Source organism: Phycomyces blakesleeanus, assembly GCF_001638985.1.
Source record: "Phycomyces blakesleeanus NRRL 1555(-) unplaced genomic scaffold PHYBLscaffold_14, whole genome shotgun sequence".
Lineage (NCBI taxonomy): Eukaryota > Fungi > Mucoromycota > Mucoromycetes > Mucorales > Phycomycetaceae > Phycomyces > Phycomyces blakesleeanus.
The window spans coordinates 998-140,694 of NW_017265147.1; the positions used below are offsets into that span (position 1 = coordinate 998).

Sequence of the window (139,697 nt, forward strand, 5' to 3'; positions counted from 1 at the left end):
ATTTATTACTAATATTAGCCAATAACATTTGATTTATTACTAATATTAGCCTATAACATCTTATCTATCTCTGATATTAGTCAATACCATTGGATCTATCACATTATATATATTCACACTTGTCAATATCCAAGTCATATCCGATCATCTCGTCAAATATAAGTTACATACTCTAATCATATTTAATCTTTAATTTTATATATATTCACAACTCTTTTATAATCTTTATATATATATATTTATGTTTGATGGCAACGGGGACATGTTAATTTTAATGAAAATGTTTAAATGTTGCTGCGTAGCTCAAGTGTTATCGCGTTGTGTTTTTGTTCTGAGCACCCCTGTTCGACCCTACGCGGTAGCATTCTTTTATTTCGATTTTTTTGTGTCGTTTTGTTGTTCCCGATCTTGGTTGGTCTTCCTTTTACTATAGTAAAGTCAAAAGGGCAAACCAACTGGGGATCAAGGAGTATATGTAAAATCAAAGATAGGATAAAAATACTTTTTATTGATATGAATTGAATTGTCATATATAGTTTTCTAAACTAATACTGTGCATTATCTGAATTAGCTATTATATTATATTTAAATAAAAGGAAAGTCATTATACTTTGGTTAATGCTCAGGAAGATATTACTGCGCATAAGGAGGTATTGTGGTTAATTATTTTCAGATTGTACGGATTCATCAAAATAATGTCTGACAGTTTTTTTTTGTAATAAAACAACAGTATAATACTACTGTTATAAGTTTTCTTCTTTTAATAATTTGTTTATTAAATTAAAGAGATGTAAAGGAAAAGTCTGTTTACATATTAAGGGAAAGTTTATGATTGCTTGTTATAATAAGACTATTATAAAAGTTAAAATCTCAAGAAATGAAATATAAATAGAGATATTATAGTTCTAGAGTATATTTTTTATTATAGTATAGCAAACGAAAAAATTAATATAAAATAAACTATTTAGCTGAAGTATAAAATGAACATTTAGTTTTTTTTTTTTTAATTTTTTATTATTATTATTTTTGTTTTTTTTTTATATTTTTTTTCTTATATTTTTTTCTTATTTTTTTTTCTTATTTTTTATTATTATTTTTTTTATTTTGTTTTTTATTTTATTTTTTATTATTTTTTTATTATTATTTTGTTTTTTATTTTATTTTTTATTTTATTTTTTATTATTTTTTTTTTATTATTTTTTTATTATTTTATCATTTTGTTTTTTATTTATTTATATTTTATTTTAATGGTTTTATTATATTTATAATAAATTAGCATTTCAAAAATATTGTGAATAAACATATTAATTTTTTTTAGATAAATTCTTTTTTTTTTTATATATATATATATATATGATATTTGGCTAGGTCGGAAATATTTGATTTATTTTAATTTTTACCCACCTGCGCACTATATCAAATCCCGGCGGCCATCTAATCGTAGCATGATTCAATCTCCGAAAAAATTCTAAAGACCGACAATGCGCCTCTAATGCCACTTTTCAGTTACTCTTCGTCATTAGCTATCGATAGAGCCAAGAAGCATACAAATACAATCAGTAGAAGTCGAGAAAAGTAGAATTATATGAATTTTATTTTTTGAATAAATATTGATTTCTCAAAAAAAAATAAGAAAAATAATAATATTATAAATGCCGACTGAAACCGATATTTTTTATTTATTTATTTATTTTTTGGTATCTTGCGTGCCCTTTAACCGAGGCGACAGATTGTTCAAATAATCTCAATTACAAGAGGTATATATATATATTTGATATTCTTTATATTTTTTGTGGAGAGGTTGAAAAGTTGTAAAAAAATATTTTCAATGCAGTCATTGGTGCAATGATTCCAGTTGAGGAATGAGGACGGGGGTTGTTTTTTCAAGCAGAATAAACAAAAATAATACTCTTATTTATTTATTTATTTATTTATTTATTTTATTTTTCTTCTGTGTGCATCTCTTTCAATAACCATACATATTCACATTAACTTGCCATGAAAGTTACAATTGAAATTACTACAATCATACACATGCGCACATGTACGCACACACGTATTTTACCAAGAACATCTCTAAAAATATATTATATTTGTTAAAAGCGCAAGCTTTCACCAAGACCACGAGCAAGTTTTGATGTGTATGAATTAGAAGCCAATTCTTTGCATTCGTTCTGTATGATAAAGCCGTATTATAATAAATATTTTTTATTTTTTATACTTTGTAGGCTCCCTGTGGTATATATCGGCGATAACAGAGATAATTGGTAGATGTGTATGTTTGGAATAGTAAATAATAAGAAGAGTTGGCGTGTACAGCGATGGTCACTAGCGTTTAGTTTGTGGGTCTACACGACGATTGAAAAAAAAAAGACTTACTGTAAAGGTTTAATTCTCGTAAGAAAAAGATGGTAAGAATAGCATCTGTTAATATTGTTTTTGTAGAAAGTATATCTACAAATAAAAGCTTCCCTTTCATGTTAAGTCGAGTAAGGATAAAGGTGCGTTACATATCATAAACGAAAGTAAATTTATCGATGGAACAAGTTTCGACAAATAAATGGTCTTTATATATCATATATATGCTTCCGGGGAATATTTTTTACTAATTACGATGGGTGAAAAAATAGCGCACAATATTTTTAACTAAAATGAATTTGTATTGTGAAGATAATCTACTTGGAATGAGAATAATATCTGTGATGGCACAATAAATGGAACATGTTTTGAAAAGAACCTAAAAATAAGTTGCTTGACCAGAGAAAGTCTATCATTTTTTTTAAAAAAAAATGGAAGAAAATCATATAATTACAAAGAGGTAAAGTATAAGACTTTTCTGCCCCCAGAAAAAGGTGTATGAACAGGCAGTATGTATCGCAAGAGAAGTAGACACTTGGTTTATCTCCCGTGTCACATGGGTCAATAAATTAATAAACAAGTAATATTTAAATTTTGGGCCACAACAATTAAACGCTGCTTTTCCCCATTTTGATTCTTTGTCTAGTTAGAATCCTGAATGATCTTAAGAGTAATAAAAATAAATAAGTTATACAACTGTGGTAATGTATTTTAAGAGATTACAACCATCGACCTCAGGGAGGCCAAAGTGAGGATCCAATGACTTCCAAATATTTTTTTTCTCATTCGCATTCATTGTCGTCCAAATTACCTTGGTCTCATCCCGCACACCACAGGTATTGACGGTTTTTTTCTTACTATTGCTATCATTATATACTTGCTGTATACTTTATCACGCGTTTCTTCACTCTACACAAAAGTCGATGTAACTTGATAGATATTAAAAAAGTATTTATTTATATGTGTTCTCTAATCGTTTTTAGGAAACATAGATGTATTGCACTGAATTTAGAAAGAAATAAAGAAATAATGACAAAGAGATGGTGTTGTCTGAAATTGCATCCAACCCCAATTAATATTTGGTACAGTTGACGTTTGTGCGCGTGAATAAGCAATATAAAAGAGAGGAATAACCACTTGTCTTTAAATATTAACTAAAGAATTGTAAGTAAGCTGGGTGGTGGCGGTGGTGGCGGTAAATAAGTTTGATTAGATACAAGTGTACCAAAACTATTCATTTTCTCGACAGTTATTTTGTGTTGAGAGTTCAGTTACTTTTATAAAAGAAAAAAATGGTAATAAATTCAAAGCATTATAAATTCATTGTTATTTGCCTATGTTCTACATCAGATTGGTTCGCGCAGGTGTGAGCGTGAGTGTGAACACAAAATGATACTCCTCGAATTACAGTAATCATTTACTCACGACGAAAACCGATAATTGTTCATGTGTTGTGTCACTGTGTTTTACTTGATCTTTTGGACCATCAGCTAACCAGTCAAAAGGTTATATTGGCGCTACTCCAAACGATTCGCAATGTTTAATGTATTGTCTAGAAAAAACAAGGAACGAAAGTATTTCTATACATCAAAACTGATTGAACCTACCCTTTTAAGAATTTATGTCTGCAAGCTTGGAGAAGTATTGTGCCTCAATTTGGAACTCAAGATCAGAAAATAAATAAACCTGAACCAAGCTAAGAGGGTTGGCAACATCTATATATACCCATGGATATAATAGATCCAATTTTGCAACAAATTGACCCGTAAACTTTTGGAGCTCTTTGTATACTATTCTCAGCATTAATACACGGGTGTCAATCTTTATAGTTGAGGAGGTAAAGTTTATTTATGTTTTTCTGTTATAGTCATTACTGTGGTTTTAGAAAGTTCACGTTTGTTCGTCCCGGACAAAATATTATGTGATCCTTGGTGGTATTGGTTTAACGAGTCAGAGGAAGAGGTGTTCATTGACTATCACACATCCTAAGACTTGGATGTGTTTGTATGTGTTAAAGGTGAGTGGATACTTCTTTTGGTTCTCCATATTAGAACACTCTGTAGATTTCACTAAGCCTTGTATTTATCTATGTTGTGAGCCAGTGTTTTGAAAACAGCCGAAAACGAATGCAAAATTGAATGTCGTATTTACTCGAGCCTAAATTTTATAAATTGTGTTTATGCGATTGTAAGAGCGTAAAAGATTTGTGATAGACCAATGCTTATTTTCCTGACAATTAAGTCAAGCAGCTAAAACGGTGCCATTTTCTTTCTTTCTTTTTTTAATGGCCACTCGAGTTTCAGATATATTGACCAAATTGGATCCACCAAAAGTTGTAAAAGAAAGGTAATAATAATATATATACATTTTGTTGGCCGTTTATTTCTATATATCTGCATAATCGCCTTTGTTGCTATCTACAAGAACCTCTCTAACAAGAAAGACAATATATCTTGCTTTCACTTAAAGAATACAATTGCTGTTACTGTTATTATTACTTTGTTCCACAGGACATTTATTATTTTAATTGAATATGCAAATGGTCAATTGGTACGGAGAGCCTTTCGTTTACTATAGGAGTATATATATAGTGATAAATAATATGAAAATTAATCATTGCTTCTCAATATTTTTTGAGCTTTGGATTACATAGATAAATGTAAATACTACAGAATAATAAAGAAGCAATAAAAGAATAGAGATTAAATAACATCGAATATTTGCGACTACAAAAATATACAGAATTGCTTTGTATACTGGTATTCTAAATACGAATGTGTGGAGGCTGCTGTTTCTTTATTTCAAGGCATTAGAGCTACAAAGTACTTCTGTCGCCCATATCAATGCCCTATATTGATAGCATCTCTGTAAAGAAAAATACCCTCAAGAAGTATATAAACATGGGAATAAAAATAAATTGCTAGAAATGTATTGTTGACTATTTTTACCTCTTGTAATCAAGATTTATATATAGCAGCGTACTTTTCTTATTCTTTGTACTGGGAGAATTGCTCTAACAGAAAAATGGTTAGATAGTTAACTGCCAAGACTTTACCGAAACTTACAAATAAGTGCTGTTCAAATATACATCTAATAATTATACACATTTAAGATATAAAATAAAATATAATTAATCTGAATAAAATTGGCTTATTTTAGGGCTAAGCTACTAAAAGCCTCTTTTTATTGGGGGGTTTCTTTTTTTTTTAAAAAAAAAAACTTTTATATTGAATATTATTCAAATGGTAAGTAAAGCATTGCTGCATCGAATTGTCAAGCACCGAGAACTGTTGAAACCGCTTAAATGAGGGAAATTACTCTATTTCAATAAAAATAAAAATAAAATAATATTATCTAATAAAGTTATTAAAATCCATTATATATTTACCAAGCTTTTATTATTTAGCGTTAATATCATTATCTTTGGTACCATTATTAAATAAACGTGTAATATGTTTTGCTTAAAAATAACGTTTTTCTTTATTCTCCAATTTTTCAAAAGAATCTATAAATCATTATTTTTACGTAAATGTGTTTGTAGTAAAAAAGACAATCGATATTTATTGAAAGGTAAATCAAGTAAATTAGTCTGGCTCTTTATTTGATAGTCAATTTGGAAACTATCTTCCTAATGTATATATTTATATTTATATTTATATGAATATGAGTGAGTGAGTGAGTGAGTGAGTGAGTGAGTGTACATGTTTTTTTTTGGTTAAAAAAATTAATTAGAAGAATATGAAGAATATGAAGAATAATAAAAATAATAATATGATAAAGATAGCAATATATATATATGTGTGCGTGTGTGTTTAATGCTCATTTACAAACAGTGGGTCCAGGCTCAACGGGTCAACATCAAATGGCTGGATCTCTAATTCGCGCGCCCAGACAAACGAATAATTGTCCCCATTTTGTAGTGTTACGGATGTTTGATCAGAGACCGATATGGACTGGCTAGTCCGTGGTGTGGCCGCTATGCTTTCTTCGGGATCTTCAAACAATGTGATAGAAAACGGTGAAGGCAGAGGTACTCGCGAGGACGCCTGGAGTCGTAAATTGGCCGGTGGTGTTTTCTTTTGCTGGGTTACAGAAGGATCCTGTCTTCTCAAGAGAGAAAAGAATGACCGATTCCGACCTGTCTCAAGTGTCAAACTTTCTCTTGGGGATGAAGTCACGAACCCACTTATGGCCACTGAGAGACTATCGTCCCGAGACAATCTCGGTTTGTCAGAGTAATCATCGCTACTGTCATCAGTGGGGCAAAGGGACAATGGGGGCAAGAAGGATAGATCAGTCGATGTTGAGGATCGGATCATGAGGTCCGGAATGGCCACAATCGCACGTCGATTGACATTGTCTTCTTGTGTCTTGTGCATGTCTCGAGAGAAAATCTTGTCAAAGTGGATAATAAGATCACGGAAAAGTCGCTGAGGATGCTTGTCGTGGATATTCTTTGTAGATTCTGTTACTGGGCGCAACAAAATTGGTCCAAACAAAGAAGCCAGTGCATTGAGACGAAAGCTGTCTTTCTTGAACAGTCTGTTGAGGTGAGGAAGGAAAACGAGTACGAAATTATATATAAAAGAAATTAAAAAAAAGAATAGGTGGAGGAAAGGGAAGGCAATATTTTTTTTTGTTTTGTTTTGGAGAGAAAATTTCCGGGTAAGCCAAGCTATGTCTTTGTCTTTTTTTTTGTTTTCTTTGTCAAGTTTTCTTGATCAATAGATAGTGAATACTTGCGTGTGAAAGTGGTAAATTATGGTCTTTAAGGTATAGAAATTAGCAGAAGCTAATGTGGTCATCATCTTGGCTACAGAAGTAATTCGACATTCTTCTTCGATACTCTGTTCATTATCTAGATAGATAGATAGATAAATAATATATAAAGTCAGAATTAGTACTCTTGTTCTTAGACAATATTCTTTTATATTGTGTTTCTATTTTATGATAATTTTAGCGTTACGTTGGAGGTATATTGTCTTTGCAGGCTCATAGAGCTCAAATGTCAACAGACATTCGGGTAATTCCAAAAGGTAGAGTCGTACAAGAGAAGCAAGTACCAAGACATCAAAGCGCTCTAGTTTGTCTAAAGCTGTCTTTTCTGGTGACACATTGAGTTCTTGACGGGCGGCGTGAACAAGATCTAGAGGCAGCATTGTTGTCCATGTCTTTTCTCGTTCTATGATTTTCAACAGCAGCAGAATAAAAATAATATTCAGCAAGAGTTAATAATGAAGGCTATGAACAGGTTTTGTGTGATATTCACCATCTTCATGAAGATCGGTTGTAGCTAATTAAAATGATAATTAAAATAAAATGGTTATTGTGTGTGAGTGTGAGTTTATCATATCGAATCTAAAAAGATACAAAATATAGATATTGTTTTTAACAGAACGGTAATTACCTGAGGCAATAGAGTTTATTGCATTGGCAATAAACGGTGGTACGAGGGATTGGTTGTACTGAGCTACCTCGTCCAAAGCAACTCCAAAGACTTGATCTTATTTGTGTATAAAGAAATGAACGTGTAACCATGAGCCACAATGGGTTTTTAGTAGTAAGTTTTTGATTTTTTTGTAGATATCATATAATAAGGTAAACATGAAGAAGAAAAAGAGAGTATTTATATATTAACAAGAAATAACTTACCAACAGCAGGTCCTTCATAATGATTTTCATACAATATTGGACGAGGACAAAATCGACCTGTACGATACTGCTCCACAATAAACTGGACTTCTTTGTCTGGACGAATGGCTTCTTGGTATATATTGATACAGTCATAGGTCTCGCTGAACAGTGGCAGTGTATTGGCAAGCAAAGTTGTTATCGTGGCAAATACTATATTGTGTGGTACATTATTATTATTAGAAATGAGATTTGGAGCAATTTTGGTCTATTTTTAAATTTTCAAAAGGAAACCAAAAAAAAAATTTGACCAAATAACAGACAATTTTGAAAGAAAAAGAAATACTTTATTATATATATATATATCTTTTTTGCTCGTGGTTACTTACTTTGCTTCAGGGTTTCGATACGCTCTAATTCGAGGTTCTCCATATCATCGTAATAAGACGACTAAAAGAGCAAAAACCAAATTATGGTGTGAGAATTAGATATAAAGATATAAAGATATATCGAATTAATAATATAACAAATAGCTAGTGTAGTTATTATTATTATGTGGATCTTAAAATTTCTATGCACTGTTTTTCTATATTTTATACTCACCAATGATTCTTCAGTCTGGAGTCTCATTTTCTCGGCTAATTGGACACTTTCACGATAGACTTTTTCGGCCATCATCATTTCTTGGTTTGCGAGCTGGAATTGCTTTTCCTGGTTTCGTTGGCTGCGTTGTCCGAGTCTTCCGAGCAGGCTAGTGAAGCTTCCGCCAGAATAAGTCAGATTACTGCTGATGCTGGCCGTGGGGCTCTTGAGGGGTTCTGTGAGATCGAGTGACTCGGCCATTGGAAAGTGATATCCTCCAATGCCATGCGGATGCACGCTGTAGATTGTGGTGTCGAGTGGTTCGAATCTACAGGAATTGCCTTTGAGAGGCTGAAGCATCTGGAGCTCGACGAGCTGGTGACACACTGCTATTGCTTCTTCGGTTGAGCTTCTGGGCGGCTGAATGTGTGGGTTGGACAGGGCAGCCAGGTGGTCTTTAATCCAGTCCAGGATAAGTTTGCCGTCCAGGTCGCCTGGCCTTTCTTTATGTAACTCGTCCAGAAGGTGCGCAATTTCCCAGTGGGGATGTTTCGCAGATCTCCCGGAAAGCGTGTGATGCAAGAAGCTGACCGAGCGTTTTCTGGAGGTCGGAGTCAAAGATGAAGAGGAAGACATGGTTGCGTTGCTGTTTCTGTTACTGGTGTTAGTACCGGTCGAAAGCGAGGGCATGAGAGGGTCAGATGGCCAGAGACTGTCGAGGGTTCCGCATTTGACATGATAGGCCGACTTGGCCAACTCCACTTTCTGAACTGCCTGTTCAAACGCAGAAATCTGCTTGTCCACACGAGATTTACTCTGATCCACGAGCTGTTTGTAGTGGCTCGAGAACCGTGAGAGAGGCTCGAGTACATCGTCTGTTAGGCTTTCGACACGAATTCGATGTCCACGCGCAGTTTCCTGGCTCTCGTCTTTGATTTTCTGGAAACATCTTTTGAGTCCGCCACCAAGATCTCTTTCGAATGCTTTGGGTATGTTGGTGTTGCTAACGTTGCTGATGTTGCTGGTCTGACTACTGATATTAGTACTGGTGCTGGTGCCGGTGCCGGTGCTAGTGTTAGGTTTGCTGATAACAATGGACTTGAGGTGGTCTACATAAGCTTGTTCAGCCGCCAACCGCCGTGTTACATATTCGGCGATCGCTTGGTTTTCTTCGGTTGATTGGGTCAGTTTTTTGTAAAGAACATCGACACCGTAAGAAAAATTTGGGGATCGGTCAACAGAGGCACTGGGTGACCAGAATGATGCCTGAAACGTAGAAGGCTGCATAGTTGAATAAGCAAAGGAACAAATGAGAGTAGAATGCAGACCAACTGAAAAATGAAAAAAAGCGATAAATTAAGATAAAGGATGGTTTACAAAAAAACAACAATAATTAAATAAATGAAAAGGCTATATATTTTTTATATATTTTTATTTTTGGTTACTATTATCGTTTGCTCTTGATATATTTATTATTTACTGTCACGCAACATAACCATAAATTGCAGAGTATAAAAGTAAAGAGCTTGCCTGTTGTTTTGTTACGAAAATCACAAGTTTTTATTTTCAAAAAATAAAATAAAAAATTAACACATACAAAATAGGAAGAAGCAGAAGCAGAAGCAGAAGTAGTAGTAGAAGAAGAAAATAGAGTATGTTTTCTAACATGAATTGATTAACTATTCTAGGCCAATTGTTTTTTTCTTCTTATATATATACACTCACAATCAAAAACGTTTCGACCCCCGCAAAAAATGCCTAAAAAAAAATCGAAAAAATAAAAATAAAAACATTGTTTTCTCCCAATATTATTAATCAAATCCAACATGCAAGACGCAAATTCAACAGAAAACACCCACGGATCATATGAAAAGGCCGATCCCTATAAATACGGATGCATCATGTACATGCATTAAGCAAATTACGGGGCGACCCAGATTTCATTGGTGGTTGGCATGAGTCTGTCAACTGTCAAGTACATCATTAAGAGAGTGGACGAGACAGGATCGCCCGAGCCAAGAAAAGGGTCCGGAAGACCTAGAAAGATTGACGAGAGGACAGAAAGACACCTTGTTCAAATAGTTCGTAAGGACCCCTTTGCCTCATTTTCTAGGCTAAGGGCTTCCTTAAAGAACATGGAGGTATTTGTCTGCAGAAAGACAATAATCAGTTGTCTGAAGCGTTTGGGCTTCGGATCATATATCGCAGCTCACATGCCAGCTTTAACCGAAAGCCACAAGAAAAGAAGGCTGGAATGGGCCGGTGAGCATGTGAATTGGACAGATGACCAGTGGAGAGGTGTAGTGTGGTCAGATGAATCACGGTTCACAGTTGAGGGTAATGATGGAGGAGCTAGAGCTATCAGGAAAGTCGGTGAAAGGTTCAAGGAAGAAAATATCATCGAAGGAACCAAGTGGGGGAAGGGTAGTGTGATGATTTGGAGCTGTTTCTGGGCCGGTGGTTTTGGCCCTTTGGTGTTCCTAGATGGTAACGTAAACCAAGACCAATACGTGAACACTTTGGCTCAGAACTTCCTCCCTTGGTTCCAAAATCTTTCGTGGGAACAAACCAGAAGCTTCGTGTTCCAAGAGGACAACGCCAGCTGTCATACTGGGTCGTACTCGAGGTGGTGGAAAGATAGCCATGAGATCCGAGGTTTTGACTACTGGCCCGCTCAAAGCCCGGATCTCAACCCCATCGAGCATCTCTGGTGGGCTCTCGAGAGGCGCATGAGTGACGAGAGGGCCAGTATTAACAATGTTGAAGATCTGAAGGTTGTAATGCAACGAGAGTGGCGAAGGATAGATCTCGAACTTTCGTCAACTTTGGCCGGAAGCATGCAGCATCGATGCCAGGCTGTAATTGAGGCCAAAGGAGGTCATACAAAATATTGATCTTTTATTTTTTTCTATATTTCAATAATAAACATATATATAATCTTTTATTTGAAGTTTGAATGCTTTAGCTTTTATTACTGAGGAGCAGTTGCATGTTGAATACATGCCATGATTTCTCTCATGCATTTTTTGGGCTCAGAGGTCGAAACGTTTTTGATTGTGATTGTATATATTATTTTGTTGTTGTTATAACAGATTAGTCTATGACATCAATGATGATAGACTGTTGTAGTGCTAATCAATTAGGCTTGATTTGATTCTTGTAAGACTGTTATTAAGTGATAGTTTCGTAATGGCAATATTTTATATTTAAAAGTATATGTTGTCTTGTAGATTTATTTATAAGAAGAAATATAAGCTTGTAAGATTTGATTGGAAAAGGAGTAGGAGTTGGGAAATTGTAGGCCATTTTGATCGGTCAAAAAGGATAATGTACATAAGGGGAGTAAGACAATAATAATATATAGGGTATAATACAAGCAATGCTGCAAAATATAAGAAAAAATATATGAATAGTAAATAACAATAGTAGTAAAGATAGTAGTAATGGAAGCAAAGTGAGTGTGAGCATAAAACAAAAAAGAGGCGTACATAATAACTGTTTTTCTGTTTTCTGCCTTTTGGTTTGTTTTCAAAGAGAACAGAACCGCAAGAACAAACAAATTAAATGTGTAAGGAAAAAGGAGAGTATTCTTGGTCTTATTCTTCCCTTTTCTTTTCTTTTGCTCGATTATTTTGTTAGTAAGAAGGAAGGAAAGATTAGGTGAGAATTGTAAAAAATAAAAAAAAAAGCAAAAAGAAACTTATTTTGAAGATGTCCATTTCATAGGCCTTGCACCAGTCATGTCATAAGAGGCATCGTCAGAACCAAACGAATCAATGGGTCCTATGGGGGACTCTGGGTCATTCAAGGTGAGTTCCTTTGAATCGTCTTCGCTAGACCGATTGCTTCTGCGTCTGGTATTGTAGACCGTCCTGCCACCCTTGACTTGCTTGTTGGCTCGGCGAGGAGAAAATCTTCTGACACTGGTGGTCAGTTTTCTTGTTTGTTCTCCGTCTTCATCTTGCTGTCGTTGTCGTCGTCGCTGTTGCTGCTGCTGCTGCTGTTGGGAAGGATAGGGTTCTGAGCTTCCTTGAGGAGAAGAACAACCGGTGCGTGATCGGCGACGCTCTGACTGACTGGATTTTTTGTATGTGAATGGGTTGGTTGACATCAACGACTCATACATATGATTAGAGCTTTTTGGTGATTCTACTCGGCGACGCTTTGTACTACGTGGAATGCCTGGAAGAGAAGATGACTATAATGTATGTATGTATATATATATATATATATTTATGTAAGTAAAGATGTATACATACAGACATACATATATATGTATATATATAAAAGTAAAGACGAAAAATCCGAGAAAGTAACAAATAATGTACGAAATGGATTGGAGATAAAGATCACACAATATCTCAAATTTGTGATTCACAATTCACAAGTCATTCATTCCATCGTATCTAAGCTTATTTTATTTTTTTTCTTCTTCTTCTTCTTACTACTATTATTTTGTATGTGTATATAGTGTGTATATAGTGTGTGTGTATAGTGTACATATAGTGTATACATATATTGCGTATATATATAATATATATATAAATAAATGATATGCATCTAGTGTGTGATATTTACCATGAGACTGTTGGTGTGGGCTTCCTGAGGACTGTTGCTACTACTTTTACTGCTTTCTGCGTCTCCGTCGGCCGATCCGCTGGGAGAGTTATTATTTCTGTGAAGATCCCTGCTAGAGCTGGAATCCACCATGCTTCCATTGCACAACTGTTAAGTCGGTTGGACAACACTCTGGCAGTGTAAAAGCATACCTGCTGGTTGATCCCTGTTTGGCTCGTTGTCTTGCTCGTCCAATCTGACGATTGTTGGCTTCTTGCTTCGACGTGAAATCCTTGAGGTAAGCTTGGTATTTCTAAGAATATAAATGTGATAAATAACCCAAGATTACAATTGAAAGAGAAAAAAAAATGTATATGTATATATACACATATAAAAGGGCTTCCTGTTCCTGTTTCTTCTTACTCGAAAGAATATTGATAGTAATAATGATAGTAATGGTAATAATGATCAAGACCATAATTCTCATCATTATCATCATTATCATAATAGTGTGCCGCTTTTTTTATCTTTTTTTTTTCTGTTTTAAGAAGCACTGAATTACTTTGTATTCTGGTGTTTGTCTGTAACGTTCAAGCGCAGAGATATATTCATCCTTTGCCTGCATAGCAGTGCGTTCATACGACTGTTTTTCTTCATGACTCAGGTTCTTCCACTGGTCTCCGACAAACTTGGCAATTGTGGCAAATGACATGTTCTGGTCCCTGAGCTGAGCCCTGGCGTTGTTGGAGAACATGATGTATGCGGACGGTGGCTTGATTGGCGCATGCTTGTCGCTTTTTGGATGGCGTCTGTATTTGCGCTTGGGTTGGTTGCTTGGGGTGTCTGTCGAGGCTTCGTCGTCGTCATTGGACGAGAAGCTGTTGCTTCGTATGCTGGTATTATTGGTGTTGGTGTTGGGATTGGCATTGGTGTTGATCTTTCTCGGCACACGTTGGGAGGAAGAGGATGCGGTATCGACTGAACTTGGGACGGTGGAGGACATTGAGCCATATCCACTTGTGTGTGCGCCGTGTGAAAAGTGTGTGGCACTTCCGGTAGTACTGCTGTTACCACTTATACAAGAACCTCCATTGCCATTATTGATATTGTTGTTATTGTTCATGCCGTTGTTGTTATTTCCACCACAGCTGTTACCACTATTGATGTTGTGGTTGGTATTGCCGTTGTTGTTATTGCTGCCGATACCAACACCGAGACCGATGCCTCCCATTGATCCATTGTGTGATCCAATTAGACCCTTTCCGATATTGTTTTGAGTAGAGTTCATTCGATGGTCTCTGAGCATACCACCGTTGCTGTTATTGTTATTGGGCGCCATTGGCAATGTAGTACACATAACTACCGGGGAATCAGCTTAAAGTGAATACAATAAGAAACATTAATTGATGAAAGCCAAAAGAAGGTTTTGTCTTTTGTCTTCTTCCAAGGGTAGACCGAACAAGTGACCACAAAATGATAATAATAAAAATATTCTTCTATTGATCTTTACTGTATATAAATAATAAAAGTACTTACATGAGCGGAGTGGGTTAATATCCAGAGGCTGGTTTCTTGGAACACCTTTGGCAGAAGCAATCTCCCTTTGAATTACCTAACAAATTAAAATAAGTAAATAAAGACTGAATCCGATTAGAGGGGTTTATTTTATTTTATATAAAAAAAAAAGCTAATATATATACAGAATCCCATTACATACCCTGCGATGTCCACGTTTGATTTGCATGTCTACCATATCATTTTCTGTTATCTCATAAATCTATTGCACAAGTTAGAAAGACATTGATTTAGGTTTGTTGGATCTTACGGATGAAAGGGTATCAAAACCTTCGGCAATAAAGGCTGGTAGATAGTTTGACAGGTTGCAGCGTTCAAGAAAATCCTGAGTTTGACGATGACCGGGGTCTGTAATGTCAAATGGTGTGTCGGGTTCGTCCATGCCAAAAGGTTCCATTGTGTGGTAGATTGTTGGTTGTGGGTGTGGATAATAAATAATAGTGGATGGGGTTTGAAATGTGAAATGTAAAAGGTCAGAAAAATATTAGTACTAATTATTAATAGCAGTCAAGTAGATATTGAATAATAGGATATTTGAAGCAAGGTAAGGCAAGGCAAGGCAAAGAGTAATGTAGATTAAGGGAAAGAAGGGAAAGAACGAGAAATAATGGTGAATAGTTTGGATGGTATTTATACAAATTCTCGAGGTTTCATATTATCCCATTCTAATCGATAATGAGAAAAAAAGAAAAAAAAAAGAAAAAGAAAATAGTCAAACACCGCCTTGTCTTTTTGTTCTTTATGACTTCTGGAAACTTCTGAAGGAGTCTTTTTGTGCTCACAGTGTAAACGGGGTGGAGATCCTCTTCCTTTTTTCTTTTTTGGTGTTTATTTTTTGCCTTTAAGAAGAAGAAAGTAAACGAAGTACTCGAAATTATGAGCACCAAAAAAATTTTCACCATGAAATGACAATAGAGAGAATTGCAAAATTCCTTAATATTCTGCATTCGTAAATACGCTACATTTTATTTCAATTGTGCTTTTTATATATATATCTTAATTGTTCATTTCATTTCATTCCATTTCTTTGGCTTCAATTCTTTTATTTTTATTTTTATTTTTATTTTTATTTTATAATAGTAATAATTCAATGCAAATTTTGAACGAACGAGACAATAAATCTTGAGCGTAATTTAAAATAAACGAGTATTATCCCGATTTGGGATTCGCTGGAAATCTGAATCGGAAGGAAATCAAGCATCTCGCGATGATGGCAAAAACTACATCTTTTTTTGTTAATAAGAAAAAACTAAAAAAAAAAAACAACAACTAAAAAACTAAAATAATAATAAAATAAGATCAGAAATCCGCACGATCTCCTGCATTCCGTCCGCTCATAATTGCCCCCATTTGCTGTCTTCTTTGCTGTTCCAATTTAGGGCAATCATTAATACGATGTCCCAATCCACCACAAAATGTACATCCTAATAATAATAATAATAATAATAACAATTATGTGCAATAGAGAAAATACAAATATAGATGTTAAGTAAGTATATGTATATATGTATATATGTACATATGAATTATTCGATTAATAATATATATATATATTTAAAGAGATGATCGTATTACTATTCTACTCTAGAAATAAAACTAATACTACTACTAATGATAATGATAATGATAATGATAATGCCACAATTATCACAAAATATTACTACTGCTATTACCATTAATAGTAATACGTGTGGTAATAATGGTAGTAGATAGGTATATAATATATATAAAAAAATCACTAGTACAAGTACAAGTAAGAGTATTGTATAACTCACCTCCTGCTAAACCATATTTCTCGCTGGGATCGTCCATAGCCGCCAGGAATGGTGGTACACGCTGCTTTGCTTCTCTCAATAGATGCTTCAAATCTAGGCGAATTTGTTCAGAGCAATGTTGATTGATAAACGTAGTAGCAACACCAGTCTTTCCACTACGACCAGTACGACCAATTCGATGCACTTTAAAGTTTTTTTTTTTTTTTTTTTTTTTAAGAAAAAAAAATCCAAATCCAAATCCAAATATTTATATTTATATATAAAGTATATTAGTATTTTAGCCATCTTTCCAAATATAGAAGAATCCTAAAGTCTTTTATATAATGTATGTATATATTTCTTACCATAATCTTCAATTTCCTTTGGCATGTCATAATTAATAACATGTTGAATCTGTGCAAAATCAAGACCCTTTGATGCTACATCTGTTGCAATCAAAACATCCTTTTTGTATTCCTTGAATGAACGGATTGCAAATTCGCGCTCTTCCTGTGCTACAAGACAGCAAAGCAAATATCAATATCAAATATTTACACATAGTATTCAACCAGCCAAAATTATCATGTATGAACAGTCCTTTTGCCCAGTACTTGATTTATTTTTGTTTTGGTTGCCTGGTTGGTTCCTTTCCAAACCATATATTATGTTCTCATTTCTCACTCTACTTACTTTTTCCTCCGTGAATGGCAACACCCTCAACACCCTTCAATAGCAAGTATTCATGGATATCATCTACATCGTTTTTGTTCTCTGCAAACACGAGTACCTATTAATTTATCATTGTTTGTTGTTTAGTAGTTAATATATGTATATATTTGTTATTTTTTTTTTAAAAATAATAATAATGTATAATACATATAAATATATGTATTACTTACAGGTGGGGGAGTCTTTTGAAGACATTCAAGTAGATAGACCATCTTGGCCTCCTGTTTTACATACTCGACCTCCTGAATAACGTCCAGGTTAGCAGCACCAGCACGACCCACGTTCACAACAACTGGTTGCACTAGAGCAGACAATGCAAAATCTTGAATCTTCTTTGGCATAGTAGCAGAGAACAAGAGTGTCTGACGCTGAGACTAATATGATATGATATGATATAATATAATATAATACAGAACGGAAAAATAAGGTTGTTTGTATTAAACTTTGGGTTTAATGAAAATAAAATAAAATACAATAGAAGAAAATAGAAGAAAATAGAATAGAATCGCATTGCATAAAATCCGTATATAAAATATAAAGCATAAATAATATCTTACCTTGAAATAAGACATGATGTTTCTCACATCGTCTTCAAAGCCCATATCAATCATTCGATCAGCCTCGTCCATACACAAGTACTTGCAAATATCCAAATTGAACTTCTTTTTTGTCAACATGTCCATCAATCTTCCTGGTGTAGCTACAACCATATGAGGTCCTCTAAATAAAATATGTAAATATAATACAGATTGATATTCAGGTATATACGATGATGATAGTAACACTAATGGCACTTTGTTCTTTTTTTTTGCGAGTGTAGTAAGTGTGGTATATTGTATCTATAGTACATATGTATTAAAGGGTATGAATTACCTGTTTAATACATCAGATTGTTCTCCCATATTAATACCACCAATACAAAGCAATGATCGAAGATGAGGGAAACCCCCCTTTGCAAGTTTATCTGCCATTAAACAGAGACCTTCATGGGTCTGACGGGCCAATTCACGCTAATAATAATAATAATAATAATAATAATAATAATAATAAAACACCCAAATTGATTAATTTCCCTTCTTTTTCTTTTTCTTCTTATTTATAAACTTACCGATGGGCACAAGATCATCCCGATTGGGCCTTCTCCTTTAATAAGTGGTAATCTTGTCTCAGCCTCAAGAGCAAACATTACCAATGGCAGAGAGAATGCCAAGGTCTTTCCGGATCCTGTAAAAGCAATACCAATCATATCACGGCCAGAAAGACTATGACAAACATACAGGAAACAAGTGAATATAGTGAATATAGTGTCATTGTTGTTGCTCATATTTGATAAATTTATGTATCATAGCATAGCATAGCATGGCATAGTATGTAACTGTAGTTTGTCTTGATCCACTCTAATACTTACGCTACAGGCAATCCCTGGACCTGAATAGGTGTAGGTTTACTGATCTTCTTCTCTTTCAGGTACTCTAATATTGGCTCAGGAAATCGCATATCCTTTGTTTTTTTTTTGGTGTTTAAATAAATTGTCAAGTAACAATGATCAATAAGCAATAATCAGTATAATATATTATATCTTAAGTATCCAAGATACATTTATGTAAATGTGATTTGTTGCCTAGGAAGAACAAATAGAAGAAAAGACAAAAGGGCTTACTCTAAAATTCATGATTGGCGGTACAAGATTATCACCTTCGATAAGAATGTGAAATTTGTTGCGTGCTTGCATGTGTTGCTCTTCAGACATATCCCGTATATACTTTGGTGGTTCCCATCTAGGATTAACACACACACACAAAAGAGAGAGAGAGAGAGAGATTAATATAGTATATTATCATTATTATTATATCTGTTTACTTACGATGTCTTTATTGGTTCTGTGTAGAGTACACCAGATGCTGCTTCCTGGACAGACACAAGAGCTTTGTGCCGTGCCTGAGCATCCTCAATTTTCTTTTCTTCTTCAAGACGTTTTTCTTCTTCGGTCTTTTCTAAAATAAATAATGGTAATAAAGAATTAGGCCAAAGGAATAAATAATCAATGGATGCTATTATTATTATTATTATTATTATTATTATTATTATTTACCAGGAAGTGTGTTGTTGCGTCTCTGTTCGACTGTTTGATCCAAAAGACTCATTCCAGATCGAGGACCGGCAGTTGATGGCTCTTCGTCTTCGTACTCTGGTCTGGGTGCAGGTTCGGCAAGACGTCTCTGTGTAGCATATTTGTGCAATTTTTCCATGCGTCGTTGCTTGACAGACACATAGGGAACGTAATCATCTTCCTCTCTTTGCTTATTATTCTATATTTTTTATTTGTTTGAAAGTACACAGAAATGAACAATTATAAAAGTAGATGAGTATGTATGTTGATTGAGTGATCTTGCATTATTCTTCTTTATGATCGTGATCGTGATCGTGATCGTGATTGTTATCGTTATCGTTATCTTGATTGTAATTGTAATTGTAATTGTCTAATCTTTAACAAGTATGTATATAATAAATGACAAGTTTTGTGCTTACAGTTGAATCGCTCATCTGATCAATTTTATTATTATTATTATTATTATTATTATTATTTTCACTCTCTATATATGTATATATTGTTGGGCTTCTTTATATTTGTGTATGTATATTATACACACACGTATAATATAGATATGGATGGGTGTATATATTAACTCACTTCACCTTACTTTATTTCACTCTCTCACACACACAAATTAAAATTTATTATGCTATAATTGGCTGAATAAGTTAGACAGCTTGGATTGAAGCGTGAAAGTGTGACCGTCTATCTGAGAGCAGTCATACGTCAAGTCGAACATGCTTTTGCACGCGAATAAATAAGTGAAAAAGAAAGAAAAGAGTTATCTGATCCTGTACACACATATATATATTATATTATATTTCTCGGGTTCTATTAGACTTTTATAGTTTATTTATTCTCTTTAAAGAAAGTTAATGCTTCTACTTGTCTCGACAGTTGATAAATATAATTTACTAAGCATTGATCATATACTCTTGAAACGTAAAGAATCCAAGTAGATTATGAATAAACCCGAAAAGAGAAAGAGAGAACGGCAAGTACATAGAATAGTTCGATTAGGTTTCGTAGAATGTAGAGAGATTTTAACTGCACTGTACTGTACTGCACCATATTATCTTATATTATGCTATGCTATTCCAACAAATCAACCACCCACTTATATATATAATCTATGCCCATAAATAAGAATAATTTCTTAAAGATATTGCTATTAGCACCACCAATAGTAATAATACTTATCAAGAAGAATCTTTAATAGATTTGGAGTTTTGTAATTTGTACAATAAAAAAAGTGTCAAAAAAATATATGTAGTAAATTGTAATAAATGATATTTATTGCTATTATTTTTTTGTCATAAAAAAAAAACATACCACTTTGCTGTGATATAAAATATAAGCAAATTTGAGTCGCCCCCCTCCTACTTTTCCCCTTTTTGTCTTTTGTTTTTATTGATTCTACAAAATGTTCCGACAATTTGAAACAAAGATGTAAGAGTTTGTTTGTTTGATTGTTTGATTGGGAATATTAAATACAACTGATGAATACTATATCTGGGGTTATCTCCTTGCTGAATACATATAGGCATTTTGCAGAAAACCAAGTTTAGATTGAATGGTAAGATCTGATACAAAACAGATCTTGGAAAACAATAGTCAAAATGATCGTCATTTACACAGCCTTGTAATTTATTTCATACACGTGGGTCCAAGATATATATATATTTGGCCGAATCACTATCACTATCATTCTTTTTATTTATTTATTTAAAAAAGAAAGAAAGAAATAATAGCGTGCGTGTGAAAGTATTTTTTTTTTTTTGGATTTTCTGTTGTGGTTGAAATTCGGCCACGAGCCAGGTAAGAAAAAAAAATAGTATTATTTCTCTTCTTCTTTGATTAGAAGCTGTCCTACCATGTGTTTTACATATATATATATTATATTATTATATTATTTTAACTAGCATCAGATGTTCTTTTCCTATGAAATTTACTCACCTTGGCCTCATTCTAGCATAGTGCCAATGCAAACTGCCAATTCAACCAACCCAAACAAGTAACAATATATATATAAAAACAGTTATATTGTGGTATCAGACAAGTTTAAATTTCATCTATTTTAATATAGACAGAAAAAGAGACAAGAAGAAAAGAAACAAAGAAAAGAAAGGGCAAATAGTTAGTATCCTGCTTAAATCCTTGGGAACATTTTAAAATGCCTGTGAAAATATATAAAGTAGAATAAATTTAAGAAAGTGCTGCTGTAACTTATATTACACTATATGGTACTATGCCGTACTTTACTGTCTTGTAACCAGACTACAATGCACTGCACTTTATTGTGATAGTGTGATGTATGATACTGTACCTTGTTGTACACCTTTATGGCCAGTGCAGACCCAGAAAAGGATATAAATTGTGGATAAGAATTTATTTATTTATTTATTTTTAAAAAAGAAACGCTCGGACACTATTGGCCATTTTGTGAATGCAAATCCGGGTGTGAATTAAGTATGATTTTTTCATATTTTTGATTTTCAAACCTAGACTAGAGTTGCACTAGATTGATTGATTACAAGCAATGAAGCAAGTGAGTAAACCAAGTATTAGATGTATGTAAGTACGTATGTGCATACATACATACATATAAAAGGAGTTTATTTGACTCTTAATTATATAGCTACATATTGATTATTGATAGTACTAATGGTCATGGTCATGGTAATGGTTATGATAAAGTTTACATTTAAATAGATAGACAGATGATAAAGAAACTTTTATTTTGACTGATATTGAATATGTTGATTTTTTACGATTAGTTTGATATTTAAAATCAAAATGATTTGAATCATTTGAATGAATCAACGAATAAATGCAAGTCTCGATGGATTTCAAACTCGTGGGCTTTTTTCTTTTTCTTTTCCATGCAATAAAATTATAATAAGCATAATATATATATATATATCTTTTACATACAAACACAGATATAGAAAGTAAAGAGGGAGAAAGTAGAGAAGGCAGAGAAAGGCAAGTAAAGCGGTAAAATCGCACGTTGTTATTTCAACCCATTCTCATTGCGCGCCAAAATAGACTCTTTTAAATATAGACATGTATTGAACAGCAATAATCAATAGTCAATACAATATCTATATCTATAACTATGGCAATGGTTGCTAGGCAGTCACAGAACTCTTATTTCTTAATTTATTTATTTTTGGTCAAATAAGACGATAATTATGATGATTATGATGATAGTAATTGTGAATATTGTGTGGTTAAGCCGCCACCAGAATGATAAGCAACCAACACGTGTTGGACAAGCGTATTAGAGACCGACTTTTTTTTTGTGTGTGAGAGCGTGTAATGGATATAATTTTCTCTTTAATACAGTGCAAATGGACCGTTCCGTCATTAACAGCCAATCAAATCACTCATAGCCTCCAACTGCACAAAGAAAAGAAAAAGCAAGGAAACAAGATTTGCCCAGCATCGCACTATCATTCAGGGGCACAGACAAAAAAAGAAATAAAATAAAAATAAAAAATATAGTTAAGATAGATAGGTGAGATATACAGTAACCAAATATATTATAATAATAATTTTTTTTGCCCCTCCTTTTTCCGAGGTGGGGGGTGAGAGAGAGAGAGGGGAAAGAAAAAAGAAAAAAAAAAAGAAAGGATTGAAATCTATATATAAAGCACCCCACCCAACAACCATCTTTAATAAATATCACCACTTCTTCTACTTTCACTTCTTTTAGTTCTTTTATTTAACATGAGCGATCTTAACTGGTGCACTTATTGTGACAAATCAGTCAGCTCTTTGTCTGTAAGTCTTTAATATAAAATAATAATAATATATGATGTTTTATTGATTGAATCTCTATAGGACTCACTTTACTGCTCTCAAGAGTGTCTCCGTTCCGACGCATTAAACCACCACCCTTTACTCGGTTACGATTACGCTGAATTCAAAGACTTTCCTCGATCATCACCATCACCAGGACTCTCTCCTTCATCAACCTCGAGCTCAGCATCAACACCTCCACTTTCACCAGTCCCATCATATACCTTACCATCTCCCCATATCCACCAGTCCCAGTCCCAGACCAAAATCCAGACCCAGAACTTGATCCACAGTCTGTCGAAGAAGCAGATTATTGAAGATCGTCTTGGTCGTCTATCTCCCCCATTATTTGATCTTGGACCCTGCAAACAAACTCTCATTTACACAAAATCATCATCAACATCATCATCAGCATTATCATCTTCATATTCTTCGTCTTCATCTTCATCATCAGCAGTTTCTTTATTATCATCATCATCAACAACAAAAGCAACAAAATTAGTAGCACCAACAGCGGTACGAGGACAAGGACTATATAATGCTCCAAAACGCAGCATCTTCTTTTAAACATTTATCAACCCAAAAATCCCAAAATCCCAAAAAAATAATAATAATCTTATTGCATTTTTTTTTGTACATATCCAAAAGAGAACAAAATCTCATTCCCATTTGACAGAATACATTACATTACATTACATTACAAAATAATAAAAAATATCGTATGATTCAATTAATGCCAAAAAATTATTATTAACAATTTATTCGCAATCTTCCTTTAGGTCTGACTCACCCACCTACCCCCAATTCCATCATGCAACCCATCATATTTTCATACAATGTCTTTAGTGTTTTAATGAATAAATGAACATTCTATTGGCTTCTGTGAACCAACCAAGATTTGGCCAAAATTGTCCAACTGACTTTTTCTTTTCTTTTAAAATTCTACACATCATATTATAAGATTTGAAATCAACTCCACTCCACTTTTACTAGCTCTTTAAACTTCTTCCCACTCCTTCCTACTTCCCCTTTATATATATATATATATATTATGTATTATAAAGGGCTCTCCCTTGATGTCGTTTATCCAGCCAATCATACTTGGTGTGGGTGCAACTGATATATATATATATGTGTGTGTGTGTGTGTACATACATACATTTTTGGGTGTTGGAATATGGCGCCGGCTTCATCGAATGATTAAATAAATAAACAAACAAACAAAATATATAACATTAGAGCATCTTGTGCGTGTATTTTTTTCTTTAACTAATCTATATACTTTATATACATAAAACGACCCTTCTTTTCTTTCTTTACTTTCAACACCCCCCAAAAAAAAACACACCAAACCTAACCCCTCTTTCGATATATTTTGGAATACTAAATAAATATATATACACATGTGTATTATATGATCGGCGCTTGGCGAACAGACCCCCACTAGCCAGCCCACACACCATTATGACATCAAGCAATAAAATATTAATAAATTTCGGATAAATTTTTTATATATATATATATATTTAAAAACTGTTCCTAGCAAAGGATATAGAATTAATGAATAGATGTCATGTATCCATAGTGATAAAAATAATTGTTGTCGAGATCTTGAATTCTTTAGAGATTGCAATCATTTGAATCATATACTTTTATTTTATTGTTAGTTAATCAATACTTCTTCAAAGCCATTTTCTTTTTATCAAGGCGTTGTATCCACATTTCTGGGATAATCGGAATAACTTCTCGGTCTCTCGGACTTCGGTCTTGCTCAGCCTCTAACAGCTTTTGCTTGTATTCCTCATACATCATCTCTGAAACACTTTGTCGGATAACATCAGCCCCAAGCAGCCTCTTATCTATATCTGGCTGTCGGTTACCGTACGATTTCGAGACCTCCATCAGACCCGGTTCGGGCAAGACGAATCCCAGCACCATATCCGAGCTTCTCTTTCCTGTCCCTCTTGTTTCTTCGCCCACTCTTTCTACTCCTTCTTCATGCCCCAATCCATCACTAGTCCGAGAATACACACTACCCAAACTTGCCAGACTGGATATACTGCCCGGTCGAGAACTCGATCGCGAAAGAACACTGTCTCGTCTGGCCGGGTAAGATCCATCACTCTGAAAGCTTTCAAATGATAATCTTCGTGACCTTGTAGAGCCATGTTGTTGCTGTAACAATAACTGCTGTAGCTGCAAGGGCTGCAAGGGCTGCAAGGGCTGCAAGGGCTGCAAGGGCTGTTGTTCTTCAGCTGCCCCCACCACATACTTTTCAATTTCCTCCGAAAGTCGGGGTTCTGTGACTTCATAGCGATAATTGAGCACACACCGCTTGACATGGCGTGGGTTGAGTAACTCCAGCGATCCCAGCGTTTCGATAAATATACTCGTGTCAGACAACTGAGACATGCACTGAAGGAACTGGAGCAGCTGTAGAACCTCTCCAAAAAAGTTGGCTGTCTGTCTTTGCTTTTGGTGTCGCTGGCCAGCCAAGGTCTTTTTGTTCGTCCGTACCCATTCTTCAATACTAGACAAGTTCATTCTGATCTGCAGAGCCTTTGATCGGCAGAGATACTTTCGGTTGTTTACCATCCGGCTGATCATCTCTCCCGACACATAGTGCAGCGACTGGCCAACAACCTGGCTAATGATATCTGGCTGGACACAATAAGATTGCAGCAGCTCCACAATCGACCTTAACACATTGACAACCGAACATGGCGATTGGATTCTTCCCGGACTCTCACACGTTCCCCGATCTGTTCCTGCAGATCCGGATCCTGTTGTATTTGTATTTGTGGTTGTGGTTGTGGTTGTGGTTGTTGAAGCAATAATCGAGTGACGAGACCGGCGGCGGAAAAATCGATGCCAGTCATTCGCAAAATTCACTTCTTCCATCATGCCCTGTATTGCCTCGTGGTCAAGTAACCCAGGCTCGATCACCTTGTCCAACTGTCTCTCGCAGTCCAGAACTACGAGCTCATAGCACCTTGTCACCAGGTCTCCAAGGCGATCTTGGTAACGCGTTGTCGAAATCGCAAGTCCCTCGTCTCTGTCCAAGTATCCCAACAGCTGGGATATATTGGCCATCCAAAATATCAGTGTTTCTGCATCTCGTGAATTAGACTACAAAAAGAAATCAATTATAATTAATTAATTAATTAATTTTATTTTTTTAAAAAAAAAAAGATTAAACAAATATATTTTATACTTGCCTTTATTGTCTTGGCTAGTCTGGCTATTGCACTGTCCAGAAACACATTGAGCAGTTCACGACTCGAATAATAATATGCAAACCGACAGCAAAGAAACAGGATATTTGCCGGAACCCACAGGTCCTGTCTGGATTCATCCGACAAAATACTGCTTGCTTCACCAATCGCAACATCTAGAATGTGGGCCGTGTCGTCCTGACTAAACACGAGCATCTGGTCCAGCAAACACTCATCCCACACAAAACTGTGCATCGATTCCATCAAGGCCTCGCAGTTTTCCAGCTCTGCTTCCTCCCATTCACTATCATACTCATCCTCATCGTCGTCATCATCACTTGAAAACTCTTCGCTTTCACTATTGATTTCACTTTCACTGTCTCTGCTGCTATTACTTTTGTGATCTTTATTAGAGCCTTTGTTGTCTAGGGATTTCGGTTCACTGGATGATCGAACGACAGGCTGTGATGATGGCGACGGCGATGGCGACGGTGTTTCGGTATATTGACTATATCCATCAAATGTTGCACCATAATAGAATTCAATCGGATCTATCCAGACTGTTGCTGCATTTGTTGTTGGTTGGTTGTTTGTTGATATGGATGATTTCTTTATTTTGGATTCAACCTTTCTTGGCTTTCTTGGCTTTGATTTTGGCAGTAAAGGTGGCAGGGCGGCAAGAACGGCGGTACTTTCATGCTGCATGATTCCGTACACTGACCATCCCCTGGCCGTAAGCAAGTCTGTGGACGCTCCACGACTCAGCAAGAGTTTCATTACCGATGTATGGCCATTAATAGCAGCCCACATTAAAGCACACCAACCCTCTTTAATAATAACAAAACCAAAAAAATATATATTTATATAAAAGTTAAAACAAAAAGATTCTTTCTAATAGATGTATATATGTAAAAGGAAGTAAGGAGTTAAAAAAAAAAGTCAACTTACTTTTGTCTTGGCCATTTACTTGTGCTCCATGATCCAAAAGTATTTTAACACAGTCTAGGTGTCCCAAGCAGGACGCATAGATGAGTGGAGTGGTGCCATCAGTAGGGTCGTCGGCCGCATTGATATCCAGGAGTGGCTTTAAGGACGGACTGGTTAGGATTTCTTCAAGTGTCTTGGCATGGCCACAGGATGCAGCACGGCCGATGGATTTCCTTAGGTTTAATTCCTCTTCACTGATTGGCCTGACAACTATTTCTTCCTTTTGTTGCTGTAGTGATAAATTACTGTTGTTTGATAATGCTGGTGATGCTAGATATGACAACGATGCTGAAGATAATAATATTGGAGAGGATGATGATGGTGACAAGGGCGATAATATTGATGAAGAAAAAGGGGAGGCAGATGATAGAGGTGATGAAGATGATGGTTGTAATAGCTGTGATAACTGTGGTGGACGTACTCTTAATGGTGTTCTTGTTTTTTCTGGTTGTGGTTGTGTATTGTGCAGATTATTGGTGTTATTAATAATAAAAGAAGATTGTGGGTCTTTTACTTTTAATTTTGCCGAGGGTGGATGTGATCCAATGGTTTCGGGGTGCATAGGATAGGAAGCCCAGGTATCCATTGTTTGTGGAACTGAGACTGGTGTGGATGATCTTTTACTAATTTTCTTGGTTGCATTTGTCATGGTCGTATTTGGAGCTGTATTCGTAGATGTGGTTGTGGGGGAGGAAGCTTGTGTGACTGAAAAACTAGAATATGCAGGTAAAGACGATGTGGATTCTCGGCGTGAGCCCCCTACTGTTTGTGAATAGGGTAAAGTAACCTGGAATCTTTCTGGCTGTTTGGCTGCATTCATCTTGTTTAGCATTGACGAGAATTCCTGGAAACTATCTGCAATTCTTGCTGACAATTCTTGGGTACTTGTGCTTGAATTTGAATTTGAGTTTGAGTTTGTGTTGTCATGTGGCGAACGTTGGTGAGGAAATGGTACAGAGGGTGAACGCCATGGTGTGGTTGGTTGTGAAATTGTGGCCATACTATTGGTTCTTCTATTTGGAAGAGGGCCTCCTCCACTTGCTCCTGCTCCTGCACTAGCACTAGCACTAGCACTAGCACTAGCACTAGCACTAGAGCTTCCTCCTGAGGGTGGTGGGGAAGGGATAGAGACAGAGAGAACAGAATATGAGCGCTGGGCAGTTAGCATATGCCTGGGACTCTTAATTGTTGCCGTGGTATTATTATTGGTGGATTTGTGATATTCGGGCATTATTTGTGTATTGATTTTTTTTTGTCTTTCTTGTGAAATAAAAAAATAAATAAATAAAAAGGTTATTGTTATGATTATTTTTTCCCTCTTTTTTTTTCTTTATTTATTTTGTACACTACAATTGACTATCTGTTTTTAATTTTTTAATTTTTTAATTTTTTAATTTTTTGTTTATTTTCTTGAGTAAAAAAAAAAAGCAAGTATGAAAGAGTAAAAAGAAAGAAGGAGAGAAGAAATAAGAGTAATATATTTAATGGGAAATACTTTTAAATACACTTATGTGTGTGTCAATGTGTGTGTGCGTGTTTGTTGGGAATTACATGAAGTTTGTCGTACGACTGGGTTACAAGACCATGGGAGGGTTATTATGTAGTCGTTGCGTAGGAGAGGAGTGGGGTAGGGAAGGGAACCATGCGTTTATTTATTATAACGATAACTATCAAGATTGATCATGAACTTCTTTCTTATTTCCATATACTTCAATTGTACTGGTGCCTGTTGTTGTTTCAAAATAATAGTAATAGTAATAATAATAATAACAGCAGAAAACAATGTCAATTGTATGGTGAGCAAGCTTCTTCTACTAAATTCGACATTTGTGTTTTGTATATATATATATAAGAAATGTCTTGTGTTGCAGCAATATGATCAACTATACTGTCCTTATTCTCAATCGATTTCTCATGCGATTGAATTCATAGATTAAATCACAAGCACCAATCTTTTTTCCGTATTATTCTTGCTGTTGGTCTTGCTGTTACATGTACCTATGTATATATATTTTAAATTCATTCAAATCATTAAGTTAGTTGACTATTAATATTGAATTTTAATGCTGGTCTTATTACTATTACTATTTAAGATAGAGAGAGATAGAGAGAGAAGGGGGATTGTACAATCGAGATCGACAAGTCTAGTCTAGTCCTGGTGTTCTGTCTTGGATTGCACGTGTAATTACAACATAATCTGATAGATAAATGAAATCGGTGTAAAATAATATATAAAAAAGACGATTGCTTGTGTGAATGGAGGAGCTTTTATTATCATTTTATTTTAATGTCTTTATTCAATAAAGTTAGATTTTGATGAGTGATGAGATATATAGAAAGGTTTATTAGTATATAGTTAATTAATTAATTGATCAATTGATTGCTTGACTGATTAATAATATTATATAAATAAATAAATAGAAATGCATTTAAAAAGGGATATGTAAATGTAAATGTATATATAAGGATCAACCTTTATATTTACAGACATTATATCTCTAGTACATGTTCTTGTGCTCGTAATTGTAGTCATAGTAATGAATTGGCTCTGGTACTTGCTTCTGTCTTCGCTGAAGAGAGCTGGCAACAAAGAATCCAAATGCGATCAACATGCAGCCGCAACCAGCACCAACCAGGTAGATGGACGGACCCCAGTGCAAAGACAAAGCCTCAGACAGACCGGCTGTCTTTTTGAGACCATTGAAGAGAATCGAATAGCAGACGATGACCAAGGCCAGTCCAGCACCACCACAGAGAAAACCAATCAAACTAACCACGGTTCCAACGATTGGTTTGTTGTTGGTCTCACGCTGATTATGTACGAGTCCAGCCACTATTATTATAATTACTTTAGAATGTTAGCAAGACTGTTGATAATTGGTGTAATTGATAAAAAAGGAAACATGGACATGCGTTTTCTTTTCTCTTTTTATATGTTGTAGCATTAAGACTAGAAAAAACTAGAAAATAATAATAATAGTACTACTGCTTCTAACGATAATAATCATACATACAGATAGTAATGCTAAAATAAAGGAAGAAGAAGAAACATTGGGAATACTTGCCGATAATTGAAACAAAAGCCAAAATTGTAGCAGGCATGATAAAAATGCTAAACTTGTGAATTGACGCAAGATCTTCCAACTCAGCCAGGATATTGGAATTGGAATTGGGATTGGGATTGGGATCAGTCAGGTTCCCAGACGAGACTGAATTCATTACACTAATTTGGTTGCTGTCTAATTTGTTTAATTTATTATTAATATCATTGTAATTATATAGTTTTTTTTTATCCAAGACTCTCGATACACTAATTATATACATATTTAATCACTCTTGACTTACCCAGAGTAAAACCAAATTTTGGATCAATACATTGAGATCGACTTCCGTTTAAATAGAGACAGGAATTATAGAGTCCATATCGAATGGATGCTCCTGTGGTTGATTGATCTAGCCGTGCAAAGTATACATCTGGCAAGATTGTAGAATTGAATGTGGTGCCAAGGTTTGATACAAGGAAGACAGCCAGTGCCAAGGTAGAGAACAGAACTGCTGCAGAGTGTGGTTGAAGGAACATTTTTTCTTTTCTTTTTGATACTGTACAATTTTTTCTTGGTTTGGATTATATATATATATGTATGTGTGTATGTATGTATATAGAGGGAGAGGGAGGGATATGACGGTTAAAGAGATAATGAATGGAAAATAAAAGAAAAGAGTAAAGAAGAAGAAGAAGAGTTTATGAAAGAAATGTTGGAGAAGTATCAAAAGTGGGCGATCTTTTATGTCTTGTATATATTGTACAAATTAACGTGTAACATTGGGATAATTTAAATACCACTAAGCAATCAACCTAGTAGCTAACCAAGTAACCAAGTAACTAACTAATAATTAAATAAGTAGACACTTAGATAAATAGATAGATAGATACATGCATAGAAACTGTAAATTGGCAGGATACGAGCCTATCTGTGTGTGATGTGTGATTTGTGTGATTTGTTTAATTAGGGCAAGTGATTAACAGGTTAATTTAACTGTATCGGTAAATTTTATGGATCTATTTGGGTATTCATCATGATACAGAATCCCGGTTTCCTTACTTTGTCTACCAAGTGGAACAATACCCCTCTCTCTGTAGTTACAATTGGCTGAGTTTTTGCTTCTATATATATATATATATATATTTGAAGGTTACGATCCATGTTGAAAGATTTATATATTGAATTATATTATTTCATTTTATTGTATTGTATGATGATTTCTGAAATGAATTTCTTCTTTATAGAACCAAAGACCAAAAAAAACATGCAATTTAAGTTACCGAGCTAGAAATCAGTAAAATAATAATAGTATTAGTAACAATACAAAAATCAAAGCTTTGTAGACAGAGTATATTCTCAGTTGCTATGTACGTCTGTATATATATATACATATATGGAATATATTGACAAGGACAGGTACAGAGGCAAGTACAAGAACAATACGTTTATAGTATTACTATTGTTAATGAGTCTAGGAAACACAAGGGAAAGGAAGAAGAAGAAGTACTTCGGTAACTGTCTTGTTTTCCGAGATCTTGATTTTTTTTTCTTTTCTCTCCGGGGTGAATTAAGGGTTATAATTTCAAAGACTTGTAAGGTACGTAAAAGTTACCTGTTTCATATTCTTGGTTTCTTTTTTGATCTCCTACTTTCCACACTGGTCTTTACGATGATAAAGTAAAATACCTTTTTCTGTTTTATTAATCTACCTGAACTTGCCTTACATTATGATATCTTGTAGTGCATTAATTATTATCTTGTATATGTATTTCGAAATAAAATATAAGATATAAAATATCTTGTGAGATTTTTGATTTTGATTTTCTTTCTTCATTTGAAAATAATAATAATCGGAATGACAAGAGGTGTGCACCCGATGAACTAGTTTGGTTGTTGTATACCAATGACAGTTTTGGGGTCCCTGAACAACCCAACCACAGCCGGAATGAATGTACCTCGGTTTGCAAATATGAAAGTACAATACAACACAATACAATACAATACAATACAATACAATACAATACAATACGATACCATGTCATGTCATATAAAAACAAGTAGTTGGATATTGTACAAGGTTCATTATAAGGAGAACAAAAAAAAACATAGCTTGTGTAATATATATATACATACACACAGAGAGAGGGTGCACAAGGAAAAAAAAAAGACAAGAAGAAGAAGTCTATTAATGGGATCTGAGGACCACTTTTGTACACCTTCTATACTAGGTTTAAAATACATGCTTATACACCAGTTTTCAAAAATAAAATCAAAATTGCCATATATATATATATTGTTAATTTGAAAAAAAAAGAAAACTTTATTCTTAAATAGAAAGGTAGTAATTATAAAGTTAAACATTTTATTTTTATTTTTCCTAAATAGATAAGTAAATACTCGATTGAACAAAATGATATGAATGAGTGAAAGGTACTTCATACAAACTATGGACTTCTTGCTTAATCTCATTTCATCAAATAGATATGATGTCTAATACTCGGCTAATTATGTCTACAAGATCCCAACTATCGATATAACATAAAAGAAGTAAAGTAAAGTAAAGTAAGGTAAAGTAAGGTAAAGTAAAAGCATGTTTTTAATAGGCAACTGTTCATCAGTGTCAATAAGCTATAAAATCTTTAGACTTTAAAGACAAAAGAACTGTATACACAGCTATATATTTATATATAAGATTATTGTTGAAATACTAAAATAATAATAATAATAGTAGTAGTAGTAACATGGAGTGCAAAATTCTCTGGCGTCAATTACTGTCCGGCATTGGTTGTTTTTGTATACTCTTTTGTCAAACAAAAACCAGGTTCAATATCATTATCGGTTTTCTGATACTCTTGTTAAATGGGTCAACCTCTAGGTAGTCAACTGTTGTCTTTACTGACATTTTCTTGTACCTCCACCTCTTATCCTGAATATCCAGATATCAAATTGCTGTACGAAATTTTTAATGACCCATCAATTGAAGAAATCAACTATAAATCAAGCTTGGCTGACCATGTTAATCCCATTTGCTCCACAGACAAAAGTTTGTTTAAGCAACTCCAAGACCTTTAACCAGACGATATACCTGAATCAAACCAGATATATATTCCTAATAATAGATTGTGTATTTGCGATACAGCTTGAGAATGAATCTCAAGATTTTTTTATGATAGGTTGCATACTAGGATTCCTCTTTCACAGTACATACCTCCATAACTCTATCTTTTTATATATCCTGGAACCATTATTATTCACAAGTGAAAAAAGGAAAGAAGAATTGTCATTTGTAACGAAATTCAGGGCAAACCTAGCTGGAAGAATGAATTGCATCAAGTGCTTGGCCGAAGGACAGCCAAAAAGTCTATTTAAGCGATATTCAACAGGAGTAAAGTTTACCAGTTAATCATGGCAGAAATAGATAATATGAGATGGTTAAAAAATAAGTACGGTTTCCTTTACATGTTTAATTTCATTTCATTTCATTTTCATTTTCATTTTCATTTTGTTTTTTATTTTACTGTATAAGATTGCAAAAAGAAACTTCATTTAAAGATTGCTTTAAAGATACTGCTAAAAATGGTCCAAATATTAACAATACATAAGCACTATAATAATAAAATATTCAAGCAGGAATCCAAAGTGTTAGCATTTAATACGCTACCACTTGATCTGAATAAGAGAGGGATATTTAAAGTTTTGTACATGGTATATACACACGCACTAATATATATTCTTCATTAGCCATACTCTTGTCTAACAGTTTTATCATGTATGCTTGATAGAATCTTATATGCTTATATTGAGGATTAATGAACTCCAAGTCTATTAATTGTATAACTGTATTTTCACTATTGAAAGCTCATATCTCTCATCATTTTTTTTATCGAAATGTACACAATATGTACTTTCTGTTTGTTTATTAATTTTATAAGAGTCATAAACGTTTAATTGCATCGCATGTATAGAGAGTGAAGTGAACTCAAGAATGCCAGTAGAGCATACATTGTCCCACGATATACATCTATACGTACTCGGGGCACCCTAACTCGACGATACGGAAGAGGATATTCCCTGGCAGCTATACATAGCTGTTAGATACTGTCTTATATTGGATGTACATGCATTCAACTGTACCTAATATTTTGTGATTTTATGAAGAAACCAAGATTGTCTAATTGCATCGCATGTATAGAGAGTGAAGTGGACTCAAGAATGCCAGTAAAGCATACATTGTCCCACGATATACATCTATACATACTTGGGGCACCCCAACTCGACGATACGGAAGAGGGTATTCCCTGGCAAATATACATAGCTGCTAGATACTATCTTATGTTTACTCTACGTGGATTTTACTGTACCTAATATTTTGTAATATTATGAAGAAACCAGGATTGTCTGATTGCATCGCATGTATAGAGAGTGAAGTGAACTCAAGAATGCCAGTAGAGCATACATTGTCCCACGATATTCATCTATACATACTCGGGGCACCCCAACTCGACGATACGGAAGAGGGTATTCCCTGGCATTTACGTTGACGGCAAATGTATAAAACAGCTTGCCAAGATATCTTGGTATGAATCGCTCTCTTTTTGCTGTTTGTTGTAAGTCACTTATAACAAACAATGGTTAAATTGCCAACTAGAGATGCAAGTCACATATGGAAAATGAAATGAGCATGGTAAACACCCCCTATTGAATTTCCACTCCAAAAGTTTGATTTTTCATTTTCAAACTATGGATATGGCCAAGAGCATCTGCAGCGGTTACATTAAAATTAGTCTTTTTTTTTTTGACTGTTTTAATGTAAATCTCGCCTTTTCTCTCTCTATAGGATAGAGAAATAAGTTATTTAATACCTTTCTTATTTTGCAAGTTGCTCATTTGATTGGCTGAACTTGGTGTGACTTGGAGAAAAGTAATTGATGTCAACTTATTTCTCTCCCGTAATAATGCACTCATTTATAAAGAGAAAGAGAAAAAAAAGACATCATTATAACCCACATAATCCTCAAACAAATCATATTTCTCTTTTGTTTTGCTCATTTAGAGAAGTCTTTAATAAATCTGAGTCAATAACAAGCTTATAGAAGCAAACAAACAAAACAATTAAGATTAACGTTGCCCCTTGCTAATGAGCATGGCAGGTTAACAATCTCAGGAACTGTTATACACCAGGCACACACACACACACACTTTACATTTATACAGTGTAAACTAGCCATTACACAATAGAGATTTGAATAGTAATAGAGATATACAACAACACTTGATTCTCTTATAGACAACGCTTTTTTTTTACGGTATCTACTTTTTCTAAATTGAACATGTCCACATATATATATATATGGCTCAAATACTTCACTTTACCTAATATTTTGCTTTATTTTATTTTATCTTATCTTATTTATCTTTACCTAAACACTAGCTCATTGCAATGGCCGCTATCAGATTCAAAGAAGGTGGCAGCTTTATATGAATTATTATTATTATTATATAATGATTTTGTGCTGACCACTTTTATAGTTATAAGCTCTTTTATATTAAACCGCCTTGAGAATCATCCAAGCGTCAGTCTAGATGACTTTGTGAAGGAAAACAAAGATTTTATCATTCAAAACACAAATCTGGGTGATAACATAGAGGTGATATGGACCAAAAGATTTGGAACTACAGCAAAAGAGTTGAAAGTTAAATTGGTTAGTTATCATTCTATATACATATATAATCAGGCTCGAGTTTATTTATTTTAAAAACACTGTATCAAAAATTAGACGAGATCGACTGTCAATTGGGGTTCGCTTGCCCTTGAGTATTTAACCAAATGCAAACAAAGCAGAGATACAGTATCCGATTGTTCTACTTCTGAGGCATCATCTTATTCTTATTCTTCGTCATTATCGTTGTCATCATCAGCAGCAGCTTCAGCTTATATCAGTTCCAGAGATTACAAACTGTCCATCGATGATAAAGAGAATATCAAAAAGATGTATAACAGCCTAAATACAGAAAAGATGTGGAAGCTGAGTAGTGGAACAATCGTTGAAAAGATTATGGAGAAAGTAGCACTCGCTTGCGAATACGAGCAGTAAGATTGGATTATATGCGCAAAGTTGCTCTAGTCTAGTAATTGGCTGATCGACTAATTGATGGTGTTAGTCCGGCCCACTCACTAATTCTCGACCCACAAGAAGCATCATGGTCTGAGCACTTTACGGTTGAAGAACTAAAAGAAATAGCGGCACACAAGGCGCCAAAGTTTCAAGACTTCCCGAAAGAAATGGAAGAATATATCAAATCCTACAAAACGTTGGTAAGAAAAGTGATTAACTACTACTCTTACTAATTTGCCTAAAGTATCAAGAATCACTTTAATAACCTTTTAATTCCACAAAGTATGATATTGAAGAGCTCTGGGACCACAATCAGGCGCATACATTCCACCCAAAGAAGCAAGCAGACCTGTACTGGTTGCATCAATCGATAATAAATACATTAGAGCTATATTTTTACAACTTGCTGGATAAAGGACCCGAGAATTCCGAAAGTGATTTAATTCATAGAGTATGGCGACCTATCTACTCATGTTTCAATTGTACCTCAATAAGTGTAAACAGGTAAGATTTATGACCAACAATCACTCTTTTTCATACGATAAGCTTAGTATGCATTTTGTATATATTTTTTTAGCGGTGAGGTGATGAGTAGTGCGTCATCAAGAAGGAAGAATGCCAACCGGGTTCTTCCTACAATTACTCCAATAGAGCGAAAGAAGCTTGGAACTCGAGTGGATCTCTTGTTCCGCACCACGGTGGTTGAGCTGGGAACCGCCGAGTTCAAAAGGAACGAAGATGAAGGCAGCCAATGCCTGAGAGAAATAGGACTAAAGTGCCCTAAAGCAATGAAAGATATGATGGTAGCTTTGTTGGAGACCGCACCCACAGAGCTTGGAAATATATCTACCCATGGATTCCAAGTGTCAGGTAAGAAATGAATTTGCAACATTTTTCTTAAAAAAATATATAAGTAAAGCGTATTCTAATATCTGATCTGTAGGTTTATTAATGAACCAGTTGACCCTGACAATCCCAGAAGGATACGTGTGTAGAGTATCGCGCCTCTCACAGCCACTACGATATCCAGATAGTCCAAAACAGTTTTTCCGATACTTGTATCCAATCCTCAAAGTTATCTGGAATGTCAAGTTGAGAATGGCTGCCACTCTGGAGAGAGTGAATGAGGAGCAAGGCGAAGTTCCTTTATCCTATGATTACCAACCGCAAACCTCTGAAATGACTATTCCTTCATGTTTTAGCCCTAATCCCACCAAGAAAAGAAAATTCAATAAATAAAAATAAAATAAAATGCATTTAATTTAATATAAAACAAAAGACGTATATTTAATGTATATAAAAGTGTTTGTAGCAGTTATATTCTCTTTAACACTACATTTAATGTAACGGCAAAAGTGTACAAGACTTTTATATATATATATAATAGCTTTATTAAATAACTTTAAAGAAGAGAACAATAACAAATGAATTTTAATAATATAAAAATTGCTGTGTAATCGGTGTAATTGAGTTAATTAGTCCTTCCTGTACAAATACTTTAAGCTCTACTGATGATGTTTAAAGCAGTTTAAGATACGATTTTGGTCATTTTGAGGTTACCTGGAATTCATGTCTTTTTTATAGACTTATTAGACCAACCAACCGACCAACCAACAAAAAAAGACAGTCTTAATCATTATGTTTCTATTTAAGAATAAAGTTCAAATTAACGTGGTAATTTGAAACCAGTAGACTCTTAAGCCGAGTATGGAAGGTATACAAAAGTGGTTCACAAATCCCATTAATAGGTTTTATATTGTCTTATTTTATTTTGTCTTCTTTTTTTGTCTTTCTATTTTATACTTTCTTGTGAACCTATCCGTGTATATTACACACGTTATTTCTTCTTATTCTTACTCTCCCTTATACGGCAGCTTGCACAATTTCTGGCTTTTTTCTTGCAGACCGAGTTACATTCCGGCCGTGGTTTGGTGTCCAGGGACCCAAGCTGTCATTGGCATAAAAGTCCATCGGGTACACCTCTTGCCACTCCGCCTTTCCAAGTGCAATTGAGGCCTCATAAGGTGTTAAAAGAGGTTTTGGGAATGCATAGCCCCAATCAATCGAGAGACGAGGGCATGCAATCTGAATCCAACTGATTTATACATACCAGATATCATTAAACCATGAATATATATATATATATCTACATAAATAAACTTACGCGTCTACATCTTCGAATTGTGCCAATTTTCCGGGGAAGATCTCGGATAGCAAGACAATAACAGAAGTCTTTCCAGCATCGCTGATGGTCTTCTCAAGGTACTCCATAACCTGAGGTTTACCCTGTCTACCAAGTGTGCCCAGAATCAGGCCGTACTTCTTTGCTTGTTTGCCAACTTGGATTGCATGTTTGCGAAGTGAGTGCATCTCAGAATGGTCATAGCGTTCCCGAGTGAATGTCTTTCCATATGGATCGTACCTTTTATTTTTATACAAAAAAGAGTCAATTAATACTGTAAAGAGAGGGTTTAGTAGGTATTGTTTCACTTACTGGAAAGCAGGAATATCAGGATTCTGTATCATGATGGATTCCAAATGGAATCGACCGTCACCAATATAGCTAATTATTATTACTACCTTGTTAATATACTTGCCATAATTATTATAAAAATTATAAAAAAACTAATCTGAAATATAAACACCCACTCACATAATAGCTTCATAACCTGGCAATTTAGGTGAAGTACAACCGAGAATCTCACCAGGAGATAAGGGCTTTGACTGTGGGATCAACATGTCGTATTCTGTCTTTAATGCCTCTCGTGATGCCTAAAGAGAAAGAATGAAAACACATACAGAAACATTGATGCTCTTTAATTATATATATATGATTACATGTGTGCGTCTAGACTTTTATGATCATTCATGAGACTTACCTGTAGTGCAGTAGCAAATTGAATTGTGCTCACCAAAACAATTTTCTTTCCAGTCTCAAAGTTCTTTCTGACGGTGTCAATAAAGTGCGAGGTATCGATCCCAATATCCACAAAAACGTACAGCGTATTGATAGGTGTTACATCCACAGGTACTGAAATATATATGCAAACATTGCCTTTTTGAGCAAAGCTCCTCTTTCCACACACAAACACACATAAAAGTCTTCTATTTCTAAACCCATAATTTTTTCTTTCTTTTTTTGTAGATCACACTTATCGTGTTCACTTACCCAAGCAACTGTGAGCATAGTGAACCAAGAAATCACATCCCAGGGCGCGTGCAGTGAAATCATCTATACAGCAAGCGCCATATGTGACATCACCCATAATCAAAGTCTCGGCATCACAGAAACTATAGATTTGACATTTCTATATTCTTTAATAATCCCATTCCTCCCTTCATTTATATACACAAACAAAGCAAATAAAGAATACTCAAATTATGACTTACACTTCAAGGATATCTGAGATCAAGCAGGCAAACATCAACAGTCCCTCAGGCAATTGAAGAGCGACTTGTAATTATTATTATTTTTGGAAATTTGTTCAACAATTGAGTCAAAAACATTGTACTTTATGCAATTCATTCATTTTATTCTATTTTATTTTCAATCTTTTTAATATTTTTTTAAGTATCTACCTTTCTTTGCTCCTGCTTTCTTTACTCTCCAAACAGTCTTGTGGATCTCAAAGTTGTAGTTTGATGGAATCTATTGAATGTCAATTCTAGTCATTCCATTTATATTCAAAGAAACTACAACAGAAACAAACACACGTATATATATATATATATATATATATATATATATATGTGTGTGTGTGTATACAAGTCTTACTTGTTCAATAGCCTTGTTCAACAAAGGATCATTAAGAATCTCATCAGGAATTTGATTTACAGCTCTGTTGGCTCTTGGTCGACTGGATTCTTTATTGATTTATTGATTTATTTTATTACAAGATCTAATGAGATTCATTTTGCACCAATGGGCTAATTTATAAAAAAAAAACTCACTGGCAAATCCAACAGCACCATCCTCAATCGAAGGTTCATTATCTCCTACTGTTGCTGCTGCTGCTGTCTTCTTTGCACGACCAACAAATCGTTTTCTTGGTTTCTCTGCTTGTTGTGTGTCCATGGTTAGGGGAGGTTTGAGTCAAATTCAACTTTCACTTCAAGACAAGAAACACCCAAGCGGGGAAAGTCGGTCGGCCATCAAAGCCACCATAAACTTCCTAAAACGGGAATACATTTCGAAAAACCAACAAAAAAAATCGACCCACTCACCCACTTAACATATACAACCCCCCCTTGCCCTTGTTCCATACATTATTTGTTTTATTAATATTATTAATATTATTAATTATTAATTATATTAATTGTAGTAATAAAACAAAACCTTTAACCTCCCCCAACCTCCCAACTCTATTTTATATTTATTGCAATGCTTTCAGGCACGGTAAAAAGACTGACAGGGCTGACAAAACCAAGTGCAATTGTACGACCTTCATTGCAATGTCAACGTACATTTGTCACAAAGTATAATGCCTTGAGTGCATCCAAAACGACCCGCTCAGTATTTGCTCAGCCAAGCTTGGTGTCCCGTTTGTCTTTCAACAAGACTGCTCTTGTTTCAAAGAGGTTCGGGTCTACAGTAGTAGAAAAAGTAGTACCAGGGGCCGTTGCCCCTACTATTGGCCAGTCTGCCACTCAGGTAGTCAAGGAAGTTGTCACACGCCCTGTGGTGGCATATTGGCTGTACTTCAATGCCGGTCTTATCTATGCTATTGTGGTGGTGGGAGGTCTGACACGCTTAACAGAAAGTGGATTGTCAATTACAGAGTGGAATGTTATTTCGGGTATGAAGCCCCCTCGTTCTGATCAGGAGTGGGTGGATGAATTTAACAAATACAAACAATACCCCGAGTATAAAATGTAAGCAAGACTCTTCTTCTTCTTTTGAATGTATATATAAATTACAGAGAATAGAGGGAATCAAAAGAAGGAAAAGAAGACCCGGAAATGCTGAGAGAAATAGAGATCTTCATGTTCAACCATTCATCTCCTTGTATTTTTTTTTTCTTGGTTAGTTTGAACCGCCACATGACATTGGAAGAGTTCAAGAAGATCTTTTACTGGGAATGGTCTCATCGTATGATTGGCCGCTTCATTGGCGCCTCCTTTATTCTTCCTGGTCTCTTCTTTGCCTCACGGGGCTATATGAACAAGCGTGTTATGAAACAAACATTCGGTATCTCGTGTTTGTTAGGATTCCAGGTAAGAAAGAAATTAAATAGAAGTTTATGGGTCATTTTGATAGTTTTCCTATACATATATGTGTGTCGGTGTCGGTGTTGGTGCTGGTATTTGTACATATATACTTATCTTTATATATGTGCTTATCCAATATTATTGAAATTTAGGGATTTATGGGATGGTACATGGTTCAATCCGGTCTGTCCCAGGCATTACTTGAGAAACCTGGAGCTGTTCCTCGTGTGAGCCAATACCGCTTGACTGCTCACTTGGCTACCGCAATCCTGATCTATGGCACAACAATCTTTTCTGCTGCCGATATTCTCAGACGCCACAAGCTGGCCACTGGAACTTTCTCTCAAAAGGCTGCCGACTTACTTAATAGCCCTCTCTTGAAGCGGTTCCGTATCATGTCTCACTCGCTTGGAAGCTTGATCTTGATTACTGTCATGTCGGGAGGATTGGTAGCAGGTCTGGATGCAGGTTTGATTTATAATGAATTCCCTTACATGGGTAACGGTATCGTTCCTCCTACTTCTGAGCTCTGGTCAGATGATTACGTTAAGCCAGAAGACAATGGCAAATGGCGTAACTTGCTCGAGAACCCTACCACAGTTCAATTCGATCATCGTACTTTGGTAAGTAATTGATATTGTGTAATGTGTAATGTGTAATGTGTGATGGGTATGATGAGAAAAGAGATATCATAAGAATAAAAAGACGCTCAACTTTGGTCCATTTGTTTGGTATTTGGTATTTGATGTTTTGTAGGCTGAGACAACTGCTGTTGCTGCCACGGCTCTGTGGTGCTACTCTCGTCGCCTTCCCTTGCCAAAGAATGCTCGTCTGGCTGTCAATACCATGATGGGCGCTATTGTTGTCCAGGTTACTCTCGGTATTTCTACCCTGATCTACATGGTTCCAATTGAACTCGCTGCTGCTCATCAGGCAGGTGCTATGGCTCTGTTGACCTCTAACTTTTGGTTGATTCATGCTCTTCGAAGAGTACCCTTGTAAAAAAAAGCCAAAAGAAGAAGAAGATAAAAGCAAAAAGGCAAAAACACAAAAGTTGATTTTTTTTCTTACAAGATACAAGTATAATATCTTTGAATATTGAATATTTATTTATTGACTTTCGATTCTTGTAAATCAGTATAGAATAATGCTACTTATACTTTTAATAATAACAATAATAAACAAATAATAATAATAGTAGCAATATTATCAAGAATAAAATTTACATATATATATTCATTATGGAAAAGGGACCGGTGATTCAGTTGGTGATTTGTTTATTTTTCTACATATCCATACCCCATATACATATATACTGTTTCAATTTCTAGTTCAAGTTCTAACTTTCGGTAGGTTTTGCTCGAAATACAGGTATGTGGCAGATACAGATCTTTTTGGAGCCGCATTCACCCCAAGTGAAGCCATCGAGTATACAATAGACAACACAGTCTTTACTGTCCCGACATTTGCCATGAGGGTTGTTAATTGCTGGCAGTGCAACGACAGAAAATAAAAAGGACACCAAAAGGCACAGCTGGAAGAGATATCTCATGGAAAGATCAAGATGGAAAAGACTGTTATGTTTGTTCGTTTGTTTGTAAAGAAACGCGTTTGATAAGAAATAATCTTTATATATTCAAATTTCATTTATTTGTATATATATATATAAACCATGCGGTTTTTCGTAAATGAACAAGATGACTGAGAGAGAAAAGGAAAGACGATCAAGGGAGGTCTCATTTACAAGAAATATATAAATATAATAACAAATATCAATTGTAGTACTTCTTGAGTTTTAAAGTTGTAACGAAAGATACTCACATCAAGAGATATTTCTTAAAAAGATATAAACGTCTATATATAAATTCATGATCTCCTCCACTCCCTCTTCTCTCTTTACGTATTTTATATTCAAAAATTAACTCTTAGGAGTAAAGTAAAATAAATATAGAAAATGCATTTATTTACTTCATAGTGAGCCACCACATAATAACATTCTAAATCAACCCACACGTGCGCATAGATAAACGTTAAAACCGATCATCATCCGTAACAATTTCAAGGGACACAATAACCACAATAACACACATACACATTTTTTATAAAAAGAATTGTACTTTTATTTTGAAACAAAAAAGAATCTAAAGAAACAACGCACAAGGGGAAGTTATTTCTATTAAACTCTTTTTTTCAAGACACTTCATTGCGAATTGTTTAATCGAAGAGACCGAAACCCATATCGTCATCCTCAGAGTCCTCATCGGAAGCCTCAGCAGCGGCGGCGGGGGCATCAGAAGAAGCAGCGGCAGCAACGGGGGCAGCGGCAACAGCGAAGGCCTCGGGGTTGGCAAGGTACTCCTTGATTTGCTCAGAGCCCTCGAAGGTGTAGTCGGTGGCGACGGAGACGGCCAACAAGTTCTTGTAACCGTTGATGAGGGAGTGGGGAACGGAAGCCAAAGTGGGGTAACCGACAGCGAGGGAGATGGAAGCAACCTCACGGATGGCAGCCAAAAGGTTACCGATCAACTGGGACTCCTCAACATCCAAAACCTCGGAAGAGAAGGCGGAACCCTGGTCGTAGACCTGGGAAACGGACATACCGTAGGTGAAGGGAGAGATGTTCAACATGTTCAAGAGGGCAGCCTCGGAGGGACCGACCTTGGTACCAGCGGCAACAAGGTTGACATCGGAAACGATTTCAATGGTACCACGGGAAATCTTGGTGGGGATACCAAGAGCCTGGAAGAAAGAGGTCTTTCCGGGCTCCATACCGGTGTTACCACCGGGAACGATGACATCAACGGGGGCGACGGCACCAGCACGAGCGGGGGCAGCAACACGGTTGGAGGTGATCTTCTCACGGATGGCCTTGAGGTCAGCGTTGGTGAATACGAAACCAATGTTACCCTTGACGTGGGGGAGGATACGCTCGAACTCGGGACGCTCACTGAGGAAGGTCTTCAAGGCACGACGAACCATGGTGTTCTTACCCATAAGGACGACACCCTCTCCACGGAGGGAGAAACGGATCTGGTGCATCTGGTTGGAGCTGACATTGTCAACGTTGACAATGAAGATGGACTGGTAGGTGTCCAAGTAGGTCTTGAGTTTCTCAAAGTACAATTCCTTGGCTGCTCGCTTCGACATGATAAATAAACTGTTCGAGGACTTTTAAAGAGCCTGTATCAAAAAAATAAGATATTTGTAAGTATCAAAAAATCTTTCATTTTTTTATGGATGTATGGATGTATGGATGTATGGATGTATGGATGGGTGTATAAATAAATGGATGTATGTATGGATCAATAGATCTATGGATGGATGGATGGATGTGTAGATGGATGGATATATATCTATTCTATCTATGTAAATTTGTAGTGGATGATAATTACCGTTAGGTTACAGATAAAGGGAGAACGCCAGGGCTCACAGAGCAGAGGAATTGTTATAGCAATTCGAGACGAAGTATGTGACTGGTTATACTCTACCAAGAAAAAAAAAGTATCGGCGCTCATAATAATAACGAATAGTAAAGAGTTATATATAAATATAGTAAATTCAAAAACCGGGCCAGCAAATGTAAAATTTGTACTCCGCAACTTATATCTTCTTGAGTTCTTATTCTTTCGCGATAGTTTTAATACACTCTAGGACATCTGTTAAAGAGCTGCAGCATACTATGCTAGTATAGATATATATATAGTATTAATAAAAAGTTATATGAAAAAAAGTGGAAATTTTCAGTGGCCCGGTTTTTTAGGTAAAGGTATCTTTTTTTATTTTTCATTAATAAGATACCCTTTCTTCAAAATGCATTTATGCATTCTGCTTTGCATGGATTCAATTAGATTCTTGCACATCTCCTCTGGGATACTATCCCACTCATTCTGGAAACGGGACCACAATTCCCTCATTGAGCTGGCTGGCTCTTCATATTGGTAGAGTTTACCCTTTGTGTACGCCCAAAGGTTTTCGATGGGATTAAGGTCAGGCGAAAACGGTGGGAAATCAATGACCTCAATCCCCTCTGCCTTCAACCACTTTCTGGTATTGGCTGCAGTGTGTGACCGGGCGTTATCATGCAAAAACATGATATCGGACTTGATGAGATTCTGCTTCTTCAAGTTCTTCAGTAAGCCCTGCTCCAAAACTGTTACGTATTTTGGGCTTGTCATGATTTCATTGATCTTGAGAAGCTCTCCGTGACCTCTGGACGAAAAGCATCCCCAAACCATAACGTGTCCTCCAGCACGAACAGGGGAAGTCTTACCCTTATATTTTTTAATTGCCGACTTCTTCAACCTACCTCCATCTCTTTCCATCCGAGCCAAAGCGATTCACCTTACATTCGTCTGAGAAGACAACACACTTCCAGTCCTCCACGGTGAAGTTGATATAGTTCCTTGCGAACTCCATACGCTGCTTGCGGATAGCGGGGTTTGTTTTTACCTTCGGAGGTGGTTCCAAGGTACAGATGAACCCAGATGCTTTTAGCAAGGTGCGGATTGCTGGAGCCTTGACAGCAAAACCTTTACCACATAGCCGTCTCTCTGCCTCTGTTGTTGTCATAAATTCCTCATTTAGGAATGCATAGATGATACGGTGGGCGAGCCTTTCATCGATTTGGGCAGGTCTACCCCCAGGAACTGAGGTGGAGATGTTCAATTTTCTTCGATATCTCTTGACAGAAGTCTGCGAAACACCAGCAATCTTTGCTACCTCGGCTGTAGACTTTCCATGTCTAAGTTCAACTTCAATTGAGAGTATTTTGTCGCGTGAGATGGGAGACATTTTTGTTTTAAAGTTGAGCAAAGGAACAAGGAAAACTCTGAAAAATTCAATATAATATATCTATTTTGTTTGCATGATTGTGATGTAATGACAAGACACACTCCGTATAAAAATTATCATAAAGCAGTTCTGCATTGAAAGTAAAGAAATAATGCTTTACTCTATTTTTTGGCCCATACCTAAAAAACCGGGCCACTGAAAATTTCCACTTTTTTTCATATAACTTTTTATTAATACTATATATATATCTATACTAGCATAGTATGCTGTAGCTCTTTAACAGATGTCCTAGAGTGTATTAAAACTATCGCGAAAGAATAAGAACTCAAGAAGATATAAGTTGCGGAGTACAAATTTTACATTTGCTGGCCCGGTTTTTGAATTTACTATATAAAGGAGCAAAATGGTATGGGAGGGTAAAGCTTGACAGTTCAAAAGTAGATCCATTTAATTTCATTGTATTATACTATATTTTCAGTGACAGATATGCGAAAAGAAATAATCAGGGCAGTTTCAGGGCATTCTTCCTTTCCTTGGCTTTATCAGAGCTGAGCAATATTTTTCGATCCAAAAATTAAAAATAAATACTCATTATTCTCTTCCACACAGACACTTGCATATATACAGGCTGAAAAAACAATGTTTGGACATTTCAAAAATTACAAAAAAAAAATACTATTTTCTCCTCAAGCTATTAAATAAACCCACGAAAAAAAGCTTATTATAAGCCATAATGAAGAATAAATTCAACTGGGCAGATTACCAATAAAGTTGCGTGTTCCGATCTGATAAGTCCAGACTCATAATTAAGAATAACAATGAGGGTCTCAGAGTAATTAGAAAAAGCTAACAAAAGGTATGATGAAGGACATGGTATTCCAAAAGCAAGGCGGGATAAATTTAGTGCCATAATCTGGAGATATTCGTGAACTTGCAGCTTTAGTCTTTTCGCGTTCATTGAAGATAGTGTGAACCACAACATATATGTTAATGCTTTGGTCCATGAGTTCTTGTTATGTCTTAAAGAAAATTGATGCAGCAACATCAAAATAAATTTAAGTTCTAATTCAACTGTACCAGCTGTTATACTGGTGCCTATATAAAGTAGTGGAAAGAGTGATGATATCAAGGGCTTTGAGTACTGGCCTACTAAAAGTCTAGATCTTGACTCTATAGAATATGTTTTGTAGGTTCTGAAGTTAAATTGAGTAAATTTAGGACCGTTATACAAAATGTAAATGATTTTGAAGCTTACAATTCAACGAGAGTAGAATAACATAGCCCTCGAGCTCACTTCATGTTTTATGGGGAGTATGTAATCATGATCCCAGGCAGCAATTGGTATCAAGGGTAGCCATAGTTGATGTTAGACATGCGTAACCTTTTATATTCCAAGTATGAAGCTCTTAACTGTAGCAATTGACGAGCATTTGCATGCTAAATATGAGTCATATTTCTTTGCGTAAGAAGTATATTCTCGGAGGTCTGAACGTTGTTTTGTATGAGTAAATAAACTAAGCATTAAGTCAATGAATTACTCTGGCACATGCTGCGCACGATGGTAATTGTGTACCCATTAGAATATAACAGTAGGGAAAGGTTATATATTGACTGTCTGTAGGACTCTGGGAGGAGGGATTTTCCTAGTTTTATTTTTATTTCTTTGTCTCTATATGGATCGTAGAGTCTTGTACACATAAATTAGTTTTGGTGTTATTATCTTGATATGCAATAATTGCCCAATATATTCCTTAATAAGCCTTCTGGTCTGTCCTGCTCTGTTGTATTTTATTTCTTTATTTCTTCCTGTTTTTTTTTGTTTCTGGTATGTTTGTAATAAGTTTTGTATTTCTGAGAGAATATACGAGTATGTGAGTAGTAAAAGATTGACATTTCGATAACAAAGAATTGATTAGTAAGCCAAAGTGACAATGGCATAAGCAACACCCAGCTTGTAATTTGTTTTTAAAAAATTTACTGGAAGTGATAAATGGTACATGGTAAATGTTACATGGTAAATGTTACATAAATGTCTCGCACCCGTGTCCGTAAAGCCGCGATCGTTGATCTGATATCCCGGATTTTTTTGGTTGCAAACAATCCCAAAAGCATAAACCTATATCTATATATGTATATAAAAATATATTTAGCCAAGTAACTTGCCTTGATGATAAAACTTGACAAAAAATAAACATTTGAGCGATTCCGAAAAGCGTGTTATACACACACATGTATAGATAGATGTCTATGCAAGTATACTTGACCAGCTTTGTCTCAAAACACCTTGAGATTTATTGATCGATTTATCTATGTAACTTACTTTGATTAAAGTTTTTTGATGGTAAAATTTGGGTTAAAGTAAGATCCCGTTCATACTTTACTTACATGCATAAATATGAACCATTCAAGTCTATAGTGTTTATTAGAGTTGCCGTTATAAGGTGAAAAAGCTTAAATCTATAGTGTATTTTTTTTTATAATCAAGGATCTTTGGACTTGTCAACTTCTTTTATTTTAAATACCGATATAAGAAAATGTTATTAAATGTCCGAAAGCTTTAAAAGAAAAGACTCTCATATATTGAAATTTATACAGCCACAACATTATATACATATTTTATAAAATGCTTAATAGTGAACGCTGGTGATGTGATGTGATCTATTAAATATTGAGATACGTCTCTTCATTTCAGGACCACACTTTTATGTTTTAATAAGATTGGTTTATGTCTTAATATATTTTCAAGGTAGTCTTAATAGACACTAAAATTTCACGGCAAAAGAGGTCTTGAACGCCATATTTTACACAAACTTGGTCTATCAAAGGATCGCTTGTCTTACTCTATTATTAAGTGAAAATCCCGCGTTTTTTATGACTCAAAAGACTTTATCGGAAATGATAAAACTGAATACATTTTCGGTTTATTTTGCTAGAAATAACAGCTTCTTTACAAACCTTAATAAAAATACAAAATCAGCTTCTTTTACAAAGTGAACAGATAATAATGATAATGATAATGCATTCCGTTTTGTCATTCCCAACAAGGTTTTTTGAGTCATAAGAAGAAAAAACAAGACTGTAAATAGGCAAGATAATAGTACATGAACGATTTCTCATCAAAATTTCTATAATGAGAAAGATAAAGGTAACCTGAAGTCTATTGATATGCAAGCTTTCTTATCACGTCATATATGGTTTTACTTACCATTGGAGTGCTATTGATTAAGAGTGTCGCTTTGTTTTTTTGCTGTTGTGTATTTAATTTGAGGGTCTCATTTGGATTCCATTGTAATTTTTTATTTTTTTATTTTTTTTTGCAGGGCTGCTGACAAATTAAGACACCTTCAATTTTTTTTCTCTAAATGTTTAAAACAGTATTTAAGCGTCCTGTTGTTCATCTCATTCGTTCCCCATCAAGTTTACTTTACAAACAAACACTCTACACAAGAAATATGTCTACAATGAACGCCGTAGTTGTCGAGAAGCATGGAGGTCCCGAAGTTCTTCAGTACAAGCAAGTCCCCATTCCCAAGGCTGACCAAAAGAATTTAGTCATTAGAAACCACATTATCGGTAAGTATCAAAGACGCGCACTTCAAACACAATATACATGTCTGTATATAAAAGAAGTTGAAGATTTATCTAATTATTTTAATTTTTTTTTTAAAAAAAAAGGTGTTAACTATATTGATACCTATCATCGCTCTGGTCTCTACCCTTTGCCCACACCTTTGGTGGTTGGTAAAGAAAGGTAAAATACTGTCAAGAATTTGAATTCATTGATTGATTTTTAATAATTATAATTATAATAATAATAATAATAATAATGCCTATATCTACAATTTTCTTAGTGCTGGTGAAGTTGTTGAAGTCGGACCAGGTGTTACTAACTTTAAGGTTGGCGACAGAGTGGTTTACTTGGGAGGAGACACCTATGCCGAATACAGCAAGGCTGAGCCAATTTCAGTTGTCAAATTATCTGACAATGTGTCTTATGAGACTGCTGCTGCTTCAGTACTCCAGGGCCTAACAGCATGGACCATGGTGCGTGATGGTTATCCCGTCAAGAAAGGAGGTAAATAATACAATCGAATATAATTTAAATAAATAAAGTAAAAATAAAATAAAATAAAGTAAAAGTATATATAGCTGTGTGTTGTAATTGAATTCAGAAACGGGGTACTGAACTAGAGTTGGTTAGACTATATTCTTGTGCACGCGGCTGCAGGAGGTGTCGGTCTTCTTCTTTGCCAGATGTGCAAGCACCTGGGAGCCCATGTTATCGGTACAGTAAGCTCCAACGAGAAAGCTAAGATTGCCCTTGAAAATGGCGCAGAGTTTGTCATCAATACCAACGAAGAAAATACCGTTGAGCGTGTCAATGAGATTACTGGCGGTTTGGGTTGTCATGCTGTCCTTGACGGTGTTGGAAAGGCCACCTTTTCGGACTCACTCGAGGCTGTCCGTCGTCTGGGTACAGTTATTTCATTTGGAAATGCTTCTGGAACAGTTCCTCCCGTAAGTATTTTTTATATAAGACCAAGAACAAAAACAAGAATAGTTTTTTATAAAAGATAAAAGATATACATTTTATCGGCTATCTTTTTTTTACTACCTGTCTATTTGTGCTGTAATAACCTTATTTTCATAATTTTATGTTTGTAGATCAACATCGCTATTTTGTCCAAGAAGAACGTTAAGCTGATGCGCCCAGCCTTGTACAACTACTTGGGTTCGAGAGAGGAGGTGAACAAGTGGTTTGGTGAATTGTGGGAACTCTTGGAAGCTGGACACATCAAGATACACATCCACAAGATCTACGATCTTAAAGATGCTAAACAGGCTCATCTGGATATCGAGAGCAGAAAGACAACCGGAAAGCTTTTGCTTAAAGCCTGATTTGAGTAACCTCGTTCTCTTGGCAATATATATATATATATATACAAATTTCCTTTTTATTTTATCGCCGTTGCGCGCACACTCAATATGATATGATGTGAATAAATGAATAAGGAAATATAAGCATAAACACACACACACACATACACTCTCTCTCTCTCTCTACATACTTGTTTGCATGCGTACATACATACATGCATATATATATATATATATATATACTCTTTTATATATACATATAATTTTGTTCGGGTTGAAATATGAGTGGTCTCCAAAAATGTTCCGGTTAAATTCAACTCCTTCAGATAATTGTTTAATTGATTGATTGGTTTTTATATATATTTATATATATCATTTCTGCTTTTGCATTGTTTTTCTGTAAACTTGTAATATTGGTTTTTATTTTATTTTATTAGATTTTTATGGCGCCGATGATTGATTGATTACATTTTATTTTATTTTTACTTATTAAACAAAGATCGTGTGCAATGTGTAACTACGACCCTGTTAAATATACATCAGCTATCACTTATTAATGAAGAGGTAGATTTTGGACTAAAATCATAACCAATTATATGGGCATAAACATATAGAAAAGGTAACGAGAGAGGGAGAGAAAGAGATAGAAATAGAAGAGAGCCTTAGCCCATGATTATATATAAATATATTTGTATTAGAGTACATTGAATAGAACTAATGGACGGCACAGACCTTACCTGGTGTGACTGTAAGACCAATACTAATACCAATATCAATACCAATACCAATAGCAAGACCAGCAGTAAATGTCACTATGGATACTACTGCCTTCAAGTTCCTGATTAGTATATAATTATCTATTTATTTTATGGATTTCTTTTTGGTTCTTTGGAACGGAGCGGATAAAGAGTTTATAAAAGAAGTTGAAGTTTATATTTTTGTATTTTTGAAGAGGATTTGTGTCACATTGAAATTTGCCTTAATACAACGAAAAGAACCCAGGGAAAAAAAACAAACAAGAATTACTAGAAAGGGGATTTGTAACAACTGGAAGATGCCTTTTTGCACTCGACTCTATTTTTGGCTCAACAGCGTGTGGGTTCTTTTGAACCAAATCTACCTATTCTTGTGCTTCGATTGAATATAATTTTTTTTCTGTCTATATATACAATATACAATATATAATAAATAATATATATTTCTATATATATTTTATTTATTTTTTCTGCTTCTTTGTTCTCTCCTTTTTTTTCTCTTCTTCTTCATATATTTTATTTTTCACTTTTTTCTTCTTAAGACCAATATAAATATATACAATATCACTATGGTTTCTCTGTCAAAGTCCTTTGTCTTTAGCGCCCTCCTCTTGCTCGTCCTTTTGCAGACCGTTGCGGCTGACATCTACTCTCAGCTCCAATTTATCAAAATCCAATCTCCCAAGAGTGGACAGAACATTCGTGCAGGCGAGAAGATTACCGTCAAGTACATTATGCAGCCTCTTATCTCAGGTAAGCAAAATGGATATACAAAATGATCTATGACCTATGAACTTTCTTCTTAAACCTTTTCTTGTCTGTAATAGGCGGAACCTCCATGGGTAAGGCTATTAGCCTGAAGACCGAATTCCACAAGAGATCTGGTAACAAGATCCAAGGAAAGCTTGCCACTATGCACAGCACATGGTATGCTTTATATATCTAATTATTCACGATCATGTGTATAATTTATCGTTTGACCTTTATTTATTTTACTAATTAATTCATTTATCTTACAAAAACACTATACTACATTTATTCACCTATCATAAAATCTACACAAACCAACAAACTATCCAACAACAACAACAACAAAACTACAGCCCCGTTACTGCCAAAAACGACAAGTACGTTACCCATAGCAACGTATGGACCGTCCCTAAGACCACCAAGCCCGGATCGTATGCCGTCAGCTTCGTTGAAAATGTTCAGCTCCGTCGTGGAAAGATTGTATCTACCGAGAGTGTCAAGATCAACATTGTCGATTAAAAAATGAAAAATAATATTATCAATTATTAAAGAAAAATCAGCAATAACTATAACCACAACAGCAGCAGCAGCAGAAACAGAAGCAGCAGAAGCAACTATTACTACTGCTACTACTACCACTACCACTACCACTACTACTATCAGACGAACCCTTTTCTTTTTTGTACTATTTGTTTTTCGTTTTTATCTACAAATTTTGGTAAAAATGAAACCCAAAAAGCCAAAAAAAATGTCACTTTTATATTTATATCACATCTATCTTCTTTTTCACTTTCACTTTTACCCACCACAAGTCACACCGCGCAATATACAACACAACACGCAAGAAAAAAAAAGAAAAAAAAAACATAATTATATATAAATACACAGACTGGTTTCTGATAATAAATATCTCTCTATCTCTCTCGTTGTAGCAAAACAAGTAAACACATGCAAAAATGCACAAACGTATATACTAAATGTCATCAAAGACCTTAATATATAGATGGTTGAATAAGCTAATTACACCAAAAAATCCACATAGAAAACATAATCTATATATAAGAGATCTCATTAATTTAGTACCCCACAAACGTGTTTCTGTTTTTATGTGCGCAAAAAGAAATGAAGAAATGAAGAAAAAAAAGTAGTAGAAAACATATTACTACTACTTTCTGGAAACGAAGAATATATATATATATATAAATGCTTATATTTAGACAAGAATTGGTGTAGACACTATCATCTATAGTAATAGTGATAATGATATAGTTGTACAGTCTGGTTTGTACATATTAGATACAATTCTACCTAATATTTCTGGTGTCCATGAGTAACAAGAAGAAGAAGAAAAAACTCTCCGTAAGCTTGGTGATGTGTAAATGATGCCGTTGTTTATCGGAAAGAAGAATAAAGTAGATTTGAGAGAAATACGAATGATCTCTTTCTCCCTCTCTCTAATTCCACTTACTTCCTTACTTTCATTATTCTATGCTATTCATTCATTCGTTATTCAATTCAATTCAATTCAATTCATTATCTCTTTTTGTTTTCTAATTATTTTTTTTAAAGCATCGCCATATATCGACATCAGGAAGTACAATCTATCCAAGTAAAGAATGCATCCTTTTCTTTTTAAAAACAAAAATCCCTTAATTACTATAGACTAATATATTTCTATTTTGAGCTACATGTATCAATATATCTTTTCAATAATTTCAAAGGCTAATATTACATGTAATAAAAATTATAAACTCCTTGAAAAATAAATAAATAAAAGTAATTTATAATCGTTTCCGCCAAGAGTACGAAATAAAATAAAAAACCCTTTTTGTGGGTGTACAAGTGCGTTAAACTATAATGACCATGAATCAGAAAACCACATCAACAACAACAAAAATCGGACACCGGACAGACAGTCACATAATTAGTTCGGTAAAGTTAAAAAAAAAAGAGAAAAAAGAAGTTTAAACCATTGGTTTCCATGCCAACAAAAATCTCATGATTTTTATACTTGATACAAAAGTCTCTTTAATTTGCCATGACAACGCTTAATATATATACATTATATGTTTACTTTAAAATGTTTAAAATTTTGGTTGTCCTGGAAACCATGATATATTCCAAGCAACAGACCAAACAACCGACCAACCAGCCACGCCTTGGCTTACTTTCCATTATACTTACCTTACTTGCCCTTACTAATCTACAGACAAATCGTACGATTTTGCAAAGCCCGAGTTTTCCCGCCATTCCAATTGAATTATCACAGCCTGGATATCACTGTGTTGTCTGTGTGATTATAATCAAACGCACACACGTATATACCTCGAATTTTGTTTTTGTTTTTGTTTTTTTTTAAAAAAAAAAAGTCAAATTGAAACGCTTTGAATTGAAACACATTATAGTAGAACAAGTTGGATTGAATCGACTTGAATTGAGTAATTCATTCTTTATTAAAGCCATCATTTGTATTATATAATTAGTATATTTATTTACAAAATAGAATGCATAGACACAAGAAAGGTTTTGGTATTTTAAGAGTAGTTTCCAATCATCATGACTAAGATATGTCAGCTATTTTCTTTCTTTCTTTATTTTGCTTATCCTTTTATTTTATCTATTGCTTCTTGGAGGCTTCGAGCTTGGCATAATACGAATCGCGGGCGTGAACATTTGGAAGGTGATAGAGGTTCCACCAGGCTGCACCACCGGCTGCACCAAGTGTGAGAGAGATTGAAATGTCTCTGATGATTTGTTTACGGAATTTTCCAGTGATTGGAGCAATCATGGCAATGAGTAGTTATGTAAAGGCAAAGAACAAGAGAAAGAGAGAAAGAGAGAGTGAATAATAGTAAGAGTAAGAGTAAGAATATGGGTATGTGTATGGGAATGGCTGTAAAATAAACGGGCGATTTTTTTTTCTTTTTACATATATGTATATATATATATATATATAATTGACAATTTTATGCATATACATATGTCTCTGTGTCTGTGTACACTACTATTCCTTTCTCTCTATCTCTTTCGTTTGCGTCATTCAAACATGTGTGTGTGTGTAAGAATCCTTTCATTAGTCTCAGGTACCACATTTATTCAGGTACAAAGATGTAGTTTAGTCAAATGAAAAGCCCAACAAAAACATCCTCTTTATTCCTATCTTTGTGCTCTTTAAGGATTTGGAATATACTTGACATTATGTAATCTAATAGTAATAATGACAATAAAAATAAAAGCCAGTGATTATGTTATCTCATCGCATTTGCAATTGCATTTGCATTTGCATTATATTTCCTTGATGGTCATGTGCCTTGGACTCCAGTCTATAAAGCATTGGTGACTGTTTGTAGACTGCTCCATTAAGTGCATATCAATTGAATGTATTTGTGTGTGGATAACAGTAATAATAATAATAAATAATAAGCTCTTTTATTTATTTATTCTTCTAGTTTTTAACCTCTTTGATTTCCTTCTTCTTTTCCTTCTTCTTTTATAATACACATATATATAAAAGAAGGTATTTGAAAATAACTTCTTAGCCCAACTCAACTCAACTTAAACTCAACACAGCACAACACAAGAAGGGTGGGAAAAAATAGTAATATATATATATATATCTATATAGTGTACATACATTAAAGATGAATTTTGGTTCATGTTGACTCTTCTGGGATTCTGATAATACGTCTTTTAGTCGCAATACGTTTTGTATACCGCTTGTTAGTCCGTTTCCTTCTACCCCATCTTTCTCTTTATTTTTATAAAGTAAAATAAAACGAACGTCTATATAACTTACTAATAACAAACGCGTTATTGTTTCCTTTCTTTCTCTTTCTTTCTCTTGTTAGTTTTTTTTTCAAGCATATCTTTTTACAGATTGTAAACAAGTACATTTTCTTGTGCCAATAATAAATAATAATAATCTACGAACATATTAAATCATAACAATGGTCGGCAAGATTCTCAATTATGGCTCGATAAACATTGACGAGTTCTTTACTGTGCCACATATCTGTAAATCTGGAGAGACATTGTCTTCAAGCAGCTATACCATGCGTGCAGGTGGCAAAGGTATTATCTTATTATATATCTATAAAGATGGTGTTTTAAGGTGGTATATTAGAATGGACTGTTAAATAAAGTGTGGTGTATTATAGGCGCAAATCAATCTGCTGCATTGGCCAAGGTACTACAAAGCAAGAAAAAGAAGAAATAAGAGTTATATTATAAAATAGGATCAAAGTTAATTAATCGTTGATCTTTACGGTCATTCTATTATTATTATTATTTTGGGTATTGTGGTTACTAGGCAGGTGGAAAAATCTATCATGCTGGCAAGATTGGAAAAGATGCACTTTGGGTAAGGACAAAACAAGAAGCAAAGAAAGAAGGAAAACGCAAAAAAGAATACAAGATTAATTTATATTAAAATTTTATTATATCCTGTTTTACTTGCATGTATATGCATACGCATGTGTATATGTATGCGTATCTTTGTATATAATTTGCTGTAAACCAAATATGTATATCTACAAATGTATACAAAATTAGGTCCGTGATTATATGAGTGAGCAGGGAATTGATATGTCACTTACTAAACTGGCCGAAGACGAGGTAATTGACAATTTCATATATATATATATATTGGGGGGAGTGAGTGAGGGAGTGAGTGAGTAAGTGAGTAAAGAGAGAGAGAGAGAGAAACAAAAAAAAAGGGGGGGGGGGTGGAAAGGGAAGGAAAGAGCATAGGAGAAGCAGAGAAGGGTAGGGTAGGGGAGGAGGAGAGAGGGGAGGGGAGGGTATTCGATCCACAGTTTAATGAACAAAAAGTACCTTTTTTAGAATAATGGTCGAGCATTAATTCAAGTCAGCCAAGAGACCGGTGATAATGCTATCATGTTGTTTCCAGGTACAAACGGTACCTACGATCCCAAGGAATTTGATGGACTTCTTTCGCAATTTGGCCCTGGAGATTGGATTGTTCAACAGAATGAGATTAGCAAAGGTGGTGAGATGATGAGACTTGCAGCAGACAAAGGTAAATTATAAAAACATGAATTGTATATAAGATATATAAAATATATAAAATATAAAAGAAGTATTACAAGGTTCTTCGGTTGATCCTTAAAATGGTATTGTTGCTCATGCCTTTATTTTTTTTATCTTTTTTTAAAAAATAAATAAATAATTATTATTATTGCTATTACTATTATTACTCTTCTTGGCGATGATGGTGTTAACGTTACCACTATAAACAATATCTTCTGGTGCCTGGATTCTTTACGTCTGCCCGGTCTGTGTCTGTTTATACTTCTTTTATTATTATTATTATGATGGGGGGATGTGCTTGTAGGACTTTCGGTGCTTTTTAATCCAGCTCCGCTTACGCGAGGTATCCTGGACAGCTTTCCATTCGACAAGGTTTCTGTATTGGTGGTCAACGAACACGAGGCCGAAGATCTCTGCCGGGAATTTGGCGGCAATGTATCATTATCGTCGTCCACAGGCTTGGAGATTGCCGGAGAGTTATTCAATCGGTTCAAGACAATGCAGGGTGTTGTGGTAACATTGGGTGGAGAGGGCGTTGTGGGAAAATTCAGAGACCAGGGCGAGATTCGCGACTTTGAGGTGCCGAGTAGAAAGGTGCCGGTCAAGGATACAACAGGAGCTGGCGATACATTTGTGGTAACCTATATAAATATAAATCAGTAAATCAGTAAATCAAAAATAATAATAATGAATCAATGAATATTTTATACAGCATACATACGCATAGATAGTATAGATATATACCATGTATATATAGTCGATTGGCTGACATGGTTTGTTAGGGTTACTTTCTGGCGGGACTTGTACGATCTGAAGCAAAAACGTATTTTGAACGAGTGCACAATGCCCTGGAAGAGGCTAACTTGGCAGCATCGATAGCTGTACAACGTGAAGGCTCAATGGTGTCTGTGCCTACCCTTGCTGAGGTGGAGGAAGCAAAGAAGAGACAATAAATGCCGTACTTTGATATAATAAATTCATATATTAAATACCATCAAGTCTGGAGTGCAATAGAGAGAAAGAGAAAGAGAGAAACAAGCAAAAGGAGATTCTTATTAATATAATATAATATCTGTATGCTGTATAAAGTCAAGATCCCCCTTTTTTTTGTGCTTTGTTACAGCAAGGAGAAGATCAAATTATCAAATCAATTGATAATATAATATTGTACTGAAATTTAGTCTACGTACTCTAAAGTACTGTGCCATATTGAACTGTGTTGAGCTGATTTATTTTTATATACAGTATTTTTACTTGGTTTTCGGACCATATTTTTTTTTCGGACCATCTCTTTTTTTTGGACGATTTTTATTTTAATCTCAGACAGCCTCTATTTTAATTTCAGATATCTACAGAAGGAAATTCAGACAATTTCAATTTTTCTTGCCATTCACCAGCGTACGATGGAATTGTCGAGGGAATTGAGTAATGTCATATAAGATTCCGATTGCCATTAAGCATTTGGCTTTTAATTAGCTCCTAAAATACCCGGCCTATTTTTGTTTTTTTGTTAATGATTTGTTTCGGTTTGGCTGTAGAAAATGAGCTTTATAAAGTATGTTCGTTTAGTGTATCTTTTTTTGTAACTAGAGTCCTTATTTTAGAAATTTTGTCAATTCGGAATCGAATAAAGTACTATGAAAAGTAATTTTTTTTTCAATTCCCTCGTACGCTGGTGAATGACATTGAGGGTAGATGCACTTTAAAAGGAAGTTTGTCTGAAATTAAAATGGAGGCTGCCTGAGATTTAAAAAGAGATGGTCCAAAAAAAAAAAAAAAGAGATGGTCCGAAGAAATTTGGAAAACGTCCGAAAACCAAGTAAAAATACTGTATATAAAAATAAAGTTATAAAAATAAATATAAAAAAAAAAAATCCAATATATTAATTTTCAAGTCAGCTATTTTTAAACACCAAATAAAAGCAAAATAAATAAATAAAAATCTAATAGGGCAAACCATTTTTTGGAACTTCTTTTTCCTTGTTGCCTTTCCTTCATTTTTGTTTTTTTTTTTTGTTTTTTTTTATTATTATTCCTTCATTTTTTTTTCTCCTTTATTTTCTTCTTCACCACCTTGACCACCTTGACCACCTTAACTACCGCCACTCAACCATTCAACCAACTAACCGTTCAATTGTTTAACAAATCATTCAATTCAGCCAACTAGCCGACCTACTTCAACCAAACACTCTTCAACCACCTCAATTATCACCACCACCATCAAGGTGCTATCGTCGTATTCGCTTCTCCTTATCCCACAAAACGAAAAAGAAAAATCTGCAAAAAAAAGGGAAAATAAAATAACCCTTTCACTTTCCAAGAACTGTCTCTCCTTTTCTTATAATTTACAATTCTATATAATTTTATATATAATAATTATTCTGTAAAAATCACAACAAAAAACAAAAAGCCCTTGTTTCTCTCTGGTTTTTTATTATTATTATTATTGTTACCTTTATTCAATTTTTATTTAATTTATATATTTGTAATAATTTCAATAATGATGGTCTACAATCAGCAATCATTCGCAACCCTATCCAAAGAATCTTTGCTTAGAACCGCCTTCCTCGGTCTTGCTCTTGGACTCTGGCAAGTTCCCTCTGCGCTGGCGCAGGATGTCAATCAGACCACACCCACCAACACGACTCAACCTACAACAGTCATTGTGCCTTCTCTCTACAACAACCCTGCCGAACCAACCATCGAGGCCACTGGATTCGATGCCGGCAGCAACGGATCCTCGAACGACAACCAGGAGAGCTGGCTGAAGCACAACAACCGCTACGTCTTTGTCATCATCATCTGTCTCTTTGTATTTGGTCTCTTGCTCTGGTATGTCATCAGAAGCGTCAGGGGAATGCGAACCAGGCTTCAGAACGAAAACAACAACCACGCTCTCATGATGCAACAAGTCAACGGACGATCGGACCATCATCGCGTCATACCCGAGTCTGTTCCTATTCCCATGGACGGTTACAAGGTCGACGGATACCCTGCACCCACGGCAGCACGCCCTCCTCCACATCACACACATCGCTATTGAATAAACATTTACACAAACCTACAAAAACAGAACAAATATATATATATATATATATATAATTGCATACATACATACATACATACATACATACAGAGAGAGAAAGAGAGAAAGTAAGAAAGAACAATATTAAGAAGAAGAAGAAGAAGTAGAAACTGTACCTTTCTTTATTTTATATATATATCTCTCTCTTTCTCTTTCTCTCTCTCTCTGTTTCTTTATAAATATATAGGATACACACATTTAAACATCTACACAATATATGTATGTATACATGTGTCTCAACTAGCAACTAGCAAATAGCAAACAAAAGGCAAGAAAATGTACTTCTTTTTGTTTGTTCCCCTTTTCTGATGTTGTTCACAATTATTACCATTACCATTATTATTATCATTACTACCATTACTACTCTTAACTTTATACTATAATGCCTGCCGATCTTTATTATTAATTTCTATTATATTTTATCACAACGACAATTCCTGTGCCTGTAGTACCTGTACCTGTCTGTTTGTACCTGTCTGTACCTGTATTTGCATTTGTATTTGTATTTGCATCTGCATCAATATATGTGTTTTTGTACATTGAATTGAGGAGGTCTATGCGACCAAGTATGAGAAAGACAAAGACAAAGACACAGATGAGGAGGGGAAGAGCCGGGGTACTGTAGTATATATTTTCTTCTTCTTCCTCTCTCTCTCTTTCTTTCTTTGTACACATTATAAAAAAAAACCAAAACAATTAACTTTATTTTTTATATATAATTTATTTTCAATTATGTTGTATTAAATTAGATTATTTGAAAATAGAATCCTTCTAGATTGTTATATATATCATCAAGTTACATGTCTGAAGAAACAAATATATATATATATATATATATATATTTGTTGCTATTGACAACGGGCCTTTGCTTTGTAGTTCTACATATATAGAAAAAAAAACAAAAGGAATTTTATACTATATTATTAATTTATTTATTTTTTATAGTTAAATTGCAATGTTCAACAAAATTTGCCACCTTGTACAGTTGAGGAATGGAATGTATTGCCAATTCTATGATAATCAACTTCTTGTAACCACCTCTTTATTTTTATATGCGTATATGTTTTGTCCTGGTATTTTAGACACTTCTTTCAAATACAAAACATTATTATATACTCATCGCTTCTTTATCTATCTATCTATCTATATATATATTTTTTTTGTGTGCAATATAAATGTACACGTTTATTTTATATATATATATATATTTCCTTTCTTTCTTTAATTCAAAGATATATTATATATTTTATTGTGACAGAATAATTTTTTTTTTAAAAAAAAAAGTATATATATAGTAAACTAATTTAAATGGTAGTTGGACAAGGATATTTGATACCAAAAAGACTATATTTTTATGTATAAATATGTATATATGTATACACAAAAATAATTGAATAAATAAGCACACACACACACACATATATATATATCTGTGTACGTATAAGTTTATATAAAGTATATAAAGTATATAATGTATAATGTATGGTGTGTGGTGTGTGTTGTATAGTGTGTATAGTGTGTGCTCTAGAGCATGGAAACGGTAACTAAGCACATTTTTTTTTATTATCATTGTAATTTTTTTGGAGTGATTACTTTTTATAGCCAGGCTTTGACAATCTGACTCAAATTAGTGCTTCCCAAAATGAATTCAAACTCAATGTCTGGACACACTGAGAGGACCTATTTGGATAATTTGTGGATGTATGTATATCTGACAGATATCGTTTCAAAATAAGAAGCATGACTTATGAGAGCACAAGTAACTAATGTATAGCGTTGATTGGCCATAAGCTATAACTGAGGTACATTAGAGATCATTAACTACGTTGAAAGTGGTAGAGCTCAGCCATTTCAACAGCGAGAAGAAAAAAGAAGAAGAAAATGAACCTCTTACAAAACTTGTACCTAGTCTCTTTACTTTTTTTTTATACATATAGTAGTACTCTTTGTTTCTTTTCTTTCTTTTAGGCATTATATATCGTTTAGAAAATCCATCTCATATAAAACAAAATAAAAAAAAACGCAAAGAAAAACCTGTCATTGGCTACTATATAAGTTTTGCTAAAGAATACCAAGTCTAGCTCTATTGAAAGAAGTAAATACAGTTATAGATAATTTCCTAGGTACCTTTGTTGTGTATAAAGCCATCTCATCAATTAGCTCACTGGAACCAGAGTTTTTATCGCCTTCTGGTCAATTGCAGACTTGACAGCACGATCTACTAAAGTCGAGTTAAAGTGCTTGGGATGACAAATCCTTCAGAACAAGGAATTATATCAAAAATGTCAAAAAAAAAAAATAAGTCTTGCATTTAAATGTTGTGCTGCTATAAGATTTCTGTCTGAGATGGTCAAGAGATTTAATGCACCCAACCGAGCCGAACCGCATGTACTGTGAGAGCGGCCTTTTTTTTTTATCATTATTTAAGAAAGGGGATAGTAGCTGTTTGTATAGATATTTGGCTTAATGGTTGATTATCACAAAAGCAGTGTAAAGAGTGTATAGGCTATGTTCCTGGAATTACCTTTCCAGGCTCCTTCTTTTCTGAACAGAAAAACATATGGTCATATTTCTGACTTTCAGGGCAGAAACTATTCCATTTCCTTTGAATGCTTTATCAAAACTTCAATTGTCAAAAAAATAAAACAAAACAAGATGTTCTTTCTCTCTTCTTCTTTCAAAATAAGATATTATTATTTTAAGAAAAGTAATATAATATATATATATATTAGGATTTATGTATTATCACACAAAGCACTTGAGAGAGAGAGAGTGAAAAAGGTACAATTGGTTGATGTCATCCATTGACTCTCGATCCTTCTTGCATGACTGTGAAAAATACTAAGAGGATAAATATATAAAATAATTACTATGTAGTACCAATAAAATATATATGCATATCTTTTGTGATTCAAAATCTCAGTAACAAGCTCTAAAGCATTTGGATTAGTAAACCCCCCCATTACTGTATATATAGTATCTATCTGACTATACGCTTATGTTTATGTTTATGTTTATGTTTGTGGGCGTAGTTTACCTAGTTAGTTCTTCTTCTTCTTCTTCTTCTTCTTCTTCTTTGCATTTAGATTATATACGTTCCTCGAGTATTTATTATAAACATGTATGTATCTTATGCAGTCGATTGACAGAATCTATATGTTTTATATACATGATTCTTATCACGTGAAATGAACACGGTCAGTATCTATATAATTTTTTTTAAAAAAAAAGGCCATGCTGTGTAAAACCAAAAGGATCTGAACCTCGGTTTGGCCTTAGTGCGGGATTGAACATGCTCTTAAGTAGGAATAGACCCTCTGAGATTCTTTTTTTTTAAAAAAAAAAATAGTGGGGAGCATTTATGTATTGTGTGTGTGTGTGTGTATGTGTTTGGTCTCTAACACATAAACAGACCCACCCATTTGCTGATAGTAATAGTAATAGTGGTATTGATTGTGTACTTTGGTACTATTACACAACCAACTCTAAAGCCAAAATAAATAATAAGAAGAAAATTCGGCTTTTTGTTCTTATTCTTATTTTATGATCCTTTCATTCTTTATTTTTTATTGCTACTGCTATTGTTATTGTTACTGTTACTGTTACTGTTATTGTATATCTGTGCATTCTGGTTGCGGAAACCATATTAGTTAAGGAAGTTCAAGTGTGACAGGTTTCGTCTGGTACGTTGGAATTCAATGTTCCAGCAGCAGCAGCAGCAGCAACAACAACAACAACAAGAATTAATACCAACAGCACAACCAAACGACGCTATAAAAATATATTCTAGTTCTAGTATAAAAACAAGACCTTTTTTTTAAAAAAAAAAATTAGTATTGTAATAAGCATAATGACATAGACCGTGTAACATACTAGATATTATAGCCTAAAGAAGAATAAATGATAATCGCATCTGTATCATAGAGTAAAGGCGTATTTTAGAGTGTGTAGTGCTGATGTCATTAATAGTATAATGAAAAGCTTAGTAATATTAACAGTAACAGTAATTAAGGGCAGCCTAAATGTAAATGTGAATGTAAACATTTATATCTACTTTTTTTTTAATAATATTTTTTGAAAATCTAAAAAAAAAAAAAAAAAAAAAAAAAAAAAAGATGAATTTAATTATTGATCTGATATTTGCTCTTGTAAAAACAAATTCCCTCAAAAATAAATAAATATCATACAAAATCCTATTTGATTTAGACTTGACTGTCTCAAGAACACAGTAATGTGATTCACAATTCACTATCTATCTATCTATCTATCTATCTATCTATCTATATATCTTTCTGTGCGTATGTATACACACATTGTAAATTCTAAATTCTAAATTATACAAATACAAATATATATATATTTTATGATTATTACTTCATTAATATTATTAATACTATTATACTATATAATATAAACGCAAGAATAATATATATATTTTATCCAATGGTATAGCGGAAAATATCTAATTCCGTTACTGGTCCCCTGATTTTATTATTATTATTTTATCACTATGGTTTTGGATTAGATCCAAAAAAATAAAAAAATAAAAATAAATAAAAAAGCTTACAGCTAGATAGTTTAATATACTCCATTTCTTACTGTTTTGTTGTTGTTGTTGTTGTTACTATTGACTACTGACTACCACCACCACTAATACTAATACTAATACTAATACTACTAACTAGTATTATTTCTTTATGGTCTAAACCAAAAAAAAAAAAAAGTATAAGAATATTAAAAGAGGTACAAGCAAATAGCGGCGAATCTAGCTGGATAATAATAATAATAATACGGTATGTACGTACATACGTATGTTTTTATTTATTTATTTATTTATTTTTACTGTTTTCCCAGACTTGGATAAATACAAAATGATCTTTTATTATATATATATATAAGAGAGAGAGAGAGATCAAAGAAAATAAGAAGAAACAAGAGCTGTGCTACGTTGCATTGGCATTAATTAAAGTATTTATGGTGAATTTAGATGTAAAGTCGAATTTAACGGTTATGTTGGTGTATTTGATATGGGCTTTGTACCGTTTATTTTTGTGTATCATACATGATTATATATATATATTGTATGGGGTGTGTTTGTGCTTAGAAGGCATAGCATAAACAAAGATATAGTTTATTTACATATACTTATTGATATAGTGTGGCATGTTTATTGTTGATATTAGAGTCTGAACGGTGTAGCGTTTCAAAACATGATATATATATAAAAAAAGAGAGAGAGAGAGAGCGGGCAAAGGATCTTTTTTGTTGTTGATTTTGATTCTTTTTTTTTTGGGTTTTGTAGCGTGTATGATGTACAATACATGGTTTTATATCATGAGTGATTGTTGATTGAAAAGTTTTGCGTTACAGGAGAAGTTTGGTGGGCATAGGCTTGGGGTGAAAATTCAACTGGGGCTGGAAATATGTTTGGAATGATGATATGAGAAGAATGAGAATGAGAATGAAGGTTTGGGTTTGGAACTGTTGATAGTGTAGATGATAATGATAATGATGCTGATGCTGATGCTGATGTTGTACATGGCGTTGATGGTGTTGATATTGATGCTATTGATTCTGTAGACATTGAAGGTGTAGAAGTAGGTAATGAATGAGAGACTAGCGATTGTTTCTGCTGCTGTTGACGAGTATTCTTTAGTGTTGGCTGTTTCTGTTTCTGTTTCTGTTTCTGTGGTGGTGGTGAAGATGATATTGATGATAATGCTGATACTGATACTGATACTGATGCTGATGATGAAGTGGTATTACCCGTATCGCACCGCTGACGTTTTTTGATCACATTTGTCTTCATTGACAATGGTCGCTTTTCGTTGTGAAGTTTGAGACTATAATATAAAGCGAGGTCAATAACAATGTATATAATTTGTTATGTTTCTTTCTTTTTTTTTTTTTAAAAAAAAAAAGAAATTATCTAATTAATTAATGAGGGATTTTTTTAAAATATTTTTATGTATATATATATTTATGATTAAGGTATGTAAATACAGATGCACTCACTATAGACCACATGCGTTACAGAGTGGGTTTCCTTTGAGATCACGTCTCCAGAGAGGTGTGGTTGTAGTGCGGCAATTTGTGCACAAGGTCTGGATGAGATTTTCCTCGTTCTCCGGTACACCTGGTCGATTATTCGATTGTGGTTTGAGATGTCTTGGGCGAGGTGCATTGTGTAGTTTTAAGCTATAATTACAGATATTAATGTTAATTGATAATTTGATATTTTGTAATTTTGTAATTTTGTAATTGGCAATTGTCAATTGTCAATTGTAGTAAATTGACATATAAAAATAAAAGTGGATAGGTTTAATTATAATGATAATAGCACTACAAGGAATATTGAAACCGTGTGTATGTATATCAAGCCAAATTAAGCAAAAGCAAAGAAATACATATAAAAATATAAAAACTTACTATAGTCCACAGGCATTGCAAAGTAAATCATCTTCGGCCGACCTTCTCCACAGCGGAGTCGAGGTAGTGCTGCAATTGCTACAGATTGGTATTTTACCCTCAGATGGTGTGCTGTTGATAAATGGTCTCCTAGCAACCGATTTGTGTGACGGGGCGTTAATGAATAGACCGACTGGTGAGACGCAAGTAGGTGAAGATGGGGTTAGTGGCGAGACAGGGGTCGGACTGAACAGGGGGAACGGAAGAGTGGCTGAACACAAAGGTGCAGAGAGAGAGTAGGTTTGGGAATGTGATGAGGATGGCCGGAAGGAAAGATCTGGTGGTGAACAGACCGCAGATTGTGTGACAGATAAGGTGTTTTGATTATGATGATGATGATTGTTATTATTATGATTATTTGGTGGCTCTGATGCTGACAGTGTTTGAGGTGGTGGTTGTAGAGATGTTTGCACAGGCCCGTCATTTAGATTCGAAAAAAAGGGTAGGTGCGTTGTTAGAGATGATGGCTCATGCGGGTTTAGGGCGTCCTTTTGCATGTAGCCAAGAAAGGCATTGATTTCGTCAAGCGAGCCAAAGATGTCCTGAAGTTGCACGATCGGATCATGTGTGGCATCAAACCTTTGTAGAGACAAACATTGGGTCGTCACTAGATGCGGATCTGGTGTCTGAATAACGCTACTACCATTATTACTGCTGCTGTTGTTGTTGTTGTTTCTATTGATATCATTGATATTTGTGGCAGTAGATTTAGCTACTGTTGTTGTTGTTGTTCTAGTAGGAGTATTACTAGGAGTGTAAGGAGTAACAGGAGTAGAAATATCAACAGAAACAGCCTTGGCAGTCTTGGCACCAGGAGGAGGGAAATTAAGCGTAAGATCAGATTGTTGAATGTTCTTGGTTGTATCTTTTGTGGTGTTTGTCTTTGGCGCCTGCACTTTTGACAAAGAGGGTGTGTTTTTTGATATTTTTTTCTGGCAGGGAGGAACAAAGCTCTTTGGCAAACGTTTGAGGATCTTTGCCTGCTGTCTTTGTTGCTGTAAGCGTAAGGTACGTCTGTACTCCAGCTGTTTTTGGTGATATTTTATTTTCTGTAATTCCTGCTCTGTGTGTACCTGAGTAGTACTAGTACTACTATTAAGGGTAGCAGTGGATTGTTGGGATGTCTGATTAAAAGGCAAAGACGAAGCCAAAGGTAAGGGCGACGGTAAGGGTGAAGACGAAGACACGGACATGGACATTGAGGGAGATGGAGAATCCAGGATGCTGGGATCTTTTAGATCGATATCCGATTGACTGCTGTTATTTTTGCTGTTCTGATGGTGGTGTATTGTGTGGGCAAACCAGAGTCTCCAGGATAGATTCTCTAGACGAAGACCGTTCTCTAGTGAATCCTTGACCTTTGTACAGACGCGCCATGTTGCCGACAGATCGTCTTCTGTGCCCAGGTACGAGAATTGGTTTAGAGGACTGTCCTTGATTTTCAATATAATTGGAGCCATTCAAGTCAAAGAAGTAAAAATAATAATTAAATAAAATAAAATAATTAAATAATTAAATAATTAAATTATATTATATTATATTATATTATATATATATATATCTTTATAATTATTTTTTTTTTGGCGATAAGAGTTTTTGTTTCTTTTATATATATATATATATATATAAATAAAAACTATAATTTTATGCTCTGGTACTTTCTTATTATGGAATCTGCTGGTTATAAAGGGTCAAATATCAGTAATCCATCATAAGTACATATACAGTTCCTTTTGCACATGAAGAATACAAATATATATATATATATATATACATTTCTGTCTTTACCTTTATTGGACAGATTGGAGAAGGTCGAATTATAAAACGTGTGCGCTTGTATATAAATAGATAAATAGATAGATAGATAGATAGATGTGTGCAGATAAAAGAAGAAGAAATATTCAGTAAGAAATAAAGAAAGGATATTTATAAATATATGTATAAGCACATGTACATAATATATACAAAATGTCTGTGTATGTCTATAGAAGCAGTAGCAGTAGAAGCAGTAGCAGTAGTGATGTATGGCTGATAAAGAAAGACAGCTAGAGAATGCGCGCGTGTAATATATATGTGTAGTATGTGTGGCGGTGTAAGTGTGTGTGGCAATGTGTAGCAATGTGTAGCAGTGTGTTTGTCCCTGTGATTACAAAGGCTATGAATATTACATGTATATATTTGTATGTATTTGTATATAATATATAAATGTATATATATATATATATATATTATACGTATTTGTGTAGAATGCAGAAAGAACCCAAGGCTTTCATTTTCTGCTCTTTTGCCCTGTGCCTCTTATATATATATATATATTTATATACAATTTTTTTTTTGGTAGGGAGAAAAAAAATGAAAAGCTTACTGAGACTCAATTTTTTTTTTTTTTTAATTATTTACTATATTAATCCTTATTACTATTTCTTATTATAAAAATATATAAAATAAATCATGTCAGGTATAAAGTATAGATATATTATTCTTCTTCTTTATCCTAGTATTGCACCCCCCTTGCCTTGTCTTTTTATATATATATATATTGTATATATGTTTGTATTGATTGTCTTTAGGACACAAACACCTTTTTGAGATCCGTAAATTTGCACACAAAACCAGTTCTTGGACAGGTGATAGTACCACCATGTTTGCAGTTCATATCTTGCAACGCCTGCAGTAAGAAAACAAGAAAGAAATACAAATACAAACAGTAGTTGATTAAATACGGCTTAGCTTCAAACTAGTATACAAACACACAAACACACGAAAAATAATGATTCTTACTTCTAGACTGTAGACACGTCCGTTAGGCAACAACATTGGAGGATTGTCTTCATTCATAATCTTGCCACTCATTCGGCATACGATTGTGGAGTTGAGGTGGTGACTCAAGGGTAGATTTTCTGCAAGTTTTCCAAGGGTCTCGGTGTCACACACAGGGCAATTCACATTTCTATTCTCGTTTTGAAAGCATTGGGGTGTCTTCAGGGCCGACAGTCCGACCTGAAGTGTAATGTACAGTAACGGGTGGGCCGTGAGAGAGCAGAGCGCGTAATTATCCGATCTGAATTGTTCAACAAGATCCAGCCAGCGGCGACCATCATACATACTCTAATAAAAACAGATAAGCTTTTCTATATTATAAAATACTATGCTAAAACTATATACACATATGATTTCATCTTCTTTCTGTCTTTCTTTCTTTTCTATCTTTCGGTACCTTGTATGGCTCACAGCGTGTATCGCTTTTGTGCGGAAGTATCCCCATTACTTTAATAATTCTCTCTTGCTCTGTAGGCTGCCATGGAGCAAGATACTTGCGTGCATACAGTACTGCTTCCACAAGTTTGGATTGTCTCGCCAACTCAACGAATTCTTGCATTCTTAAATTGAACTCCAGCGTACTCTATATATATAATAATAATAATAAAAAAAAGAAGGAAACGGAAGAACAATCATGCCGGAGATAAATAACCAAAAAAAGAAGTACAAAAAAAAAGGGACCTCCCCCCAATATACACACACATATATTCACACTCACCTTTATCTTCCTTAGACCAGACCGATTGTCGGCACACCATTGCAAGCATTCTTTACAGCTCCGTTTCTTTAAAGAAGTCTCCACCTTTTCACACTGTGCAAACAACTGTACATCTACCATCAACTTTATTTTTTTTATTTAAAAAGAAACATTAGTATTGTCCTAAATACTCAATATATTAATCCATTCACAGCTTTATCACACATTGACTAACCAACTAATTTTTTTTTTTTTTCGTTGGAGCTTTATACCTCTATTCCATTCTCTACTGCCATTCTCTGTGCTGTCTCTGTCAGACCCTCTCTGAGCAAATAATCCACAATCACTCTGTTCAACCTTGTCTTTGTCCACTTTTGGAATTCTGGTGCCTTTGCAGAACTTGCACCAGACACCACATTAAGGTCGTTCAGTCTTGCTTTGATACGATGAGTATGGCCAGCTTCTTCTTTCTTAATTCTCTCAAGCTATCATTTTTATCGTTTAATAAAATAAAAGATGGTTAGATACAATAGCAAAAATTAATATCATCTTATATTATGGCTGTTGCTTAAAGCTAATTGAACTAGTAAGTAACCTTTTTTGTCATGCCTTCCACTTGCTTCATTAGTTCATCAAGTGTCATTTGCGCTTTTTCGAATGACAACTTTCCATCATTGGCAGCCTTGATGCATCGTTCAATCTTGTCATTCAGAACCATAAGCTCCTTTTCGGTGTACTTGTATACTTGTCGGAAAGATTTTCGAAGTTGTTCATATGGAACCTATAACACCATTATTCACCATAATTATTATCGTAGTAATAATAAAATCACACCAGATCAAATATATATACATAAGCATAAAGAAATGTGTAAAGTTGTCAAGTTTATAAAGAAAACTGAGAAAATAAATCCATCTTGATAAAAGCTATATACTTTATAGACATGACTTGGATTTATCAACTACTACTACTACTACTACTTCTTTTTTCTTAAGATTTCTATTTCGTGATAAAAAGAATGTCACTTCATTTTGTCATTATACATTCATTCTGAATCCCTTCATTTAATTAGAAATGCATATATAGATATATATTTCAACCTTGACAAATGGCTGTTCAAGCTCAATAATCTGCTCAGGCTTGGTTTGGTTCATTCGAATATGTATAAATTAATTTGTATTGAGAGAAAGAAAGAGGTAAAAGAGAGAAAGAGAGAGACTACCCAAAATAATAATAATAGTAGTAGTAGTATAAAAGAGAAACAACCTCAATTATTAACAGCTACACATATATACACTACTATATTGTACTATACACATTCACATAATTCACACACACACACATATATATATATATATATTTATCTATCTGTCTATAAACAAGATTTGCACGACGCATAAGGTGTAAACCAACCTGCCGCAGTCACATTCCCATTACAATATATTACTAACATTCACAGTAAGGATCCTCTTTACCTTTTTTTTTTATTATATATTTTATATTTTATATTTATTATTTATTATTATCTTCATCATGATTCCAAGTGATGTCACCACACCTACAGTTTCTGCAAGACCTGCAATGAGACCACCAAAGGTTAGCAAGAATAAGAAGAATATTCTGTAAAGATATTAATTTTATCATTGTATCCGTGATATACATATACATATGTACATAGCCTTCTCTTCGCCCAGAGCAAGTCAGACAAGTCGAATTATCGCAGCTAGAAAGACGTTACCGGTCGTCATTTAGAACTGTTAGGTAAATGACGACCAGATACACATATATGAAGTAGAAAAGAAAAAAAAAGAAAGAAAGCAACAGATCCCCAGACCCACAGTTCTAATAGATTTTAATCAATTAATTATATATATATATCTTTATACACATTTGTACGGCTTTAGAACAACCGAAGAATCTACAGTTGTACGACTGGCTATTGTTCCTAGCGATCCTGACTTTCCCTTTGAACTCGAGGCGCTTCAACTTCAGCTCGATATCCCGGTTGATTACCCGGCTAAACACTGTTCGGTAAAGGTGATGAACCCAGAGATACCTCCTGGATTTGCTTTGTAAGATCAGTACCAAAAAAAGAAAGAAAAAAAGAAAATAATATACCATTAGATCTATCTATCTATCTATCTATCTATTTAATTATATCTTGATTTGGTCTCTCGTGTGTTAATATTTCTACCTTTTCTTCGTCTTCGTCTTCTTTTTTCTTTTTTCTTTATGTTTCTGTTCTATATCACACGTATACAGTCATTTGGAACGAGGATATGATGTTTATGCTAGTAAACGTACGAGCACACTCGTCCGTCAAATGGACTGGATGGATAAGAATATGGAAATCCTTTTACAGGAACCACCGGCTCCTACAGTCAAGTTTGTTTTTAATAATAATGCCTCACATGAAGATACCTTGACAAGATTATCCAACCTGGAAATTTCTTCACCAACTCAGACAGAGAATAAGCCCGAGAATCCAAAGAAAGTAAAGAAACCAAGAAAGCCAAAGCAGCCAAAACAACCAGACCAACCAAAGAAACCAAAGAAACCTGAACATCCTGCACAACCACCTGCAATTGATGCCCCTCAGAGTACCAACAGTACACCAACCATCTCATATACCCATGATCAACTTGAAGAAGCTAGCAAGAAAAGAGAGCAAGAACTAAGACAACTTCAAGCTCGCTTCCGGTCTACTTACAAAGTTTTAGAGTAATGATTTCTTTATGATATATATATGTATGTATATCTGGGAACATTGACTCACTCTATATAAATATATATTAGATGCGACAAAAACCGTATAGTGGTAGAGATCAAGGTACCCTTGACAGATCCAGATTTCACTTTTAGTCAGAAATTCGGAAATGAATTACAAGTCGACTACAGTATACCAAGCTTGTATCCACTCGAATCCTGCAGTGTTGAGATCAAGAATGATACAGAGTACAGGCGGTAGGAATTGGTTGAATGGTAGAGTCTATCAGTCATACTAACTATAAGTCTGTGCTGTCTAGGGTCATAAAAGACACTTTTGCTGATTATGTGAAGGATGGAGCACACTCGCTCTTTAGTAATCTCAATTGGCTCAACCAGAAACTACCCACCATTCTGTCTAACCCGGTTCCTGTCTATCACGCTCAGAAACAACAGGACCATACTGTTTCTTCTTCTTCGACTGCCTCTACTTGCTCCACTTCTTCGACTTCTCCGGTTGCTGCGGTTACTGCTGGTGTTCAAATCACCCCTGATCCTAGTCCTGCGATGCCTGCTATTCCGTTTACAGAAAAAGAAAATCAAAAGAAGAAAAAGAAAAAGACATCGTTGTTTGATGAGCAAGAGAAATCCAACAGAGTAATTATCGTAAGTCGTCCTTTGGTCCACCCTGACCCTGACCATTCCGATACGACCTCTTTACCTCACCACAAACATCATAAACATCCCAAACCTGAAAGTGAAGATGAAGGAGATTCTAGTGATGACAATAATGATAATAAAAATAGAACTAGAACTAGAACTAGAACTAGAACTAGAGATACTGACAGTGATAGTAGCTGTAGTAGTAATAGTAGTGAAGAAGAAGAAGAGAAAAAGGCACCGTTGCCTGTAGCTGGACCGGCTGCCCGTAGAGGTACGGCCATTCGACTGATCGAACCTAGATTGGAAAATGTGTCACTGTTTTACTGCCTATCTCTGCACCTGATTGTCAAGTGTGCAAGGTGCAAGAATACAGTCGAGATTGAAAATCTGATGCCTGAAAAGGTGTCACTTGGAGGGAGACAGGAAGGAAAAGAACGTTGGATGACATGTACAACCTGTTCCTCTATTATCGGTGCCAAGTTTATTGGAGGTAAATTTTAAAATATGTATAGATGAACATGAAAAATAAAAATAAAAATAAAATAAAATAAAATTGTTTCCTTTTTATTATTATTATTATTATTATTATTATTATTATTATTATTATGTTTACTGCTTTGATAGTCTTACTGTATGTATTTATATATTTATTCTTACTTTTATGTACAAACATGTGTAGAGTTTATGCACGAGAATGCTAGGACTGTGGGATGCTTACAATTAGCTGGATGCACGCCATTTGATGTCCTGCCGTCTTCATTTATCGGGACCTGTGGAAAATGCATGGACGATATGCGGTCTCCTGTTCGAATAGCGCCCAATGATCAACCGGCATCTGTGCACTGTTTTGGGTGTCATGCCAAGATGACGATTTGGCTTGGAGACTTTAAGTTTGCCCAGGTTGGCTTGATTGGGCCGGACGGCAGCAGTAACGGCACCGATCGGCTGAGGGCAAGCGAGCAGCAGGTGATGAAGCTAAAGCTAAAGAAAACCAGGGTCAAGGAAGAGCTGTTGACGATCGGACAGCCGCTCCCTGACCAGGGTACATGCATACACTATCGAAAGTCCAAGCGCTGGTTCCGGTTTTCGTGCTGCAACAAACTCTACAAGTGCGACCAGTGCCACGACCGCCAAGAGGACCACCCGTGCGAGATGGCAAAGCGGCATGTGTGCGGGCTATGTTCAAGAGAACAGGCAATAGGACCAAAGCCATGTGCGTGTGGCCATGATTTTGATCGTGATCATCAAAAGAGCGCTTTCTGGGAAGGAGGACAGGGAACACGGAATCGGGATGCAATGAACCGCAAGGTAAATGATTAGTATGATGATAAAGAGGGAAAGAGGTGTTGCCTTTTCCTTATTTTTTTAGACAACAAGCCATTTTATAGACGAGTGTGTGTTTGAGAATGCTTAAAGATTGATCTAAATCTATATAATTAAATTAAATTGTATTGTACCTTTTAGGATTCACACAAATACAAGGGGAAGGCCAAGGTTACGTCAAAGAAACAAGAACGTGTGGGGATGGCAGGCAAGGAAAAATACCAGAAAAAGGAAGCAAATGAATAGATACATTTTATATATAAATAAATAAATAAATTATGTAAATGGCGGGTTTAAAGCCAAGTATAAAAGAGGGGCAGGGTTCTTAAGGAGGAAATGAAACAGAAGACAAAAAAGAAAAAAAAAGGGGGTGGTCAACCTCCTTGGCATGATTATTAACACTGCAAATTGATGGAATTCATTCATGCATTTAAACAAATATATATATATATATATATATATAATCTCTATTTAAGCACCAATAACCAATAACCAATAACCAATAACCAATACACACAAAAATCATATTATTTTATTATTCGAGCCAGTAACAACTTGATAGGTACCTAGATATATTTATAAAGGATTGGGTGGGGAATGCCAGATGTCCCATTTACATTCTGACACCGAGAATTGTAGGACTTATACATATCCTTGCATGTCAAAGGGCTTTTGTGATTATTTAATTTTGTATGTATTATAAATTTATATATACATAAAAAAAATTATTATTATTATTATTATTATTATTATTATTATTATTATTATTTTTGGCGGGAATCGCTTGCTCAACTCTATTCTATTCCCTGTATTTTGGATCCTGTCTTTTATGCTTTGGCTTTGAGTGCATCAAAGCTGTATGTAGCATATGTTGATGTAAAGTAAAAAGATATAAAATAAGAAGGTATAAATTATAGATATGCACATAATAGATACATACATAATATTCATATATTTCAAAAGGTGAAATGTTAATAAGGCCTTTTTGAATTCAATTCAATTCAATTCGAAAAATTTCACATTCCCCACAGTCATTTCTATTTCTGCCACCCCCCCGCCCGCCCTCTCTCTCTCTCTCTTTCAAACACTCACTCACTCACTCAGATATATATATATATATATTATATATACACTACTCATTTGTATTGTTATTTTTTGTACTTTATTTTATTTCACTTGACTTTACTTTTTTTTTTCTCTTTTTCCTTTTTTCCTTTCTCTTTCTCTTTCTCTTTCTTCCTTTTTCCTTTTTTTTTGTTGTTGCTTAAAGGGCTTAGAAACTCATGACAAGTGATCCAGCACTCATTAGCTCCCGCACTTCAAGCGCCAGCAACTCATCATCATCAGCTGAAATTCGTATCCATCCCCTTTCACCATCCCTCACTAATAATGACCAACAACAACAACAACAACAACAACAAGACGGAAAAGATAGAAAGGAAGAAGAAGAAAAAGACAATGACGACGACGAAAAAGTAGACGAACAAGAAGAAGAAGAAGAAGAAGAAGAAGAAGAAGAAGAGTCGCCTTTGTTTCAAAAACATCAAGCACATCATATACAGCAGATGCAACAGGGCTTAGACGACGTAACAACTATTTTTGTGGTCGGGTTCCCGGAAGATATGCAGGAACGAGAATTCCAAAATATGTTTACCTTTTCTCCCGGGTTTGAAGCTGCCTCTTTAAAGTGGCATTGTAAAGAAGGTGAAGACGACGGACTTACGGCTAGTTTATTGGCAGCAACCGGAAAGAAGCAAATGGTAAGAAGCAACAATATATACATATATACATGCTGTATTATAAAATGTATATATATACATATAATGAGATAATCTGTGTATATAACATTGGACTTGGAAACAATTATCGGTCTTTAAGTTTCAAACAAAAAAAAAACGATTTCTTTTCTTGTGGTTGCTTTAAAACAAAAGCACATATATTTCTATTTGATTAGAGGGGAATTCTCCCTTTTTTTTTGTGACATTTGTTTATTTTATTTTATTTTTCTTTAAAAAAATTATAGATTGGATTTGCTAGATTTCGTACTCGATTTGAAGCAATGGAGGCTGTGGAAGTGTTGACGGGCAAGAAGATTGATCAGGACAAGGGACATGTATTGAAGGCCGAGATGGCCAAGAAAAACCTTCATCTGAAACGGGCATCGCTTGCACCGGGCATGATTGACACCTCGTCTTGGAAGAAGACAAACGATTGCGATGTCTTTCTACCTTTACCCAGCGATCTCTTGTCGCCTTCGTCTGATTACAAAAAAGACCCTTTCCTGGCCGATCTAAGCACGACACCTTCACCTGTGTTCAGTGACACCTTTTTTGGCTTGCGCTCCCAATCGTTTGATGTGCGCAGTCCGAGTCCGTTTGGTGTGACAGCCACTCCTCGTGCCTTTAGCCTCTACCCACCCGCACGCAAGTCCTTGTCCTGTCTTGGTGAAGAAGAAGAGACCTTTAACTATCTCTCCAAATCATCCCCGGTCCTCCAAGACCACAATGGCTTTACAAACAACGGCATGCTGTCCTTCTTTGGCGAATCTGATTTCCTCAATCGTCTCGGTCCATTCCCACTCCAGACCAGCAGCAGCTCTATCCCAGATTACAACAACAACAACAACAACAACAGCAACAACAGCAACATTAATAACATTAACAATAGCATCAATGGCATCAGCATCAGCAACAGCATCAGCAACAGCATCAGCAACAGCATCAGCATCAGCAACAACAACAATAACAACATTAATAGTAATAATAGTAATGGAACTACCACTACTAGCAATGGTAACAGCAACAGATCCCAATCTTTGCAGTCCAGCCAGCTTCCTATCTCTCATCATCCTCTCTCTCACCTTCCTCTCACTCACCCTCTGTCTCACCCTCACCAACATCAGCACCAACACCAACACCAACACCAACACCAACACCAACACCAACACCAACACCAACACCAACACCAACACCAGCTCCAGCACCAGCTCCAGCACCCTCTCCCTCACCCTCACCCTCACTCACATCCTCACCCTCATTCGCATTCTCACTCACTCCCTCTTCCTCTGCCACCGCTCCCTCCATCTGCTTCGTCTTCCATGCCAGTTGTGCCCACTGGAACAGGCAATCCAGCCGATCAGAATCCACCCTGCAATACGTTGTACGTTGGAAATTTGCCACCCAGCACGAGCGAGGAAGAACTCCGCCAGATGTTCAGCCAAAGTCAAGGGTACAAACGCATGTGTTTCCGCAACAAACCCCAAGGCCCGATGTGCTTTGTAGAGTTTGAAGATGTTGTCTATGCCACACAGGCCCTTGCCGACCTCCAGGGACAGTCGCTCTCCAACTCAGTCAAGGGTGGCATCCGTCTTTCGTTCAGCAAGAATCCGCTCTTCACAAAGCCCAACAAAGACACCCTGCCTAGCCTCTTCCACCACAAGCAACTCAGAATGCCTGTCCTGGATCGTAGAGAACTCTACTTTGATTCCCAATTCTAAGATAAAAAAGAAAGAAAAAAACAAGAAGTCAAGAAGTCAAGAAAGGATAGGAGAAAAAGAAAAAAACAAATACCTTTCTTTCCTTCTTTCATTTTACTATCAACTATTATACATTTCTCTTTATTTTTATTATTATTATTATTATTATTATTTTATTATTTTTGCATGCAGCATAAAATCCATCTTTTATATTATATAGTCCTGGCTGGCTTGTCATTTGCACCATTTTGTTTTTAATCCTAATATTATTTTTTTATTTTCACTATTATCATGATACTTTTTTTCTTTAAAATATATATCTATCTATCTATATTATTCTCATACACTTCTTTATATATTTCAAATAATCTTTTGCTTCACTTGCACCCACCTACATACATTATATACTATATTTATGATTTAAAGATAATGACAAGGGATATTTTAGAGTAAGAGCACAGGTTGTTCTTTATCCATTCGAACCCCAACCAAAGGGAAACAAGAAAGAAATTCTGTTTTTAGATGTCTGTAAAACAATGTACACACTGAGTAAAAATAATAAGAGAAGATTGGTTAATTACAGCAACCAATAACCAACTTTATCTATCTTGTAGTTGGTTGTATTAATCAGCATCTATTTCACATTATATATATATTTGTTTCTTTTATTTTTACCGTATCCTCCCACCACCAAATTTGGATATTTTACTGTAAAGACAAGTTTGGGCTATTACCCAATCTATAATATTTTAAATTATAAATAAATAAAAAAAAAAAAAAACCTTAAGATTTTTATAGTTCATGTCAACTTAAATTCATCTGTGGCTGTCAGATATTTGAATAAAAAGGCTTGCCCTGAATAACGCCACTCGATTTATAGTTTATTCACTGCCCCTCATCCCTATCTCTGTCTCTCTTATTAAGGTTGCAAATATTAAACATTAATTAATTAATTAATTAATTATCCCTCTTATATAGCACACAAAAACATTTGCATAAATCAAAGATATAATAACCCGGCTGCCTAGGCTTATAAGACCAAAGTACAAAATAATATCAGTAGTATCCTGCCACACCACATCTTAGCCCTACATTCTTTCTTTTGGTTGACGAACACTCGAATCTACTTTCTGACTAAAGACCAGAATACTTATCAAACACATCTTATCCAAAAATAAAACAAATAATAATAATATATCACCATGCGTGCTCTTATCAGAAAAGAGACTCATATCTTTAGAAAACAAAAAGTCTAAAAGATAACAGGTAATATCATAATAACCTTTTTCACAAATACATACACACACACATATATATATATATATATATATATATATTGCTTTCTAGTTTTGGTGCATAAAGTATGATTTTATCAAACTGTCAAAATGACAAATTAAAAGCTGAAAATCAGCTACAAGTCAAAATTTACAAAGTCAATACGCTCTACATATATAAGTAACCTGGTCAGACACGTCAAGATCCACCGGTCGAGCGTTGTTTTGTATTGATTGCTTACATATTGATAAAGTTATCCCATTTTTTCACTCTTAAAAAACCATTTACTAATAAAAATTGGCTATTTACACCAAAAAGTCCATTTTTGATGTCCACTTTTTCCTCAGAGCAACATCTGAGAAAAGATTGAAATTTTTTATTTTTGTTCTATTAAGTAAAGTTGTGCAAAACGTAAAACGGTACCGGCCAGTGCTTGTTTGACCAGCAACAGACCAATATTCATGGAGATATCGTTGGATGTAAAAATACTAATATCGATATTTACACCACCGAAAGATGTATGGTAAATGTCCGACATTGAAATTCTGTGTTCTTAAGAAAGATCAATCTCACTGTGCAATGGAAGGTTAAGGGATATTGACATCAAGTTCTCTAAAAAGTGCCATATGAATGGCCCACAAACAAAATCAATACAATATAACAAGGGACAAGATAAAAGGGAGGAAAAATTGTGGGCGCAATAATGAGTGTTCTGGTAACCATGGAGATGACAGAGACTTATAAATGTCAATTATTCTCTTCCTTTACTCCTGACTGGCCTGTGCTTTCCTTACACAAGGGGAGTTTTTTTTTTGAAAAAAAAAATTGGTGAAGTAAAGAGCACATAAAGAGCTGGTTAGTGATTGGATAGAGAGACTTATTCATAGATAATCTTATTTGACTCTTATACATATACTGACATTGTTATTTTGATACTTTTTAAAGTAAAGGACTTATAGCTTTAATAATATACTTTATGTTCTTGTATCCCCAGCATCATTCCGAGGCTATTAATGTAATGTAATATTATATAATATACATGTATCCATATTGGTATTATTCTCCTTCTCCCCCCCTTTCTTTTTAACACAATTTCAGCCCAAAAATTGCAATAGAACTAGCTTATTGCTTGGGTGTGCGCTTGTTCACTTGGTTCTACTCTTTCTTTAATGCTGAGAATGTGTAGCCGTAATCGAAATTGTATTCAAGACATACTTCTTTTTATTTGCTTTAAAATAAAGTGTACGATTGTTTTTTTATTTATTTTTTGCTTGAAGCAAAAGAAAACAAAATCTAAAATGTACCTTGCGATGCTCTCTTATCGTCTGATAGCCCTACAATGTTTTAGCTTGTATATCTATACATTTATACCTTTAAATTTTATTAAAATATATAGAATAAAGGAGTGTAAGACTATTTCAAGCTTATATAAATCCATGTTGAAATCATCCAATATAAAATATGGCTATTTCACACAAAATGGCTACAGATCATTGGGTCATAATTTACCACCCCTTTATATTCAAACAACAAGTCCCAAGGGTAAAATTGTATATAATAATTCAACAATCAATCATCGTAATTTAAGTGGCTATAAAATGTGCTTACGCTTTCATTACAACATTCTTTCTTTATACATTTATTTGATCTTCATAATCATTTACTCTCTCTTTTTTTTTTTAAAAATAAATAAATAGTTAGTTAGTTAGCTAATTAATTAATGAATTAATGGATTGATTATTATATATTTTTCTACCTCTCTCAAATAATAACAATAACAATAATGATGATGATAATGAAGCGTTCAGCACCCTCGACGGTAATCACCACGCAAAGTCCAAAGAAAAGATCAGCTACTGCTTCAGGACCCAAGTATGAGGAAATCAAAATTGTGATGTACAACCCCACTACGGGTAAAAGCAATGTGGAAAAGTCTGCGTCCGCCCATCCACTTACACTCGCACCAGCCAAAGCCAAAGCCAAAGCCAAAGCCAAAGCCAAAGCCAAAGCTCAGCCCGCCCAGCAACGCATACGAGGAGCATGGGGTCTGGAAAGAGAAGTGGCACTGATGCAAGCCTATAGCATCCATAAACCATTTGCTGCTACAGGTGCACAGACAATAAAAGCCTGGGAGGATGTCCAAGAGGCCGTAAACACGATCGACTTTGGACGCAGGAACCCGTTAGCTATAAAAAGCATCAAGCGGAAGAAGAATGAACTATTCAAACGCTTTCGACCAGCCTTTGAACAGCACCATGATAAAGAAATTTCGGCTGAAAATACCACGATTCAAGATACACTTGAAAAAGTACTATATACTGCAATGAAAGATGTGAGCCTTTACTATTCCTAGAGAGAAAGTACAATTTGGCTTGCCAAAGTCTGATATGATATTCTGCACTCACGCAGGAACAAGACAGCCAACTAATACGGACAGCTGAAGATCAGTCAGCCTTAGTCAAAAGAAAGAACAAAAAAGATAAAACCAAAGTTCAGCGATTATCCGATCTTTGTGTAGATAGCCTAAGCGCCAGTCACGATGCATTTGATTCTGAACCTTCAGACACTACCGAAGACACACTTGCACAAAACGATAACCTAACAGGTGGAATAACTTCTCGGCTATTGGAACACCAACATCGTGTCATAGAAAGACAAGGAGTTGCACAAAATCTCCTACTAGCTTCACTCAAACAGTTTACTGAGTCAAATCTATCACTTGTCAACTCTCTTTCATCAATAGCTGCTTCTCTTTCAATTCTTGTTGAATATTGTAAGAATAAGTAAATACATATACATATACATATATATATTTTGGATTTATAAAGCTACAAGTAATTTCTAGGCTGTCATAGTATTTTCTTATATAAAGTAATATTTCTTTCCACAAAATCGGATGCCTTGCTTTTTTTTTAAAAAAAAAAAAGAGTTTCTATGCTATCCAAGGTGTCCTCTGTTAGGGGTATACACCAGACCCCCACCCGTTACTGATAAATATTGTGTCTTTGGTGGTTGAGCACCAAACATTCTCAATCTTACGGACCGATTAATACAAGCATAAAAGTTCTTAAACAAAGTAGACAGTATCTCTGAGGGAAAGCACATTGGTACAAAACCGGAACAAACCCAAACGCTCTGCTCATACGAATTGTATACGTTATTGTACTTATGGGTGTGTTCGGGGATAAATATATATGTTTTTAGGTGCTTTTCAAAGTTCCATGACTTTTGTTACAGACAAGTTATTGAGAATTGCTTAAACATGTTTTATAGGGAAGACTCTTCCGAATAACTCTTGTTTAAAAGATTCTCAAAACAAGGCTTGAATAAAAAGTCATGGACCTTCAAAGTCAAGAGGTATCAATAGAAAATAGTGGAGTTTCAGCTTTTTTTTTAATATTGAAATGAAAAAGAGAGTCACTATAGCAACAGGTACATTTCAATGTTCCTAAAAAAGATGGTTGTGTAATGTAAAATACTATTTTTTCGATTTTCTTTCTATATATATCGGGAATTGAATATATTCTACTATCGGAGTTTTCTTGGGGTAAAATTGAAAAGATTTCAAAACTTTGATGTTTATGCTCGAACACACCATATTTGATTGACTATTAAAAGGTAGGTCAATTGCTTTACACATTTGTCTTGATTTTATTGTATATATAAAATACTCTTTTGTATATATAAACGTATAACTTACTTTAGAGAGGATGAATCAGAATCCCGCTTTACGTATTGTATGCCTTTGATGAGTTTCTTCTGGTAGCAATATAACCCTAAAGCGCGACAGTCCAATATAGACCCACGCATAACGCACTTATGTCTAATCAAATAATCAATTTTACAAAGGTCTTTAGGTCCTTAAGTTTACTAAGGAGGGCGAAAAGAAAAAGAGAAAGAAAAAGAGCATGCATTATTCTTTATATATTCTTTATAGGGAGGAATAAAACAAAGAAAGTAATATATATATTGTACTGTGAAGGAAAGAAGAGTAATAAAGAAAGAGGAGACTTTGGATCAATTTTTTTTTTTTTTTTTTTTTGGTTGGGCAAACCCATGAGGACTTTGGATTAAATATGCTCGAAAAGAATTTTAAGAATGATTTTCATAAAAGCTCCTATATGAGAGTATTAACCAATAGAATATTACTTTTTGTTGGAATCATCTCGTATTTCTTTTTAACGAATAGAAAGTTGAGGAAATTAGAGATCTATACAAGTTCGAGCCAATAATTTGGTTCAAATATCTTGAGAGGGTCTCAATTTTCAGTAAAGTCCCATTATTGAGCCAACAAATGGGGATAGAAGAAGCAAGACTTGAAAACAAATACCTAACAATAATGCATAGGCTATTTCAGTATATCATGGATATTCAAAACAGTGACATTTACTTTCAACAATTTGTTTTCCTGCATAGAAATAAATGCCAGACTCGACCCAAAATGACATTTCGTTTCAAAAAAAAAAAAAAAGATATTCAAAGTAAAAATGTCGTGCACTTATAATATTTGAGCCATAGAATATATATATATATATATACATACTTCTTTGTGTCATTTGGATAATTGAATAAAGGTACTGCAGGACATCTTTCAGCTTATAATGAAGAGCTAAAATACTTTTTTGTCTTGTTTTTGTTCCCGTTCGTGACAGCACAAACATCAGAAAGGTACAGAAAAATAAATAAATTACGACATTTCCAAAATGGATGTGCCAAAGGTTTTGCCCGGATTATTCCAGCTGTTACACAACAACAGATATTTTATTCTTTAAAAAGAATATTTAACGCGACACTTGACATCTCTATTCAGTAATGGCAGCCTATACACCTAACAACCCACCTTACCCTGCTTATCGTGCCACTGCAAAAGGCAGTTTTGCCGAAGACAGCACTATCAGAAGATGGCCTATTATTATCGATAGCGCCATCACCGAGGTGAAGGAGGCCATGGACGAAATGAGTCCTCATGGCCCAGAGTACATTGAAGGAAAAGAGATTCTCAAAGGTATCGACACACTCAAGGACGAGATTCTTAAAGATAAGCCTCTTCGGTAAGCAGTAAAACAAAAAAAGAGATAAAGTTTCTGTTTCTTTCTTTGTCTGTTTGTTTGTTTGTTTGTAGTAATTCTAACAATTAACAATCTCAAATTAGACTTATCCATGACGATGAGACTGATGCCGAGTCTTGGAATTCCAACCTCAGAGCACATTTCCCCTTTGCTACCTGGTTTAGCGGTACCTGGTTGTTTAATGAGTGCTACATGTACCGTCGTTTGCGCGAATGTTTCTGTATAACTACGTACTGGAAAGACTTTGATCCTTTTGCCCGTCAAAAGATCGCAACCTTCAGATCGTCTTATACATCTGTGTTTGCTTTGGCTCGAAAGATGCCCGAGCTCATCAAACCTATGGATAAGGAGGAATGGAAGTTTGTTTATCATGAGTTGATCCAAGTCTGTCTGTGGGGAAATGCCACCGATCTCAGCCTTTTGACAAACATGACTGAAGAAGATATCAAACGTCTTCAGGCTACTGAGAAGCATCGGTTAGAAGAACAACGCAAGTTTATTGTGGTTGACCACATCGATAAACTTTGGGAGCAAATTGAAACCTTGGAAAATGGCAAGATCGAGTTTGTGCTGGATAATTCTGGTATAGTAAAGATAGATAGATAGAGAGAGAGAGAAAAAAAAACAAATGTCTCTTTGTCTTTAAAAGTACTTACTTCCTTCTTTTTCTTTTTCTTTCTAAAATTGATATCAAGGCTTCGAGGTATTTGTGGATCTGGTGCTGGCTGACTGGTTAATCCAGACCAAAAAGGCTTCTCAAGTTATTTTCAACTGCAAGACCATTCCTTGGTTTGTATCTGATGTTATGCCCAAGGATGTTCCTATCCTTTTCGAAAGCTGTCTTGATCCCACATTCTTCCCTGTTGACACTAAGCGCACCACTGAGGATGTCGAGGCCCTGGAAAAGATGGTCAGACGCTGGCAACAGTACGTTCAGGAAGGTCAATTGATTATTCGATCGCATCCTTTCTGGTGTAGTGGTTTGTCGTACTGGTATCTCAAGTCAGATGCTCCTGGTCTTTACAACGACATGCATAGCTCGGATTTGGTTATCTTCAAGGGTGACCTGAACTACAGAAAACTTGTCTTTTGCTGTGATTGGCCAGTAACCACCCCATTTGAAGAGGCTATTGGCAAAGACATGGCCAACTTTACAAGCATTGTATCTTTACGTACAAACAAGGCTGACCCAATTGTTGGTCTCAAGGAAGGACAGAGAGAAGAAATTGAAAAGGAAGCAACTTATAATGAGTGGCGCTGCAGTGGAAAATATGCTGTCGTAGAATATAACAAAGGACACAAGAAATAGATCATTATAGACATATCATTGTTGTGCACAGATATATACATATATACACTCATAGATTCTGGTGATAAAGCGCAAAAGACTTGGTAGTTAATAATTATTGATTTTTATTCTGCTATTTATAAGTTATTAAAGATTCTATAGAATCTATCAGATAAGAACTCTCTCATTTTATATCATTCCCTCTCTTCTTCTTCTTTCTACCAGAATGCACACCTAGGGAAGTACAAGTTTAATTAGCATAAATATAGAACTTTTTACTATCTTTTTCTTGTTTGATAATTTACCATCCAATATAACATTGGCACAGATTCTCTAGTGAAGTTGCCTGTTGGATCAACTTCTCCACTTGTGTAGACACATCCAAAGTGACCCGTGGGTTAAAGTCACGACCTGTCAGTTTGTTTGATACTCTATCCACAACAGCCACTGCACGGGAATTCAATCCTTCTGGACCCTGGGCATTTTCTATATGAAAGAAAGAAAGATATACAAATTTTGTTATAGTCACTAAAATACACACACACACACACACACACACACAAAGAGACTTGCCATTTGCTACTGCTTCGACCTCAATTCTGTTCAGGCGTCGGCTGACAGAGAAATTACGATGGCCTTCGTCAGGCATATCTTCATGATTGATACGATCAATGCCACGTACGCGTTCATCTGTAATACAATCGATAAGTATTATTTCGCCTTGTTCTTCTTTCTTTTTATTATTTATTATTATTAAATATACCCATATAGGCATAGCTAATTTACCTCTGGTTTGCTGTGGACTGACAGGTGTGTTATTTAATAATCTCCAGTTGATAAGAGGATCGTGCACAAATGCTTCCAATACAGCCATCAAACTTTCTTTATTGTCTCTCAAGACACGCATCACATGCTCACAGGTAGTTCTAAAGTTACCCTCGATACCACTAACTTCCATAGCCTTAACCAACATTCGTGTAAGACGGAATGGAATCTTTTCGGGGAATTTCTCACGATGCATTGCCACCTTTTTATTTTAAAATAAAATAATAACATTGATTATATTAGTTTGTATGTCAATATGTCACTCACTACTACCTTTAGGGCCATTCATTATTCTTTCAATACTTTACCTCGAAACAATCACCAAAATCAATATGAACAACCTTGCCAGTTACACGATGCAACATCAAATTGGAAGGATGACGATCTCCTAGACCAAGGATATATCCAACCATCGACATCACAGCAAGTGATCGAGTATAGTTTGTACGGCGATCGAGCCAAACTTCAGAGTTGCGACTCTTGAGCCACAACACGCGGTATAAGTCCTGACCAGTTGTCTTTTCAAAAGCATACTGGAACACTTCTACTTTCTGAATGACGGTCAAATTGTCATAATCAGGAGCCATCTAAGTTTTTTTTTTTGAAAAAATATATATAAGTAAATCAAGAGATTACACATTTAAACCCGTTGACTTTTTTTTTAGTACCTGAAGCATCAAGCGATGTTCAATGTTCAGTAGAATCTTTCGGCTGTCACGGTAATCACGAATAAGGGTATGTAAGGTATCAGTATCTGGCACCCAACCGATCAAACCAGAGTTGGGCGAAAGTGGGATAGCGGGGTATCTTTCGATGTTGAGATGACGCTTAAAGGTCTCAGCATCATTTTTGAGAAGGGTGTTCACCAAGCCAAACAGTTGCATCACGCGTTCATCTTGACGCAAATCTTCGTGTCCCTTGAGCAAATACATATAGTCTTTTCCATCACTTCCTTCTATGGTCAGTTTTCGTGGTCGTTGCTTGGAAGCGATCACAGTCAAACTAGGATTAAACTTGGCAATGCGTACAATTGGTTCGCCACTGCGGTAATAACCCGGTACACACAGCTCCAGGTTTCGAGCTTCCAGTAAGCGAGGTGAGATATATTGGAGTTCAAGGCTCGTCAGTTGAGGCAGTTGGCGAGATATACGTCTAAAGACCTGGTAATAAAGCTCCCAGGCTTGGTTGAGGTTGTTGAGATCCCGAGTCTCTTGGTATTGTCGACACCAGTCCTGCGCATCTTGGAGATCCCGGCCAAATGCTTGTACAAACGATTCTTCGCGCATGGTTTCAGGACCACGGTCGAGCATCTGATGGAGAGGCTCAAGTGTGGCAAACATTGCTTCAACATTACGATCACCAAAGTATAAACGAGATGCTTCTTCCAATCCTTCATGCCACATTTCGTGCCACAAAATTGCAACACGAATCAATTCTTGACTAACCATAAGAGCCTATTTTTTTTAAAAAAAAAAAGAAAAGTTAATCAATTATCTTTGAATATATAAAAAAATTAATACCTGATCAACAAGGGTGGTACTGTGTGTGCGCATGTGGTCCATAATGGCATGGGTTGCCTTCTTACGAGGTTCGCTCTGAGACTTTGAAGCCACAGTAAGAGAGTACACAAGTGCCTGAGGGTGCTGACGACCAATTGCGGTCAAAAGATTATGGATAAGAGAGCGTACAGTGGCATTTGGTGCATGAACACGAGCAATAAGTTGAGGAATAACTTGAAGCCAGACATCAATACTAATTGTGCCAAAACCGTCTTCGATAGCTGCACTGACTTCAGGATGGTATCCGTACTTGAACCACAATGTAAGAAGTCGCAAGGTATCTTGGAGAGAACTTTCTTTAGAAAGTGCGATTGAACGGAAGAAACCTTGGACGGCAGGTACGATATGATGGTTAAAGATACGAGCAGGGATCTGATCTGGATGAACACGCTCATGATAGTCAATGATATCAAAGTTTGCAAGTGCCCATGCGTGCCAGGCCTTATACCAGTTCTGGTCAAAGCGAGTTGCTAACAAGAAGGATCTCAGGATATCAGGAATCGTCTCATCCGTAAGCTCGTATGATATTCCACGCTGCCATTCTCCCTGGCGCAAATAACAACGACTGAGAAGACGTGTGTATTCAGCGACATCATCAGTGATCCTGGCTGAGTCGATAGGCATACTAACTGCCATCTCATCCGGATTAAGACCTAAATCCTGTGTCTTTTGCGCCGTGAATTCGCGCAGAATACTCAAAGCGCGTGTACGAAGCGTAAGACTGTCTTCGCCTGTAGACTGGCTCGCCGAGTCCCACATGTGCTTGAGGCGTGCATATACAATCTTAGGGTGAGGATCAGCACCAGTTGATTCGCCGTCGATTTCCATTAGACTACAAAGAGTCTTTTCGGACAGCGAGAAACGACCATTCTTACGACAGAGATTGGCAAACTTGATCCACATCTCCATATCATCCTGTGGAGAGATGACCATAGCCCGAACTCGCAGAATTCTTTGCCATACTTCCACATTGCGCTCACAGCCATCCAAGCGTTTCATCCATGTGTGACGGATAGCATTTTGACGCTCTGCATCATTGGATGATTGCTTGTAAATGATCATTTCTTCCAATTCAGCCAACATTTGGACACGAACAACAGTTGCATAAGCACGGTTGTAGCTTTCACCCAACAATGCGGTCAGCTCAGTGTCAAGCAAATCGCGTGTCTTGTTGATAAACTCTTCGGCCTCACTATAGCAGTTACGATGCATAGCAAGAATAGCACGGAAAAATGTTCGGTCGGGACTCTCGAGTTTCAATAGAACAATGTACTCCTCCATCTGCTCCCATTGGCCAAGACCCCATGCTGCTGCTGCGGCAAAAGGAGCCATACTCTTACGGTTCTCAAGAGGAGCGTGGATCCACTTGTCTTGTGCCAGACTAGAGAGTTGATCCCACTCACCCAAAGCATGCAAACAGCGCATTCGACCCAGGGTAATTTCCACAGACGTTGGATTCTCGATTTGTTGTTTTTCGTACGCATCCAGAGCATCTTGGTAACGGTGCAATTTCTCGTACCATGATACCTTGCTTTCAAGCTTAAGGGAGTCTTGGGCAAATGTCAAAATACCCATTGCAGCATCAGGTTGTTGGAGCAAGTTATTGATAGACATGAGCATCTCGACAGCATCAAATGGTTGATGATCCTGGTGAAATTCGGTTTCCTTATAATGGAGAGCCTTAGCATATGCATGGCACTTTTGAGCATACATAGCCAGAGTACGAATATCAATGGGAAGAACTCGGTGGTCGTGCTCCATAAACTCAGCCAAATGAAGTAAGATCTGGATGATCTCAGGAGGGGTATTGGGGGCCTTTAGAGCTACCTCAAGTGAATGAACGAGTTCTTCCTTGTATTGATCATACAATTCATTCCAGCACGATACAAAGGCTGCATTAAACAGTTCTCTGGCCAGGGGTGTATAAGCACTTGCCAAGAATACACAGGCACGAAGGGCATGAGATGGAGACTGTTTAAGTAATTCTACACTGAGACGACGAATCCATTCCATCCAATCTTCTTTTGTAGATCTCTGAGATGCTTCCCATGCCTTTTTGAGATGCTGTTGGTTAACAGGCTGTTTTTTAGCCGTGCTGAGGTCTGCTGAGGGAGTCTCATCTCCTCTATTTTCACGATCATCAAGGGTCTTGCCGAGTTCCTGGGGCAAGTTTTCTCCCTTGAGTAGTTTACCAACAAGGAGCTCATAATTGGAATGTGTGATACGATGGCGGGTGAGGACTTTGTTAATTACAGGAATAAACTTTGTATAGTCAGTTCCGAGTTGGAACACAAGCGCACACAGCAAATCCATGGCAGTCGGACGTGCCTCCAGAGGAAGGACAGGTAAGACACGGGCTAAGGGGTGGATGATACGCGAAGCATAGTCAAACATTATAACTTTTTTGCACAGAGCGGTAATGGTTGTAATGGCCTGTCGACGTACTGAGACCGGTGCATCAGGTTTTTCAAAGAATTTAACGACGGCGGGAATGACAAGGTGCATGTATTCTTCAATGTTTGATCCGAATACAACAAAGGCATGAAGGACCTTCATGGTAGGTAAGCGACGTTCTGTTGTATCATTGTCAAATATTTGGAGCATATGGGGTAAGAGGCGGGGTAAGTAAATCTTGAGCTCGCCATCGAGAGCCTTTGCGATTGCCTCGATAAGGGAAATGATGGTAATCTGGAGTGAGGAAGGTGGTGTCCAATAATCATCAACAAGATCAAAGATCTCCTTGAGATAGTTACGGATATGCTGTTTGACGATAAGAACGAGATCACCCAAACGGCGGAAGTAGTATTCCTGAAGGCTGGTGGTGCAGGAGCGAATAAGAGAGAGGAAACCAGGGATGACGAGGGGAAGGAACTGGACTACTTTGAGACCAAGGGTTTTGAATATGTACATAATGGCATCAATTACAGTATAATGGTGATTACTAAGGGATGGGTCTCTGAGGATCTTCATAAGTGAGTGCATGACAACCTGGGGATAGTAGTCCTCCGAGGATGGTCCTACACCCATCATCAGTAATGTCACATCATTACTGGCCAGTTTGGCATCTGCCATGGCTTCACTTGAACTCCCAACCGCGTTCATCTAAAATTGCAACAAATATAAAATAAAATAAAGTAAAGTAAAAAAAATCGGTATAATAGGTGAGATAACTGGTAAAACTATGCAATATATCTGTATAAAATAAATACCTTGTGACGATAAGGATCAAGAGCACCAAGAATACCCATAAGTTTGACGGTTTCTCGTCTGATGCTAGCGCTTTGTTCGGTCTTAAGAATACCGATTAAGATATTAAGAAGGGCTGGATATTTAGTATAAGGTTCAATAACAAAACCAGTATTACTGGCCAATTGTCCGAGTGTCTTTAGAGCAGCATCGCGCTTCGAACTCGAGCTTTGGTCCTGCAAAGTCTCCATGATCAGCGGCATAAGCTCATCAAGATATGGTACCATATCCTTGCCACTCACGGCGGCCAATTCACCCAACGCACCCAGTACTGCAGAGACCACTCCATTAGAAGAGTCTCGAGCCTTCGGTAAAAGAACCTTGAGCACAGGCTCGATGTAGGGTTTTGTCAGACGTTGGGCAGCACGCACTAGCAAAGAAACAAGACACGCAGCCTCTTCTTTTTGGCGGCTAACAACAGAGTATTCAAGTTCGGTCAGTAATTGGATCAAGGTTTTGCGGAGGGAAGGCATAACATATGCTGGGTTATAGGTTGTTAAACGGCCAATGACGGTTATGGTTCTTTTACGAATAGCAAAAACTTCGTCATTGAGAGCAATGAAGAGCGATCGAACGTTATCAGCTTGTGCGAGATGGCGGTCAAAGCGTACATCAAGAGAAGATAGAACAGTTTCTCGGATAACTGGGTCAGGATCTGCAATTCCGACTGTGAGGAGTTTTTCGAGTACTGCTCCGACGACCTTCATAGCATGGGCACTTGTCTGGTTACATATAGGGTCCCGAACAAATAGCTGACAACATGTTACTGCTGCAGATTTTCTGATTTCTGGTAGGTCATCGTCGAGGTAATTTACGATACAGTCGCGCACAAACTCGTTGAGAACATGATTAGAAAAGTCGAATGAGCCTAGTGTTTTTAAGGCTAAAACAATGATGTCGTTGTCTTTTGCGTCGGTAACACTGCCTTCACGCAGCGGCCGTTCGACTGTTTGAATGATGTTACGGCTGAAAGGTGCACCGGGTTGCTTATAAGGTTGACCGCTAAGAGTGATTGAAATAACGTTCAAAAGGCGAGCTATATATAAATATATTTATATATTTGGGGGGGGGGGGGGGGAGTTGCAGAATGATTGTCAGACAAAGAGTCAGTCAGAGTTATTTATAAACAATAGTTGAAACCCAGAGAGCGTTGATTGTCCTACCTTGTATAACAGTGGCGAGAGGATTAATGCGATCCGCGATATTAGAGAGTGCCGAAACAAGCGGCTCGGACAGTCCACAATTGAACATCAAGTCCAGCATGTCATAGATATACTTTGTCAGGGCTTGTCCTACTGCAGTAGCCAACATACTTATACAAGTGAATGTCGCTGTTTCTACCTCTTTCCGCTGGCGTCTATCATGCCGACAACACAAATCCATAACTCAGGTTCAGTTCAGCTCAATATTATCTATTTTTGTTCATAATTACCCTTTAACTGACAGGGTTTCCTTTATACCAGCCAGGGTCAAGTCGAGGTAAGGTCCCATGTTACTTTTGACTTGTAACGCAACCTGACCGATTGTGATAAATGCTAAAAACCAATAGCAGAGGTACAGAAACAGGGAAAGAAATCAGTATGTTCAATGGATGGAGGGAGGAATAGTCTGATTTATCAAGCTTATTACCATCACGCTTGTCCCTGTCTTTACGAAGATGACCGAGCAGATGCCTCATGAATTTGTCGAGGTAAAGTTCGGCAAATGTAGCGGGGTCGTAGCTAGCAAGAGTGGGAATTATAGCTACGACTGTCTTGCGGATCAATGCATTACTGAGATCTTTCAGTTTGATGGTAATTTCACACACTTCCTTGTACATATCGGTCATAAACTTTGATTTTATGTATGGGTATCGATATAAGTAAGATTATATAGCCACAACCACACACACACACACACACACACACAATTGTCCTACCATGCCAGCATGCAACAATAACTCTCGCATGGCCAATAAGCTTCCGTGAGTTGCCTCTGCACTGTTCATCCGTAATCCTCTCTGTGCTTCTTCCCAGATACGAGCATACCACGTTTTTCTCATTGGTGTTTCACGCTGTTGAACGATATCCAAACATTGGCTTAGACAGTCTGCGGCGTGTTCTCGGATGAGTTGGCGGGAATCTCGTAAAGCAACCCAGATAAGATCAAGAATGCGGGGCACATACGCATAGATGAGGGTCGGTGCATTGACCGCCAACTCGCGCAACACTAATACGGCGGCTAGACGACTCCGGTCACTCTGTAACCATTCGAGTGCATGTTCGACTTGTGTGTCGACTAGATCTGCAGTAAGCGTAGATGAGCTTACGGCTAATCGACCGAGAACTCGTGAGGCTGGTGTCATGACTAGTGGATCATTATAGGGAAGCATGTTTCGAAGGTAGTTGTGAAAACGACTGACATTTCCCTCAGGTTCAAGGTCGATTAGGCGATCTATAAATGAGAGCTTAGACGATAAATTGGCCAAATTTAAATATATAATTTATTATTTTGGCCTACCAATAGCCATAATTGCGCCAAGTTTTTCGTTGTTATCACTTCCATGGGATAGTTCTGAAATGCGCTTATTGATATCGTTTGTAAATTTCACATGACTTTCGTCGGATAATTCGCGGGATGCCATGGCTGCCTAAGTCAAGAGTGAGCGGGTTGATTTGTTATAGAGGTGTGTGCTTACGGTCTCGCGTAGTTCCTCAGCTGCTTTTTGCCGGCGGTCTTCATGTCTAATGTAGGGTTGAGTTTGTGGAATTGGTAAGGATGAACATACTTTGACTTTAGTTCGTTGAATATCTTTGTCAGATTCTCTTGAGTGCTGAGCATGACAACGAGTGTCATGGTGTTAGATGGAGGAGTATTGGTGCTGCGTAATAGGATATAATAAGAGTTAATCCAGAAAATAGGGAAAAATATATATTATAGAATATAAAATGGCAGGCCCTGTATTTTTCGGGTCTCGTTTTGGATGGTGTTCGATGAATAGAAGGAGTAAAAAGTCACGCATGACGTTGCTTTTTTTTTTTACAAAAAAAAAAGTGAATTTGGGGGAGGGTTAGTAAATTTCAGTAAAGTGTTGTCTTTTTTTTTCTTTTTTTTTTTGGCCTCTGGTTTTTGACTTTTGGCTCTGTTTTTTTTTTTTTTTTGGCTTTTGGCTCTAGCTTTTGACTCTAGCTCTGGCTCTGACTCTGGCTCTGACTCTGACCCTGGCTCTTTATTTTTAGCCCTCATCGACTTACTTCTCCGCGTGGCAACCAGAAACACAAAGGAGAGGAAGTGTGACGAAGGAAGTCACATGAATAAAGATATTTGTGACACACACAGAGAATACAAAATGTTTGTCCTAAAAATACAATCAGCACTGATGAGAATCCTGGGACTGAAAGTATAAAAGAGAAGTGATTACCATTTTGAAGCTCTCTATCTCTCTCATGAATCCTCAATTTTCTTCTGCTCCCTGGTTTACCCAGAGCGATATGTCTTCTTCTACTACTACTACTTCTTCTGTCTCTCTAGTAGACATGTCCTATCTGGACAATGGTTTCATCCCTAGCCAGGATACGTTACCCTATATACCATCACCAACCCAATATCCCATTCAATTCTCTCCAATGCACACAGACTCGTCTTCGCCATTTGTGCAGCAAGAATACTATGCTGAGCCTACGATGGACCTACCGATAGGATATCCTCTATCTCAGTCCCCAAACCTTCAGACCATGCCCATTGTTGAAGGCACTGCCCAACACACACTGGTTGCCCCTCTTCCCGAAGGCTCTACCAATATCAGTCATTCCCCGCTCTTCAATCACCGCGCAAGCATGCCTGCCTTTGGAAATGCTCGACACACCCTGCCTGTCCACGCACTCAGTCTGGACATCCAACCCTGCATTTCTATCACGGAACCGACACCAATCCGCCAAAGACAGATTCCAGAACTCGCCTTGGCAGATCAACTTATTGCTCAGCATGAGCCTGGATCGACCTATGCACAAAACCTCTATCAAGACTCATTTCAAGACACACTTCAACCAAACACTGATCCAAACACTTGGCTCTCATGGACTCCCAACAGAGGATCATCGCCTGTGTCGGATGTGTTTGATATCTCGATCTCTAGCCCCTCGCCAGAGCCATTTTTCAACCTCTTGGACAGTGATGTGTTTGAGTCCTTCCAACACACATTGAACTCTCTTGTAGAACCAACATATATTAATGGCAATAATAAGAATAGTCGCAATGATCCTGCCTCTCTTTTACCAGTAAATGACCAAGAATCCCAACGGGCACGAACTCGCCGTCTCTCGGAGCCACCCAAACCAACTGGACTTTGGTCACCATCATCCACACCGCCAGTCGAGACTCCCCGCCGTCATAATAGTGCACGCAGACCCCGGTCCTCCAGTAACGTTAGCGGTGTAGCTGCCATGTTCCCCTGCACACATCCGGGCTGCAACAAAGTGTTCACTCGGCTCTATAACCTAACCTCGCATGCCCGTACACACACACCCGATCGGCCATTCCCTTGTAGTGACTGCGGTAGATGCTTTGCTCGCCAACATGACCGTAACCGCCATGAGAAGCTTCATTGGGGAGTAAAGCCTTATGCTTGCCATGTATGCTCAAAAGCGTTTGTACGTATGGACGCTCTTAATCGACATCTTCGGGTTGAGAATGGTTGCAGCCAGGTCTCCGGATCAGAGCACTAAGAAAAGAAATAAAGACCCGAAAAAAAAGAAGAAAAAGAAAGAAGTTATTCATAGTCCACTCCTCCTCCTCCTCTTCCTCATCTTTCTCATCTTCTTCCTCTTCATATAAAACACCCTCAAAATGTGTAATTCCATTCAATTCCTATATATGCATATATCTCGCCTTCAACTTTCATTATATCTGGCATAATATTCCTATTGTTCTTAACTTTATCGTGTAAATAATACATTTTCCTTTTTTAATTATAATAATTATAATAATAGTCATCACCATAAAATAAAATAAAATAAAATAAAATAAAATAAAATAAAATACTTTTTTATTTTATTTTATTTTATTTTATTTTATTTGCTTATTATAAATACACTGTAATGACAGAATATTCGTGCAACACATAATCGTTTGCCTTGTAAGATTCATCGTACAATCTGAACCCTAATCTGGAAATATTCATCTGTGTAAGAAAAGAAAAGAAAATAAAAGAAAAGTGGTTGAACCAGAATCGTACAAAGCTGGAGTTGACGGACTTTTGTTCCAAGTGTGGAAATGGTGGTATACAGTTGTTCCCAAATAAACAATTTCCCATTTTCCTAAAAAGAAATAAAAAAAAAAATGTCGCTTATTAAACACACAAAAAGTAAACTTGATTCAATTTTTCTTTCCCTTTATGAATATATGGTTTAGCCAATAAGACTTTATTTCTTTGTTTTGTTATGAAGAGCAAGATGTGTTATCTAAAAGAAACTGGTTTTTGCTTAAAATGCCTAAACGCTATTTTGTTAAAGATATCCTTATGAAGTACAGTTTACTTTATATATATATATATATATTTATTAAAGCTCTTACTGGACATAAAGATGTAGTCTGTCAGAAACAAAATGGTATATATTCCATCTTAATTTTGAAACACAACATGGTCTGGCTAAAGAAGTGAAGAAACAAAAAGAAATCTGCAATAATTACAGCTCTCCTGCCTATGAAGCCAAAATAGTCTATACTTTTAATAGCATACATCTATATGTATATGTATATGTACATACATACATACATACATTCGTACATACATTTGTATATATATATATTTATCTGTTTTAAGAAGACTGATCTTTATCGCAAAAGTGGTAACTGTAAATGATCTACAACTCTTTATATATATATATAAAAGAACCTCCTCTTAGTACGATAAAAAGGTTGGTTTTAAGATGATCTCTGGTAGCTATAATTAGTGAGAATTGCTATAACTTGAGTACAAGAGATTACAAGAGCATTGTCTCTTAATGCTCTGTGTGTACTTTGATAAATACCCGGCCAGTTTAGCAGCCAGTTTTTAAATCCTTCAAGTCTCTTTGAGGTACACCAAAATGTTATGTACCTTTTGAGGGATTGCGAAGACGCGACTTATTATATTATATCATCTTTATGATAGTGGTGCATATTGTGAATCGAATATAGGCTTTCGATCCAAACTAAACCAATTTCGCTCCACTGTAAAATGACTACCATCTACAGAAATATTACAATAGAAAAAGAAAAGGATTTAAAATTACTTGATTTTTTGTATTTGTTCAACTCGAATGATTTTTAAGTATTTTTGCCATGCAACAGTGACTTTGGGAATATTTCTACTTTTGTCATACAGTTCATTAAGAAAGAAAACCTTAAACATTTAATCAATAGATGTAAATAAATAAGAAGGTGCTATATCTGTCAAAGACTCTTTAAACCTAACATTCAAATAAAATAAGCTGAAAAGGTCATTTCTTTTTGCAGTCGTATTTTTCTGTGGGTTATTTCAACAACTATTTTCTCTTTAAAGAAATAAACTCAAAAATTAGATCATCTATTTGTGACAAAAGCAAACATATAGCAGATAAAGATGTTGAATCAGAATATCTGCGTAAAAAAAAATAAAAACTTGCGTCTCTACAAGAAACATATAAAAATATAATATGTATATTTACTTTTTTTTCGTGATTTCTTACCAAATAAATAAATAAAATAAAATAAAGGTTCCCAGATAATCGTTTTCTTTATAATCAAAATCGCAACTACACATTCATTTATAGTCATCAGGGTGTTGACCAACATTAGATTCAATAGAAACAATCATCAGTACCTATTTTACTGCCTTGAATATGAATACATTTATAGCTGTAGTTTAAATTAATACCTAAGGATAGATACTTATACTTGAAATAAAATAGAGGGAGGGAGGGAGACTACAATTAGAAGTAGGGCATGATATGCTGCAGATATTCTCTAGAACTATTATAATGAAATCTAAATTTATAAAGTTAAATAAAGACACAACAGAGATACTTAATAATGTAGGTTGATTTTCTCTTGAACGCGTTTTTCTTGCTATCCTCAAGTTCTAAAAACGTGCGCTTTATAAACTATAATATTCCCTAAAAAAAAATAAGGTATAAAACTGTACATTATGCCTATTTTATTTTTGATTGATTGACTCGGCTTTATTAAAGAGAATGTTAGAAAAATCAAACAAACAAATAATAACGTAGGTTAATTTTTGCGCAGTGAATATAACAAAGTATTGCGCATGAGAAGAAAAAACGTGGATAACAAGACTTTGATTTTTTTGTAAAAAGAAAGGCACTGACTGATCGAATCTTGGTATCAAAGCAATTATTACTCTTATTCTTATTTCAACTTAATAGTTAGATCAACCCTTGAAAGTGGTCATATGTTAAGTCCAGAAGTTTGTCCACCTGGCAGAAACTTTATTTCATATATATATATATATATTTTAATCGCAATTAAATACTTAAAAATGCAAGCATTTTCTTTTCTTTAGACAAAGGAGACTTATAAGTAGGGCGTACAGCAAATACGAAACTCTCAGGAAGCAACAAAGTTATATAAATAGAAGTACAGATAGAAATACAACATCACATTATTTAAACTTAAAACAAGCATATTCCAAAATTTCATCATTATAGCCCTTGCATAGCATCTTGTACTAGCAGCAACATCGACTGCTTGCATCGGCTAAAATCTATACCCTTCTATACTTACACGTCAGTTGACAATAGGAAGTTATAAAAAGATAGAAAATTAACATAAGCGTTGCTTACATGTATTGAAGATAGATATATTCTTGCAGCATAAGGCAGTCTTCTCCAACAAAAACAACAAAATACAGTACTATCCAAAAAGCTTGCGGCGTATTCGATCGATAGTAACTATATAAATACATAAATATATAAAAAAATTTAGCACTGTAATTTGTTTGAAAGAATAAGACAGCTGTTTGGGTAGAGAATAAGAATATGCAATAGTTACAAACAATAAAATGTTAAATGAAATTAAAATGTGCAAATACACATGGCCTTTATTCAAAAAGCAACTGTTCTCGGTTTAATGTTTGTAGAACCAAAACTTGGTATGTTTATTTCATCTTTCATAATATTAAATATATATACACCTGGTTCTCTGTGGTATCCAATTAGTTACTAATTACCGCATTATAATGGTTCCGTATTCTGTCTACCAAATGTCTTGCAAGATCCACGTCTAGTCTAGTCCTGTCAATATCTCTTGAAAATGTCCAGATATTTAAGGAGGTCACAAAAGTTCTTCCCTTCCCTTATCAACTTGAGGGGAGTTTTTTTTTGACAGGAGATCAACTTATTTCTCCTGGTTTACGCTTTCATTTTTTTATGATATTCAACAGTCCAAATCCCCCCTCCCCTTTTTATAATAACGATAAAAGTCATCTTTTCATACCCTCTTCCTGCATCATTGTCTTCATATGATTCTTGGACAAGTGAGGCTTGTGCTCCAAAACACAATGTTGAAAATTGAGAAGCTTGACATGTTCAATAGCAGTATTGTGACAAAATGTTAATTATTGAAGCCAATTCAATTCTGGGTTGATTATATGCAGCGATTGTACTTTTTGTCATATGATTATTTCCAAGAGACTCGCTGCTTTCTTATCCAATATCCGCAAAGAAAACTCCACACACAATCCTAAATTGCAAAGGAGCTACCTTGAGACATTGAAGAGATCAATTTAATTCAGAACATCTTTTTCTTTCTCTCTTCTTCCAACGACCCTTTGACTTGAAGTGAATGTCGAGCAAGGCATAAATTACCTAGTTGAAACAGATTTACTCTGATCGTAAAATATGATTGGCTATGGGTAATTGTTATTTAAACCCCACTCCTCCTAGCAACAAAACCAAAGCCAAACATATTTGAATTGAATTGAACCAACTGTATCTCATTGTGTTTGTCTCTGTATGCGCTAATGTTGCTCTTGTACCGCGACTGAGTAACCTCAGTTAAATAGGCTTCTCTTCTCCGTGATCATAAACTATAATTTCTTTCTTTCTTTGGTTATACGTACTCTTATTGAACAACCTTGACATTGAAATCTGGGATATGTTTTATTTTTGTATTGAATATTCTGTGGATTCTATTATTTTTGTTACTTTTTTTTTCTGACTTTTTTTTCATTTTTTTTTTGCTGTACTGTATTATAGTTTATCTGATATTGACTTGGGGATAGATACGCCAGATTATGAAGTCAGAATTAACCTTTATCTATTCATTTATTTTCTGCTCTATATTTTTACAGTAATAAGTGTTAATGTTGGACAAAGAATATAAAAGGTCCTCAGTGAGTATAAATTACCATAGTCATGTAAAAGACAAAAAGAGAAAAAAAAGTATAAAAATGTCGTCGTTTTAACATTGGCGTACACAGATATTTCTGTCCAGAACTGTCGTGTTCCCATTTCAAAAACCTTATTTTGCTAGAATTTCAGACGATCTAGTCAAACAAGTTTAAATGCAAATAGAACATTTTATTATTTAAAAAAAAACCTTTTATTCGGCAGAAATCATAGTCTATTTCTTATAGAATGGTAGAATTTCTTTAGCATACTTTTTATTATTATTATTATTATTATTAAAAATGCAATATCATAAATACCAACTTTGACCTGAAGAAATTTGATAGTAACAATAGCAATTTATTTCTCATTATAGCCTTTCAAAGCTATTTTGACCAATTGAAAATGATGTACAGAAGCCTTGTTTCGCTTGTGAAATTAAAATATCTATATTTAAAGGAATAAAGTTTTTTTTATTAGTAGTATATGTATGTATATATATCTCTCAAATACTTTGAATCCTTATGCTTAACAGACTGATTTGAGTTTCACTAGCTCCTCTCTGTTAATTTTGATTTTGACAAAATGGCTTATATTCTGTTGGGTAATAGGCTTAAATAATGGTGCTAAAGAGTAGTATCTTATTAACAGTTCAATCAACTGGATTTCTAAATATAAACTTAGACTTTTATGTATATATAAAATTTAATTATGACATAGACTTATTATTAGCTATGATTAATAAATGCTTTTGTCTAGTGTATTCCAAATACCAGATTTAAAATACTCTCCTTTTTTGGAGAAATGTAAAAAGAGAAAATCAAGTGCTTTAGTCAGAGTGAATGTTCTAGTCATTTGAACTATAATTCTTATTACAGCAAGTAAGAGACGCAAAGAGGAGTTATTCAGGTATTGATTGATTCGTTTATTTGTATATATAGCCTCTCAAACGCCACATTCTAGAAGTGAACAAGATTAGAAACAATTCTTCTTTAAATACTTGTAGCTTATAAATCTAATACACATTATTCAGCACAGTAATAATTAATAGAAAGAAAAGAAGACAGAGATATGACTAGTCGTCTTAAATGCCTCTGCCTTTACTTTATTACAAATCTTAGTCATTGCTATTGTTATCCAAGAGCCAGAAGAGTGGTATTGTTAGTATGATTCCAAAATATAAATAAACAAGCCATCGTATACTTATAAATCAAGGTGTGTATTTTTAGTGCAAGGGCGTACTAAGAAAAGAAAAAAAAAGCAATCGGTGAAGGGCAGGAGAAATATTCATGTGCTATTTTGATCCCAAGTACAAACACATACACACACAGCATATCTATACCATTAATTTCAGTAAGGATCTCATGGAGGATTTTGTTACAAAAAAGGAGTTTTGAGATTACAGGATTTCTTCTTCTTTTGACTTGTGTCTGCTCACTTGCATTTATATGTTATAAATAGATTGATAGATAGTGCTTATATCATATTTTGAAACAAAATTATGTACCACAAACCCGTTGGAAGAGCAAGCCACTAGGAAAAAGCGACTACCCCATTTGCCGTTGTTTGGAAGGACCTTTGAAGCTCGTTTTTTTTTAAAAAATAAATAAATATTTATGTATTCCCTCTTTTAACTTTATGCCAAAGGGTTCAAGTAAGTGGAGATAAGTGAATTGTACCCAATTTTGATGTCAAAATCAAATTATGCTTTTTACTTTCTTTTAATATATTTATACACCCGTACAATAACCATTGTTAATGTCGCACATACACAACTTCACAACCATCGATCCTTTGACAGAATAAATGGTGTGTAGCAACTTTATGCCATTGGTACAAAAGAAAGAAAAAACAAGCGGGTCTCGGTTATGGTTTCTCTCTATGACAGATCAATTAAGCAGATTAATTGCATTACTCGTTATTTCTCAAATGTATTGATAGACATATACGCGCACAGAAACAATATTTTATCTAACCAGCCTTTTGAATCTTGATTTCCAAATCTTACTATCATTCGCTTTCCAATATATAAAATATTCACCAATTATCTCATACTAACCGAACAATATTTTATTCCAAAATGGACACCAAAATGCTAGTAAAAGATAAAATGTATGTACTTTTACAGAGCAGAATTAATCTTAGGACGATTTAATTCAATTCATTTGAATTGATCTATATTCTACGATCAAATCTTCCAAATTAAGCTCCATTTTAATACACCTTGGGCAATTAACATTGACGTTCTAGCAATAACTTCCACATTTTGTAAAACGGACACAGTCGTATTACCTCGATAACAATCCATGCTACGTTTGGTGTCATGATATTGAAATTGAGATCATTATTGAAGTATTGAAGTATAAATTCCCTTTTACCCAAACACTGAAATATCAAGTAAAGAATGGAAAACAGGCAGATTTTTTTTTAAATTGAATACATAAATTAATGTAATCACATACACAATAATTATTGGTTAGAGCTCCTTTAAAGAATCCCAGTTTTGTATTATGTAATATATCTTTTTCCACTTTTTTTTTGACAGAGGTCTCACACTTTATAAAGGCATATAAATTAGCATGTATATCTTTTCGGCAATTCAACTACTGATATACAAGCTTTGAAAGTCTCTAGTTTATTAATGTCCCAAAGCTTCAATAAATAAAGACATATTTTATTTATTTATTACGCTATAAATAACTTGACCTTTTTCGAATACTTGTATAGTTCACGATCAAGTTAATGTACATCAATAGTATAAATACAGGATATTATATTTCCGTATAACGGTGAATTTGTTGAATCAGGGTCGGAATTGATAGGATTTCGTTAGAAAGATATAGCTCCACTTTATGTGAAACATATCTGTAGGCCAGAAAACTTTGGAAGTCATAAATGCTACCTCATATTAATCAGAGAAAGTGAAAATAATACACCAGCTATTTGGAGCCTGATATCTTGGAAGAAACTTGTCCGTACAACAAGTGTTGAAGAAAGAGTTACCATGCCTGACTTGAACGTAGAAACAATATACTATATCTTACAGTCAGATTTTTGGGACGACACCAAATGTTTAAGCTGCGAATTGAACCTTTTCTTTTTTTTTTAAAAAAAAAAAAAAACAAAAATGATTGTAAATGGAATCCACAAAGAATACGCCAAGAAAGGAAAATTCGGAAGTGGTGTAACATACTATGTATTACAAGGTTAATCTGAATATATTTCATTCAATGGGGACATGATAATAGGGCATGTGAGATAAAGAGTTAAATGGTAAAAGAAAGAAGAAAAAAAGTGCTGTAGTAAGAAGGGAGTTTCTTTTAGGGGTTGATATACATAGCATGCACATAAAATTCTGTAAAGCTCACGATACATGTTAAATGGCATCAAGGCATTTTGTGAAAAGGCTCGAATACAGCTCCTTTATTCTCAAGGCCTTAGAATATTATGTAGTATATCAAGCCTAATGATATTGATAATGGTATCAACTAATAGGATATATAAGCTTTGTGGAGAACTCAAGTTAATTCCATCAGGCCGGGATTAACTGAACTCTACTTTGAAATACAATAACCTGATCAAAATCATAGAAAACATGATGGTAACACTAAAAAATATTAATAGCTTTCATAAATAAATAAAATATATATATAAATAAATAATGCACTTGATACAAGTCTCTCAGTAATACATTGTGTAATCTTACCTCCCAAGATTCCAAACAAGATACAGAGAAACCTCCTCAAAATAAAGAAGCATATAAAGGAAGGGCCGAAGAAGAACTACTTAAAGCCGAAATTTAAATGTATAATATATACACACACTCGTACAGATGTGTATGTTGACCACATACCAAAATATTGCTTTGGTCAACATGCTTTTTTAATAGCTAGATTTAGATTTGAAGAATACCAAATACCAAATACCAAAAAAATGGAGTATCAAAGAGGTACATGCTCAACATTTGTTATGCAGGAATCTATAAATTGAATAAAGATGTATATATATATATGTACATTCTCAAATCCGTTTTTCTCTTGATCTACCAAAGCAATGCTAATCAAATGAGTACCTGCATAGCCTATAATGAGATTATCATTTCTCAAGCAGTCGCATGATACTTCGACATTGTACTATCCAGCTCTATTTTTTTTTCTTGTGAGCATAATATAGAAAAATTCTATAATAGTATCGCATTATTAAACAGCCTTATATTGAGATTATGGTTAATGTTATTGATCAAAACCAAATACACTACTTCATGTGTTTCAGAATATATATTTTTCTGGAACAGGTCAAATTAATTCTATACAGCCAAACCTATGGAAATTGGCGTTTTCACAAAAATAAATGGGAAACCTTACAGGCAGCCTGAACGTATGCAACGTCACTCATAATTAGTATTTTATGGTTACATGCATTTTTGTTTTTTTATTTTTGGGTTGAAGGTCAGACTTTGCAGCAATATTACGAGAACGACGTTTCCTGGTGGGGGCACGACATTTCTATCTAACCGGACTAATCAGTTGTGACTACATGTCCGAGACCCGGTGTCTTTCTCTAATCCTTCAGTGCAAAATGGCGTGTCCCGAACAAAAACACAATATATTCATTATGTGCATTAGCTTTACTACTCTGTGTTTATATCTCTCTCTACAGGAACCTAACTCTCATCATTTTAAGAGCCACAGTCTTTATTTGAGCCACTTGATAATAAAATACTATCTCATACGAAAAAACAAATCCTGTATATTCACTTAATAGCAGTTTGGGTCCTAACTTTAGACTTGACAATAAAGAAGTAATAATTAATCATAAATACACTATATCGATAGCCAGTTATGCAAAAGACCATAAGAAGTTTCTGTCATTAGAGTGGGATGAAATCTTGCTGAATATTTTAGGCTATCCTAGTGGACAAGACAATGAGACAAGGTTTCGAGGAAAAGATAATGGATACTTAGGGACCATATAGAGTTATTCCATGCCTGCAAAAAGGTCACGATTTGTGGTCCGGTAGAATCAAGATGTCACCCCCAGCAGGAAATATCATATCCCTAAAATTAGCGAAATTTGGAGTCAAATTCTTGAACTTTTATTTGGTAATGACAACAAACTATCCATTAACTGGGGGTAAAGCCGTACCTGAAACTACCACTGCCGTCAAACGCCAGAACAACAACAACAACAGACCACATACAATTGGTTGCAAAGTAGATGGAAGAGTTGTGAGTAATAATCAAAAAATGTTGATACGTGTCACATTGAAGCTGCCAAGTTATCTGTTTAAAAAAAGAGAGGCTATAATGATTGATATGCCTTTTCAAAAATCATCCTACAAAGCTATAAAAAAATGAAATTGTAGCCATCTCTTTCTCTCTTATTTTATTCGATATCACATCGATCTAGCTATGACAATGATTCACGCTTTCATTACCAGTACAGTTATTTTTCGTATTGACATTATCACAATTGAGTGAAGTACATACTCCACGACTAAAGACTGGTTCCTTCTTGTTTATGAACCTGGCATTTAGAGAAATTTTGCGCATTCTATAAAAAAGTATTTGGTTTGTAATATGGCCACAGTTTATAAAGCTTCTTTCAGCTTTATCGATGTTAATTATGACTTACGCGGCTGTGATGCCTTGCGACAAATATCTATGAAGTGGGTTCAAATTTCTGCAAAGTACAAAGATATCAATTCAAACTTTATCCTTTGGTTGGAGCCTTGAGTCCATATTGTTCATTAATCGAGTCAGCTTCATATACACATCGGCACACATATCCTGCTTGAAGTCCATATATTCAACCAACATTTCTTATTGAGTTAGACAAGAATGTCTATAGATAATATATCTATGTACAGTGGACTGTGTTGGCTAGTACATAAAAGAAGGACTTTAAGCAAGGGTAAAAGCTCGTGTACAGAAGATTTGATAAAGAGCAACCGATTAGTAGCCATTCTGATGACGACTTGTTATAATCTTATGACTAGTTTGGCTACTTTCGTATCCTAAAACATCCATAACTCCAAAGGAAAAGTATTTTCCATGGTATCCATCATGATCTCAATAGCAGCGAAAAATAAATTACTGGTAGTCAGCTGCTATATCATTAGTTATGTGTATCGTAGTATCAGACATCGCTGTAGATTTTGGAGTACCGTGTGAGGATGAGGAGTTATGAGTAGTTGTCAATGATGTAGTGATAGAATAGGGAGTTGTGGAAGTGAGTGCCGCGGTTTCTTGCTCAACCATACCTTGTATATATTCAGCATAACTGACATTTTTAAAAAGTTGAGGAGTTTTCCTCGCGACCTTTCTAGTCAATCGCTAATTCTGTGGGAGGGGGATGTTTCCTGGTAGGGCACGACATTTTGATTTTACTGAACCACAAATTATGCCTTTTGTATCGACATAGAATAGTTCTATCTGGTCCCTAAGGATACAGAACATTCGTATAAAGATGTTTTTTTTTTGTGTTTTGAAAAATAAAAATAAAAGGTCGAGTGGGAATTACTTACCAGCTGTGGCCATCTTGCTATGACCTTTGCCTGAGGCGGCATTATATGACTCAATGCCTTTGGAAAGGGGTAAATAGCTTTGCTCCTAATTTCCTTTTTCAATGACGAACCTTGAGTTATTTTCTGATAATATATATCTGAAAGAAAGAGAAAGACTTGATACGCGTAAGAAGGGTCAATGAATAAAATATCTGACAATATTGCGTCACACTTTAATGACAGCAGCTCCTTATACTCTTCTGTATAACTGGCTATTGCTGATATAGTGTATTTGTGACTAATTATTAGTATTTCATTATTGTCAAGTCTAAGTTTAGGGTTATTTAATCAAATATACAGTCTTTTTCTAAGACACGCCATTTTGCCCTGAGGGATTAGAGAAATCCACCAGACCTCGGGGATAGACAACCGCAATTAATTAGTTCGATTAAATAGAAATGTCGTCCCCCACCAGAAAATATTGGCCCCGTAGGATCGCTGATTGATCTTTACCAAAAGGTGTTATACACTCTATTGTATGCATGCTCCCCACACAGTACGTCTTTGGGTAGTAGGTCCAATCTGGTAATTCCTCTGTCAGATAGTAAAGAAATAAAAATAAAACAGAGAAAAAAAGTTCATTTTTTCTGGTTGAACCCATCACTGTAACTAATATATTGCCTATGCCTCTCTACTCCCTTTAATTGCTGCAGGTTGGCCTCATTTTTTTTTACTGGCTTGGTGGTGATGGTCTACTCCGACCAGTTATTTCTGAAAAATAACACTGTCATTATTACAATTGATATCCTATTTACAGCTATATATAGTTCAGTACTTGGGCCAAGTACAAGAAGTTGAGGTGAGAAAAGGGGTCAAAAAATAATAATAAAAAAAAAGAGTGAAATTATGGCTGCATAAGACTATTTGAAGAACTGAATAGTACTAATAATGTGGTGCTGAGCTACGATCAGCATGCAGTGGTACTTGAGTAATTCGAGTTATTATCATTTCCTAAAAAAATAACTAAAAATAAAGTATTTACCCTTATCGTGGTTATTGCTGTGAGCATAAGTTTATTTGCTTTGTAGTCAAGGTAGACTAGATTTTTCATGCCTTTATTACAGTGTATTTAATAATTTAAAAGTAGTTTCAAGATTTAACTTGCTTATGCATGCAATAAATTATTATCCCTACTAATTTTCTTTTATACATTAAACGTAAGCTATATTTAGGTGAACCGATTTACAACAAGGTTAGATAAATCTTATTGTAGCATAGTGATTCATATTTAATAAAACATGATTTCTGGAACTACCCCAGTATCATATTTATGATAAACTATATGACCAACAATCAAAAATAAAAAGTAAATTAAGTAAGGATTTATTATAAAATATTTTTATATAAACCCAAAATTTATTCTTCTTCTTTTTTTTTAAAAAAAAATAAAGAGATTGTGGAGCGCAAGATTTCATTTGGATAGTATATATGAGTAAACAATTTAGAGAGAGAGAAAAGAAACAGAGGAAAGATAAAAGATAAAAGATAAAAGAAAGAAAAGTAAAGATATAAAGAAGTGGGAAGGAGGAGGGGGAATAAGGCCATTATACAACACAGGCTTGCCCACACACGCCTAAATACACAGACACGCGCTAATACACAAACACACAAACAGGCGAACACAAACACAGGCCCAAATTAAGAGAGGAATTGTAAAGAGAAAGAAAGAAGAAAAGATTAGTCAAGATGAAGGTGCACGAGTTGTAGGAATACTGGTTCAACAAGCAAAGCAAGCAAAAACAATTGAGATAGAGAGGGAGAGATATATAATGAGTGAGTGAGTGAGTGAGTAAGCAAATGAGTGGGAGATAAAAGAGAAAGAGACCAAGAGATATTGTGAATGTGAATGTGAGTGGCTGAGTGAGTGAGACGAGGGAGGGTAAAATGGAAGAGGTTATGGTAGGTAAGGCATGTGAGGGAAATCGGAGGGGGGGAAAGTAAAAAAAAAAAAAAAAGGGTAATTTCTTGCTTATCGACATTGCCAAATCTTGATGGTCTGGTCCACGCTTCCAGTAGCAACCACCGGACTGATGTGACAATACCTACATAGTGCACCATTGAAAATTGTGGTTATTATAGTTGTGTAATTTATACAAAGATGAATTGATAGAATTTACTTACGATATACATGTCACAAAATGAGCGTGTGCTTCGAGTGTCTTCATACACCGACCCGTCTTGAGGTCCCAGATCTTGAGTGTCTTGTCATCAGATGCACTCAACAGGTATTTGCCACTCGGGTGGAAAACCAAACCACGCACCCAGTTGTCATGTCCCACCTGTCAAATTAAAGAATATTATATATATATACATATAAAAATTTAGTATTTTTTTTTGGATATTTAATATTTAAAAGTAAAACAGGACTTGCCAGAGTGTGGAGTAACTGGCCACTGCTGTCCCACAGTTTGATTGTTTTGTCTCTTGAACCAGTCACAACATAGTGGCCAGGCATTGCCTGGTCTCTTGACTTGGACTGTTGTATATATAGTTTTTATATAGACAAAGAGAGAGAGAGAGAGAGATAAATGATTAATTTTGGTCTTTTTTTTTTGTTTTATCAGAATAACCATCAAAAAATATACTTGATAACATAAACCATTTCTTACCTCATCACCAATCAATTCCTGGATAAATGGGTAGGTATTGACGGGTGCAAATATGGCACATTCTACTACGTGTTCATGGCCACGGAAATCCATCTTTGTCTCTCCAGATTGAACGTCCCACACACGAGCAGTCTTTTTTTTTTTGGAAAAATAAATAAATAAATAAATTTTACAAAATACAGAGCAAATCAAAAGACTTTTTACTATCTATATAAAATATTCACTTACTTGATCATTCGAGGCAGTTACAAGAAGTCTACCATCTTCACTGGGAGCAACAGAACGAACCCATTCAAAGTGCCCAACCAAGGTCTTGACACAATAACTGTTACAGAATTAGAATACATAAGCATATTAATTCTGATACCTATAATATCACTACACAGATAATTACCCAGAAGTAAAGTCCCAGATTTTGATGGTCTTGTCGCGTGAGGCAGACACGATCTTGTCTCCAAGAGGTAGAAAGTCGACTGAAGAGACACTGTGATCATGACCATAGAGTGTCTTTATACACTTGTAATCGTTGTTGACGTCCCAGACCTTGATAGAAAGATCAGCCGAACAAGATACTTTTATATATATATATATACATACAAAATTTAATATTAATATTAATATTAATATATGTATATATATATATGTTTTAATACCCAATATTTAATACACCCGATTACAACCCAATAAATAAATAAATAAATTTCAGTATATGTATAGAGAACTCACCAAGATAGTTTCCCTTTGGATCAAAGGCAAGGTCCTGAACTGCCTTGGTATGTCCTTTGAGAGTACGTTCGAAATCTCCAGATTCATAATCCCAGATCTTGATAGTCGTGTCTTCAGAGGCCGAAGCCAGGATTTGATAGACCGGATGAAAAATAAGACGGGTGATGGGGTTCCGGTGACCTGTCAGGCTGTGTTTCTCTGGTGGCCGAGGAATCCAATCCACAGAGCTTGTTGCTTTTCTGACGGGTGCGTTATTGAGCTCTTCCTGCATTTGTGTCGTCTTTGTCTCGAGTTCCATAATCTATTACAAGTATATATATATATATATATATATAAAATAAAAAACAAACCAAATGGGCAAGTTATTTAGTTGGTTGAATATTTTGTATATACATGTATGAAAGTATATAGATGTATTATAATATCTTGCCTTTTTCTGGAGACGAATAACAGATGTCCACTTCTTTTCCAAGAGACCGGCATACTTTTGTTTTGGATCGGGAGTAAAGTCCTGATTCTGAGACTCATTCTTGAGTGCAGCGAATGAGTCTGAGAAGCCACTTGCATTTAGATAGTCGAGAATGGCCTTGTGTCTAATTGAGATGGAGTTATAATCAGGGTTCAAGAAAATGAATAGAAAAAATAGTTGACAGTGTGGTCCATCTATTTTCATCCAGTAAAGATGATGTAACCCCCTTTGAATCCCAAAAGTCAACTTACAGCTCATCTCTTTGACGTTCAGAGAGAATGCTTGTCATTGGAATAAAGAAATGGGAATAAAGAGGTATATTATTATTATTATTATTATTATTAGTATTATTATTATTATTATTTAAGTCAAGAAAATAATATTAATAATAATATTAGAGAAGAAAAAAAAAGGGACGATCCAGGGAAATATAAGCCAGAAAATAATAGAATATTTTGTATGTATTTTTGTATGTATTCTTTTATGTATGTATATTTTATATATATATATTTTATATTATATTATATTATATTATAGAGTGCAAGTGCAAGTGCAAGTGTAAGTGTGTGTATATTAAGAATGAAAATATATTTATATGAAAAAAATAAATAAATAACAGAGAAAGAGAGAAAAGATTGGTAGACGGTAGAAAATAAAATACATACATAAAATATATTTATATTTATATATAAAAATTATATTCTATTCTATTCTATTCTATTATATACTTTTATTTTATTCTATTTCCTTATTTATATTATATATTTTATATATTTTATAAATAATTCTATATCCAATTATTTATTTAATTTATTTCAATATTCATATAGCAAAGTAGCAGTAAACAGTTAACAAATTAAATAGAACGTAACATAATATAATAGAAATAAATACTTGGTTAATTCTATATTTTATCATCATTGCTGTTGGTGTTGTTACTGGCTTATTTTTTTTTTACTATATAATACATAGATATATAAAATCATGTATGTACTATAGACAAAGCACATACATACACCTACATATATTCTTTAGTTATTTTGTCTGTAGTACCACATATTCCATCTTCTTCCATGACAAAAAAAAGCCCATTATTGTACAAACACTGTCAAGCCAAAAAAGGGAATCTATACCTTCTATTGAAAATTATTAATTGGAAAATAGTGGTGTTTTGAAGATGAAACGCGTATACAAGTTCATTATTCTCTCTTTCATTCTCTCTTTAAAAGCACATACACACGCACACGCACACGCACACGCACACGCACACGCACACGCATACGCACACGCACACGTACAAGCGCATACAACCACGCACACACACGCACACGCACACATACATATACGTATTTATATATATATATATGTGTGTGTGTGTGTGCGTGTGTGTGCATACATGCAGTACATCTTTATTCTTTTTCTTTTTAATGATCTTATAGTTCAAATATTGCAGATTTATCCTTCTTGTATTCAAATTATAAAACAAAACGATAGAATTATCTAAATAGTTTTTGCTTTCTCTCTCTCTCTGTCTTTCTTTGCATATTTATATATACACATACTATAAAAGCGCCAAATTGCACTCAGTACGAGAGAGTAAGAGCAAGTATAGGTGTAAGTGTAGAAACAAGTTTAAGATTGTGAGAAAAGTGGACAGAAACAAGTAGTATACACAACATAATGTTATATACATTAACAATTACAATTTACAAAAATTTGACAGCTAATTTAACTTGCCAAGTAATTAGAAGAAGGCAAAAAAAAAGGAGTGTATACGCATGTCCACAATCTCGATTGCATTCACGTCCTTGGAATCATTTTTTTTTGTTTTGTTTTATTTTGTGCTGGTATTTTGTTTGTAAAGATATATAAGTTTTCCTTGTGGTTAATGTAAATAGAAACGCATTCGATACAAAATATCACATTGCTACCAGCCAATTAAATTAATCGGCAACTACTCTAGTCATTAATTGAAACACTTTTGAAACTTTGTTTAGGTGCCCTGAATTTATATATATATATAAACACACACACACACACAGAGAGAGAGACAAACGCGCACGAACACATATAATATCCTTGTTCAAGTGACCACAAGAATCAATACCTTATTTTATTAGCAATAATGTACATTGAAATTAACAAGCAGCAAAGTCCAATACAGAAATAACACTCAACTCAAAGTATACCATACTACTATACTAAAGCTTGTAGCTGTAAAAGTTTGCTGCTCTTTACAGCTAATGAAAAAAAGGGCTAATATTTCTTGACAATTGAGTATATTTACAGATAAAACCAAAAAAATTCACTAACCACATAACATTTTGTCCGTCTGTCCGTCTCTCTGTTTGTTTTACCTGTCTGTGTAGCAATCTACATAAAGCAAGTCACAAAATCTATAATTTTTTTTTACATTTTTTTTTTACATTTTTTTCTCCTGATCACCAAAGATCTTTAATCAATTAACCGATCATGTCATCCTCCAAGTTAGACAAGGTGAATAATCGCATTAACCTAAGCAGATCCACAACATTCAATTATATCAGTCGAACCAACATATATATTAAATACCCAGATTAAATTGAATAAACTCGAACATAAAGCAAAACAACAACAACAAAAACTAATACACAATTCTCATTAGAAACCCAAGAGAGAAAGAGAAGAGGAGAATGTGTTTGGCGAGATTGTCAAGAAGGACAAAAAGGTGAAAAAGGAGAAGAAGGAGAAAAAGGAGAAGAAAGAGAAGAAGGAGAAGGAATCTGTCGAAGCTCAGGTCCCCAAAAAAGCCGAGTCGATCAAGCACAGTCTCGAGAGCTACAAGTACACCGAAAACCCTGCTCTCACTGCTGTTCCTCAGGAGAAGATTGACGAGTACCTTAAGAAAGAGGCTGTCGACATCCAGGGCGACCTTAAGCTCCGTCCTATTCTTGAGTTCTCTCAGACTCACTTGCCTGATGGCCTCATGAAGGTCTTCAAGGACTTCAAGAACCCCACTCCCATCCAGGCCAGCACCTGGCCCATCACTCTCTCCGGCCGTGATGTCGTCGGTATTGCCGAAACCGGTTCCGGAAAGACCTACGCCTTTACCATCCCTGGCCTGGTCCATATTGCCTCCAAGTTGCGTCTTGGTGTCAAGGGCAGAAAGCCCACCATGTTGGTCGTTTCCCCTACCCGTGAGTTGGCTATGCAGAGTCAGGAACAAGCTGAGACTGCCGGTAAGGCCATCGGTGTCACCACTGTCTGCTTGTACGGCGGTGTCCCCAAGGGCCCTCAGCAGGCAACCATTGCCCGCGGTGTGGATATCATTGTTGCTACTCCTGGTCGTTTGATCGATTTGATCAACGAGGGCAGCTGCGACCTGAGCGAGGTTGATTTCTTGGTTTTGGATGAGGCTGATCGCATGTTGGACGACGGTTTCGAAAACGATATCCGTGCCATTATTGGATACACCCCCAAGACCCGCCAGACTCTTATGTTCTCTGCCACCTGGCCCGAGTCTGTCCGCAAGCTCGCTGCCGATTTCCTCAACAACCCCATGCGCGTCACCATCGGTTCGGCCGATTTGTCTGCCTCGAACAACATCCAGCAGATCGTCGAAGTTCTCGAGGACCCCAGAAGCAAGGAGAGACATCTTTTGGAGCTTTTGAAGAAGATCCACAAGAGCAGAAAGAACCGTGTGTTGGTGTTCGCTCTTTACAAGAAGGAAGCCACCCGCATTGAGAACCTCTTGGTCCGCAACGGTTTTAAGGTTGTAGGTATCCACGGTGACAAGAACCAGAACGATCGTTCTTTGGCTCTCAGCCAGTTCAAGGATGGCTCTTACCCCTTGATGGTTGCTACCGATGTCGCTGCCCGTGGTTTGGATATTCCCGATGTCGAGTACGTTGTCAACCTCACTTTCCCTCTCACCATCGAGGCCTACGTCCATCGTATCGGCCGTACCGGTCGTGGTGGCAAGAAGGGTACTGCCTACACCTACTTCACTCCTGAAGACAAGGCTCACTCTGGTGAGTTGATCAATGTTCTCAAGCAGGCCAACATGCCCGTTCCTCCCGCTCTTCTCAAGTTCGGTACCACCGTTAAGAAGAAGGCTCACGGTGCCTACGGTGCTTTCTTCAAGGATACTGCTGATGCCCCTAAAGCCACCAAGATTGTCTTTGGCGATGATTAAGTAGTAGAGCTTGTTCTTTTCTTTTATACTTTTTTTGTTTATTCATTTCCATCACATATGTTATCTTTTTGTCTGTCGCTATCTCTCTCTCTCTCTCCACTATTTATACTTTTACATTTATTTCTTTTTTATTTTACTCATCCCAAAATATATATATATATATATATATATAGTTGATAGATTATTTTGTTTAATATTATTTTGTCCTTTTTTATTATCATATTTTATTTCTCTCATTGATAAATATAACACAATTATCATACGGATTCTATCTGTAGATACATACAAAGTCTTCTTTTGCGGCTTTCTTTAAAATTGTAGTAGATATTAGATGGCTTGTTGATAGAATCGATAAAACGAAGGCTTAGGCTTAAGTCTAAGTCCAGGTCTAGACTGGTTAGAGTGTATAAAAAAATATTATACCAACTATAGCCTCACTGTTTTTATTATGTGTTATTGACATGTAGTTGTATAGTGTCTTGGCCTTGATTTACTATTTACCAAAAGTTTTATATCCCTTAATAGAGACGTGATAATAAGAGAAGATAATAAGGAGTACACACTGGTGTTAAGGATGAGCTAAATAATAATATTCAATTGGCTAAACGTATGAGGAATAAAAACCAGCTGTCAAAATAATAGAACGAAAAAAAATAGTGTTTTATTGTTATTCTTTGTTAAAATTCTTCTAGTACTGACCTCGACTACCTTTTCATCTCTCTTCTCTCGTCCGCAGCTTTATTCTTAGAAAGTAATCCAAAAGAATACTTGTAGTCTGGAGTATGGACCAACAAGAGGTTGCAAAAGAGTTTGGAATTTCATTGAAAAAAGTTCTTTAAAGAAAGAGAGGATTTTTTTATTTCAAATCATTGAAAGATAAGCTTGATCTATTACTCAAAGTTAAATATATATAATCTTAGTAAAAGAAAATAGTTAAAACTATACTAAATAATTTGACTGGTTGGATAACTGTATCAAGAAATCACTAGGAATCATAATCTCAGCCACCTTTTATTCAATAGATACCCTGTTACAATGTAAATATTCAATAAATAACCATGAGAACATCTATATTTGAAATGTTATTTTCGAAAACATTAATTACAAACACAAGCACAGACGCAGTCGTAAAAATGCCAGCCATAAGACGTCTATACAGTTGGAATTTATTTCAACAAGATAGCCAATTTTCTTTCTTTCTTTTTAGTAAAAAAGCCAATCGAGAGTGTAAATAATAACAATAATAAGGGGGTGGCACAACCCTGAAAATGGTGTAGACCTTTACTTCTTGTCTCCATGGACACAAGATCTCGTTTTCAAGATATGATTGGATGTGGACTACTCAATTCGGAATCTTATTGGTTAATTACCACCGATGTATAACAAAAAGCACATCTCCGTTGTCTATACACACCAAAGAAAAGAGACAGAGAGAGTGAGAGACACAAGCGGTGATCTGTATATATTTATATATGTATACTTATATATGTATATACATCTGTGTAATGTGATGCATGTGTTACGTTTACCCAGAGCACCTACACACTTACACACACACATATATATATTTATATAGGATAGCGAAAAAAACGCGTTTTTTGTGCTTACAGCTAAGAACTAACCCAGAATCAGTAGACGCGCCTCTTGTACAAACCAAAACAAAGAAAATAAATAAATCAATAAAAAGGCTAAAATAGAGAATATACTTGTTTAAGGTTATAGAGCTGCAAGGAAGGCTTTTATACTTTATTCTTATTTGAACTATTATAAAAACCAATATTTATATAAAAGGAGAGAGAGAGAGATAAAATTTAAGTTTTGATAATATTTTATGTATATAGTAAATTCCATAAATTATTGGCTCCTTTTCTAAAATAAAATAGAGGGCAGACTTCTCAAATTCAAATTGACACTCTTTTCAAATTCAGATTGGTACGCATTTTGGATAGGAAATCTTGTACTTTAGAACAAAAATAATAATAGTAATAATAATAACAATAATCATATCGTAGGTGTAAATCTCGATCAATTTTCATCTATATCGGTTTGTTTTTTTTATCTTTTACTTTCTTATATACGTATACTGCATGTTAACCTTTATATTTATTGTACAGACTTTTTGTGTATATATGCTTGTATTTTCAATTAAAGTGAGTTGAGATAAATTCTTTGAAACTGTGCAAAAATAAAGATAAAACAAAATAGCAGTAGTCTAAAAAGTATACCCTTTTAATTTTTATACCAATATTTCTTAGAAAAGGAGCAAATGATATATGGAAAAAACCGTATACAGATATTTATACTAAATTTCAGTTTTCAAGATCACATATCTCGATTTGGAAGGTGGTGCACCTTTCTTTTGGTTTCGGTAACGCAGCCACAGAAGTTCTTTTATGGACAAGGGAGAAGAAGAAGAAGAAGAAGAAAGTAAATAAATAAATAAAGCCTTTTTATACAAATACATAAGTTTGTTTGTATGTACAGTATTAAATAATATATTTCAATTTCTTTCTTTTAATATTAATAAAATCTATCAATTAATTAATCAATCGATCAATTCAGTTAGTGTTTCAATTCCACGCCAGTAATAAATAAAAAAGATATATGTAACAAAATATATAGCAGTAGAAAGACTCAGAATGTAGGTATATTTTGAATATAAATCACTTAAAAAGTAGGTCGTGTTATTTTGGCTGACAAGGGTGTGAATATTTTGCTTAACCAAGTATCTACTTGCTTTTATTTTATTTTCTTCTTCTTTAAAATTTTGCTACTATTATATATGTGCATCAGTCTGCTTTCTTGTATTAATTTTTTTTTAAACAAAAAAAAAGTATATAAAAATATATCAGTGTGTGTGTGTGCGTGATATGCACTATATTTTGATGATTTTACTTTTATATAAAAAGCCAAAAAGAGGTTAAGCCAAAAAACATTTAAACGCCGCTTCCCAAACCAAAAAAAAAAAAAAGAGTACATTGCTTGTGTACCCACTCCAGGGGCACGTTTTGTCATGATTGCTGAAACGGCGGAGTTGTTGAATCCCGACGTCACGTACACACCGTGGTTGTGCCTCTTGGATGATTTTTTTCCCCTTTTCCTTTTCTACTTTTGTGTTCTTCATCCACGGCTGAGCATCTTCTTCATTTCAATCTGCCAATTGGAATCCATCTGTAGATCAACCCAGTCTCATCATCGTACAACACCCTCACTCTACAAACCAAGAAAATAATAGCAATAATAATAGCAATAATAACACCAACAATAACAATAATAGCGTACCAGCTAGCAACACACCTTTGATTTATTTTCTTAATTATTATATTGTCTGGCTTTACCTGTCCAACATATCCAAAATACACACAGACACAAGCGCAAGCACACACATATACACTTAATACACAACTTCCTTTGTTTTTGCGTATTTGTGTTTGTGTTTCTGTGAATCTAGTCATCTAGTCATTCAAAAAATAACAACAACAACAAAAGAAGAAGAAGAAGAAGAAGAATAAGAAGAAAGATTTTCTTTTACTTTATTTTCTTTTATATATTTCAATCAAACTTTCTTTTCAATCCCCCCTCTTTCTTCTCTTCTTTCTTTATACACACGCACACACATTCATACACTATATAATTTACCATCGAACGTCAATCTCTGTTTACAATGTCCGTTTACAATCATCGTTCAATGGTGTCAGCACCACAAAGCAGAATTATCGAGATGCTGGAGACAATCAGAGCCGACTACGACCAACTCTCTCAAGACGCCTACCTGTTCAAGAGTCAACGGAATGAGTTTGAGCTCAAAAGTAATCGAGGGTGACGTGGTTATCAGATGAACTGATCCATGACACCTCTTCTGTTGTGCAGTGAACACTCAAATCCAGGAAATGAACAATTTCCAGCAAAGTCTTCTTGAATTAGAGCGATCCCAACATACTCTTAAGAAGCAGTAAGTCTCTTTCTTTTTTTTCAGTTGACATCTACAAATAAATTTCCTTCTATCTACATATATATATATATATATATTTCTAAATACTTCTTTGTTCTTTATTTTCTCTCTCTCTCTCTCGTTCTTGCTCTTGCTCTTGTACTTTCTGTAAAAAAAAACAACAACAACAATACAAAATTGCAAATAACCATAACAATATATACTCACCATTCTTCTTCTTCTTTCTATTCATTCATTAATTCTTTCTTTTCTTTCTTGTTTGTTTTGTTTTGTTTGTTTGTTTGTTTGTGTTTTTTTTGGGGTTTACATAGATACGAAGATGAAATTGCCAGGCTTCGTCAGCAACTGGAACAGGCCCAGACGCGTGCTGGATACTCTGTCGCACCTGCAAATCCTCCCATGCCAGCTGGAATTCATTCTTCTCATCCTCCGCCACCCAACATTGGACCTGGCTCAAATTACTTTGGAGGGATCATGAACGCCCACAATAGTCATCAAGGGCCAGGTCTTGTTGCTCCTCCTCAGATGTCTGATGTTCCTCACTCAGGTTATCCTCCAACCCAGCCACCTCCGGGACCACCTCATCTCACTTCAGGTTATCCCACTAACCAGCCTCCTCCTCCTCCTCCTGGGCAAGGTAAGAGTGTAGAGTTAAATAAAATAAATATCTATACATACACCCACATGTATATGTGCATGCGTATGTGCGTATGTGTGCGTGTGGTGTTTTATTTACTGTAAATACATGTGCGTGTGCGTGTGCGTGTACGTGTACGTGTACGTGTACGTGTGCGTATGCGTATGCGTATGCGTATGCGTATGCGTATGTGTATGCGTGTGTGGGTGTGTGTGCTTACACATATGGCTACATGGCCTTTAGCCAAGTCGAATAACGATAAACAAATATTTATTTAAAAAATATATTCGTTATTTCTTTCTTTCTTTTCTTTTCTTTCTTTCCTTTCTTTCCTTCTTTCTTTCTTTCTTTAATTCTTTCATTCATTCTTTAAATAATGAACAACAAACAGGTCCTTATGGCCCCCCTTCTTCGGCCCCCAATACTGCACCACCGCAGCCTCAACCACAGCCCCTCACACCACAGCAGCAGCAACCGCTTTCTGGGCAGCCACCGTTAAACCCAATTCAAGGTAATATTTAGGCATTTTGTTTTATTCTATTCTATTCTATTTTACTTTATTCTATTTGGCTCGGCTTGGCTTGGCTTTTGGGTGGGAAGTAAATACAAGTTTTGTAGATGTGGTAGATGTTGGTGTAAACGGAAGTTACGTATATATTACAAACGTATACATATCTCACGTTTTATATCTTTATCTCTATCTCACATGTGTATATATGTAGGAGGCTATGGGTATCCTCGCATGCCTGAGTCTGGAGCACCTACTGCGCAACCAATGTCACAACCTATGGATGTGCCTGGTATGACCGTTAAACGCAAGTCTGGTATTGTTCCTGGTGGCCCACCACCTCAACCTCCTTCGGCAGCTTCTGCCCCTCCCCCTTCGCATCCTTCAGCTCATGCTCCTCCCTCCCAGGCCATCATTCGCGCTTCTGGAGGGAAACCCATCGAGGCTGCTATTCCCGGGGGGTTTGCAGATGCTGACCCAAATAATGTACCTGCAAGCATGAAAGTCGAAGGAAAAGACTGGTTTGCGCTGTAAGTATCTATTTATATTTTATATTAATACAGAAATAGATAGATTTAAAGAATGATTATATCGTGATTTGGCGTTTTCTTTTTCTTCTTCGCTGTGAGAGTATATGAGTGTTGGTTTCTTTTTGAAGAGATAATATAGTCTATATAATAATTTTATGATTTATTCTTATTTTTTTTATTTTCTTACATACAACAATGACACAAAATAATACACAGGTTTAATCCAAAAGTACCTCGCCAACTCAAGGTTGACCTCGTACACACTTTGGACCATGGTAGTGTTGTATGCTGTGTCAAGTTTAGTGCAGATGGTCGCTATCTGGCTGCCGGTTGTAATCGTCAAACTTTTATCTACGATGTCTCGACTGGTCAGAAGATTTGGTGAGTGGTACAGGTCAATGCGTAATGTGGCACAGACCAAAGAAAGAAAAAGAAAAAGAAAAAGGAAATGGGTTTACTGATAGATGGATATACATAAATCGAGCGGATCAGTGTGCTACAGGACGAATCAGTGTCTAAATATGGAGATCTCTACATCCGTTCCGTGTGCTTCAGCCCCGATGGCGTTTATCTTGCCACAGGTGCCGAAGATAAGCAAATCAGAGTAAGTCTGAAATGAATAGCACAAATAAGAGAATTACTTTGGAAATGTATATCATGTCTTCTCTTTCTCTACCTTTCTTACTATATAATAGTAGTATTTATAATAATTTAATTTAATTTAATTTTCATTTATTAGATTTGGGATGTTGTGAAGCGAAAGATCTGTAATGTCTTGAAGGGCCACGAACAAGATATCTACTCGCTCGACTTTAGCATGGACGGTCGTATTATTGCTTCTGGATCCGGGGATTGCACAGCACGGATATGGAGCATGGCAGACGGAAAGTGCCTTCATGTGCTTCGTATAAAAGATCTTGACCAAAAAGATCCAGGTGTGACTAGTGTGGCAATATCTCCCGACGGTCGTCTCTTGGCAGCCGGAAGTCTGGACAAGATGGTCCGTATCTGGGATACTCAGACAGGAACGCACCTGGAGAGATTGGAGGGTCACAAAGATAGTGTTTATTCGGTTGCATTCATGCCTGATGGAAATTCTCTTGTCAGCGGCAGTCTCGATAAGACTTTAAAGATTTGGCAATTGGGAACGAATGAAGGTCGTGGCTATGGAGTCGACAGAGATCGTTCAAAGGGTCCTTGCAAGACCACATTTGTTGGACACAAGGTAAATTATACTTACTTATATAAATTATTATTATTATTGGCATTCTTGCAATCAAAATGCCTATTTATTTTTATTTTTTCTATATATTTTTTTGGTCTATGCTTATTTGTGTGTGTACTAATCTGATCTTTGGTGATAATTGTAAAAAAAAAAATTAAAATTAAAATTAAAATAAACCAATTTTATTTTTATTTTTATATACATACAAACATACACACAAAAGGACTTTGTTCTTTCGGTTGCATGTACACCAGATGGTAGTTGGGTAGTTTCAGGATCAAAAGACAGAGGTGTACAGTTCTGGGATCCACGTACCGGTCAAACACAGTTTATGCTTCAAGGCCACAAGAACTCTGGTAAGCTTATGTTTTCTTTTATATTAGAAAGACATTAAAGGTCAAGACAATAAATAAATAAATTGATACGATAAATTTCTTATTATTTAGTCATCTCTGTGGCCATTAGTCCCAGTGGCCAGCCTGTATTTGCAACTGGTTCGGGTGATAACAGAGCGCGTATTTGGAGCTATGAAACCCTTGGCGCATAAATCAAACCAATTCATTCGTATATTCCTTCTTTTATTTTCTTCTTCTCTTTCAATGTTCTCGTATGCTCTCTCTCTCTCTCTCTCTCTCTCTTTCTATTCCTCTATTTTGTTTCCCATTTTTTTTTCATCGCATGACACATTTCACCAATGATGTTGCTCTTTAGTATTTCCTTGTATTTCTGTGTGGCATTAATCTATCAGACATTTATGTATGAATGAATGTATATATGTATGTGTGTCTGTTTGTTTGTATGTATGTATATGTGTATGTACAAACACGCACACACGCGTATATGTGTTTACATTTTGTGAGCAAGCGAGCGAGCGAGTGTGCGTGTAGGTGTATAGATATAAAAGGGAAATACATAAAAAGAAAAAGAAAAATCGCTTTTTATGGTATATTTTCAATGTCTGATGTCCATTCCTTAAAAGTCTTACATTTTAGCTTACAATCTTCCCATTGGCCATCTAATAACCATTGCCTAAAAATTCAAAAATTAAAATTAAAAATTAAAAATTAAAATAGACAGTTAAGGGGGAAAGAGTTTTTTTTTATAAAAAAAAACAATCTGTTCAAATGGTTAGCGCTCTTAGTTTGACTTTACCTTTCATCAATAACATGTCGAATAGAATTTAATGTATTAGCTGTACTATCCAGCATATTTTTCTTATAGTTTAGACTGTTCTTTTCATGTAGTACAAATGCATCTTCCTGCTCTTGTATGTGTACTATATTTGAATAACCAAAATAAACATGTTAGAATAATTGAATTTGACTTTCACTTGAAATAATAGTAATAATGTATTTCTCCTACAGACATTAATTTCCATTCTTTCTTTTACCTCTAAATGTTTCAGCAGCATACAACATTGTATCAATAGGCTCTTGGGTTTCATTTACTATGGTCTCAGGTAGCAAGATTTTATTGTCTATCAAGCTCTGACGCCATTTTTGAGCTAGAATCAATTACAAGTTATTGGGACGAGTTTCTTTACTTTTTCTCCTTTGCAATTGATATATTTATATATTTACCTCTTGTTCTTAATTGACTGGATAATTCTGTAGTTTCATTAACCGTGGATTGAATCGGATTACTTTCAAGTATTTTAGCTATTCAACAATACATAAAAAATAATAATTAAATCTATAGTAGTGTGCTTGGTTAAATTTTCTGGAGTATTAAGATAACCCTACATTGAAGGGACATATTGGCCAGTGTAGCGAGAAGTTGGAAAGATGACTATAGTTAATAAAAATAGACACATATAAATATATTTGTAAGTCTGTGTACGGAAGATACTGCTTGTTCGAATGATATACTAACCATTGTGTACAAAGGATTAACTGTATTTTTTAATGAGTTTAATGTTTTCTCTTCATCATGACTACACATACATACATGGAATTAATACTAAAAGCCTTTATTTTTTATATTAAATAAATAGAGTTAATAAGTTACCTGGCGAACAAGGACATTTTACAAAGCAAAGCAGCTTCCTTTTCTACCTTTCCACGTAACATTTTCTCCATTTTTTGGATAGTATGTATGGTTGGTATCCGAACTTTGTGAAGATACTCCTCCATCTTGAAAGAAAGGAAGAAGAAAAATGTCACGGCTGATCAATGACTTTGAAAAGAGTCTTTTGTTGTATTTAATCTTACATGTTTGTGTTGTTGAAGTATATGATCTCGATAGACAAGATTGGTTGCCATCAATTGTCTTACTCTTTCTTTTTGGAAAGTCTAATATATATATATATATATACATAATCACAATAAGAATTCTCTCTATATATATATATAATATATACACAAGTAACTTACAATTGAGTCAACAATTTGTTCAGTTTTTCTCTTCAATTCTGCCAAATCTCCGTAATTCTTTTCAAATTCCAGTGCTTGTCTGTGGAAAGATTTTACACTATCTTCCATTGATTTCTGTTCTGCCAACGCCTGATGACTCTCTGCTTTGGCATATATACTTTCACTAAAATTTATACATAAAATTTAATATAGTCTTTCTTGGCACATATACATAAATATATATCTATACACATCAAAATTCTTACATGACAGCTGTACGGATTTCTGGGGCATGATAAAGATCTCGTACCCGTTCCTCTAGTCTCTTTGTGAGATTTTCTTCTTTTTCTTCCCACAAAGGATACTGATTGTACAACAACTGAAGTCGTAAATCAGCCTCTACATGACTAGACCTAAATTTCTGCAGGTTTTTTTCCCACTCCTCTTGAGCTTCACCGGGAATATTACTTGTGGATTCTAACCGATCAAATTTTGGCAGTTCGTTATTCCATTGATCCACCAAACGATTCAGGCACTTCATATAGTCAATTGAGGGCTGTAAGCGTAATTGATCCATATCTTTTTGGATTGTTTTGAGAATTTCTTTAATTTGCTGTGATCCTTTGGAACTCTGATTTTCTATTAAGATATTCACAAGCAATCGCAGTAAATTTTTAAAACGGCCAATGTTTTCTAGAGGATCTTGAAGAGTGATATCAGACGGCGCAAGGGTTTTTTGTATTTTGGTGTCCAATATGATTTGATAGGCATTTTGACGCTTTGTTGTCTCGAGTGCTGACTTTTTGTGCTGTCTTAATACATTTATCCTCTGTTGTTTGTCTTTAATGGTCTTTTGAACCTGTGCAATGTCGGATTCTGTCCTTTTCCGAGCAAAGTTAAATTGGTTGGGTCAGTAATAGTTTATTATTCAAGAATGAAAAACAGCAATAATAAATAAAAACATCTTGCATCAGATAATCTTGCCTAATGATTTGATGTGAGTGAGCTCCTGCTCATTACGATGCTTCCATTGTTCATATTTTTGTCGTTGATGATCAATGTTCATGGTAGATGTTGACAACCTCACTATTCGATAAAGCGACTTTTTGAATAAAGGAAGCCGTCACGGAAAATTCACAGTAAAATAAAATTCAATAAAATAAAATAAAATAAAATGAAGTTAAGGATTCCTGCAAATTGAAGAAATATGTATCCTGTTTTTCTATTTCATTTTATTAATGTTTTGCATTGTTTTTTTTTTGCGTTGTATGTATGTATGTGTATGTATATGTATATGTATCTGTATCTGTATGTGTAAATGTATATATATATATATATATCTATTCTGATTTCTTCCAGTTTGCCCATTCCTCAAGTGTGGCATCTTCAATGAAATCGTATCTCCAGATAAATCCATCTTCACCAGCACATACCATTTGACTAAAAGAAAATTTTATAAGCAAAATTATAATAAAAGAGGAAGAGATAACAGTGTAATTCGATGTATATATATATATAAAGACCTACCGACAATCAAGGGAAAAGGCACAGCATCGAACAGATTTTGTTGATCGTCTGTGAGCAAGCTCAGCAACCATTTTACCGGTATCGATATTATAAATAAACACACTGCCTTGACTAGTACCTACACCAATGAACCTTTCATCCAAGCTAACATAACATAATAGAATATAAGCAAATTCATGAAAAAACATATAGTTTAGTTTACAAGATCTATACATCTATTTCGTACGAGAAACAATTGTATCTTTTCTTCTGTAAAAAATATAGTACACTTCTTTACCTCACATCAAATCTAGAAAAGTTTTCTCCTGTGCGTACACGGAAAGAGCGCATCATCTTTTTTTATAAAGTTAATTGTTAGCAAGCCTTTCTTGGAACATACACACACATAAAGAATAATCATCTCACCTTATCTGATTCGGGATCCCAGTATTCAATACGGCCATTAATAGATTTCGACAGCAAGTTTCCGTTGGCATATCGAATGCAATCTAGAAATAATATATTAGTACTTTTTTGTTTCTTTGTTTCTTTTTTATTGTAATCTTACCAATATAACTTTCTCCATGGACTTTTTTTAATACACGCGAATGCCTCTTTTCTACTGTGATATAGTCGTCCATTCCATCGAATACCGTATGATTTGGGATCTGCCACTCCCTTAATTCACCTCTAGAGCCACCAGAGACAAACTTTGTTCCTGAGGGATGAAAGCACTAAATATTGTCTTTGTTAAAGCAGTCCCACAGTCATTATTAATGCCACTACTTGCTACTGTTGGCGCTACTTCTACAATGCCTTAATTTAACTTACTGCTATAGTAGACTCTGCCTCAAATAAAACCAGGCATTTCTTAGTATCAACATCCCATAATCGCATTGTTCCGTCTTTAGAGGTTGAAAGAATATGTTTGTCGTTTTTGGGATGAGCCTGGATATCGACAATGGTCTCTATTAATTAAAAATAAATTTCTCTATTTTTACTTTATTTTATTTTAAAATATGCGAATCCACATATTCACATACACACATACACAAATTAATTATCTCACTTACTTGTGTGTCCTTCAAGAATACATATTTCTTCAGAATTGGCTAAACTGATAATGTGTATCTTTCTATCAGATCCCCCTGTCGCCAGCCAAGCATCACCTTCTCTGTACAGCCAACAGAATGTCAACAAGTTTTGTTTGACTGTAGATTCCTCTGTGTTTCCTGCAGTGAGATCAAAATTGGACATGATGTCAAGATGATCACCGCAGTGTTCATTGTCGTACACATTCAGCTGACAGCCTCCGACTGTTGCCAAAATATTACTGGTATCTGTCTGATCACGCTGAACTGCTCCTCTTTTGTCAAATGTCTTGTTGTGATCAATTCCAACCGGTCCAGCGAAATTCTTATTGTTGAAGAAAAAGGAGATCTGGTGGATGTCTGTGCCATGATTCTCTTTTACAATTCGTCTCAATCGCATATTTGCAAAAACTCGTTCCTGTCTTTCATCTCGGGAAAGTTCTTTAGGGACAGTTTCATTCGTTTCGAGCTTTATAATTTTGCTTTTTGACAAAGAAGTATTCGACAATCGTCGTTTCTGAAGCCCCATCATGATTGTGTTGTCTTTTGTAGTAAGATTCAGCGTGTCACAAAGTGAAAACAAGGAGCTGAAAAAAAATCAAATCGCGTCAAGAATCACGTCCCTTGGACGTGTGGAATATATCTACTATATATAAGATTTCTTTGGGGTCCCGATAAAAAGTGGGTGACGTTACAACAATCCAGTTACCAGGCGGATTTCATGGAAAAGATAGAAGGACGAAAAAGGAGAAGAGGGAAGAAAGTGGGTGAGGGGGGAAAGAGGAATTCAGTTGTCTTTCTTGTTAATACCATGCCAGAAGCAACACTGTAAGGATATGTGAATGGGCAAGGCACGACAACGATCTTCATGGCTTATAAGCTCTGTATATTATTACTTTCTTTTTCTATCTTTTCTTTCTTTCCTATTTTTTATTGCTGCTTAAGAAAGATATCCACTTGGTAAACTAAACCCATCCGCACATTCTTAAAGAAGAAGATAAGATAGTTTGCCATTCATAAAGAGGATGTCTTTTTCTATCTTCTTTTTATCTTCTTCTTCCTTCCCTCTTTTGTATGTATGTATATACATGTGTATTAACACATTAAATTAGAGAACTATACGTTTGGTGCCAAAGATGCACAGCCCGAAGAAGATCCTTCTGTAGCTACACGTCTAAAGCGATTAGAACACGACTTTGAGACTCAGGGGATGAGACGTACTGTGGAAGCCGTCTTGGTAGTTCATCAACACAACCATCCACATGTACTGATGCTACAGATCGCCAACGCATTCTTTAAATTGTAAGAAATATTTTTTTCGACGATTCAATAGTGTATGCTTATATCCTATCACACAGACCAGGCCATTATCTTAAGCCTGGTCAGGATGAACAAGATGGGCTTAAAGAGGTACTGAATCATCGGATTGGTTCAACCGATCCTAATGATAATGTTGCTGAACAAGATTGGGTTATTGGAGAGTGCCTGAGCACTTGGTGGAGACCCAACTTTGAATCTTACATGGTAAATGTTTTTTTTTGTTTTTTTCGCGCTATTATTTTCATTTTCATTTGATTATTATTATTTAGGAAAAAAAACTCAAACTTCTTATCTTTTCATAGTATCCTTATGTACCTGCTCATATTACCAGCCCTAAAGAAAAGAAGATGCTATACTTTGTTCACATGCCACCTAATAGTAAGTTACCCTCCTTTTTCTTTACATTTCTTTAAAGCCAAGAAAAAAATGGAATTAGTTTGAAGAGTTTGAGAATGTAATTGATGACAATCAAATAAACAACATAATACAATAGAGGTCCTGTCAGTCCCCAAAAATATGAAGCTTCTTGCCGTTCCTCTATTTGAACTTTATGACAACTCGGCACGCTATGGAGCACAGCTCTCTGCCATTGCTCACCTATTGAGTCGCTATGACTTTAATTACTCAAACTAAGATAAACCAATACTAATAAAAGAGAAGTATAGAAAAGAAAAGAAAAACAGTGACATTTTCTTGATCTTTAATCATGTGTAATTTTATGATTATATGGCTTGGATGAAGATAGGAGAACATTGAAAGAGTAAGAGTAAGAGTAAGAGTAAGAGTAAGAGGAAGAGTATCTTAATTATTCGTTGAATACACGCAAAAATCCTAACATGTAGTGTCACCAAATTTAATTAAGGAAACAAAACATTTGTTAGATTTAAATACTTGACCTTATTATACATGGTCTGTTTCATCTTTCTTTCATTAAGCAAATAAATAAAATATATGATTATATATTGATAATTTCAACCTTTTGATTAATATAAATATAATAAAGTTTTTTAATTTGACTGAGGCACAAAGAAAATATTTTTGCCAAACACCAAGCATGTAATTCTTTTCTAATCTTCATTTTTAATTATAAAACAAAACATGTTTTAGGTCAGCACCAAGAGACTATAATACGCAAGGAAATTTCGAGAGTTTTTTATAGGAAACTTCAAGTCATCTTACAAACAACAGTAAAATAAGAAGTTATGATTTTAATGAAACATCATTTCATTTTATTAAAGTATACATGCTCTGTGGTAAACGTAACAGACATACTTGTGTTTTTGGTTATAAAATGAAATTATAAGAGTTTTTTTTCGGGAATCATTGAATTATCTTTAAATTGTCAAATAAATGTACAAAAAAACTTTTAAAAAAAGCTATATTTGATGTTTATATTAACAGCCAAAAAGAATCCAAAAACTTATCAATATAAAACAGTTCAACACTAGGGACTATAGTGTATATAATCCTTGTCAAAATTTGTATTGTGAAGCTTCCAGAAGAAAGCACAAGATGGTCCAGACCATAAAGCACTTATCTATTTCGATGTTATTAACTATAAGTCACCTTGAATTTTCAACAAAAAAAACAGAAATCCAAATAATAGTTACCTCTCCTCTTTCATTCTTGTACCAATTATTACATCCAGACTCCCACGATGTACCCTTAAAGTCACGTCTAAGTTGGTCAGAGAATTGATCTTGGGCCTCGACTGTTGGTTCCATTGCAATAAAGTTGTTCTTCTGAGCGTAGGCCATAGATCTTACTGCCAGTTTAACCTGTCTAATTCAAAGAATAAATTTATCAGTGACTCACAAAAAATATCATAGAGTATGCGTGTGTACATACTGCTCAAACATAAAGATAACAGAATTGTTTCCAAGAAGTGAGGCTGGACCACCCAATAAGAAAAAGTTTGGAAAACCATGTATTCCAACAGACTTGTATGTCTTGGAGTATTCTGTAGACCACAAGTCATTCAGACATACATTATCCCGACCAGTAACTATATATATGTAAATTTATTAGATAGGCACATTGCTCGTTTTGCTGAAAAAAATACAATTATTTTGCTCTTACCACGCAGATTTCCAAGAAAGCCAGAGACGTTGAACCCAGTAGCCAAACACAAAACATCGAATTCAGAAGACCTTCCATCCTCAGTGACTATCGTTCTCCCAATAATCTCCCTAATAGGAGACCGGTTTATATATACTTTCTCATCGCACAAAGCCTCCAGGTAATTCTCCGAAGGTGCAACTCGCTTACACCCTACTACATAATCTCTGGAATAGATCTTAGAATACCTTCCATTTTTCTTTAATATATATAAGTAGCTTACGGGATCAACAAAGGTACCAAATCACCACGTCCTTTTGCTTCAAGACGTTTTATCATTCGACTTTTGATAGATTGAGTCATAAACTTGGAAGCTTTTGAATCCGGATAACCGAATAAAAAATAAAGGTACTCCCACTAATAGAATTAATCAGCCTTTTTTTTTCTCGGCTCACAGTACAATAAACTTACACCTAAATATGAGTAGAAACGGTAAAGGTACAAAATGAAAGGAACATAGAGAAACATGGTTTTTACCCACGAAGGAAAGGTAAATTGGTTGCGATCAAGAACCCATGCACTTGAACGTTGATAGCTCTCTAGACTGGCGACAGACTTGACAAGATGAGGTATGACTTGGATTGCACTGTACACTCTGTTATTCATGTATAGATCGACGAACAATAGTTTTTTTTTCTGTTTACCTTGAACCAGAACCAATAACAGCCACTTTTTTATCAGTGAAGTCAATAGATGAGTCCCAAGCTCCGGTGTGAACGATAGTGCCTTGAAAAGACTTGAAAATTTCTGGGATACGCGGTATGCGAAGCGAACCAAGAGCAGAAAATCTATTTCAGCAAGGTATTTTTCTTTAAAGCTCTAGTACATTAATGTAATTATTAGTATGGGAAACTTACAGGTAGTCATAGTACGAAGTTTGAATAGGTTGATTATTTTGTATCCAGTCCAGCTTCCATTGGCGAAGTTCTTCTGACCATGTTGCACTGATAACCGTGGTATTGTATTGTATGTCATCGTACACCCCGAACTTTTTGGCGACACCTTGAACATACTCCTTGATTTCGCTCCCTCCACTATACTTCTGAGTCCACACTACACCGCTCTCAGATTTTAGGATCATTGGGTAAATGTATTCTATTTTTTTTTACATACTTGGGTTCAATGCAAAACTATATGAGTATATATGACTGTCAATATCGCACGCACAACCAGGATACGTGTTCTGACTCCATGTTCCTCCCATTTCCGATGCTGCTTCGAATATCTTTGCAGTTATACCAAGTTTTTCTTTCACTTGAATAGCTGCACATATTCCACTGATACTAAAGACAAATAAATAAATAAAAAAGAAGGTGTTTATACTATTGATTTTGATATATTACTTGCCCGCTCCCAATGATTCCAACTGTTGGATTTGACATTTTATGTAAAAGTAATCCAAGATAAAAAAAAAGAGCTGTATGTCGAAACACTCGACTTTATGTTCAACGCAAAACAAAGGAAAATCACGGGACTTAGTTGGTACACTACTTGTATCTCAATGAAATACAATTTTTTTGAGCAACGCATGCTTACTTCCTATTGCATGAAACGTATGCCGTGTGAGAACTTAATTATCAAAAATGCCGGTTTGTTTGCATAATCATCTTCCCTCCTTGACCTATACAGTATTATATAAGATTTATGAAATACCATAACTACTCTTAATAAGATACGACTTTTTTTAAAGAAATAAATTAATTAATATCATACAAGTTTAGATACCCTTGACCTTTTGTACATCATACCTAAAGTTGTGTTGTCGAAAACGCTTCCAAAAACCCTTAAAATTTTTGTACAACTTGTCGATGATTCAAAAACCAAATACAGACCCATGTGTCTGGCTACAAGATCTATTTTCTATAAATACCACATGACGATTCCCCAACAAGGATATATTATAGAGAGCTATTGTAAGTTATACGTGTGTACGATAAATACCAATAAACTTTGACGATTTACGCCACAAACGGAATATATTAACGGATTTTCCCTTGATTTAAATTTGATCTTATTATCTGAGAAAACAAACCAATTAAGGTTTATTCAAAATTATTAAAAAAATTGCGACTCGGCAATTGTTCTTCGACAAGGTTCGCCAAAAGCAACACAATTATGTAATACTATATAATATAATAAATCAATTAGACCAGAAAATTAGGATAAAAAGGCATAAATCTTACTAATAATGCATACTTACTTCTCGTTGGTTTGTTACATGGCCTATGTTGGACTAATAGATTGCTCGGAGAGGTCAGGCCATGAGTAACACATACCGTGTAGGATCCAGACCGAAGCAATTGTCTTGACAATGCAACTGACTGTTATATTAACACAGTAAATGAATTACAATAAAATCATCTCTTTCTGTCATAATTTCTAGTGTTGTTTTAAACTGTATAGGCTGATCTGGCGGTCTCGCACTGCCTGGTAAAGTTTAGAGAACTCCCTAAAGTAGCATATTCTGACCTTTTTCTGTATCTTTCATTACAGAGTTTCTACTTGAGTTGAGACAAATTAAAGGTGCTAAAGGAATTCTTTTTTAGAAGGGTGAGATGTACCAGATATAGGTGTTGTGTAATTAATAATACGTCGGTGTCATATTCAGGACTATACCTCAAAGGCATAAACTTATTTGAAAGCATATTAAATGGATATTTGTTATAGTGGCTTTACCACTAAGAAAAAAAATGTAATACCCAGCTTTAAGCAAAGCTCTTGATACAATATAGCATTCTATATATTACTTTCAGCAGAAAATTACCAGCTGGTATAGCAAACAAGGTCCTGAAAACAAAATATAATAGTAAGATAAGAATAATTCTCAAAGGCTGTGCTGATAGTAATAAAAACATGCTGCTAAAATAGGAACATTATCTTTTTTCGAAAAAGAATTCCGTGAACACCTTAGAACGTCTTCAGCAGTGATTTAATTTCTTTAATTCATCTAGAGCCAGACACCGCCACTTTAGCTAAAGAAAAAATAACCTTTTCACAGCAGTTCAGTTTATCCTTTTCTTTAAATAAATTTCGAGAGCGTTTTCATCAATCAATTTATCTTATTAAATTTAACAGGAAGATAGAAAAAGGGTTTATCTTTTTTATTTAGTGAAATTCATTGAACTGGTGGGAGCACCAACTTTAGCTATATATTTAAATTTAACTTAAAAGTGGAGATAAAGTGGACTGCTGAAGATGCTCTTAGAGCATCCACAACGGTTTACATAAATTAAGCGAAAATGTAAAAGTAAATTAGAAGTTTAGATTACACAAACTACTATGTATGATTTAACGAAGGCAAAGAACTTGATTCTTGAAATTAATGTGGAATAAACTATCGAAATAAAAACACTAATAAAAAAAGTTCCAAAAAAAAACTTGTATACCTGTAACACATGAATAAGAGTTAAACAATGATCTTTGACACCAACTGTGAAATTATAAGTATTTATAACCATCAGTGAATAGATTCACAAAGAGACTTGTATACCTACGGCCCATGATGTAGAGCAGAGCCATAAATTTTGGACTTGGCGATTAAAAGACTAGACAAATAAAAGCGACAGGTATTAACTGCTTAAAGAGTCATGTATACATATAGCCCAAAATGGGCAGCGGAATATCGATCGTTCGCCCTGGTGGTAAATAGACTAAAAAAAGAAAGCCAACAATAAGTATATGTTCAAAAAGAAATATATACCTGTGATCATGAATAAATACTCAAAACTTGATCGTTGGCTTAAAATATATAAAAAAAAAGCTAGACAAAATAATAGTTGATAGCTAAATACTAAACGAGACATGTGTATCTCATACCCTGGATGTATGGTGAAACCTTAATCGTTGGTTTTGACTATGTCAAGATAACTAAAAACAACAACCAGTAAGTAGATGCTCAATATATATATATATATACTGGAGAACTTGGACGGGCAACAGAGGCTTTATAGTTTGGCTTTGACTGTGTAAACACTAGAATAATCTAATTGATAGTAAGAAAATATTTAAAGAGCTTTGTATACCTGAGGATTTTTATGGAGAGTGAAACCTTGATCGCTGGTCTTTTCCGTAAAAAGTATGGGAATATACAGCTTAAAGTAACTAAAGGCTCAAAGAGACTTGTATGTCTATGACTGTAGGAAAATGTCGGAATATTAATCGTTGGTCTTTACTATGAAAACACTAGAAAAATACACCTAAGAGTAAGTAAATTCTCGGAAATATATATATACCTATGGTTGGAGATGTAGGTCAAAACCGTGACTGTTGACATGAGCTGTGAAGATTCTGGACATATAAAACAGGCTGTAAGTAAATGGTGTAATAAAGACGTATGCCTGTAGCCCTGGATGGAAATCGGACGCCTAATCGTTGGTATGAACTGTGAAATTACTAGAAAAATTAAAACTGATAGTAAGAACATATTCCAATAAAAAAAACCTTGTATGTCTATAAGCCTTGATGGAGACTAGAGCCGTGAGGGCTAGCATAGAATGTAAAAAAGAAAAAGAAAAAAAAAAGATTAAATAGATAGAATCAGTAGTAAAGTAATATTTAAATACACTTATATATCTAAGACGTTGAATTAATAGCAGGATCTTGATCGTTGACCAGGACTCTAAAAACGCTTGATAAATGTCATTGGCTGTAAAAAAGTAATCTAAGAATCTTATATACCTTTACCCAATAATGTTGAGTGGAAACTTGATAATGACCAAAGACTTGATCAATGGACTTGAATGTGCAAACGCCAGAGAAATTCAGTCGATATTAAAAAAAATCAAAGATACATGGATATCTTCAACCCTTCCCGGAAAGCTGAAGCTTGATCGTTGGACTCGGATTTAAAATACTAATCAAATGTAATCGATAATAAATAAATGTTCAAAATAAACGGTGATACCTGTGGCTCATGGTTGAGAGTAGGAAATTTATCCCTTGACCTATATATTAAAAGCAATAGGCAATAGCAGCCGGCAGTCCTAAAAGGGCAATTATACTTGAATGTCTGTGAACCTGGGTGGAGACTAAACTCTTGAACCTTGGTGTGGACTATGGTATGACTAGATAAATATTATGGATGACAGAAAGATATTCAAAGGAGGGTGTACGCCTGTTACCTCGACGAATAGCAGAAACTTGATCATCAGCGTTGACTGTAAAATTATTAGACAATTTCAACAAGCAATGATTAACTATTAAAAAAAAAGCATATATACCTTTTACCCTAGATGAGCAGCGGAATCTCAATTAGTAGTCTTGACTATGAAAAGACTAGACAAATATAGCAGACACCAAGCAAATGCTCAAAGAGGTATATATACCAGTAACCCTGCATGAACTATGGAATCTTGGGTGTTGGCCTCAATTGTGAAAAGACTACCGAACTAAAGCTGGTAATAGGTAAATACCCAAAGATACTGGTATACCTAACATCCAAGAAGGAGAGTGGCATCTTGATTGTTGGCCTTTTCTGTGAGTAGACTAAAGAAACACAATTGGCAGTAAGTAAATACTAAAAAGTGGCAGTATATCAGTGATTTTTGACGGGGATTTGAACCTTGACTGTTGAATTGAACTGTAAAAAGACTGCTTCAAACAGCTATCAATATGTTAATGGGTAAAGAAAGCCACTTGTATCCCTGTAAATCTATGCGGAAATCGGGCTCTTGATCTTTGGTCTCGACTGTATAAAGTCTGAATAAAGCAACTAGTAGTAAGTAAATGCTTAAAAAGGCATGTATACCTTAACCCTATTTTTTGAAGTGCAACCTTGATTCTCGGCATGGACTGTCAAAGATTAAAAAGATTCAACCAGTGAAGAATAAATGCTAAAATGTGCGTGTGTACCTAGAACCTTGAATGGATAGAAAGAACATGATCATTTCGCCTTGACTATGTAAACGCTAGGAAAATCTAATTTTTAGTAAATTGCTTAAAGATTCTTGTATACCTGCGACCTTTGATGTAGAGCTGAGCATTGAATGCTTGCTACGGAGAAGAAAGGGTTAGAACAAAACAACGGATAGTACCTAAAAAGTCAAAGAGACTTTTATACCTGTGAGCCCAAAAGAATATCAAAGCTTTGATCGTTGGCTTCGGCTGTAAAAACATTATGCAAATATATAGTAAGTAGATTTTTTGGCAGATTTGTATACCTGTCCCCCCCCGGATAAACAACTCATATTAATTGTGGGCCTTTCCTGTAAAAAGACTAGAAAATATAATAGCTAGTAAGTAAAGGTTCACATAGTCATGTATACCTTTAATCCTTAATGGAGATTAAAAACCCGATTGCTGGCTTAAAGTATAAAAAAGCTAGACAGAATAATAAGTGATACGTGAGTACTAAATGAGACCTGTATACCTCGGGCACTAGGTAGATAGTAAAACTTTGGTAATTCAGTTTGACTAAATAAAAATTACTCGAAACAACAAGCAGTAAGTAAACGATCAGGTATGTACATATACTTGTTACCCTAGAGGACAGTAAACCTGGATCGATTGGCCTTGGCTGTGTAAAATTAAAAAATAATAATTAATTAATTAATAAATAGTAAAATAATACTTAAAAATATTTTTTAAACCTATGGCCTTAGATGGAGAGTAGATGCTTATTATTTAGCATAGACATTAATGAAATTAGAAAAATCAAACAAGCGTTATGCAAAGGCTAAAAGAGAATTGTATACCTGTAACCGTGGATGAAGAAGAAATCCTTGTTCTTCGACCTGGGCGGTGAAAACACTAGACAAAAAAAAACAAGCGATAAGTAGAAACCCAAAGAAAAGTGTATACCTATCATACTGGATGGAGATCGGATCCTTGATGGTTGCCCTTGACAGTAAAAACAATAGACGGATAAAAAAAGCCAATAATCAACGGCCCAACGAAAAATATATATCTGCAAGTCTGGATGAATATCAAGTCCTAGTTCTTCGGCCTAAACCGTATAGGCACTAGACATATAAAGCTAAAAGTTAGTAAAGACGCAAACATATTTGTATACCTGTCACTCTGGATAGGGCTCGGATTCGGAATCATTGGCATAGACAGTAAAGGCACTTGACAAAAAAAAAAGACACATTAAATAAAAGCACTTGTCAGATTTGTATACCTGTAAAACTTGATGGAAACCGGATCCTTGAGTGTTGAATTTGACTGTAAAGTCATGAGAAAAAATACAGTTTGCAGCAAGTCAAAAATCAAAGAGATGTGTAACACTATATCCCAATATGGAGACCGGGTTCTTGCTCGTTACCCTTGACTGCAAGGACACTAGAGAAACAAAAACAATTATAAGTAACGGCCCAATAACATTTTTATATCTGTAATTCTCGGCGGATACCAGATGATTGGTCGTTGGCCTTGACTTTAAGGACAGTAGAAAATTAAAACCGACAGTAAGTAAAATCCCAAAGAGAAGTGTATACCTGTAACACTGGACGGATATAGGATCCATGATGGCTGGCTTGGACTGTGAAGCAAGTAGAGAAATAAAGCCAACAGTAACTAAAGGCCGAACTAGATGTATATACCTGTCGCACTGGAAGGAAAACAAATTTTTCATTGTGTAGCCGGATCGTAAACACACTAGGCCAATACGAAAGAAAGCATGTAAAGACAGAGAGAAAAGTGTGTACCCGTAACCTTGATTTGAAATCAGATCTTTGATATTTGAACTTTAAGGAAAAAAAAACACTAGAAATATATAAATGACAGTAAGTAAAAGCTCAAGAAGACTTGTTTACCTGTAGCCCAAATTTGAGTTTTGATCCTTGCTGTTTGGCCTGGAGAGTAAAAACAATAGTCATATATACTTCTAGGTTAGTAATGGCCAAGAACGACTTGTATACCTTCCATAATGGATGTATATTTGATCATCGTTCTTTGCCATCAAAAGAAAGTATAAATAAAGAGTATAGTTTGTTTTAAGTAAAGGTTTAAAGGAAACTTGGTTAGCTATAACAATTCATGAAAATCGGATCCTGATAATTGCCGTGGATGAGTAGACACTAGAAATATATAAAATCCAATGAGTAATTGTTCATCGAGTTTTTGTATACCTATAGCCACGGACTGAATCCGGATCCGTGAAGCATGATCTTGGTGGATTCAACACTAGAAATAAATAAAGCCGAGTGTGATTGCTCATCGATTTTTGTTATACCTATAATCATATAACGGGAAATCAG

The 139,697-nt window shown here is 35.2% G+C and overlaps 38 protein-coding genes across 38 annotated transcripts in view; 16 read left to right on the top strand and 22 right to left on the bottom strand.

Annotated features, from left to right (window-relative positions):
- Positions 1-6,170: 6,170 nt before the first annotated feature.
- PHYBLDRAFT_146826 (hypothetical protein) lies at positions 6,171-9,858 on the bottom strand (the record flags this gene model as incomplete). The annotated part of the gene is made up of 8 exons (XM_018431735.1): positions 6,171-6,890; positions 7,098-7,216; positions 7,325-7,540; positions 7,628-7,651; positions 7,766-7,861; positions 8,011-8,202; positions 8,379-8,439; positions 8,593-9,858. 8 exons carry the CDS (start codon positions 9,856-9,858, stop codon positions 6,171-6,173), a joined length of 2,694 nt encoding a protein of 897 aa, XP_018289887.1.
- Positions 9,859-13,711: 3,853 nt separating this feature from the next.
- Positions 13,712-13,978, bottom strand: PHYBLDRAFT_94692 (hypothetical protein; the record flags this gene model as incomplete). Its single annotated transcript, XM_018443863.1, has 1 exon — positions 13,712-13,978. A coding segment is annotated over one exon (267 nt), but the record flags the coding sequence as incomplete, so codon positions are not given.
- A 2,024-nt stretch (positions 13,979-16,002) lies between these two features.
- On the bottom strand, positions 16,003-19,730 carry PHYBLDRAFT_155659 (CCHC-type zinc finger transcription factor; the record flags this gene model as incomplete). The annotated part of the gene is made up of 13 exons (XM_018433423.1): positions 16,003-16,127; positions 16,479-16,661; positions 16,823-16,972; positions 17,148-17,244; positions 17,357-17,560; positions 17,744-17,906; positions 18,060-18,196; positions 18,295-18,448; positions 18,595-18,686; positions 18,847-18,964; positions 19,051-19,180; positions 19,279-19,495; positions 19,716-19,730. 13 exons carry the CDS (start codon positions 19,728-19,730, stop codon positions 16,003-16,005), a joined length of 1,785 nt encoding a protein of 594 aa, XP_018289889.1.
- A 3,283-nt stretch (positions 19,731-23,013) lies between these two features.
- On the top strand, positions 23,014-23,652 carry PHYBLDRAFT_73505 (hypothetical protein; the record flags this gene model as incomplete). Its single annotated transcript, XM_018442870.1, has 2 exons — positions 23,014-23,067; positions 23,128-23,652. 2 exons carry the CDS (start codon positions 23,014-23,016, stop codon positions 23,650-23,652), a joined length of 579 nt encoding a protein of 192 aa, XP_018289890.1.
- A 1,446-nt stretch (positions 23,653-25,098) lies between these two features.
- PHYBLDRAFT_159190 (hypothetical protein) lies at positions 25,099-26,304 on the bottom strand (the record flags this gene model as incomplete). Its single annotated transcript, XM_018433938.1, has 1 exon — positions 25,099-26,304. A coding segment is annotated over exon 1 (509 nt), but the record flags the coding sequence as incomplete, so codon positions are not given.
- Positions 26,305-29,785: 3,481 nt separating this feature from the next.
- PHYBLDRAFT_73503 (hypothetical protein) lies at positions 29,786-30,867 on the bottom strand (the record flags this gene model as incomplete). The annotated part of the gene is made up of 3 exons (XM_018442869.1): positions 29,786-30,120; positions 30,302-30,526; positions 30,633-30,867. The coding sequence occupies 3 exons, from the start codon at positions 30,865-30,867 to the stop codon at positions 29,786-29,788; spliced, it is 795 nt and encodes a 264-aa protein (XP_018289892.1).
- A 2,461-nt stretch (positions 30,868-33,328) lies between these two features.
- PHYBLDRAFT_169770 (hypothetical protein) lies at positions 33,329-35,296 on the bottom strand (the record flags this gene model as incomplete). Its single annotated transcript, XM_018436159.1, has 6 exons — positions 33,329-33,416; positions 33,540-33,692; positions 33,850-33,936; positions 34,590-34,672; positions 34,817-34,929; positions 35,194-35,296. The coding sequence occupies 6 exons, from the start codon at positions 35,294-35,296 to the stop codon at positions 33,329-33,331; spliced, it is 627 nt and encodes a 208-aa protein (XP_018289893.1).
- Positions 35,297-35,771: 475 nt separating this feature from the next.
- PHYBLDRAFT_73502 (hypothetical protein) lies at positions 35,772-37,686 on the top strand (the record flags this gene model as incomplete). The annotated part of the gene is made up of 7 exons (XM_018442868.1): positions 35,772-35,796; positions 35,861-36,033; positions 36,109-36,422; positions 36,494-36,647; positions 36,731-36,951; positions 37,025-37,317; positions 37,391-37,686. 7 exons carry the CDS (start codon positions 35,772-35,774, stop codon positions 37,684-37,686), a joined length of 1,476 nt encoding a protein of 491 aa, XP_018289894.1.
- Positions 37,687-38,310: 624 nt separating this feature from the next.
- PHYBLDRAFT_113796 (hypothetical protein) lies at positions 38,311-40,522 on the bottom strand (the record flags this gene model as incomplete). Its single annotated transcript, XM_018428356.1, has 10 exons — positions 38,311-38,542; positions 38,612-38,869; positions 38,942-39,010; positions 39,101-39,219; positions 39,327-39,478; positions 39,617-39,738; positions 39,838-39,901; positions 40,027-40,096; positions 40,223-40,304; positions 40,395-40,522. 10 exons carry the CDS (start codon positions 40,520-40,522, stop codon positions 38,311-38,313), a joined length of 1,296 nt encoding a protein of 431 aa, XP_018289895.1.
- A 591-nt stretch (positions 40,523-41,113) lies between these two features.
- COX15 (protein required for the hydroxylation of heme O to form heme A, COX15) lies at positions 41,114-42,612 on the top strand (the record flags this gene model as incomplete). The annotated part of the gene is made up of 4 exons (XM_018428636.1): positions 41,114-41,319; positions 41,475-41,661; positions 41,808-42,278; positions 42,412-42,612. Coding segments are annotated over 4 exons (1,065 nt in total), but the record flags the coding sequence as incomplete, so codon positions are not given.
- Positions 42,613-43,727: 1,115 nt separating this feature from the next.
- PHYBLDRAFT_75371 (hypothetical protein) lies at positions 43,728-44,836 on the bottom strand. Its single transcript, XM_018443053.1, has one exon. It carries the CDS (start codon positions 44,800-44,802, stop codon positions 43,870-43,872), a length of 933 nt encoding a protein of 310 aa, XP_018289897.1. The 5' UTR covers positions 44,803-44,836; the 3' UTR covers positions 43,728-43,869.
- Positions 44,837-48,358: 3,522 nt separating this feature from the next.
- Positions 48,359-49,505, bottom strand: PHYBLDRAFT_73496 (hypothetical protein; the record flags this gene model as incomplete). Its single annotated transcript, XM_018442867.1, has 3 exons — positions 48,359-48,562; positions 48,832-48,856; positions 49,402-49,505. The coding sequence occupies 3 exons, from the start codon at positions 49,503-49,505 to the stop codon at positions 48,359-48,361; spliced, it is 333 nt and encodes a 110-aa protein (XP_018289898.1).
- Positions 49,506-49,907: 402 nt separating this feature from the next.
- On the top strand, positions 49,908-51,345 carry PHYBLDRAFT_146839 (hypothetical protein; the record flags this gene model as incomplete). The annotated part of the gene is made up of 5 exons (XM_018431736.1): positions 49,908-50,019; positions 50,122-50,197; positions 50,298-50,521; positions 50,648-50,964; positions 51,112-51,345. 5 exons carry the CDS (start codon positions 49,908-49,910, stop codon positions 51,343-51,345), a joined length of 963 nt encoding a protein of 320 aa, XP_018289899.1.
- Positions 51,346-52,592: 1,247 nt separating this feature from the next.
- PHYBLDRAFT_181888 (hypothetical protein) lies at positions 52,593-53,762 on the top strand. The gene is made up of 3 exons (XM_018438536.1): positions 52,593-52,832; positions 52,907-53,006; positions 53,183-53,762. The coding sequence occupies exons 1-3, from the start codon at positions 52,649-52,651 to the stop codon at positions 53,346-53,348; spliced, it is 450 nt and encodes a 149-aa protein (XP_018289900.1). The 5' UTR covers positions 52,593-52,648; the 3' UTR covers positions 53,349-53,762.
- A 1,483-nt stretch (positions 53,763-55,245) lies between these two features.
- COX7A (subunit VIIa of cytochrome c oxidase) lies at positions 55,246-55,715 on the bottom strand. Its single transcript, XM_018429051.1, has one exon. The coding sequence runs from the start codon at positions 55,615-55,617 to the stop codon at positions 55,447-55,449; it is 171 nt and encodes a 56-aa protein (XP_018289901.1). The 5' UTR covers positions 55,618-55,715; the 3' UTR covers positions 55,246-55,446.
- Positions 55,716-56,776: 1,061 nt separating this feature from the next.
- PHYBLDRAFT_169779 (hypothetical protein) lies at positions 56,777-58,831 on the top strand (the record flags this gene model as incomplete). Its single annotated transcript, XM_018436160.1, has 7 exons — positions 56,777-56,900; positions 56,987-57,015; positions 57,139-57,189; positions 57,381-57,443; positions 57,672-57,867; positions 58,183-58,514; positions 58,661-58,831. 7 exons carry the CDS (start codon positions 56,777-56,779, stop codon positions 58,829-58,831), a joined length of 966 nt encoding a protein of 321 aa, XP_018289902.1.
- A 1,547-nt stretch (positions 58,832-60,378) lies between these two features.
- Positions 60,379-61,980, top strand: PHYBLDRAFT_73492 (hypothetical protein; the record flags this gene model as incomplete). Its single annotated transcript, XM_018442866.1, has 3 exons — positions 60,379-60,850; positions 61,413-61,579; positions 61,909-61,980. 3 exons carry the CDS (start codon positions 60,379-60,381, stop codon positions 61,978-61,980), a joined length of 711 nt encoding a protein of 236 aa, XP_018289903.1.
- A 579-nt stretch (positions 61,981-62,559) lies between these two features.
- PHYBLDRAFT_169781 (hypothetical protein) lies at positions 62,560-63,926 on the bottom strand (the record flags this gene model as incomplete). Its single annotated transcript, XM_018436161.1, has 5 exons — positions 62,560-62,643; positions 63,129-63,219; positions 63,488-63,586; positions 63,749-63,804; positions 63,834-63,926. 5 exons carry the CDS (start codon positions 63,924-63,926, stop codon positions 62,560-62,562), a joined length of 423 nt encoding a protein of 140 aa, XP_018289904.1.
- Positions 63,927-69,997: 6,071 nt separating this feature from the next.
- On the bottom strand, positions 69,998-72,102 carry PHYBLDRAFT_146845 (hypothetical protein; the record flags this gene model as incomplete). Its single annotated transcript, XM_018431737.1, has 7 exons — positions 69,998-70,099; positions 70,213-70,539; positions 70,649-70,834; positions 70,970-71,092; positions 71,221-71,433; positions 71,544-71,729; positions 72,049-72,102. 7 exons carry the CDS (start codon positions 72,100-72,102, stop codon positions 69,998-70,000), a joined length of 1,191 nt encoding a protein of 396 aa, XP_018289905.1.
- A 379-nt stretch (positions 72,103-72,481) lies between these two features.
- On the top strand, positions 72,482-75,886 carry PHYBLDRAFT_73488 (hypothetical protein; the record flags this gene model as incomplete). Its single annotated transcript, XM_018442865.1, has 8 exons — positions 72,482-72,544; positions 72,627-72,709; positions 72,853-73,020; positions 73,211-73,669; positions 73,745-73,912; positions 73,975-74,807; positions 74,997-75,625; positions 75,782-75,886. The coding sequence occupies 8 exons, from the start codon at positions 72,482-72,484 to the stop codon at positions 75,884-75,886; spliced, it is 2,508 nt and encodes an 835-aa protein (XP_018289906.1).
- Positions 75,887-77,220: 1,334 nt separating this feature from the next.
- PHYBLDRAFT_90735 (hypothetical protein) lies at positions 77,221-79,016 on the top strand (the record flags this gene model as incomplete). The annotated part of the gene is made up of 4 exons (XM_018443760.1): positions 77,221-77,335; positions 77,381-77,400; positions 77,664-77,858; positions 78,621-79,016. Coding segments are annotated over 4 exons (726 nt in total), but the record flags the coding sequence as incomplete, so codon positions are not given.
- Positions 79,017-82,173: 3,157 nt separating this feature from the next.
- Positions 82,174-83,650, top strand: PHYBLDRAFT_169786 (hypothetical protein; the record flags this gene model as incomplete). The annotated part of the gene is made up of 4 exons (XM_018436162.1): positions 82,174-82,722; positions 82,800-83,163; positions 83,219-83,224; positions 83,595-83,650. The coding sequence occupies 4 exons, from the start codon at positions 82,174-82,176 to the stop codon at positions 83,648-83,650; spliced, it is 975 nt and encodes a 324-aa protein (XP_018289908.1).
- Positions 83,651-85,217: 1,567 nt separating this feature from the next.
- PHYBLDRAFT_88771 (hypothetical protein) lies at positions 85,218-86,756 on the top strand (the record flags this gene model as incomplete). The annotated part of the gene is made up of 3 exons (XM_018443699.1): positions 85,218-85,441; positions 85,543-86,042; positions 86,155-86,756. Coding segments are annotated over 3 exons (1,326 nt in total), but the record flags the coding sequence as incomplete, so codon positions are not given.
- Positions 86,757-86,965: 209 nt separating this feature from the next.
- Positions 86,966-95,000, bottom strand: PHYBLDRAFT_155667 (hypothetical protein; the record flags this gene model as incomplete). The annotated part of the gene is made up of 12 exons (XM_018433424.1): positions 86,966-86,981; positions 87,053-87,233; positions 87,534-87,774; positions 87,881-88,159; positions 88,241-89,026; positions 89,093-92,233; positions 92,341-93,413; positions 93,541-93,734; positions 93,810-93,912; positions 94,007-94,208; positions 94,296-94,810; positions 94,877-95,000. 12 exons carry the CDS (start codon positions 94,998-95,000, stop codon positions 86,966-86,968), a joined length of 6,855 nt encoding a protein of 2,284 aa, XP_018289910.1.
- A 1,798-nt stretch (positions 95,001-96,798) lies between these two features.
- On the top strand, positions 96,799-97,080 carry PHYBLDRAFT_113822 (C2H2-type zinc finger transcription factor; the record flags this gene model as incomplete). Its single annotated transcript, XM_018428359.1, has 1 exon — positions 96,799-97,080. One exon carries the CDS (start codon positions 96,799-96,801, stop codon positions 97,078-97,080), a length of 282 nt encoding a protein of 93 aa, XP_018289911.1.
- Positions 97,081-106,043: 8,963 nt separating this feature from the next.
- On the top strand, positions 106,044-107,456 carry PHYBLDRAFT_169790 (hypothetical protein; the record flags this gene model as incomplete). Its single annotated transcript, XM_018436163.1, has 4 exons — positions 106,044-106,098; positions 106,557-106,656; positions 106,697-106,949; positions 107,259-107,456. 4 exons carry the CDS (start codon positions 106,044-106,046, stop codon positions 107,454-107,456), a joined length of 606 nt encoding a protein of 201 aa, XP_018289912.1.
- A 589-nt stretch (positions 107,457-108,045) lies between these two features.
- On the bottom strand, positions 108,046-109,337 carry PHYBLDRAFT_169791 (hypothetical protein; the record flags this gene model as incomplete). Its single annotated transcript, XM_018436164.1, has 4 exons — positions 108,046-108,162; positions 108,248-108,524; positions 108,961-109,010; positions 109,269-109,337. 4 exons carry the CDS (start codon positions 109,335-109,337, stop codon positions 108,046-108,048), a joined length of 513 nt encoding a protein of 170 aa, XP_018289913.1.
- A 694-nt stretch (positions 109,338-110,031) lies between these two features.
- PHYBLDRAFT_177733 (hypothetical protein) lies at positions 110,032-112,379 on the bottom strand (the record flags this gene model as incomplete). Its single annotated transcript, XM_018437922.1, has 9 exons — positions 110,032-110,328; positions 110,408-110,565; positions 110,658-110,762; positions 110,896-111,027; positions 111,124-111,220; positions 111,290-111,467; positions 111,622-111,922; positions 112,052-112,214; positions 112,342-112,379. The coding sequence occupies 9 exons, from the start codon at positions 112,377-112,379 to the stop codon at positions 110,256-110,258; spliced, it is 1,245 nt and encodes a 414-aa protein (XP_018289914.1). The 3' UTR covers positions 110,032-110,255.
- Positions 112,380-114,544: 2,165 nt separating this feature from the next.
- On the top strand, positions 114,545-116,550 carry PHYBLDRAFT_187449 (hypothetical protein). Its single transcript, XM_018439383.1, has 2 exons — positions 114,545-114,586; positions 114,735-116,550. Exons 1-2 carry the CDS (start codon positions 114,563-114,565, stop codon positions 116,262-116,264), a joined length of 1,554 nt encoding a protein of 517 aa, XP_018289915.1. The 5' UTR covers positions 114,545-114,562; the 3' UTR covers positions 116,265-116,550.
- Positions 116,551-119,394: 2,844 nt separating this feature from the next.
- PHYBLDRAFT_159198 (hypothetical protein) lies at positions 119,395-119,923 on the bottom strand (the record flags this gene model as incomplete). The annotated part of the gene is made up of 1 exon (XM_018433939.1): positions 119,395-119,923. A coding segment is annotated over exon 1 (307 nt), but the record flags the coding sequence as incomplete, so codon positions are not given.
- Positions 119,924-119,928: 5 nt separating this feature from the next.
- PHYBLDRAFT_26909 (hypothetical protein) lies at positions 119,929-123,663 on the top strand (the record flags this gene model as incomplete). Its single annotated transcript, XM_018439903.1, has 9 exons — positions 119,929-120,073; positions 120,135-120,216; positions 120,528-120,861; positions 121,674-121,891; positions 122,108-122,272; positions 122,384-122,495; positions 122,631-123,116; positions 123,340-123,472; positions 123,563-123,663. 9 exons carry the CDS (start codon positions 119,929-119,931, stop codon positions 123,661-123,663), a joined length of 1,776 nt encoding a protein of 591 aa, XP_018290276.1.
- Positions 123,664-124,054: 391 nt separating this feature from the next.
- PHYBLDRAFT_169795 (hypothetical protein) lies at positions 124,055-126,533 on the bottom strand (the record flags this gene model as incomplete). The annotated part of the gene is made up of 11 exons (XM_018436165.1): positions 124,055-124,145; positions 124,269-124,392; positions 124,507-124,620; positions 124,697-124,774; positions 124,859-124,904; positions 124,989-125,049; positions 125,124-125,248; positions 125,327-125,407; positions 125,489-125,651; positions 125,734-126,343; positions 126,488-126,533. 11 exons carry the CDS (start codon positions 126,531-126,533, stop codon positions 124,055-124,057), a joined length of 1,539 nt encoding a protein of 512 aa, XP_018289917.1.
- Positions 126,534-126,807: 274 nt separating this feature from the next.
- PHYBLDRAFT_80559 (hypothetical protein) lies at positions 126,808-128,596 on the bottom strand (the record flags this gene model as incomplete). Its single annotated transcript, XM_018443594.1, is given in 8 exon segments — positions 126,808-126,907; positions 126,995-127,138; positions 127,272-127,327; positions 127,400-127,482; positions 127,542-127,707; positions 127,805-127,941; positions 128,047-128,416; positions 128,429-128,596. 8 exon segments carry the CDS (start codon positions 128,594-128,596, stop codon positions 126,808-126,810), a joined length of 1,224 nt encoding a protein of 407 aa, XP_018289918.1.
- Positions 128,597-128,875: 279 nt separating this feature from the next.
- Positions 128,876-130,049, top strand: PHYBLDRAFT_181897 (hypothetical protein; the record flags this gene model as incomplete). Its single annotated transcript, XM_018438537.1, has 6 exons — positions 128,876-128,892; positions 129,014-129,024; positions 129,177-129,366; positions 129,423-129,588; positions 129,687-129,762; positions 129,878-130,049. The coding sequence occupies 6 exons, from the start codon at positions 128,876-128,878 to the stop codon at positions 130,015-130,017; spliced, it is 600 nt and encodes a 199-aa protein (XP_018289919.1). The 3' UTR covers positions 130,018-130,049.
- A 529-nt stretch (positions 130,050-130,578) lies between these two features.
- PHYBLDRAFT_34793 (hypothetical protein) lies at positions 130,579-132,896 on the bottom strand. Its single transcript, XM_018440039.1, has 10 exons — positions 132,850-132,896; positions 132,616-132,785; positions 132,360-132,555; positions 132,147-132,290; positions 131,914-132,088; positions 131,726-131,859; positions 131,464-131,669; positions 131,233-131,389; positions 130,995-131,166; positions 130,579-130,921 (listed from the first exon to the last, which is right to left on the bottom strand). The coding sequence occupies exons 1-10, from the start codon at positions 132,882-132,884 to the stop codon at positions 130,829-130,831; spliced, it is 1,482 nt and encodes a 493-aa protein (XP_018289920.1). The 5' UTR covers positions 132,885-132,896; the 3' UTR covers positions 130,579-130,828.
- Positions 132,897-134,917: 2,021 nt separating this feature from the next.
- On the bottom strand, positions 134,918-136,228 carry PHYBLDRAFT_159202 (hypothetical protein). Its single transcript, XM_018433940.1, has 5 exons — positions 136,180-136,228; positions 135,735-135,985; positions 135,525-135,635; positions 135,319-135,369; positions 134,918-135,152 (listed from the first exon to the last, which is right to left on the bottom strand). The coding sequence occupies exons 2-4, from the start codon at positions 135,923-135,925 to the stop codon at positions 135,339-135,341; spliced, it is 333 nt and encodes a 110-aa protein (XP_018289921.1). The 5' UTR covers positions 135,926-135,985; positions 136,180-136,228; the 3' UTR covers positions 134,918-135,152; positions 135,319-135,338.
- Positions 136,229-137,418: 1,190 nt separating this feature from the next.
- On the bottom strand, positions 137,419-137,680 carry PHYBLDRAFT_159203 (hypothetical protein; the record flags this gene model as incomplete). Its single annotated transcript, XM_018433941.1, has 2 exons — positions 137,419-137,493; positions 137,561-137,680. Coding segments are annotated over 2 exons (195 nt in total), but the record flags the coding sequence as incomplete, so codon positions are not given.
- A 1,784-nt stretch (positions 137,681-139,464) lies between these two features.
- The window catches only part of PHYBLDRAFT_146862 (hypothetical protein), a gene marked incomplete at both ends in the record, with an annotated part of 4,669 nt that continues 4,436 nt past the window's right edge, over positions 139,465-139,697 (bottom strand). Inside the window, 2 exons of the mRNA XM_018431738.1 lie at positions 139,465-139,517; positions 139,583-139,672. Coding sequence (XP_018289923.1) covers positions 139,465-139,517; positions 139,583-139,672 — 143 coding nt within the window. The remainder of the gene's footprint in view (positions 139,518-139,582; positions 139,673-139,697) is intronic.

Bases quoted from the DNA above. Each gene is read 5' to 3' on its own strand.
- PHYBLDRAFT_187449 (XM_018439383.1), top strand. From the start codon at position 114,563: ATGTCATCCTCCAAGTTAGACAAG. The intron at 114,587-114,734 runs GTGAATAATCGC...AATTCTCATTAG, and splicing joins CATCCTCCAAGTTAGACAAG to AAACCCAAGAGAGAAAGAGA.
- PHYBLDRAFT_181888 (XM_018438536.1), top strand. From the start codon at position 52,649: ATGGTTTCTCTGTCAAAGTCCTTTGTCTTTAGCGCCCTCCTCTTGCTC. The intron at 52,833-52,906 runs GTAAGCAAAATG...TGTCTGTAATAG, and splicing joins TATGCAGCCTCTTATCTCAG to GCGGAACCTCCATGGGTAAG. The intron at 53,007-53,182 runs GTATGCTTTATA...ACAAAACTACAG, and splicing joins GCCACTATGCACAGCACATG to CCCCGTTACTGCCAAAAACG.
- PHYBLDRAFT_159202 (XM_018433940.1), bottom strand. From the start codon at position 135,925: ATGTTCTTACTATCAGTTTTAATTTTTCTAGTAATTTCACAGTTCATA. The intron at 135,636-135,734 runs GTATATATATAT...ATTTTCCTACAG, and splicing joins ACCTACATCTCCAACCATAG to TCATAGACATACAAGTCTCT. The intron at 135,370-135,524 runs GTATACAAAGCT...TGTTGTTTTTAG, and splicing joins CTCTCCATAAAAATCCTCAG to TTATCTTGACATAGTCAAAA.
- COX7A (XM_018429051.1), bottom strand. From the start codon at position 55,617: ATGATTGCTCCAATCACTGGAAAATTCCGTAAACAAATCATCAGAGAC.
- PHYBLDRAFT_34793 (XM_018440039.1), bottom strand. From the start codon at position 132,884: ATGTCAAATCCAACAGTTGGAATCATTGGGAGCGG. The intron at 132,786-132,849 runs GCAAGTAATATA...ATTTGTCTTTAG, and splicing joins GTTGGAATCATTGGGAGCGG to TATCAGTGGAATATGTGCAG. The intron at 130,922-130,994 runs GTAACTATTATT...ACATCGAAATAG, and splicing joins ACAAGAATGAAAGAGGAGAG to ATAAGTGCTTTATGGTCTGG.
- PHYBLDRAFT_75371 (XM_018443053.1), bottom strand. From the start codon at position 44,802: ATGTCGAAGCGAGCAGCCAAGGAATTGTACTTTGAGAAACTCAAGACC.